Here is a 144,179-nt window from a genome sequence, read left to right as displayed (position 1 = left end):
GAGAGAAATGATACGGCAGGCAGCATCCCCGGGCCCCTGCAGGAGAGAACATTCTGGTATCTTTCCCTCTTACCTTCCTCCATCGCTCTTCACTCCCTCCTCTCTAAGAGGCTGTTCTTCAACCCATCTCAAATTAATTGCCTTTCCCTACGTGCCCTGGGACCAAATCTCGGTAACCTCCCAAATGGCACCCTATTCCTTCTTTAATACTTTTGACCAGGACCAATAGGGCTATGGTCACAAGTCGTGCCATATTCTCTAGTTGTGCACTAACATCAGGAATTGGGTGCCATTAGCATTGTAAATCTCCCTTCCTGGATATTAATGTTCTGTTTCCACTGCGCTCTCTTTCTCTAAGGACGACGAGGCAGTGGGGCTCTTACCTCCCAGGGAGAAGAGAAGCAGCTCTGATGAACAGAAGAAAGCCCTATATTTCACACCAAGAATAGGGAACAACTAGCATAGACAAGAGAGCGACAGAGGACTGCCCAGCGACACGTTGTCAGGCTTCATGAGAACTGCAACTGCTGGAAATGTGCTTAACAGTGCCGTTAGAGGGAAAAAGTCCACAGTTACCTAGTATCTATCCTACAAAATAAGTGCCGACTTGAAGTATCAATTAATTTAAAAAAATTAAAAATAATTCTTAAATCTGTCAATATTAGCTAGTGCTCCTAGTCTGTACCTGAACGCTGGAATTTCTCATCCTATAGCCTCCTGCAGGCAATCTCAACGCTGTGCGTTACAGGGAAGACATCCTCCTTCCTCATGTGGTACCCTTCCTACAGGCTCATCCTGATATGACCCTCCAGCATGACAATACCACCAGCCATACGGCTCATCCTGATATGACCCTCCAGCATGACAATGCCACCAGCCATACGGCTCGTTCTGTGTGTGATTTCCTGCAAGACAGGAATGTCAGTGTTCTGCGATGGCCAGCGAAGAGCCCGCATCTCAATCTCATTGAGCACGGCTGGGACCTGTTAGATCGGCGGGTGAGGGCTAGGGCCATTCCCCCTAGAAACATCCGGGAACTTGCAGGTGCCTTGGTGGAAGAGTGGGGTAACATCTCACAGCAAGAACTGGCAAATCTGGTGTAGTCCTTGAGGAGATGAACTGCAGTACTTAATGCAGCTGGTGGCCACATCTGATACTGATGTCGAATCCTGTTACGTTCATACAAATATTTACACATGTTAAGTTGGCTTGAAATAAATGCAGTTGACAGTGAGGACATTTCTTTTTTTTGCAGAGTTTAGAATCATGACAATCACAATATCGTATCAGCATCTAAGTATTAGGATAATATCGTATGTTGAGGTACCTGGCAATTCCCTGCACTACCATTCAGGATGGACATTACTCTGGCCTGGCATCACCTTACTAGAATGCCACAGGATCACATGTCAAAAAGGTCACAGCTAAGAGTATCAGTCGTGGTTTGTCAAATATATCTCTCCGATCTGACTGGCTAGCTGCTGGTTCTTTTCCATCCAATCGCACTAAATGATTCCAGAGATGGAATGGTAGTGCTGGATCTAAGAAGGGCTATATAAATGCATTTGATGGAGAAAGGTGAACGCCATTTGTTGATAAAGCCATCTGAAATGTGAAACAGTGGAGGACGCTGAATGGATGTGCCTTTCTCCGTTCTAAATTGACACAGATGCAGTCTAGTAGTCTCTCACACACACACACACACACACCTCTAATATGTCCCCTGCATTCATCAAAGTATCCCTAGTTCCATGCCTGGCTCTCCCATTCGTCATCTTGTACAGAATGCAAATGTAGCAGAAGACAAAAATGTCGAATCCATAAAGCCGTTCATCATACACTTAAGAGAGTTACGCCATCAGTGTGCCAGCAGTTTGCCAGAACAGTAGCCTTTTAGCCCGAGTGTCACAGGGCATCCCGATTCCCATCTGAACGAGAACCATGGCCAGGCTTCGTTGTGTTGTCCAATCCCCTCAGGTCCCCCAGCTGGTCTGTAGACACACACACCATGTATTTTTCTGACTCCCTTAATAGTGCACTACTTTTGACCAAGGGCCCAGTTACGATTTCAGAAGCACAGACTCACCCTTCAAAACATAGGGAATTGCCAGGAACTTCCCGATAAGATATTATCATGATGCTTTAAAGTGTCGGTACAATATGTATTGAGATTCTCACGATTCAATATTTCATTGCTATTCAATAGTGTGAGTTTATTGCGATAAAATATCACCATATGTCTGCTGCATAAGGACAAGCCATAAGAGAACGAGTTTCTACAGAAATAAAAACCGCCAGAAAAACAAATTGGCTCCCTATTTAAAAAAAGATGGGAGAATAAGCTTTGTGGGAGGTACAGCCAATTAGTGCAGAAAATATAGCGATATTTAACAGTATAGATTGTCCCCCGCATCACGACTTCAACATTGAGATGTACTACATGGCTGTCTTAATGAACATGAGGGACAGCCGGTAGCATAATAAACACAGATCCATATGTAGCTAATCAAGACCTCTTATCAGCAGTGACTGATAAATCACCTACAATATTCCAGAATAGGGTTCTAGCAGGTGGGTGGGTCCAGTTCAGCTGCAAACGTTTACAAAGACTTTGAAACGTAATGAAACTTTTCAACGTTAGTCAAGTGACCACTGTGCAGCATTGTGGTAACATTAAGATTCCAAACTAACCCGGTTTGACAGTTGCCAATGCCAACCAGCTAAAAATGTTGTGTCACTCATCTGGTCTTCCTGCTGCTGTCCTCCCTCTCTCTCTAAACTCTGGGCTGGCAGACTGTGAAGGAGGAAATTCTCTCACTCGTCTACACACTGAGGAGCCATATGGGATGGAGAAAGAGACAGGAAGTGATTAGGAATGTCTGAGGTTTCCCCTGCACTCCCTCCATCTCTCCCCTCCATCTCTCCCCCAGTGTCAGATGTTGACTTCAGGACCATTTAAGCAGATCTAATGCCAGTAGGATGCCATTCTATTCTAAATAGCTGGAAAATGAAATAGCAACGCCAGGTTGACTCTTCCTTTATTATCCCTCCCTCCTTTTCTACAGTCGCTGAGGCTGAGCTCGAGGTTCAGCGGAGCAACACTGACACCCACTGGTAGGATATGGGAACTACAAGCACCTGTTACATGGGACGGAAAGAGGGAAGAGTTAGGGAAGGCAAACTACGTGCAAATGTTTGCTGAAAACGCCAAATGTAATTTCCGCATGGTTCTTTTCCATCCAATCACACTAATATCAGAAATGTTGGATACTGTTTCGGTAACTAGAACGTAGGAAAACCTGCATCTAACTCCACATTAGACTGCTATATAACCAGTTATAAGTATTGCAGTGTGTGTGAGTCTTCCAATACTGTAGGAAGTTACAATGCAACCATGACGCCAACCTCTAACTTAACACTCACCACATCTAAACAACCTGCTTGGTCCTCGTCGTGAGTAAGTTAACAGACCCAATCGCAGGGCTGATTTTTTATTTTTATTTTTTTTATTTCACCTTTATTTAACCAGGTAGGCTAGTTGAGAACAAGTTCTCATTTGCAACTGCGACCTGGCCAAGATAAAGCATAGCAGTGTGAACAGACAACACAGAGTTACACATGGAATAAACAATTAACAAGTCAATAACACAGTAGAAAAAAAAAAAATGGGCAGTCTATATACAATGTGTGCAAAAGGCATGAGGAGGTAGGCGAATAATACAATTTTGCAGATTAACACTGGGGTGATAAATGATCAGATGGTCATGTACAGGTAGAGATATTGGTGTGCAAAAGAGCAGAAAGGTAAATAAATAAATAAAATAAAAAAACAGTATAAAAACAGTATGGGGATGAGGTAGGTGAAAATGGGTGGGCTATTTACCAATAGACTATGTACAGCTGCAGCGATCGGTTAGCTGCTCGGATAGCTGATGTTTGAAGTTGGTGAGGGAGATAAAAGTCTCCAACTTCAGCGATTTTTGCAGTTCATTCCAGTCACAGGCAGCAGAGTACTGGAACGAGAGGCGGCCAAATGAGGTGTTGGCTTTAGGGATGATCAGTGAGATACACCTGCTGGAGCGTGTGCTACGGATGGGTGTTGCCATCGTGACCAGTGAACTGAGATAAGGCGGAGCTTTACCTAGCATGGACTTGTAGATGACCTGGAGCCAGTGGGTCTGGCGACGAATATGTAGCGAGGGCCAGCCGACTAGAGCATACAAGTCGCAGTGGTGGGTGGTATAAGGTGCTTTGGTGACAAAACGGATGGCACTATGATAGACTGCATCCAGTTTGCTGAGTAGAGTGTTGGAAGCCATTTTGTAGATGACATCGCCGAAATCGAGGATCGGTAGGATAGTCAGTTTTACTAGGGTAAGCTTGGCGGCGTGAGTGAAGGAGGCTTTGTTGCGGAATAGAAAGCCGACTCTTGATTTGATTTTCGATTGGAGATGTTTGATGTGAGTCTGGAAGGAGAGTTTGCAGTCTAGCCAGACACCTAGGTACTTATAGATGTCCACATATTCAAGGTCGGAACCATCCAGGGTGGTGATGCTAGTCGGGCATGCGGGTGCAGGCAGCGATCGGTTGAAAAGCATGCATTTGGTTTTACTCGCGTTTAAGAGCAGTTGGAGGCCACGGAAGGAGTGCTGTATGGCATTGAAGCTCGTTTGGAGGTTAGATAGCACAGTGTCCAATGACGGGCCGAAAGTATATAGAATGGTGTCGTCTGCGTAGAGGTGGATCAGGGAATCGCCCGCAGCAAGAGCAACATCATTGATATATACAGAGAAAAGAGTCGGCCCGAGAATTGAACCCTGTGGCACCCCCATAGAGACTGCCAGAGGACCGGACAGCATGCCCTCCGATTTGACACACTGAACTCTGTCTGCAAAGTAATTGGTGAACCAGGCAAGGCAGTCATCCGAGAAACCGAGGCTATTGAGTCTGCCGATAAGAATATGGTGATTGACAGAGTCGAAAGCCTTGGCGAGGTCGATGAAGACGGCTGCACAGTACTGTCTTTTATCGATGGCGGTTATGATATCGTTTAGTACCTTGAGCGTGGCTGAGGTGCACCCGTGACCGGCTCGGAAACCAGATTGCACAGCGGAGAAGGTACGGTGGGATTCGAGATGGTCAGTGACCTGTTTGTTGACTTGGCTTTCGAAGACCTTAGATAGGCAGGGCAGGATGGATATAGGTCTATAGCAGTTTGGGTCCAGGGTGTCTCCCCTTTGAAGAGGGGGATGACTGCGGCAGCTTTCAATCCTTGGGGATCTCAGACGATATGAAAGAGAGGTTGAACAGGCTGGTAATAGGGGTTGCGACAATGGCGGCAGATAGTTTCAGAAATAGAGGGTCCAGATTGTCAAGCCCAGCTGATTTGTACGGGTCTAGGTTTTGCAGCTCTTTCAGAACATCTGCTATCTGGATTTGGGTAAAGGAGAACCTGGAGAGGCTTGGGCGAGGAGCTGCGGGGGCGGAGCTGTTGGCCGAGGTTGGAGTAGCCAGGCGGAAGGCATGGCCAGCCGTTGAGAAGTGCTTATTGAAGCTTTCGATAATCGTGGATTTATCGGTGGAGACAGTGTTACCTAGCCTCAGTGCAGTGGGCAGCTGGGAGGAGGTGCTCTTGTTCTCCATGGACTTCACAGTGTCCCAGAACTTTTTGGAGTTGGAGCTACAGGATGCAAACTTCTGCCTGAAGAAGCTGGCCTTAGCTTTCCTGACTGACTGCGTGTATTGGTTCCTGACTTCCCTGAACAGTTGCATATCACGGGGCTATTCGATGCTATTGCAGTCCGCCACAGGATGTTTTTGTGCTGGTCGAGGGCAGTCAGGTCTGGAGTGAACCAAGGGCTGTATCTGTTCTTGGTTCTGCATTTTTTGAACGGAGCATGCTTATCTAAAATGGTGAGGAAGTTACTTTTAAAGAATGACCAGGCATCCTCAACTGACGGGATGAGGTCAATGTCCTTCCAGGATACCCGGGCCAGGTCGATTAGAAAGGCCTGCTCACAGAAGTGTTTTAGGGAGCGTTTGACAGTGATGAGGGGTGGTCGTTTGACTGCGGCTCCGTGGCGGATACAGGCAATGAGGCAGTGATCGCTGAGATCCTGGTTGAAGACAGCGGAGGTGTATTTGGAGGGCCAGTTGGTCAGGATGACGTCTATGAGGGTGCCCTTGTTTACAGAGTTAGGGTTGTACCTGGTGGGTTCCTTGATGATTTGAGTGAGATTGAGGGCATCTAGCTTACATTGTAGGACTGCCGGGGTGTTAAGCATATCCCAGTTTAGGTCACCTAACAGAACAAACTCTGAAGCTAGATGGGGGGCGATCAATTCACAAATGGTGTCCAGGGCACAGCTGGGAGCTGAGGGTGGCCGGTAGCAGGCGGCAACAGTGAGACTTATTTCTGGAGAGGGTAATTTTCAAAAGTAGTAGTTCGAACTGTTTGGGTATGGACCTGGAAAGTATGACATTACTTTGCAGGCTCTCTCTGCAGTAGACTGCAACTCCGCCCCCTTTGGCAGTTCTATCTTGACAGAAGATGTTATAGTTGGGTATGGAAATCTCTGAATTTTTGGTGGCCTTCCTGAGCCAGGATTCAGACACGGCAAGGACATCAGGGTTAGCAGAGTGTGCTAAAGCAGTGAGTAAAACAAACTTAGGGAGGAGGCTTCTGATGTTGACATGCATAAAACCAAGGCTTTTTCGATCACAGAAGTCAACAAATGAGGGTACCTGGGGACATGCAGGGCCTGGGTTTACCTCCACATCACCCGCGGAACAGAGAAGGAGTAGTATGAGGGTGCGGCTAAAGGCTATCAAAACTGGTCGCCTAGAGCGTTGGGGCAGAGGATAAGAGGAGCAGGTTTCTGGGCATGGTAGAATATATTCAGGGCATAATGCGCAGACAGGGGTATGGTGGGGTGCGGGTACAGCGGAGGTAAGCCCAGGCACTGGGTGATGATGAGACAGGTTGTATCTCTGGACATGCTGGTTGTAATGGGTGAGGTCACCGCATGTGTGGGAGGTGGGACAAAGGAGGTAACAGGGGTATGCAGAGTGGGTCTAGGGGCTCCATTGTGAACTAAAACAATTATAACTAACCTGAACAACAGTATACAAGGCATATTGACATCTGAGAGAGACATACAGCGAGGCATACAGTAATCACAGGTGTTGAATTTGGAAAGCTAGCTAAAAACAGTAGGCGGGGCTAATCCGCTAGCACAACAAACAGCAGGTAAAATGGCGTTGACTAGGCAACGGGGCCGACAGGTAAGAAAAACAAGCAGAAAGGAGTACCGTGATTAAGGGACAGTCCAGCTATGTAGCCAAGATATCAGTGTCCAGGGGGCAGCGGTGGATGGGCAGGGGGGCTGGGCTGGCGAGTGTTATCCAGGTTTTTTTTTAAACTAACAATGACCAACTAGCTTGTAACTAGTTAGCGTCTGGAGGTTCTTGAGTGTGTCATAAAAATAAGAGTAAAAGTAATAGCGATTCCGTATCACATTGGGTGAGGCAGGTTTCCGGAAGGTATAAACAAATTAAAAATCAAAAAGAGATAGAAAGTAAATGGGGTCAGAGAGTGATTGGGACGCGGTGGTTCAGACGGTTAGCAGGCCTGTGCTAACAAGCTAACAGTTCGTAGGCCCGAGCTAGACAAGGTAGCAGTTAGCGGACCGGAGCTTGACAAGCCGTTAGCAGGCCGAATTAGCAAGCAGGGAGATAGCGAGGGCTAGAGAGTTAACCTTTGGGGGACGTCGCGATGGGGTGAGTCTGTTTATTCCTCTTCATGCGGTGAGCTGGAGATACAGCGATTCAGAAAGCTCGCGGGCCTTGGCCAGCAGGTGGATCTTTGGCGATGTCGCAGCGGAAAAGCCTGTTGAAACCCCCTCGGACGATTATGTCGGCGGACCAGTCGTGATGGATCGGCGGACCAGTCGTGATGGATCGGCGGGGCTCCATGTCGGCAGTAGAGGGTCCAGGCCAATTGGCAAATTAGGTATCTTTGGACCTCTTCGGCTAGTCGGGAGATGGGCTTAGCTCGAGGCTAGCTCCAGGCTAACTGGTGCTTGCTCTGGGACAGAGACGTTAGCCAGGAGTAGCCACTCGGATTGCAGCTAGCTATTTACGATGATCCGGTATAAAGGTTCAGAGCTTGCGGTAGGAATCCGGAGATGTGGTAGAGAAAAAGCAGTCTGATATGCTTTGGGTTGATGTCGCGCTGGTGTCCTAGTTAGCGTTGAAGACCGCTAGCAGTGGCTAGCTAGTAGCTAGTTAGCGGCTAGCTTCTGATGAGGGTTCCGATTCTAAAGTATAGAAAAAGCAGATCCGTACCACATTGGGTGATGCGGGTTGCAGGAGAGTATATTCAGCCTGTAGTTGGAAAGTGAGATTAAAATATGTACGAAATATATACAGAAAAAAAAAACTATATAAAAACTATATTTACACTATACAGGACGGGACAAGACAAAACACACGTCCGACTGCTACGCCATCTTGGATAAGACAAGGTAGGTAGATAGGTAGATTGCAAAAGGGGACATGGACGAGCACGTGTCTTATTAAAAACATGTAGGTAACTAGGCAAGTCAGTTAAGTACAAATTCTTATTTACAATGACAGCGGAGAAGTTGGTTAACTGCCTTGTTCAGGGGAAGATCGACAGATTTTTTACCTTGTCAGCTCAGGGATTCGATCCAGCAACCTTTTGGCCCAACGCTCTAACTACTAGGCTACCTGCCGCCCCGGCAGCAATGGTCATACAGTCCTGAAAACTCCTCTAAACAAAGTTTACCTTTTGGCAAAATAATATATATATAAAAAACAACTTTAATTTCCAAATAATTAGGGTATTCTTTCCAAGCAACATTATTCAATTCATGAATCACCACAAATCAGTCCACAGCAGAACACAGTAGAACAAAAAAAACTAAAAGTTCACTGAAAAACTAGAAACTATTCCACCAAAGTCTATGTCAGGTGATTATCCTCCATTAAAAACTGATTCTCAACCAACTCATTTATACTGAACAAAAATATAAAAACAAAACAAGCAACAATTTCAAAGATTTTGCTGAGTTACAGTCAATTTGTTACTTTCCACACGGCCATCACTCATCCATATATTTAAATGTACATACACTTATTCCATCCATTTAGATGTGTGTATTAGGTAGTTGTTAGATATTACTGTACTGTCGGAACTAGAAGCACAAGCATTTCGCTACACTCGCATTAACATCTGCTAACCATGTGTATATGTGACCAATAAAATTTGAAATAAATTATGCCCTAATCAGATTTCACATGACTGGGCAGGAGCTCACCCACTTGGGAGCCAGGCCGGCCAACCCGCTGGGGAGCCAGGCCGGCCGGCCCGCTGGGGAGCCAGGCCCAGCCAATCAAAGTGCGTTTTTCCCCTAACAAAGGGCTTAGAAGCCAGATATGGAGGTCCTGGGTTAGCGTGGTTACACATGGGCTATGGTTGTGAGGCTGATTGGACATAAGGCCAAATTCTCTAAAAATTTGGTTTATGGTGGAGAAATGAACATCCAATTCTCTGGCAACAGCTCTCATGTCCAGAACTGCAGTCAAGCTTGTCAATTACAAGCTCGCTGAAAACTTGACATCTGTGGCATTGTGTTGTATTACAAAACTGCACATTTTAGAGTGTTCAATTTTGCCTATTTTTTATTATTAATTGTCCCCAGCACAAGGCGCACCTGTGTAATGATCATTCTGTTTAATCAGATTCTTGATATGCCACACCTGTCAGGTGGATTGATTACATTGAGAAGAGAAATGTTCACTAACAGGGAAGTAACCTCCTTACCTTTTGGCAAAAGAATTTGCGTATGGAAATTCTCTGGGATTTTTTAAATGTAATCTAATGAAACATGGGACCGTCACTTTACATGTTGCAGCTCTATTTTTGTTCAGTGTAAATGAACCAGACGGCACTATAAAGCACACTGACCCTCTGTTACGACGTCTCAAATGACACCCTATTCCCTGTGGGCCCTGGTCAAAAGTAGTGCCCTATAAATGACACCCTATTCCCTGTGGGCCCTGGTCAAAAGTAGTGCCCTATAAATGACACCCTATTCCCTGTGGGCCCTGGTCAAAAGTAGTGCCCTATAAATGACACCCTATTCCCTGTGGGCCCTGGTCAAAAGTAGTGCCCTATAAATGACACCCTATTCCCTATGGGCCCTGGTCAAAAGTAGTGCCCTATAAATGACACCCTATTCCCTATGGTCCCTGGTCAAAAGTAGTGGCCTATAAATGACACCCTATTCCCTATGGTCCCTGGTCAAAAGTAGTGCCCTATAAAATGACACCCTATTCTCTATGGGTCCTAGTCAAAAGTAGTGCCCTATAAAGGGAATAAAAGGGACACTTACTACAGAGCCGACAGAACCAAAAGCATATATTTTTTTGTCATCTTATTTTCGGCTGCCACATAAACAAGAGTTTACGCTAGTAGCAACAGAATGGTGTGAGCAGCAGTAAAGACCATCCCCTTTGGGCCCTGGTAGTGGACTATAAAAAGGGAATGAAGTAGTGCCCTATAAAGGGAATAGGGTTTATCTGGGAAGATAAACACTACTAATACATGTCAACCTCCTGAGGCTTTCTGATGGATCTGTTGAACCGGATAGAAGGACAGATGGAGCCCAAAGCTCAGACCTCAGACTTGACACTGAAACAGCCATCTGTTGGGTCGATCTACTAGGAGAGGTGTGTGTGTGTGTGTGTGTCTGAGAAAGTGAGAGAGATGAGAAAGTTCAGGCAGGGTTTCTACGACTTCATACACTTCAAAGTTACTGACATTCCAGTTACCCAGGACTCAAACACACCCCCAGTTACCCAGGACTCAAACACACCCCCAGTTACCCAGGACTCAAACACACCCCCAGTTACCCAGGACTCAAACACACCCCCAGTTACCCAGGACTCAAACACACCCCCAGTTACTAGAAACCAACTGTCTAGCGGAGAGCCTTTGTTGTACGTAGGTTTTATATCCATACCAGTAAGAAAGAAATATGACTGAGATAATACACCCCCCCCACTTGTTGGTTCACTCCTTGGAGGACAGGGGGGGGGGGGGGGTCAGCTCTAACACCTGTTGCAATGATTTAGCCAGCTAACTTTGATAAATCAGAAATAACTGTTGATTTTCTGGTTTATTAAGAAAGATAACAGAAAAAGCATCTAGGTTTGTTACAATTATACCAGGTCAGTCCAACCCTCTTCCTGGAGATCTACTGTGTAGGTAGAGTCCAACCCTCTTCCTGGAGATCTACTGTGTAGGTAGAGTCCAACCCTCTTCCTGGAGATCTACTGTGTAGGTAGAGTCCAACCCTCTTCCTGGAGATCTACTGTGTAGGTAGAGTCCAACCCTCTTCCTGGAGATCTACTGTGTAGGTAGAGTCCAACCCTCTTCCTGGAGATCTACTGTGTAGGTAGAGTCCAACCCTCTTCCTGGAGATCTACTGTGTAGGTAGAGTCCAACCCTCTTCCTGGAGATCTACTGTGTAGGTTCAGTCCAACCCTCTTCCTGGAGATCTACTGTGTAGGTTCAGTCCAACCCTCTTCCTGGAGATCTACTGTAGGTTCAGTCCAACCCTCTTCCTGGAGATCTACTGTAGGTTCAGTCCAACCCTCTTCCTGGAGATCTACTGTAGGTTCAGTCCAACCCTCTTCCTGGAGATCTACTGTAGGTTCAGTCCAACCCTCTTCCTGGAGATCTACTGTAGGTTCAGTCCAACCCTCTTCCTGGAGATCTACTGTAGGTTCAGTCCAACCCTCTTCCTGGAGATCTACTGTAGGTTCAGTCCAACCCGAATTTAGCCGTTCTGATTCAGCTAGATAAGGTCTTGTTGAGCAGCTAATTAGTAGAATCAGGTGTGTTAAATTAGGGTTGAACTGAAAACCCTCAGGACAGTAGATCTCCAGGAAGAGGGTTGGACTGAACCCACAGGACCGTAGTTCTCCAGAAAGAGGGTTGAGCAAACCTGAATTAAACCATTCCCAATATTACATTAACAAATTTAAAAAAAAGTTATTTCAGGATGTTTAGGCGAGTCAGCTGGCTAACTTCTTGATGTTGCAATGTAGCACAGTCTTCTGATCTGACCAGTCCCAAAACATTTACCAACACAACCGTTACTAAGAGCAAAGAAACACATGTAGGTAACTGACAAAACATAGGAAACTCCTGAGTAAATGAGAGAAGAAAAGTGTATTGAAAGCAGGTGCTTCAACACAGGTGTGGTTCCAGAGTTAATTAATCAATCGACATCCCATCATGCTTAGGGTCATGTATAAAAATTCTGGGCAGACCGTTGTTTTGGCTACTGTAGCTTTGCCCCCATAGGATGACAACATGTCTTGACCTAAATGCAGCTGTATTGATCATCTGGGAAGAATAAACTTGGGTTGATATTTCATAATGTCCGTGGAGTTAACTCTGACAAATTAGAACCCAACACCATGGTAGTCTCAGACACCAGATCTCAACCCAAACGGGAGATTCTGGAGACAGCGTTTTACACCAATGTCCACAAAACACCAAAATGATGGAACATCTTTTTTATTTTATTTAACCAGGTAGGCCAGTTGAGAACACCTTTATTTAAACCCCACCTCTTTAAGGAATACCTAGGATAGGATAAAGTAATCCCTCTCACCCCCCCCTTAAAAGATTTAGATGCACTACTGTTCCACTGGATGTCATAAGGTGAATGCACCAATTTGTAAGTCGCTCTGGATAAGAGCGTCTGCTAAATGACTTAAATGTAAATGTTAAATGTTAACCAGGTAGGCCAGTTGAGAACAAGTTCTCATTTACAACTCCGACCTGGCCAAGATAAAGCAAAGCAGTTCTCATGGAAGACCAGTGTCACATCCCTCCAATAGAGAGTTCCAGACACTTGTAGAATCTATGCCAAGGTGCATTGCAGCCGTTCTGGCTGGTGGTGACCCAACGCCCTATGAAGACACTTTATGATGCCCTTTCCTTTGTGGCAGATCTGTCTATTCCACTAAGCAGACACGTTTACCAAAAGCCACAGGGGGAGCCCGAGGGGGGAAAAAGGGGGCCATATTACACACTTGTAGGTGTAAAAAAAAAAGGCAAATGTATGTTTGAAATTTGTTTGTTTTTGTTGCTTATCCCATCACCCCTTGGTGAGGCTGTTCCACCATCTACCAGCAATGGGAACCCTGGAGCAATTAAGTGCCTTTCTCAAGAGCACAGAGATTATTTCACTTTGTCAGCTCTGGGAATCAAACTAACGACCTTTCGGATATTAGAACACCGACCTGGTTGTTATTCTCCATCAGTCCTCTCAGTCTACCGATCTCCTCCTGCAGTTCTCTGATGACTTTAACGCCGCTGTCCTCGTCAACAAGCCCACAGTCAACGATGTTCTTAGCTCGGTTAGCGTAGCGCAAAGTGCTCAGTGTCTCACCGTAGTGCACGTCAGCAGGAGAAATGGCTGGACAGAGAGATGGACACAAACAGGAGGTGGATCTCTCACTAAAAGAGCGACCAATCAAATCAGCGGTTGAGCTAAACAGCAATACCAAAGGGAATAATCAACACGAATGCACCATCACTCTGGATAAGTTTCTGATAAATGACTCAAAAATGTTAAATTAATACTATGAACATTCACTACCAAAATAGGTTACACTACTAGTCCTTTTTCTGTTAACAACCCCGACTGAATACCACTGACTAAGATCAACCGTACTTGCTATCATGATTGTCTTGGTGTTTCCCCCCAGGCTATTCTTCAGGAGCCAGGTAAGAAGAGAGTCTCTGTAGGGGATAAACAGCTGCTTCTTCATCTTCCCTGTGTGGGAGCTCCCTCCTCCAGTCACACATGTATCAGCTGGGAGAGAACACAGACAGACTTTATAGGGGGTGAAGAGCAGCTTTTACATTATTTTGTAACTCCTCCACACACTAAGCTAGGAGGCAAGACAGAGAAAGTAGTAAACACCCCCCCCCCCACCCCCGGAGAGACCAACATGAAACACTAATTGACTGAAACGGACTGGGAAAATTCCACAATAACATCTTCCAAAACAACTCCAAAAGCGTGAAAGGACTTATGTTTCATGACACAAAGCTAGCCAGATAGGAACACAATCATGAATACTTAGTAGTGTGGTTGCCAGTAGTGTAGCTAGCGCTTGATAGACCGATTTCTGGTGCAGAGTTTAATTGGTATTACTAATAGCCTGAGTTGTCATGTCATGGTTGGCATTAGACATGTGGTGTGTGTGTGTACATCTGTGCTTGCGTTTCCATCTGTTCATGTGCTCGTCCATACGCGCGTGTGTGTGTGTGTGTGTGTGTGTGTGTGTGTGTGTGTACTAAGCATAATTTACCCAGAGCAGAGATGACACTACCCAGAGTGACCAGGGACTTGTTGATGTTGGCTCCTTCCTTCAGTCTGGCACCAGTCCTCTCACTGCCTGCCAAGTCTACCAGGTGGATCTTACTCACAGTCTCACACGGCAGCTCTGCGTTAAAACGAACCTGGAGACCAAGGGGGGGCACACACAGACACAATGCTGTTATCCGTCCCTCCTGATGTTGAGTAAAGGAGGGAGATAGACAGGGACAAATCAGCACTCAACACTGTGCAACTTAACATGTATAGCTGGAAGTGGCTCAAAGCAAAAACAATCCTACATAATAATATTGGACAAAAAGCTTGAGGGCTGGTCTTTGGTTGCACCCTAAGGCAAGAAAATACTTTAATACTTTAAGTCAAGAAGGGTCAACCACACACACCACACACCCCACCCACAGTAAAAACTGACAAGACTTGATGTGGTCCTGAGTGAGTCAGTTGATCAGATCATTAGTAAAGTTGTGGGCTCACATCGTGAAAAACACCAAATAAATAACTAAATGTACTGTAAGTCCCTATGGATAAAAATAGTCTTATTGGTATATTATAGTAGAAAAAAAAAAAAAAATGATATTGTGAAGACTTGGTCACCGGCAGTTTGTGTGTGTGTGTGTGTGTTTACCTGTGTGATGATGACGGTGAAGATGGAGTGAGAGCGGCTGCTAACGTCATTCATGCCCGTGTTCGCCGTGATGAGTTTGGCATTCGCAGCATACATTAGCTCCTCAATATCAGTGTAGTTCTGAACCAGGCGCGTCGACAGGTCTGACCAGACAGGAAGAGAAAAATCACACCTGACACATCACATCTACCGACATGCTCATATCCGGTCAGCCACTATGACCTGTGTTGGTTAGAGTTAGCAACATGTCAACCACACAGACCAGTGTTGGGTTAGAGTTAGCAACATGTCAACCACACAGACCAGTGTTGGGTTAGAGTTAGCAACATGTCAACCACACAGACCAGTGTTGGGTTAGAGTTAGCAACATGTCTACCACACAGACCAGTGTTGGGTTAGAGTTAGCAACATGTCAACCACACAGACCAGTGTTGGGTTAGAGTTAGCAACATGTCAACCACACAGACCAGTGTTGGGTTAGAGTTAGCAACATGTCAACCACACAGACCAGTGTTGGGTTAGAGTTAGCAACATGTCTACCACACAGACCAGTGTTGGGTTAGAGTTAGCAACATGTCTACCACACAGACCAGTGTTGGGTTAGAGTTAGCAACATGTCTACCACACAGACCAGTGTTGGGTTAGAGTTAGCAACATGTCTACCACACAGACCAGTGTTGGGTTAGAGTTAGCAACATGTCTACCACACAGACCAGTGTTGGGTTAGAGTTAGCAACATGTCTACCACACAGACCAGTGTTGGGTTAGAGTTAGCAACGTGTCTACCACACAGACCAGTGTTGGGTTAGAGTTAGCAACATGTCTACCACAGAGACCAGTGTTGGGTTAGTTAGCAACATGTCTACCACACAGACCAGTGTTGGGTTAGAGTTAGCAACATGTCTACCACACAGACCAGTGTTGGGTTAGAGTTAGCAACATGTCAACCACACAGACCAGTGTTGGGTTAGAGTTAGCAACATGTCAACCACACAGACCAGTGTTGGGTTAGAGTTAGCAACATGTCTACCACACAGACCAGTGTTGGGTTAGAGTTAGCAACATGTCTACCACACAGACCAGTGTTGGGTTAGAGTTAGCAACATGTCTACCACACAGACCAGTGTTGGGTTAGAGTTAGCAACATGTCTACCACACAGACCAGTGTTGGGTTAGAGTTAGCAACATGTCTACCACACAGACCAGTGTTGGGTTAGAGTTAGCAACATGTCTACCACACAGACCAGTGTTGGGTTAGAGTTAGCAACGTGTCAACCACACAGACCAGTGTTGGGTTAGAGTTAGCAACATGTCTACCACAGAGACCAGTGTTGGGTTAGTTAGCAACATGTCTACCACACAGACCAGTGTTGGGTTAGAGTTAGCAACATGTCTACCACACAGACCAGTGTTGGGTTAGCAACATGTCTACCACAGTGTCATAATGTGGCCCTTTCAAGGTGTAGATAGTGGCTCTCCTACACCCATGTTCTGTTAACTCAGGTCGAAAACTCCTGGCAGAGTCTCGCTCTCCCTTTTCAAGCAGAGATAGAGACCACAGAGTGAACAAAGGATTTAACGTGGCCAAACTCCTAAATCCTCAAAATGGGAAAATGAAACAGTTGAAGTCAGAAGTTTACATACACCTTAGCCAAATACATTTAAACTCAGTTTCACAATTCCTGACATTTAATCCCAGGAAAAAAATCCCTGTCTTAGGTCAGTTAGGAGGAGCACTGTCTGTGGTGATCCTGCAGACAAAGATGTTCTATTATATTGACAAGATAGTCGAGTGACCGCTCTGACAATGGAAGTTGTCGTCCCAAAGGCGGTAAAGCATGCGGTCTGATTATCGTGGACACTGCAGAACTGCACCATGGAGCACTGCATGGCGGGAGACAGGGTTTGTCTAGAAGAGATACAGTTGAAGTTGGAAGTTCACATACACCTTAGCTAAACACAGTTCCACAATTCCTTACATTTAATCCTAGTAAAAATTCCCTTGTCTTACGTCAGCTAGGATCCCCACTTTATTTGAAGAATGTGAAATGTCAGAATAGAGAGAATAATTAATTTCAGCTTTTATTTCTTTCATCACATTCCCAGTGGGTCAGAAGTTTACATATACTCAATTAGTATTGGGTATCATTGCCTTTAAAATGTTTATCCTTGGGTCAAACGTTTTGGGTAGCCTTCCACAAGCTTCCCACAATAAGTTGGGTGAATTCTGGCCCATTCCTCCTGACAGCTGGTGTAACTGAGTGAGGTTTGTAGGCCTCCTTGCTCGCACACGCTTTTTCAGTGCTGCCTACAAATGTTCTATAGGATTGAGGTCAGGACTTTGGGATGGCCACTCCAATACCCTGACTTGGTTGTCCTTAAGCCATGTTGCCACAACTTTGGAAGTATGCTTGGGGTCTTTGTCCATTTGGAAGACCCATTTGAGACCAAGCTTTACCTTCCTGACTGATGTCTTGAGATGTTGCTTCAAAACATCCATGTACATTTTCCCTCATGATTCAATCTATTTTGTGAAGTGCACCAGTCCCCCCACACTTCACGGTTGGGATGTTGTTCTTCGGAATGCAAGCCTCCCATCTTTTTCCTCCAAACATAACGATGGTTATATTGGCCAAACAGTTCTATTTTTGTTTCAGCAGACCAGAGGACATTTCTCCTAAAAGTATGATCTTTGTCCCCATGTGCAGTTGCAAACCGTAGTCTGGCTTTGTTATGGCAGTTTTGGAGCAGTGGCTTCTTCCTTGCTGAGCAGCCTTTCAAGTTATTTTGATTTAGGATTTGTTTTACTGTGGATATAGATACTTTTGTACCGGTTTCCGCCAGCATCTTCACAAGGTCCTTTTCTGTTGTTCTGGGATTGATTTGCACTTTTCGCACCGAAGTACATTCATCTCTAGGAGACAGAACGTGTCTCCTTCCTGAGCGGTATGACTGCTGGGTGGTACCATGGTGTTTATACTTGTTTACCATTGTTTGTACAGATGAACGTGGTATCTTCAGACGTTTGGAAATTGCGCCCAAGGATGAACCAGACTTGTGGCGGTCTACAGTTTTTTTCTCTGAGGTCTTGGCTGATTTCTTTTGATTTTCCCAAGATGTCAAGCAAAGAGGCACTGAGTTTGAAGGTAGGCCTTGAAATACATCCACAGGTACACCTCCAATTGACTCAAATGATGTCAATTAGCCTATCAGAAGCTTCTAAAGCCATGACATCATTTTCTGGAATTTTCCCAAGCTGTTTAAAGGCACAGTCAACTTAGTGTATGTCAACTTCTGACCCACTGGAATTGGGATAGTGAATGATAAGTGAAATAATCTGTCTGTAAACAATTGTTGGAAAGATTACTCGTGTCATGCACAAAGTAAATGTCCTAACAGACTTACCAAAGCTATAGTTTGTTAACAAGAAATTTGTAGAGTGGTTGTAAAACGCGTTTTAATGACTCCAACCTAAGAGTACATAAACTTCCGACTTCAACTGTATATGTCCACTTGTGGGAAGAGTCCGTGGACACTTAAGGGACAGTTATGTTGCATGGGTTTCATTTGGTGACCTCATAAAGGACAGGAAACACACAGAACTATATCTCTGAACGTGAACATTTCTCAATTATGGTGTTTACATCTAATTATTGTATAAAATGGATGAGTGAAGATGAAACTATTTGTGAAATGATGTAATGTGATGTTAACATTTACATTTTGGGAGAATTGTATTCCCTGTAAAGTTTAACTAGTCACCGGCCGGGCCCCCGTGAACACAGATATGATCTGGCGTCATGGAAGCGCCTTTCCCATTGTTACGAATAAAACCCCCTGCTTAGGAAATGCTCTTCAGACTAACCAAACCCACAGCGTGAGCTGTGGTTGTGAATAGCTCAGACCACGCATACCTCGGTGTAAGCTGATGTGGCACAAGTTTGAGTACCAAGACTACCAAATGTTGTAGACCCCTGATCAATGCGATAGTGAGTGATAAAGTCTTACTCTCCACATAGGGCCCATCCTTGGGGTGTTCTCTGAGGTGGAGTCCTGACCCGCTCCCTGGATCCATAGTCGTGAGGAGGTCCTGTACACGCTCATTATAAATCTCCAGGTAGCTAACAAACAAAGACATGGAACATTTCACATAATAAACATCCCCACCATCGGGCTGCAGAACAATTGACCGCAAGCTTCCTTCAGTATCTACAGGCTGTAGAAAGGTGTTTGCTATTTGTTGGGAAGGAGGGGGGGATAAGTAGCTTTAACCACATCACATGATACTCTGTGAAGACGTTAAGATAGCTACTCCATTTCCTGTTCAGTCACTGACTAGCTGCTTTCATTCAACCATCACTTGATCCAAATCATCCACTGACAAATTGTATTTTCAAGATCATTTTCACTCACTTAGTGAATTACCTAATTCAATCCTGTCAGAAAAACACAAAATTATTTTCCTAATCTATTGTTAACAGAGATTAAAGTGCCATTTACAGCAAAGCAAGTCATCTTTTCACAGCCTGAACAAAGAGATTTGTTCTGTTGGGGTCGTGAGGAAAGAGATATTCTGTTGGGGTCGTGAGGAAAGAGATTCTGTTGGGGTCGTGAGGAAAGAGATATTCTGTTGGGGTCGTGAGGAAAGAGATATTCTGTTGGGGTCGTGAGGAAAGAGATATTCTGTTGGGGTCGTGAGGAAAGAGATATTCTGTTGGGGTCGTGAGGAAAGAGATATTCTGTTGGGGTCGTGAGGAAAGAGATATTCTGTTGGGGTCGTGAGGAAAGAGATATTCTGTTGGGGTCGTGAGGAAAGAGATATTCTGTTGGGGTCGTGAGGAAAGAGATATTATGTTGGGGTCGGTGAGGAAAGAGATATTCTGTTGTGAGTGGGAGGAAATAGAGACAGGGGACATTATTGCTTAGTTGTCTGGAAACAACTTTAACACTCACAACGATCCCTCCCTGAGCACACAAAAATGAAAGCAGACACCATTTCCACCTGATTAAGTTTTAATACCCTGAATGTTTATTTAATTAAAATAGTTCTATAAAAAAATATATACTGACAGCGGCTGGGGAAAGTATTTTATTTAGTCATAAAACCTATAACAATTACTGCAGCGGAGCTGGTATAAGACAGTTTGTCTTTATGTTCATCGGCATACAGATGTACTGTAATCACGCTGTACTCGTACATCAACTAGCAGTCAGGTTAACTAGCCTAGCGCTCCTCTATGGGGTTTGGCAGTTAGCTCAGCTATCCTAGCGCTAATGTATGGGGTTTGGCAGTTAGCTCAGCTATCCTAGCGCTCCTCTATGGGGTTTGGCAGTTAGCTCAGCTATCCTAGCGCTACTGTATGGGGTTTGGCAGTTAGCTCAGCTATCCTAGTGCTACTGTAGCTCAGCTATCCTAGCGCTCCTCTATGGGGTATGGCAGTTAGCTCAGCTATCCTAGCGCTACTGTATGGGGTTTGGCAGTTAGCTCAGCTATCCTAGTGCTACTGTAGCTCAGCTATCCTAGCGCTACTGTATGGGGTTTGGCAGTTAGCTCAGCTATCCTAGTGCTACTGTATGGGGTTTGGCAGTTAAGTCTGAGGGACTCTAGATGACCTATCATACAGAAGGTGAAGAGGCCAATGTTCACCTTCCTTTACCGCATCTTCCCCCAGTTGTTCTAATTTGCTCTACTGGCTAAAAGTCGGGACAGGTAAACGTTGTGAATACCAATAGAGATGACCGTACATGGTCGACCCTCTGCTAATTAGTCACATTTTAGATAGGTGCCAAATTAACAAGCCATCTGGCCAACACCATTGGACCACACTGTCTGGCACACTTATTTAAACTGCTAGTGGTCTCTCTACACCCCCCCCCCAAGGACATCAGTAGCTTTAGCAATCAACTGTTCCATGACAGCATCCTACAGTAGTAGTTGGTAGTTTCTCACCAGCCCCGACTCTTACCTGACCTCTATGCGGAAGGAGGCCCCATCCACCTGGTCCATCTCTGATATGTGACAGAACAGTCCATCACAGATCCGTGGAATCAGACCTAGATCTTCCTGGAACACAAGTATAATAGGAGAAGTCATGTACAGTCAACATCCATACGGTGTATCCTGTACTCCCTCTCCTGTCCTATATACACACAGGTAAGGTAATGTACAGTCAACATCCATACAGTGTATCCTGTACTCCCTCTCCTCTGCTGTCCTATATACACACAGTCAAGGTAATGTACAGTCAACATCCATACGGTGTATCCTGTACTCCCTCTCCTCTGCTGTCCTATATACACACAGGCAAGCAACAACTTCTACAAACCCCAACTAAACCGCCAGGGAATCTGATGTGAAGTTATAGAGTCTACGCCACCTTACACAAAACGCAGCGGAATATGTGAATGTCGTTTCACGTCACAAAAATAAAGGCGGGACCTTGGACGTAGTCCTGCCTATGCTGCTTGCATGGTTCTGCTACTGAGTTACCTGCCATACAAATATTGTTACGGAGCGCACAATTCGTTGAGCGGCATCGGGGCGGTGTTGAGTAGTATGAACCTCTATTTTACCACCGAACTCGCTTTGGTTGAAAATGGAACCAGGAAAATAGATTGTTTCTGAAAGAGAAACAGTAGTTTCACAAAATAATTAAACCTTTTTTTTTTTTTTACTAGGCAAGTCAGTTAAGAACAAATTCTTATTTTCAATGACGGCCTAGGAACAGTGGGTTAAATGCCTGTTCAGGGGCAGAACGACAGATTTGTACCTTGTCAGCTCGGGGATTCGAACTTGCAACCTTTCGGTTACTAGTCCAACGCTCTAACCACTAGGCTACCCTGCCACCTACAGCCGAAAAGTTGGTGTCCTTGAGGAAGACACTTAACCCTAATAGCTTCTGTAAGACAGTCTGAAAAATAGCTAAAAAGTAATTGTCACCAATCAACTTCAAGATTCCGCAGTCTTAGTTTCGCTTTGCATTAAAATAGCCTAAGCAGTCTACTTTTGCATTGATAACCAACTATAATCTCAGGGACTGTTAAAAACAATGCATGAACAAACAATACGCTTTTTGGTCATAATTTAAAGGTTAGGCATTAGGGTTAGCAGTGTGGTTAAGGTAAGGGTTTAAAATAACATTTTATGACTATGTGGTTGTGCCAGCAAGCCTCCATGGCAAGATTCATGACAAATTCCAACCTGCACCTAAAAACAGCCCCAAACCCTGTTTTTTCACTGTAAGCAAAATATGATGGCATTGTATTTTCAGCAGTTATGGTTGAGAAAACATTGAAGCAGTATAAGAATATTTGCCAGGCCATATTATTTCATTAGAAATCTGATTATTTCACATGGGGGAGATGTAGGAACCTAAAAGGCTATCTTGAGGTTTTTAGCCAGCTAGCTAGCTAGCTAGCAAGCTGCTAGAGTCACCGCCTACTTACATTTACATTTAAGTCATTTAGCAGACGCTCTTATCCAGAGCGACTTACAAATTGGTGCGTTCACCTTAAGACATCCAGTGGAACAGCCACTTTACAATAGTGCATCTAAATCTTTTAAGGGGGGTGGGGGGGTGAGAAGGATTACTTTATCCTATCCTAGGTATTCCTGAAAGAGGTGGGGTTTCAGGTGTCTCCGGAAGGTGGTGATTGACTCCGCTGTCCTGGCGTCGTGAGGGACAGCCTACTGTCACAAAATGAGGTAATGTAAAACAACCTAAACTTTAATTATATGTAGATATTACTCAAATATGCAGTGATTCCATGTGTTATTTAATAGTTTTGATGTCTTCACTATTATTCTTCAATGTAGACAATAGTACAAAGAACCTTGGAATGAGTAGGTGTGTCCAAACTTGACTGTTACGATACAATTTCATTACAAATATTTATGCTGAGACGGGCTTGGATACCATTTTTATGTATCTGCGAGCAGTTTGAATGAAGTTGAAAGCAGTTTTGCGAGCCATTGCTAACTTGAGTTAGCATACAATCGTTGTGCCATCTGTTCCAATAGACATCCAGTCATTGTGTTTATGCTTGTTAGCAATTGAGCTAACGCTAGTTAGCAACTTCAAAATGCACACAGACAAAAAAAAAAAAAAAGAAATGGGATCCACGAGTTCAACCACTCTGGTTAAGCTGAGAAAGGGCTTTATTGCTAACATTTCACACTAACCCTTAAAGATCAGTGACAAGTTATAACATATATTTGTAGTAAACAGAGTAAGGAGTGGTGCGAATCTTCGCACAGCCACCGCTAGCTCTTCATCTTCCTAAAGTGCAGTGACGCACACCAGTTACATTTCAGATTGTGTCAAGGTCATTTAATTTATGAATTTTACTGTAAAAAGGTCCTTTTTTAAAAATTAAATAAAAAGTCACCATTTCAAAGTTGTGATACAAAAAAAAAAAAACACCTCCTGGGTGACTTACTGGGTTTCCTATCATGGTATAAGACTTCCCTGACCCGGTTTGTCCATAGGCGAACACACAGGCGTTGTAACCTTCAAACGCTGCCTTCAGGACATCACAGCCCAAGTCTTTAAACACCTGCAATGAACAGGGATGGCAGGGAGGGGGTGGGAGGTAAGAGGTGAATTAGAGGTTAAGCCTGATGCATGTGTGAAACCAGGGCGAGTTCAGTTGGTATGTGAGAGTTCTGCTCTGGAGGAGAAAGAGCTAGAAGACCTCAAAGATAAGAGAGAGATGTACAGCCTCTCCTCCACATAGAGAACAGACCACAGGGTGTCCCACTGAGGGAATAGCTGATGAACAGTGAGTGGCTTCAGGTTCAGAGGTGTGTGTGTGTGTGTGTGTGTTTGTGGTATACCTTCTCCTGAGGCACAAAGTTGGGGCTTCTGACATCAGTAGAGTCGTAGGAGAAATCATAGGAGAATGAATGTCTTCCTCGGTCCGTCAGGCCAATGCCAGGAATACCTTTGTGTATGTCCTACAAACAAACCCAAAAACATTTTGATTAATTTATAAACAGGAGAGCCGTTGTCATTGTGCCATCTTCATTCTAGAACCTTCGGTTGGTCCCGATATTTGTACAAACATTTCCTATATCATCATCAATAATAATAATTAAGTTCCTTCCCCCAAAATCTATGTCACTCAAACCAAAAGCTGAAGGTTTCTGATGATTGCATGCTGCATTGACCTTGTGGTTTCCGTCTACAGAAATGATCCTCCCCTTCATGTGGATAATCACCTTCGCTGACATTTCCTTTTCTCTGTGAAACGGATGGAGATTTTAGAGCAGTTTACAGGAAGTCAGGCTGCTTTATGTAGCAAACAGCAAACAATGTCCAATGTAGGCCTACAGCCGATATATTGTTCGTTTGTGGGTGAGTAAGTGCCATGACGATAAATTACAGTCAGTCGTGATGATAATTTACAAGAAAACACCTTATCGGGTAACAAGAATTTGAACTGTGCAGTTTATCTTTGAAAAAGCATCATTGGACTTCAAGTGTTGAGTAAAATATTACTATATTTATCCCTCAACATTATATATATAGAATATATATCATATTTCATTACTCTTCTAATTATATATAGCCTTCATTCCAGTGGAGGCTCCTCAGAGGAGGAAAGGGAGGACCATCATCCTCAGTGAATATATTTTTTTTAAGTGAAACATTTAAGGTATAATTCTCAGGTAAAACTATACTAAATATATTTGTCACCAAATAATTGACTAAAACAGTAATAGGAAATGAAGGTCTACAGTAGCCCTCAACAGAACTCTGTAGGGTAGCACCATGGTGTACCACAGGTAGTTTTCATCCTTACATCAACTAAAAATACAAAACCTAGGAGGCTCATGGTTTTCACCCAATTCCATAGAATTACACAGTAATTATGACAACATCCAGAGGAGCTCTGATAGGTTGGAGGATGTCTTGCAGCATTAACTGACATTTTTGTCAACCCAAATCAAAGGATCAGAGAATGAATCTAGTACTGAAAGCATACGTTACAGCTAGTTAGCCTACTCAAACAACCAACTCAAAACAGAGAGGGGTGCTATGTTAGGTAGCTGGCTATGGCTATCCAACAGAGAGGGGTGCTATGTTAGGTAGCTGGCTATGGCTGGCTATGGCTATGTTAGGTAGCTGGCAATCAACAGAGAGGGGCTATGCTATGGCTATCCAACAGAGAGGGGTGCTATGTTAGGTAGCTGGCTATGGCTATCCAACAGAGAGGGGTGCTATGTTAGCTAGCTGGCTATGGCCAACAACAGAGAGGGTGCTATGTTAGCTAGTAGGCTATCCAACAGAGAGGGGTGCTATGTTAGCTAGCTGGCTATGGCTATCCAACAGAGAGGGGTGCTATGTTAGCTAGCTGGCTATGGCTATCCAACAGAGAGGGGTGCTATGTTAGAGAGCTGGCTATGGCTATCCAACAGAGAGGGGTGCTATGTTAGGTAGCTGGCTATGGCTATCCAACAGAGAGGGGTGCTATGTTAGGTAGCTGGCTATGGCTATCCAACAGAGAGGGATGCTATGTTAGCTAACTGGCTATGGCTATCCAACAGAGAGGGATGCTATGTTAGCTAACTGGCTATGGCTATCCAACAGAGAGGGATGCTATGTTAGGTAGCTGGCTATGGCTATCCAACAGAGAGGGATGCTATGTTAGCTAACTGGCTATGGCTATCCAACAGAGAGGGATGCTATGTTAGGTAGCTGGCTATGGCTATCCAACAGAGAGGGATGCTATGTTAGGTAGCTGGCTATGGCTATCCAAACAGAGAGGGGTGCTATGTTAGGTAGCTGGCTATCCAACACTGAAACTCTTCCAAATCAATTAACGTTTTTTGGTGTTCTTACTTTGTCTCTCCGGGGCAGTAACTACTAAACCGCTTGGTGACTACACTAGAATAGAGTTCCCCAACTGGTGGCCCGCAGGTGTTTCTCTTTTCATTGTTGGACATTAGACTTTAAAAAACACCAGGAAATCAATCCCAAGTTATTTTAATTTAAGAAATGTTCCCAAGTATTCCCACACATGAGACAATTGATCATATAGAAATGTAAACTAGGTTTGAAATTATTGTTTTAGTCAAACATATGTTTGGGCTTCATGTGGTCAATTTGTCAATCTACAAATGATTTGGAATTACGTTCCAGCCCCTGACCAGCCACTCAAGAATATAAAAAAATTAAAAAACCTGTCACCTTGATTAAAAACCTCTAGACCAGTGCACCTGGCGTAAACTTTCATGAGGAAATTCGAGTATCATGTAGTATCCTGAACCTATCGATTGAGTTGGGTGAATGGAAAATTAATGACGGCCAGCCAATATGCTGTAATAAAAAGATATGTCAATGCCCATTAGGAAATTATCGTCCTGCGTCTTCTTAAATGGCACAGACCCCACTGATTCATTCATATGCTGAGTCATGTCATCATAAATCAAGTTATATCAATCCCGATATGGCAAAGTGAAAAAAACATTGTTATGGATTGTCCATTCCGACTGAAGGCGGGTTTACATAATAAAATGACAGAATAACTCAGAAAACAGACCTTTTGTTCAAGGGTCGAACACGGACAGCCACACACACTGACGCCATGGCACGGCGCACCTTCGTCCAAATCACCTGGGAACTGCACCTGACAGCGAACTAATCAAATACAGCCGGTCAGCCACATAACTACAATCAGTTAACTTGAAAAATGGCAACGTAGTAATTAAGTTTCATGGCTGCGGGTAATTTACTAGTTTGACAGTCCTCTTCCGATAGTTTACTTCCCAGAACAAACTGATATCAAGTTGAATGTAACAGTGTGCTGCCGCCACGGTGCTTGTCCCGGTCTGAACAGACTCACCGCTTGGTGGCTCCAACTGACCTGGGCTCCAGTCTTCCTACTGACGTTTCCCATGATGCGACGTACAGAGGGGTTTTCAACACAACGATGGCGGCACAAATAAAACGGGAAAGTGCTTGCAGTGAGTTTAGAAACATCTAATACATTCACAAATTATCACAACCTCCGTTCAAAAATATGCTTCCAAACTTCGCAAAAAAAAGGGATCAACGTAACGATACACATTGAATCCGATACAGAATGTCACTACCCGAGCTGGACAAAACGACTTCTCAGAAGAACCACCGGCTACAGAAACCTCTGGGCGACGATCCCAAAAAAACACAGACAACAACAATAAAATATAGAAACACACCAAACAGCGCCAATGCAAATGATAGATCTTCAGGTCAGATAAAATCCAACGATATCGTAGTCGGCACGAAAGATGAGGAAACTAAATACACGTCAGTGATTTTGGTGGGTCTCTTCTAACTGTTCCTATTCCCTTAGGCATGATGTTCACTTGCTTGTATTTGTAGCTAGTTAAATGTATCGCAAATACGTCAGGTACGTCAACCAGGTCATATGACACGTATGATACGTCAGGTGATCAACTATTTGACGCATATAAATTATTAGTTGTATTGCAAAAAATAAGATTATTGAACTAGCACACCCTGACCACAGCCTAAATCCTAAAACGTTTGATAAGACATGTTATTTGAAAGTGATCTGCTCTGAGTTTGAGGTGGACCTATCACAAGTGGGGGCACTTCAATCAGCCCCACAATATATATTTTTTAAATGTACCACTTTTTTCTCTACAATTTATCCAAATGATAGTTACAGTCTTGTCCCATCGCTGCAACTCCCATAGGTACTCGGGAGAGACGAAGGTTGGGAACCATGCCGTCCTCCGAAACACAACCCAACCATGCAGCACTGCTTCTTGACACAATGCCCGCTTAACCCGGAAGCCAGCCGCACCAATGTGTCAGAGGAAACACTGTGCACCTGGCGACCTTGTCAGCGTGCATGTGCCCGACCCGCCACAGGAGTTCCTAGTGTGCGACAGGATAAGGACATTGCGACCAGCCAAACACTCTCCTATCCTGGATGACGCTGGGCCAAACCCTCTCCTATCCTGGCAAATTGTGCGCAGCCTCATGCGTGTCCTGGTCGCTGCCAGCTCCGGGATCGAACCCGGGTCTGTAGTAACACCTCTAGTGTAACAGTATAGCTTCCGTCCCTCTCCTCGCCCCGAACCAAGGACCCTCTGCACACAGACAACAGTCACCCTCGAAGCATCGTTACCCATCGCTCCACAAAAACCGCGGCCCTTGCAGAGCAAGGGGAACCACTACTTCAAGGTCTCAGTGCAAGTGACGTCACCGATTGAAACACTATTAGCGCGCACCACCGCTAGCTAGCTAGCTGAGTGATGACCTTATTTTTTATTTTTTTACCTTTATTTAACCAGGCAAGTCAGTTAAGAACACATTACCGATGAATGTCTTTGTTTTTTATGATTGTTTATCTTTCTGTTTGGGGTTTGTATTTTGTGTGTATGTATTTCAGGGCTGTAAAAGAGACCATGGTTTCAGTATGACTCCCTGGTAAAATAAATAAATGCAAGGACACACAGACCTCTGACAGTTTAGCTGTAGTAGTCGTACTAATCATATTGTGAAATGTCTCCCCCTGCAGGTTGTGGAGTGAATGACTCTCCAGTAGGCCTGGCTGCTTACATAAGTTCTCCACCTGGACTGACTACAACAACAGGGGCTTGTAAGATGGGGGGCTGGAGAGTCTTGTCTATTGTGATGATCCTGTAAGGGTTCTGGGTTGATGAATTAAGGTCACTAACTAGTAAGGAACTACCCTTACCCTCTGCACACATCAACAACAGTCACCCTCGAAGCATCGTTAACCACTACTTCAAGGTGTCGTCACTGATTGAAACGCTATTTAGCGCGCACTGCTAACTAAGCTAGCCGTTTCACATCCGTTACACAAGCAAATAAAACGGGGCGTGCCACTCTAAACTGTATGCATTAAATGGTTTGACAGAAATGGTAGCAGAAGGTGAATGGTTAACTTTTGTTGCACACATATCCAGATGATGCTTCGTCCCAATTAGCCCGAAATTTCTCACTGTCGGAGTGATGGAGGCGTTAGGTTTTTAATTGATGTGATTAGTGGAATCAGAATCAAGCCCCACCCCTCATCAATCAGAAGTGACCTCAACACGTTCATATAAAAGTCGTCGGAGGCGAGGATTTGTTGTGGTGTAACGTTACTTGATACGATCGGAGTTGCAGTAAAGACCGATATCAGACGGGAAAATGCTCATGGATTGGAAGATCGTTGTTTTGCTCGCGGTGGCATTCATCATGACGAGCGCCGCTGGGACACCGGGGGGCGTCGTGGACGCAGATATGAAGGACCAAACTACCAGAGACGCGCTGCAGTTCGCGGTGGCCGAATACAACAAGGCAACAAACGACCCCCGTATGTTTGGCAGGTGGCCAAGGTTGTCAAGGCTCAGAAACAGGTCCGTCCCTTTTTGTCAGTTGAACGAAGACAAAATGTTGGTCGTTCGTTGTGTAGCGTAGTTTCCTCGGTTGAAATATCTTATTATAGACCAGTAAATTTATTAACGCGCTCCGAATGCGGCAGAATGGTCAATGTTTTAGTTAATGTACGACACCTGTCTAATAGGACCTGGGTCAGTAAACATCGGCCCAAAAAAATCAGTTTGTTGCCAGCAGCAGTCATCAAAAATGAAATGTAACGAGTACTTTTGGGTGTCAGGGAAAATGGCGTAAAAGTAGTCAAATAGTAATGCTCCCATATGAAGAGATCATCCCTACTACTCTGCTCTGACTTACTCATTAAACACTAATATTTAGTTCATTAATTGTTGGCGTGTGCCTCTGCCTATCCATTAAAGACAAACACAAGAATCGTGATCTCTGGTTTGCTTAATGTAAAGAACGTGGAATTATTTTCTACTTTAACTAAAGTAGTATTTTACTGGGTAACTTACTTGTAATTTTCTTCACTATAACTCAAATGTGATAATTTGGCTACTTGTTCCACTGCTGCTAGGGAGTGTAAAATGGTCAGGAGGTGGAAACTAATTTGTTTCGAAGTAGCTATCAAGTTGACCAACTACAGTTCAATCGCAACAAATTGTTTGAATGTTAAATGACGAGACCGAGGCATTGACGCGAGTAACCAGTCTTGTTCAGTACATTGCAATACCTCCTGGTATCTCAAGCACACCGGTAAAAACACTCGAGTTGCAGTAATTAAGACCTTGGCAACCAGGTGAGGGGAGTTCTTTACTAATTAGTGACCATAATTCATCAATCAAGAACAAGGGTGGCGCGAAAAACTCTGCAGAAACTCTGCCCTCCTTGGAATGAGTTTTACATGGGACAAGGCTATATTCGTGAATTGACTTCTGAACTTGTTATATAGCCTATGTCAATGGCCTCAAGTTATTGATGGCACAAACCTGAGAAATTAATAATTGTACTTATCACTGCGGACATATGTCAATAGTTTAGTGAAATTGTGTTTTCATGACAACTGAGAAGTCGGAATAAAACGAGGTCAAAACATGTCAGTGATCTTCAAGTCGGAACTTCTGAGCTCTAGAAAGATGCGTGAGGTCCTGAATTACGAGTTGGATCACCGTTAAAAAATATTTTTCCCATTTGGAGCTCGTTTGTTCCCAGATCCCAGTTGTCGTGAAAGCACTGAAATCCGAGTTCACAGTTGATATGAACGCGACAAACGTCCAGACTTCAATCAATGATGCACAGACAGGAGCGCACTTTGGAACTGCAGGACTCTTGAGTAACCATGCAGACAATTGAAGTTCTGAAGTGAGTACTGTACGTGTTTAAATCTGGCGTATTTAATCAAACCACTGCATAAGAAGATATTCATCGTCTATAGATGTGGCTAAGACTAAAGAGGTCAATGGAACGCAGCCAGTCGGGTTAGAAGGACTGCGGGTTGGCGGCGCACGTTCAACAAAGTGTATATTCGTCAAATCGTGATCGATGTATTGTAACAGCCCCACAATTTGGTTACCAATGTTACATTTGGATTTATTTTCGCTGAATAACATTTAGAAATCGTCCCTTTTCAGGTTTTGAAGGGGTGACCGCAAAATGCTAACTCCCATTTGTATAAACTGGTAGCATAGCTAGTGTAGAGAAATCTGGGTTTGGAGGCATGTCGTTTTTAAAGGTACACATGCAGGAATCGCTCCGGCAATTTCTTGGTACAAAAATTCTAATAGTTCGCCTTATGTCAGTTTTATTTGACTACAAGCAAGTATGTTACGATGATCTACACTATTTAAACAGTTGTGAAATATATTTTCCATTACCACATATGTAAACGGTAGCCAAGATGTAAAAAACTAATTTGCTTACATGGTGAGATTATTATGGACAAAAGAGCGAAATGTTTATTTGTCAAACGGCAGCCAAGCATTGATCATTTTACCAGAATGAGACCCTATTTAATATATTGCAACAAGGCATCAAGTTCATCACCTTGCACATTCATCATAATTGATTGAATCTCTAGCCTAATAAACTGCATGCTTTCCCAACGAGTAGTAGTGGACGGACCAAACGAAATGGCATTACTTGATTCCAAATTTACTTTGATTCTGTTGGTTATTAAATCAATATTTGCGCATAAAAACATTTCCACCGACGTTTATCACATAATTCATTTTACAGACAAAAAGAGATCACCTTGTCTAGCGTGTTTTGTCGACATTTAGAAAGTTTACCTACAAATGTTCTGTTTTCATCAGGCCTGTCGTTATGTTGTTTTAATATGTACTTTACGCGCATAGAATGGTTGAAACCTGGTTTGTGATACTAACTTTTTTTTAAATGTCCTGGTTGTTTGTGTGTTGTATTCCAGACAGGCCCTCTCCAGCCTGGATCCTACCCAGCAGCAGCTGTTGGTGGCCGGGTCTGCGGTGGCCGTGGGCGGGCTGCTGACCTGTTATTACTGGGTGTATCAAGGCAGGAAGACCAAGCGCATTCCAATAGGGGATGGGTGGTGGGGGGCAGGAGAGAAGCCTCAGTCAGAGGATGAGAAGGTTTTCCCCTTTCAGGTCCAGACTTCTGATGAAGAGATACAGGTAGGGTAATGAGGGGGTGAAACTTTATATCAAGTTCATAGTTCCTGCAAGTCTTACTGTCAGTTTCTGGGCACTAACTGGTTCAATCCACTTTGTTTAAACTTAATTTGCCAACATATTGTGACATGGAATCTATATGTAAAATACATTTAGATTGGAAAGAAGTCAACTGTTGTTTGAGGGTGAAATTTCAACCACAGGATTATGACATCATGATAACCAAATTTCAACAGGCAATTGTATAAAATATGTTTAATTTGTATATTTAAAACAATGTCAGATCATAATTTCTATCCATTGTCGGAAAGAAAACTGTAGGGAAAAAACAATAGGCTGGGCAGCACCTCCTGGTGGAGAAATGATGTATCTACAGCTACCCTTTGGTATCCCATCCAGGGTATTATCCAAGACCAGCCATTATATTTATCAGACTATTACAAATGTGCTTTCAGGAGAAGGATTGTTGTGAGATCTCAGTTAAAAATGAAATGGCTTCACTGTCGCTATTAAAGTCATTCCCAAGGGAAGGTGTAACAGATCAGATGAAATGGGACTTTATCTCTCATACAGCATCAATGAGACAATAATAGTGAGGAATAGTGACCAGTAGCAGGATCAATAGATACGAATATATACATGTAAACAGGAGGAATAGTGACCAGTAGCAGGATCAATAGATACGAATATATACATGTAAACAGGAGGAATAGTGACCAGTAGCAGGATCAATAGATACGAATATATACATGTAAACAGGAGGAATAGTGACCAGTAGCAGGATCAATAGATACGAATATATACATGTAAACAGGAGGAATAGTGACCAGTAGCAGGATCAATAGATACGAATATATACATGTAAACAGGAGGAATAGTGACCAGTAGCAGGATCAATAGATACTAATATATACATGTAAACAGGATCAATAGATACTAATATATACATGTAAACAGGAGGAATAGTGACCAGTAACAGGATCAATAGATACTGATAGTAAACTTCCGGGTTGGAGCGAGCGGTCGCATCCGAGCGCTTCGGTCTGCAGGTAGTATAACTTTTCATTACATTTCATTATAGTACAACGGTTTGATTTGTCTAATCTTAGCAATTTCTTCTTAGCTAGCTACATAGCCGTCTTTGTATCAAAGATAATTGCGTATTTATCGTATTTCGTCGTCCTAACGTAGTCTACACTGCTATCTGCCCAGCAGCTAGCCAGCTAGCAAACGTCCACCGTCTTCCGAATAGCAGCACTGTAAAAACTGTTACACTCAACTGAACGACTTGATTAGTGTAGTGTTAGCTAGCTACATAGTTGTCTTTGCTGTCTTCGTATCCAATAATTGTGTAGTTTAGAGTGTGTAGTCTTAGAGTGATTATATTAATTTACCGAGGTTAGCTAGCCAGCTATTTGTCGTTCTTAACGTAGGAGACACTGCTAGCTAGCCAACAGCTAGCCAACGTCTACCGAATAGAACTTCCTCACTCAACAACCCGGTCGCATTCGCTCCACAGGTAGTATCACATTTTCATTTCATTTCATTACAGTACAACGGTTTGATTTGTTTGATCGTAGCTAGCTACATAGCTAGCTACATAGCCGTCTTTGTATCAAAGATAATTGTGTAGTCTAGAGCGATTTTCTAGGTTAGCTAGCCAACTATTGTCGTTCTTTTAACGCAACGTAACGTAATCAACACTGCTAGCTAGCCAGCTAGCCCCCGAATAGCACCACTGTAGAAACTATCACACTCAACGGAACGACTTGATTAGTGTAGTGCCAACAACGCAGCCACTGCCAGCTAGCCTACTTCAGCAGTACTGTATCATTTTAATCATTTTAGTCAATAAGATTCTTGCTACGTAAGCTTAACTTTCTGAACATTCGAGACGTGTAGTCCACTTGTCATTCCAATCTCCTTTGCATTAGCGTAGCCTCTTCTGTAGCCTGTCAACTATGTGTCTGTCTATCCCTGTTCTCTCCTCTCTGCACAGACCATACAAACGCTCCACACCGCGTGGCCGCGGCCACCCTAATCTGGTGGTCCCAGCGCGCACGACCCACGTGGAGTTCCAGGTCTCCGGTAGCCTCTGGAACTGCCGATCTGCGGCCAACAAGGCAGAGTTCATCTCAGCCTATGCCTCCCTCCAGTCCCTCGACTTCTTGGCACTGACGGAAACATGGATCACCACAGATAACACTGCTACTCCTACTGCTCTCTCTTCGTCCGCCCACGTGTTCTCGCACACCCCGAGAGCTTCTGGTCAGCGGGGTGGTGGCACCGGGATCCTCATCTCTCCCAAGTGGTCATTCTCTCTTTCTCCCCTTACCCATCTGTCTATCGCCTCCTTTGAATTCCATGCTGTCACAGTTACCAGCCCTTTCAAGCTTAACATCCTTATCATTTATCGCCCTCCAGGTTCCCTCGGAGAGTTCATCAATGAGCTTGATGCCTTGATAAGCTCCTTTCCTGAGGACGGCTCACCTCTCACAGTTCTGGGCGACTTTAACCTCCCCACGTCTACCTTTGACTCGTTCCTCTCTGCCTCCTTCTTTCCACTCCTCTCCTCTTTTGACCTCACCCTCTCACCTTCCCCCCCTACTCACAAGGCAGGAAATACGCTCGACCTCATCTTTACTAGATGCTGTTCTTCCACTAACCTCATTGCAACTCCCCTCCAAGTCTCCGACCACTACCTTGTATCCTTTTCCCTCTCGCTCTCATCCAACACTTCCCACACTGCCCCTACTCGGATGGTATCGCGCCGTCCCAACCTTCGCTCTCTCTCCCCCGCTACTCTCTCCTCTTCCATCCTATCATCTCTTCCCTCTGCTCAAACCTTCTCCAACCTATCTCCTGATTCTGCCTCCTCAACCCTCTCCTCCCTTTCTGCATCCTTTGACTCTCTATGTCCCCTATCCTCCAGGCTGGCTCGGTCCTCCCCTCCCGCTCCGTGGCTCGACGACTCATTGCGAGCTCACAGAACAGGGCTCCGGGCAGCCGAGCGGAAATGGAGGAAAACTCGCCTTCCTGCGGACCTGGCATCCTTCCACTCCCTCCTCTCTACATTTTCCTCTTCTGTCTCTGCTGCTAAAGCCACTTTCTACCACTCTAAATTCCAAGCATCTGCCTCTAACCCTAGGAAGCTCTTTGCCACCTTCTCCTCCCTCCTGAATCCCCCCTCCTCCCTCTCTGCAGATGACTTCGTCAACCATTTTGAAAAGAAGGTCGACGACATCCGATCCTCGTTTGCTAAGTCAAACGACACCGCTGGTTCTGCTCACACTGCCCTACCCTGTGCTCTGACCTCTTTCTCCCTCTCTCTCAGATGAAATCTCGCGTCTTGTGACGGCCGGCCGCCCAACAACCTGCCCGCTTGACCCTATCCCCTCTCTTCTCCAGACCATTTCCGGTGACCTTCTCCCTTACCTCACCTCGCTCATCAACTCATCCCTGACCGCTGGCTACGTCCCTTCCGTCTTCAAGAGAGCGAGAGTTGCACCCCTTCTGAAAAAACCTACACTCGATCCCTCCGATGTCAACAACTACAGACCAGTATCCCTTTCTTTTCTCTCCAAAACTCTTGAACGTGCCGTCCTTGGCCAGCTCTCCCGCTATCTCTCTCAGAATGACCTTCTTGATCCAAATCAGTCAGGTTTCAAGACTAGTCATTCAACTGAGACTGCTCTTCTCTGTATCACGGAGGCGCTCCGCACTGCTAAAGCTAACTCTCTCTCCTCTGCTCTCATCCTTCTAGACCTATCGGCTGCCTTCGATACTGTGAACCATCAGATCCTCCTCTCCACCCTCTCCGAGCTGGGCATCTCCGGCGCGGCCCACGCTTGTTGCGTCCTACCTGACAGGTCGCTCCTACCAGGTGGCGTGGCGAGAATCTGTCTCCTCACCACGCGCTCTCACCACTGGCGTCCCCCAGGGCTCTGTTCTAGGCCCTCTCCTATTCTCGCTATACACCAAGTCACTTGGCTCTGTCATAACCTCACATGGTCTCTCCTATCATTGCTATGCAGACGACACACAATTAATCTTCTCCTTAACCCCTTCTGATGACCAGGTGGCGAATCGCATCTCTGCATGTCTGGCAGACATATCAGTGTGGATGACGGATCACCACCTCAAGCTGAACCTCGGCAAGACGGAGCTGCTCTTCCTCCCGGGGAAGGACTGCCCGTTCCATGATCTCGCCATCACGGTTGACAACTCCATTGTGTCCTCTTCCCAGAGCGCTAAGAACCTTGGCGTGATCCTGGACAACACCCTGTCGTTCTCAAATAACATCAAGGCGGTGGCCCGTTCCTGTAGGTTCATGCTCTACAACATCCGCAGAGTACGACCCTGCCTCACACAGGAAGCGGCGCAGGTCCTAATCCAGGCACTTGTCATCTCTCGTCTGGATTACTGCAACTCGCTGTTGGCTGGGCTCCCTGCCTGTGCCATTAAACCCCTACAACTCATCCAGAACGCCGCAGCCCGTCTGGTGTTCAACCTTCCCAAGTTCTCTCACGTCACCCCGCTCCTCCGCTCTCTCCACTGGCTTCCAGTTGAAGCTCGCATCCGCTACAAGACCATGGTGCTTGCCTACGGAGCTGTGAGGGGAACGGCACCTCAGTACCTCCAGGCTCTGATCAGGCCCTACACCCAAACAAGGGCACTGCGTTCATCCACCTCTGGCCTGCTCGCCTCCCTACCACTGAGGAAGTACAGTTCCCGCTCAGCCCAGTCAAAACTGTTCGCTGCTCTGGCCCCCCCAATGGTGGAACAAACTCCCTCACGACGCCAGGACAGCGGAGTCAATCACCACCTTCCGGAGACACCTGAAACCCCACCTCTTTCAGGAATACCTAGGATAGGATAAAGTAATCCTTCTCACCCCCTTACTAGATTTAGATGCACTATTGTAAAGTGGCTGTTCCACTGGATGTCTTAAGGTGAACGCACCAATTTGTAAGTCGCTCTGGATAAGAGCGTCTGCTAAATGACTTAAATGTAAATGTACTAATGTAAACAGGAGGAATAGTGACCAGTAACAGGATCAATAGATGGTTGTGGCAATCAATTATGAACAGCTATTTAACAGACTAATACATTTAATCAATGATAATTTTAGCAGCAGCGTAAATTGTCTGAGCGGGTAGAGTCCGTGTGGATGGACAGAGTCCGTGTGGATGGACAGAGTCCGTGTGGATGGACAGAGTCCGTGTGGATGGACAGAGTCCGTGTGGATGGACAGAGTCCGTGTGGATGGACAGAGTCCGTGTGGATGGACAGAGTCCGTGTGGATGGACAGAGTCCGTGTGGATGGACAGAGTCCGTGTGGATGGACAGAGTCCGTGTGGATGGACAGAGTCCGTGTGGATGGACAGAGTCCGTGTGGATGGTCTGTGGGGGAGGGAGAACAGTATTTGTTAGCCATTTGATAGTGTCATGGCCAGCAGATAGAAGTTGTTTTGGAGTGTGTTTGGCTGGGCCTTGATGCAACAGTACCCCCTGCTGGACGGGGAGCATGGAGAACAGTGATCCTCTACTGCAATCTTGGTCATTTGGTTCTGCTGTCAGATGAAGCACAGTGATAATACATTAATCTGTTGTCTGAATAAACAAAATATCTGACATTGTCTTCCCAATTTGCAGTAATATACATTTTGGTATAAATTAAACCCCAAATCAGACATTGTTTTTCCATTGGAATTTGGTTGTGCTTTTATATGGTTGAAAGTGTAGTGAAAACACATTGGAAATTCAATGAACTTTGATCTTTTTGAGTAGGGGTGTATAGGTTGTAATCTCATTGATCGTCTCAACTAAATATTATCCGTGTTGAAATGACGTGGTGTGCCCAGTGAGTTGTTTTAATTTCATGTGATAATCAAGGGAACATGTAACTTTGTGACCACAACAGGCCTAACACAGGTCTTCCTCCTCCATCATCATCATCATCCTCCTCTACAGGACTTGTATGACCGTATTGACAAGACCCGGTACACTGAACCACTGGAGGACACAGGCTTCCAGTACGGCTTCAACTCTACCTACCTGAAGAAGGTGGTCTCCCACTGGAGGCATCAATTTAACTGGAAGAAGCAGATTGTAATACTCAACAAGTATCCTCAATTCAAAACCAATATCGAGGGTTAGTAGGCCTTGATGATCACATCATGATCTTTATAGTGGCAGTTTCTGTCTCTCACTCTGTTTGGCATTTGTCAGACATAATCATAAAAGTCAGTTTAAATGTTGACATAAAGAATAAGGCCTTTTATAAAAGGCTCATAGATGCTTATAACAAGTTACCCCAATGTTTTACCCACTGCTCCCTGTCCTCTAACCCCCTGACTCCTCTTCCTTCAGGATTGGATGTACACTTCATCCATGTGTGTCCACCTCACCGTGAGGGCCAGAGGGTGTTGCCTCTAATGCTGGTGCATGGCTGGCCTGGCTCTGTTTATGAGTTCTATAGGATCCTGCCCTTACTCACTAACTCGCTGGACAGTCTGGCTTTCGAAGTCATCTGCCCCTCCATCCCAGGATATGGCTTCTCCGAGGCCCCTCATAAGCAAGGTGAGGACTCTCTTATGGGGCATAAGCATTCTTTAAAGCAGGGGTGTCTAACTCACTCTGCCGCAGGGGCCGCATTCGGTCTTCAACGAGGTCCAAACGGCTGCACTGAAAATGTGTTATTTACATTTACATTTAAGTCATTTAGCAGACGCTCTTATCCAGAGCGACTTACAAATTGGTGCGTTCACCTTAAGACATCCAGTGGAACAGCCACTTTACAATAGTGCATCTAAATCTTTTAAGGGGGGGGGGTGAGAAGGATTACTTTATCCTATCCTAGATATTCCTGAAAGAGGTGGGGTTTCAGGTGTCTCCGGAAGGTGGTGATTGACTCCGCTGTCCTGGCGTCGTGAGGGAGTTTGTTCCACCATTGGGGGGCCAGAGCAGCGAACAGTTTTGACTGGGCTGCGCGGGAACTGTACTTCCTCAGTGGTAGGGAGGCGAGCAGGCCAGAGGTGGATGAACGCAGTGCCCTTGTTTGGGTGTAGGGCCTGATCAGAGCCTGGAGTTATGTTATGTGTTATGTGTGTGTGTGTATGTATGTGTATATACACATACTCGCCGTCAATAACTGACAGCCTAGCTTTCATTTAGGTGAATATTAGCGAGCTGGACACAGTCAAGAAACTGTACAAATGTACACTGAACAACAATCTGAATGCAACATGCAAAGGGTTGGTCCCATGTTTCATGAGCTGAAATAAAATTCCCCAGACATTTTCCATACGCACAAAAAGCTTATTTCTGAATGTTGTCCACAAATGAGTTTCCATCCCTGTGGCATATCAACTTACTGATTAAACAGCATGATCATTACACAGGTGCACCTTGTTCTGAGGACAATAGAAGGCCACTCTAAAATGTACAGTATTGTCACACAACACAATGACACAGATGCCTCAAGTTGTGAGGGCGTGTGTAATTGGCATGTTGACTGCAAGATTGTCAACCAGGAATGGCCACAAACTGTTGCCAGATAATTGAATGTTAATTTCTCTACCATAAGCTGCCTCAGACATTGTTTTAGAGAATTTGGCAGTACATCCAACCTGCCTCACAACCACAGACCACCTGTAACCGTGCCAGGACCTCCACAGCCACAGACCACCTGTAACCAGCCCAGGACCTCCACAGCCACAGACCACCTGTAACCGTGCCAGGACCTCCACAACCACAGACCACCTGTAACCAGCCCAGGACCTCCACAACTACAGACCACCTGTAACCAGCCCAGGACCTCCACAACCACAGACCACCTGTAACCAGCCCAGGACCTCCACAACTACAGACCACCTGTAACCAGCCCAGGACCTCCACAACTACAGACCACCTGTAACCAGCCCAGGACCTCCACAACTACAGACCACCTGTAACCAGCCCAGGACCTCCACAACCACAGACCACCTGTAACCGTGCCAGGACCTCCACAACCGGCTTTGTCACCTGCGGGATCGTATGAGACCAGCCACCCGGACAACTGAATAAACTGTGGGTTTACACAACCGAAGAATTTCTGCACAAACTGTGAGAAACGTCTCAGGAAGCTCATCTGCGTGCCCGTCGTCCTCCCCAGGGTCTTGATCTGACTGCAGTTCGGCGTCGTAACTGACTTCAGAGAGCAAATGCTCATCTATCTTCTTTCCATGGCCACTGGCACGCTAAGTAACTTATGTATCTCTATCTGGTTCTATCACTAATACTGTTTCTTTTTTTATTAATCAAGCAAGGAGATTCAAGGTTTTGTTTTTGTTATTTTCTGATTGTGGTAATTCATCTTTTTGGCTTTTTAACCCAGCCCTATTTAGTAAAGTTACTATTAGTTCACTACACTAGGAATAGATGAGTTACTAAGGGCTATGGTCTTCTGTGGTGTCATACTAGAGTATCTGCTATTCTTCTGTGGTGTCATACTAGAGTATCTGCTCTTCTGTGGTGTCATACTAAAGTATCTGCTATTTTTCTGTGGTGTCATACTAAAGTATCTGCTATTCTTCTGTGGTGTCATACTAAAGTATCTGCTCTTCTGTGGTGTCCCTCCCTGCAGGGTTTGACACTCTGGCTGCAGCGAGGGTCTTCCACAAGCTGATGGAGCGTCTGGGTTTCTCAGACTATTATCTGCAGGGAGGAGACTGGGGCTCACTCATCACTACTAACATGGCCCAGATGAAGCCAGAGTAAGAACAATTCTCCTCTTTTCTAGATAAGTGCACTTGCACATTCCCCTTCATGGATTTTAAAGCATATAATTGATGTAACCATTGGCTGGAGTGAGGTGCCAGCAGTGTCTAATCCACAAGGGGGACAAAGTGTGCATCTGTACACTTTGGAAGAAGGGTTTAAAACCAGGAAGCAGCCTAAGAACTCCCGAGTGGCTCAGCGGTCTAAAGCACCACATCTCAGTGCTAAAGGCATCACTACAGCCACCCTGGTTCGATTCCAGGCTGTATCACAACCGGCCGTGATTGGGAGTTCGATAGGGCGGTGGACAATTGTCGTCCGGATTTGGCTGGGGATGGCCGTCCATTGTAATTAAAGATTTGTTCTTAACTGACTTAACTAGTTAAATTTAAAAAAGAACAGACAGCCGGCCCCACTTCTCTCTCTAGTCCTTCCCCTTGGAACCCTTTTGATATTTGTTGATCTGTTAGGAGGGAACAATATGGTGGAAGCACCTCCACTATACTGATTCTACCTATCCAGACCCTTCAGATACACAGCTCCTCCACTATACTGATTCTACCTATCCAGACCCTCCAGATACACAGCTCCACCACTATACTGATTCTACCTATCCAGACCCTCCAGATACACAGCTCCTCCACTATACTGATTCTACCTATCCAGACCCTTCAGATACACAGCTCCTCCACTATACTGATTCTACCTATCCAGACCCTTCAGATACACAGCTCCACCACTATACTGATTCTACCTATCCAGACCCTTCACATCTGCAAATATCGAAGGGTTAGGGTGGTGAATCCCGATCCCGGGACTCCAAGGTGTGCACATTTGGGTGTTTGCTGTACAGCACTACACAGCTGATTTAACTTATCGAGATTGAGTATTTTAATTAATAGCAAAAAAACACAACATGTACCCATTGTGGTCCCCAGGACTGAGTTTGGGAAACGCTAAGTCACGGTTACATTTAGTGTACGCAGAATAAAATGTCTTCAGAACATCAACACTGTAACCATCAAGCACAAAGATTTCTCTGTTGGTTGACCACACTATATCTTCTCTTCCTGTGCTACTGTGTAGGTGTGTGAAGGGTCTCCACCTCAACATGTTAACTAACAAACTGAGGGGGTTCGGTGTCCTGCTTTCAATCCTGATTGGCCGCTACCTGCCCTGGCTGGTTGGGTTCACCCGGGAGGATGTCAGGAGGTTGTTTGGTTCAGTAGGTTTCATGGAAAGGAACTTCTATGAGATCATCAGAGAGACTGGCTACCTGCACATCCAGGGCACCAAGCCAGACTCCGCTGGTGAGAATGTCATCACAACTTTTTTTACCTGATATTTCACCTGGCGTTTTGATGATCCGCAACTCTCAGGCTTGTTGTTTGAGCATGAGACTGAATGGACTGCTTTGTTGGTCAGTTTTTACCATCGGTCTGTAGTACTCGTCACACCACACACACCTGGTGATATGCTTGATCCAGACTTGCTGCAGCTCTCTGTTCCCCTGATTGCTGAATCATTAACCCATATTTTTAACTTGATTTATATCTGGTACTGGCACCAAGGTTTGGAAGATGGCCCATGTACTCCAACCTTCGAAGGTGGTAACCATTGTGCCCTAAATCATTATTGGCCTATTTCTAAACTTTCTTGCCTAGCTAAAGTATTAGAATCCTTGATTAAATCTCAGCTAAGATCTTTGGTGTCTTTGAAATGTATTCTAAAATTAAAATAAGTTGGTTTAGACCAGGTCATAGCACTCTGCTGCATGCCTAGTTATAAATGTGGTTAACTTTATGGATGAAAGGCAGCATTGTGCTGCTGTCTTCATTGACCTGTCAAAGGCTTTTGATACTGTTGATCACTCACTGCTAATTCAGAGGCTTTCCTCAATTGTCCTAGACTAGGCTGCATGTAACGGGTTAAAAAATTACTTGACAGCCCTCAATGTTCTACTACACCGGCATGTGGAAGGGCTTGCAAACTATTATGGACCACAAAGGGAAGCACAGCCGCGAGTTGCCCCGTGACACGAGCCTACCAGGCAAACTTAATGACTTCTATGCAAGCATCGAGGCAAGCAACGCTGAAGCATGCATGAGAGCACTAGCTGTTCCGGATGACTGTGATCACGCTATTAGTAGCCGATGTGGGTAAGCCCTTTAAACAGGTCAACATATCAGGATGTGTACTCCGAGTATGCGCTGACATTTTTAACCTGTCCCTGACCGAGTCTATAATAGCAACATGTTTCAAGCAGACCACCATAGTCCCTGTGTCCAAGAACACCAAGGTAACCTGCCTAAATGACTACTGACCCGTAGCACTCAAGGTCTATAGCCATGAAGTGCTTTGAAAGGCTGGTCATGGCTCACATCAACACCATTATCCCAGAAACCTGAGACACAGATACACAGATGACGGCGTCTTTATTGCACTCCACACTGCACTTTCCTATCTGGACAAAAGGATCACCTATGTGAGAATGCTATTCATTGACTACAGCTCAGCACCATAGCTTAGTGATACGCTTTGACGGCACTAAGGTCCCTGGGTTTAAACAGCTCCCTCTGGAACTGGATCCTAGACTTCCTGATGGGCTGCCCCCAGGTGGTAAGGATAAGCAACAATACATCTCCCACGCTGATCCTCAAGACGGGGGCCCCTCAGGGGTGCATGCTCAGTCCCCTCTTGTACTCCCTGTTCACCCATGACTGCATGGCCAACACCATCATCAAGTTTGCTAATGATAACAGCGTCAGGCCTGATCACTAACAACGATGAGACAGTCTATAGGGAGGTCAGAGACCTGGCAGTGTGGTGCCAGGATAACAACCTCTCCGTCAATGTGATCAAGGCGACAGAGATAATCGTGGCTACAGGAAAAGGAGGACCGAGCACACCCCCATTCTCATCGACGGGGCTGTAGTGGAGCAGGTTGAGAGCTTCAAACTACCAAACACACCAAGACAGTCGTGAAGAGGGCACGACAACACCCATTCCCCCTCAGCAGACTGAAAAGATTGATGGTGCTGATGTGAGCCATGAACAGCCTTTCAAAGCACTTCATGGCTACAGACCTTGAGTGCTACGGGTCGTTAGTCAATTATGCAGGTTACCTTGGCCGTTCTTGGGCACAGGGACTATGGTAATCTGCTTGAAACGTGTAGGTATTACAGATTCTGTCAGGGAGAGGTTGAAAATGTCAGGTTAGACACTTGCCAGTTGGTCAGCGCATGCTCGGAGTAAACGTCCTGCTAATCCGTGTGGCCCTGTGGCCTTGTGAATGTTGACCTGTTTTTAAAGGTCTACTCACATCGGCTACGAAGGGCATGATCACACAGTCGTCTGGAACAGCTGGTGCTCTCATGGAACTTTGTGTTCCACACAAGATCTATCTAGGTCTAAGAATTATCTTCAAAATGGTCTTACATTTATGTTTCGTTGCCTCTAGGGCAATTCAGAAAGCTGATTGATGACCTTATTACCGATGAATGTCTTTGTTTTTTATTATTGTTTTTTTCTTTTTGGGGTTTGTATTTTGTGTGTATTGTATTTCAAGGCTGTAAAAGAGACCATGGTTTCAGTATGATTCCCTGGTAAAATAAATTAATGTAAGGACACAGACCTCTGATCGTTTAGCTGTAGTAGTCGTACTAATCATATTGTGAAATGTCTCCCCCTGCAGGTTGTGGAGTGAATGACTCTCCAGTAGGCCTGGCTGCTTACATACTGGAGAAGTTCTCCACCTGGACTGACTTCAACAACAGGGACTTGGAAGATGGGGGGCTGGAGAGGTACAAGCTACAGTTCAGCCTGTTTACTTTGGGTTGTGAGTGTAGAAATATATACTTTTTAGGGGGTAAATGTATTGCTGTCCCATCAATTACTCTAAATCAAATGATGTTCAGATCTGCCAAAACTGTAGGGGAAACATTCAATACAATTTGTTTTGTCCCAGCAAAACAATGAACCTATTCTATTTGCATGCACATGTTGCCTTGATAGCATCCATTCACAGTCCTATTCACATGACAGCAAACGGGAAAAACTGAAACAGGGACTTCCTGGGTTGTATTTATTAGTGCACACTGTAGCAAAACATTTTGCAACTGGAAAAGTGTTTCTTATTGGAGAATGAATAAAACCCAGGGCTGTTGATTGGTTCATTGAGAGAGCCTGGTTCCTGTGTTTTAGGAAGTTCACCCTGGACGACCTGCTGACCAACATCATGATCTACTGGACCACCGGCTCCATCGTGTCCTCCATGAGGTTCTACAAGGAGAACTTAAAGACCAACATTGACAACAGACTGGATAATCAGTGAGTTTGTATGTGAGGTGGCAGAGTTCTCCAGTATGACACTGTTGCTACAGGGTCTGTCCATTTAATATGACACGGGCTGTTCCTACAGGGTCTGTCCATTTAATATGTCCATTTTTAATATGACACGGGCTGTTCCTACAGGGTGTCTTTAATATGTGTTCCATTCCATTTAATATGACACGGGCTGTTCCTTCAGGGTCTGTCCATTTAATGACACGGGCTGTTCCTACAGGGTCTGTCCATTTAATATCTGATTTAATATGACACGGGCTGTTCCTTTAATATGACAGGGTCTGTCCATTTAATATGACACGGGCTGTTCCTACAGGGTCTGTCCATTTAATATGACACGGGCTGTTCCTCTGTCCATTTAATATGACACGGGCTCTGTCCATTTAATATGACACGGGCTGTTCCTACAGGGTCTGTCCATTTAATATGACACGGGCTGTTGTCCATTTAAAAAACAGGGCCTGTCCAATAAGACTGTCCATTTAATAATAAAAAAACAACAAGACACTATTTAATAATACATGCCAAGGGACGTATAGTACATGTTGTAGTTTTATGTGATCTTTGTGGGACTTGAACCCATGATCATTCTTGCTTTGTGTTTTGATGACAGGCTCCCAATATGATGTTCTAGGCAGTTGTTTTCTACCTACTTTAGTTGAATGCACTGATTGTGAGACACTCTGCTAAAACTGTCTGTTATGACTAAAGTGTACGTGTGGTGTTTGTTAACCTGTCTCTCGTGTCCTCAGCACGGGGGTGTATGTGCCTACAGGTCTGGCGGCGTTCCCCAACGAGCTAATGCACGTGCCCCAGTCGTGGGCTAGAGCCAAGTTCAGGAACATCTACTCCTACTCTTACATGCCCCGAGGAGGCCACTTCGCTGCCTTCGAGGAGCCACAGCTCCTGGCTGACGACCTGCTGCAGTTTGTGAAGAAGGTGCAGAAGTTGTAGAGTTGATGGATACAAGAGGTCGACTCTCCCCTCCTGCCAAGTGCCTGGAAGAAAAACCAGCAGGACTGCAGAACGTGATGACACTACAGCTTGGAATTGTAGCTTTGTACTAAAAACATTCATGTTAATCTAAGATTAAAAATCAGAAGCACTGTCTGATTATCAGGTAAATACTTGGTCAATCAGTGATGTTAACACTGCAATATGATCATGCTCAGTGATTGTGTTGGTGTAATATTAAGGCTATACAGTCAACATAATGGACCAATACTGTAATAATGAAATGATCAGCATTTAAATTCAGATTACAAATGTCTTCCAGATTGCACAACAACTGTGTGAAAGCACCCTCAATCACAGATGTCTGTTCTTGTCTTGTTGCAGTAATGCACTACTGCTACAGCATACTGTACTGCTATAGTATACTACTGCTGTACTGCTATAGCATACTGTACTGCTATAGTATACTATACTACTGCTGTACTGCTATAGCATACTGTACTGCTATAGTATACTATACTACTGCTGTACTGCTATAGCATACTGTACTGCTATAGTATATTATACTACTGCTGTACTGCTAAGCATACTGTACTGCTATAGTATACTATACTACTGCTGTACTGCTATAGCATACTATACTACTGCTATAGCATACTATACTACTGCTGTGTCACGAACCGGCTCAAAGCCCGTAACAAAGGGAGACAACGTGGAGATAAGGAGTAGCAAAATATATATTTATTAACTAAAGCAACTAAGGAAAATATACAATGGTGTGTGTAATCAGTAATCAGTAGTGTAAGTGAGTGTTTTGCATGCATGAATGTGAGAATGCAGGGTGTTGAAAGGTGACAACGCAAACAAAAGGCCACCAAGAACCACAACACAATCTACAAAGGTGTCTGCATGGAGAGAGTCTCTTCCATGAATGTGGAAGAGGTCTATTTATCCTGGGAGACACCTGGCCCAGGTGTTTCCCATGTAGCTGACGACCCTCTGCACTCCGCCCACCGGCATCCTAATAAGGAAACAAGAACAAAGACAGAATACGGCAGACAGAGTGGGAGGGTCGTCACAGCTGTACTGCTACAGCATACTATACTACTGCTGTACTGCTACAGCATACTATACTACTGCTGTACTGCTACAGCATACTGTTGCCCGAGATGGCATAGCAGTTCAGACGTCTTTTGTCCTCGTCTTGTCGTGTCGTGTGTATATATATATATATATTTACAACTTTTTTCACATACATTTTATTTTTATTTTCCATCAACTCATCTTCAATACACTCTCCTGCAACCTGCCTCACCAATTGATATGTATAAATACGTATTATTTACCTCAAATCTGCAATCCTCCAAGAAGCTAGCCAGAAGCTAGCCAGAAACTCCAAGAAGCTAGCCAGGAGCTAATCAGAAGCTAGTTAGCTTCTTTACTGGCAACTCGTTAGTATTCAGCTAACCACGGTTTGTGGTCATCAGCTATCCTTTAACTCGAAAATCTATCGCCAGTTTTGTACGGCGCAGCGCGGCTCGGAACGGAACATACCGGACCGATTTTTCTCTCCATGTCCCTGGATTTCAACTGCTCTCTGGACATTCACTCCCGGATCTCACAGCTAGCTGGCTGCTATCCGTGTGTCTATTCGCTTTCGTCGATTCCGGAGCAAACATCAATTACTCCGGAGCTAGCCAGCTCCGTCAATCACTCCTGAGCTCCGTCAATCACTCCTGGGCTGCAGTCACCTATCCGGACCCGTTTTACTGCCTACACGGAGCCCCTCCGGGCCTTCACAACTGGACTGCCGACGTTATCTACCCGAAGGAGATCCGGCTGGCTCCTCCGTCGCGACGTTACCTGAATGCCCATCTGCGGCCTGCTAACCGTTAGCTGTCTTACCGGATGCTCTCAGAATAGACAATCGGACAATTTATTTATTTTTATTATTATTATGTTTCTTCTTGGGCCTCTATAACTATATCTATTGTTTTATTTTTTTGTTGTTGTGTGATTTGGACTAATCCCCTCTACAACACGGAACTCCACTAATCTACTGACGGAACGCAAGAGGTGGCTAACAACAGACCTCCATCCTATGCTAGCTTGCTACCGATGTCCTGGCTAGCTGTCTAAATCGCCGTGACCCCCAACCAACCTCTCCACTCCCTGGACCCTTTTGATCACTCGACTAAGGATGCCTCTCCTTAATGTCAATATGTCTTGTCCATTGCTGTTCTGGTTAGTGTTTATTGGCTTATTTCACTGTAGAGCCTCTAGTCCTGCTCACTATACCTTATCCAACTTATTAGTTCCACCACCCACACATGCAATGACATCTCCTGGTTTCAATGATGTTTCTAGAGACAATATATCTCTCTTCATCACTCAATACCTAGGTCTACCTCCACTGTATTCACATCCTACCATACCTTTGTCTGTACATTATACCTTGATGCTATTTTATCGCCCCCAGAAACCTCCTTTTACTCTCTGTTCCAGACGTTCTAGACGACCAATTCTTATTGCTTTTAGCCGTACCCTTATTCTTCTCCTCCTATGTTCCTCTGGCGATGTAGAGGTGAATCCAGGCCCTGCAGTGCCTAGCTCCACTCCTATTCCCCAGGCGCTCTCTTTTGATGACTTCTGTAACCGTAATAGCCTTGGTTTCATGCATGTTAACATTAGAAGCCTCCTCCCTAAGTTTGTTCTTTTCACTGCTTTAGCACACTCTGCCAACCCGGATGTTCTAGCTGTGTCTGAATCCTGGCTTAGGAAGACCACCAAAAATTCAGAAATTTTAATTCCAAACTACAACATTTTCAGACAAGATAGAACTGCCAAAGGGGGCAGTGTTGCAATCTACTGCAAAGATAGCCTGCAGAGTTCTGTCCTACTATCCAGGTCTGTACCCAAACAATTTGAACTTCTACTTTTAAAAATCCACCTCTCTAAAAACAAGTCTCTCACCGTTGCCGCCTGCTATAGACCACCCTCTGCCCCCAGCTGTGCTCTGGACACCATATGTGAACTGATTGCCCCCATCTATCTTCAGAGCTCGTGCTGCTAGGCGACCTAAACTGGAACATGCTTAACACCCCAGCCATCCTACAATCTAAACTTGATGCCCTCAATCTCACACAAATTATCAATGAACCTACCAGGTACGCCCCCAAAGCCTTAAACACGGGCACCCTCATAGATATCATCCTAACCAACTTCCCCTCTAAATACACCTCTGCTGTCTTCAACCAAGATCTCAGCGATCACTGCCTCATTGCCTGCATCCGTAATGGGTCAGCGGTCAAACGACCTCCACTCATCACTGTAAAACGCTCCCTGAAACACTTCAGCGAGCAGGCCTTTCTAATCGACCTGGCCGGGGTGTCCTGGAAGGATATTGATCTCATCCCGTCAGTAGAGGATGCCTGGATATTTTTTTAAATGCCTTCCTAACAATCTTAAATAAACATGCCCCATTCAAGAAAATTAGAACCAGGAACAGATATAGCCCTTGGTTCTCCCCAGACCTGACTGCCCTTAACCAACACAAAAACAACCTATGGCGTTCTGCATTAGCATCGAACAGCCCCGTGATATGCAGCTGTTCAGGGAAGCTAGAAACCGTTATACACAGGCAGTTAGAAAAGCCAAGGCTAGCTTTTTCAAGCAGAAATTTGCTTCCTGCAACACTAACTCAAAAAGTTCTGGGACACTGTAAAGTCCATGGAGAATAAGAACACCTCCTCCCAGCTGCCCACTGCACTGAAGATAGGAAACACTGTCACCACTGATAAATCCACCATAATTGAGAATTTCAATAAGCATTTTTCTACGGCTGGCCATGCTTTCCACCTGGCAACTCCTACCCCGGTCAACAGCACTGCACCCCCAACAGCAACTCGCCCAAGCCTTCCCCATTTCTCCTTCTCCCAAATCCATTCAGCTGAAGTTCTGAAAGAGCTGAAAAATCTGGACCCCTACAAATCAGCCGGGCTAGACAATCTGGACCCTTTCTTTCTAAAATGATCTGCCGAAATTGTTGCCACCCCTATTACTAGCCTGTTCAACCTCTCTTTCGTGTCATCTGAGATTCCCAAAGATTGGAAAGCAGCTGCGGTCGTCCCCCTCTTCAAAGGGGGGGACACTCTTGACCCAAACTGTTACAGACCTATATCTATCCTACCATGCCTTTCTAAGGTCTTCGAAAGCCAAGTCAACAAACAGATTACCGACCATTTCGAATCTCACCATACCTTCTCTGCTATGCAATCTGGTTTCAGAGCTGGTCATGGGTGCACCTCAGCCACGCTCAAGGTCCTAAACGATATCTTAACCGCCATCGATAAGAAACATTACTGTGCAGCCGTATTCATTGATCTGGCCAAGGCTTTCGACTCTGTCAACCACCGCATCCTCATCGGCAGACTCGACAGCCTTGGTTTCTCAAATGATTGCCTCGCCTGGTTCACCAACTACTTCTCTGATAGAGTTCAGTGTGTCAAATCGGAGGGTCTGCTGTCCGGACCTCTGGCAGTCTCTATGGGGGTGCCACAGGGTTCAATTCTTGGACCGACTCTCTTCTCTGTATACATCAATGAGGTCGCTCTTGCTGCTGGTGAGTCTCTGATCCACCTCTACGCAGACGACACCATTCTGTATACTTCCGGCCCTTCTTTGGACACTGTGTTAACAACCCTCCAGGCAAGCTTCAATGCCATACAACTCTCCTTCCGTGGCCTCCAATTGCTCTTAAATACAAGTAAAACTAAATGCATGCTCTTCAACCGATCGCTATCTGCACCTACCCGCCTGTCCAACATCACTACTCTGGACGGCTCTGACTTAGAATACGTGGACAACTACAAATACTTAGGTGTCTGGTTAGACTGTAAACTCTCCTTCCAGACCCATATCAAACATCTCCAATCCAAAGTTAAATCTAGAATTGGCTTCCTATTTCGCAACAAAGCATCCTTCACTCATGCTGCCAAACATACCCTTGTAAAATTGACCATCCTACCAATCCTCGACTTTGGCGATGTCATTTACAAAATAGCCTCCAATACCCTACTCAACAAATTGGATGCAGTCTATCACAGTGCAATCCGTTTTGTCACCAAAGCCCCATATACTACCCACCATTGCGACCTGTACGCTCTCGTTGGCTGGCCCTCGCTTCATACTCGTCGCCAAACCCACTGGCTCCATGTCATCTACAAGACCCTGCTAGGTAAAGTCCCCCCTTATCTCAGCTCACTGGTCACCATAGCATCTCCCACCTGTAGCACACGCTCCAGCAGGTATATCTCTCTAGTCACCCCCAAAACCAATTTCTTTCTTTGGCCGCCTCTCCTTCCAGTTCTCTGCTGCCAATGACTGGAACGAACTACAAAAATCTCTTAAATTGGAAACACTTATCTCCCTCACTAGCTTTAAGCACCAACTGTCAGAGCATCTTACAGAGTACTGCACCTGTACATAGCCCACCTATAATTTAGCCCAAACAACTACCTCTTTCCCAACTGTATTTAATTTATTTATTTATTTTGCTCCTTTGCACCCCATTATTTTTATTTCTACTTTGCACATTCTTCCATTGCAAAACTACCATTCCAGTGTTTTACTTGCTATATTGTATTTACTTTGCCACCATTGCCTTTTTTGCCTTTACCTCCCTTCTCACCTAATTTGCTCACATTGTATATAGACTTGTTTTTTTTTTACTGTATTATTGACTGTATGTTTGTTTTACTCCATGTGTAACTCTGTGTTGTTGTATGTGTCGAACTGCTTTGCTTTATCTTGGCCAGGTCGCAATTGTAAATGAGAACTTGTTCTCAACTTGCTTACCTGGTTAAATAAAGGTGAAATAAAAATAAAAAAATTTAAACTGCTACAGCATACTATACTACTGCTGTACTGCTACAGCATACTGTACTGCTATAGTATACTATACTACTGCTGTACTGCTACAGCATACTGTACTGCTATAGTATACTATACTACTGCTGTACTGCTACAGCATACTGTACTGCTATAGTATACTATACTACTGCTGTACTGCTATAGTATACTATACTACTGCTGTACTGCTATAGCATACTATACTACTGCTGTACTGCTATAGCATACTGTACTACTGCTGTAATCATATCTATTGTGGTGACCTTGTAAGGCAGGGATGTCAAACTCATTCTACAGAGGGCCAAGTGTCTGTGGGTCTTTCAAATAAGACCGAGACAACAGGGTGAGAGGAGTTCCTTACTATTTTGTGACCTTTATTCATTAATCAAGTACAAGGGAGTAGCGACAACACCTGTAGACACTAGGCCCTCCGTGGAACGAGTTTAACACTTCTTGTTTAGTGTCTGATATTTGACACTTCCTGTTTAGTGTCTGATATTTGTGGGGCTGGTTCCCAGGAGTGACCTGGACACAGCTTAAGTTTAGTCCTGGACTAAAAATATATTTCAATGGTAGTGTTCCATTGAGCATGGTTTATAGTCTCGGTCTAGATTAAGCCTAATCAATGTCCCAGAAAACATGATGAATTTTCTGTGGACCCCAGGAAGACCAGCAGTCACTAAGGGGTCAGCTTATGAGGATCCAAATGAACAAATTAAATTAACATCAAGTTAATAACTCACAAGATGTTGAACAAGATTAAACCTTTGTATGCTGCAAAATGTGAATCATTCAAATGAACCATGTAATTTAGTGATCCAGTTTAGACTGACAGACAGTACTGTATATTTCAGAAAGATGGTGTCAAAAACATTTTAATAGAAAACCAAGACGAGACATCATACAGTTACAACCAGATGACAAGTAGGTATACAGGTCACAAAGTAACTTAGGAGGCTATATACAGTCACACCAACACTGCTTTCATTACAGCACATTCCCAAGCTACACCAGACAGCATATTCATTTCAGTCATAATGTAGAGGTCATGCCAGTCCTTCATATGAACCTCTATAGAAACATAGTCCCTGGACTGGGCTCAGGGTTACAGAGAGAGTCGTCCCTGGACTGGGATCAGGGTTACAGAGAGAGAGTCGTCCCTGGACTGGGATCAGGGTTACAGAGAGAGAGTCATCCCTGGACTGGGCTCAGGGTTACAGAGAGAGTCGTCCCTGGACTGGGATCAGGGTTACAGAGAGAGAGTCGTCCCTGGACTGGGCTCAGGGTTACAGAGAGAGAGTCGTCCCTGGACTGGGATCAGGGTTACAGAGAGAGAGTCGTCCCTGGACTGGGCTCAGGGTTACAGAGAGAGAGTCGTCCCTGGACTGGGATCAGGGTTACAGAGAGAGAGTTGTCCCTGGACTGGGATCAGGGTTACAGAGAGAGAGTCGTCCCTGGACTGGGCTCAGGGTTACAGAGAGAGAGTCGTCCCTGGACTGGGCTCAGGGTTACAGAGAGAGTCGTCCCTGGACTGGGATCAGGGTTACAGAGAGAGAGTCGTCCCTGGACTGGGCTCAGGGTTACAGAGAGAGAGTCGTACCTGGACTGGGCTCAGGGTTACAGAGAGAGTCGTCCCTGGACTGGGATCAGGGTTACAGAGAGAGAGTCGTCCCTGGACTGGGCTCAGGGTTACAGAGAGAGAGTCGTCCCTGGACTGGGCTCAGGGTTACAGAGAGAGAGTCGTCCCTGGACTGGGCTCAGGGTTACAGAGAGAGAGTCGTCCCTGGACTGGGATCAGGGTTACAGAGAGAGAGTCGTCCCTGGACTGGGATCAGGGTTACAGAGAGAGTCGTCCCTGGACTGGGCTCAGGGTTACAGAGAGAGTCGTCCCTGGACTGGGCTCAGGGTTACAGAGAGAGAGTCGTCCCTGGACTGGGCTCAGGGTTACAGAGAGAGAGTCGTCCCTGGACTGGGATCAGGGTTACAGAGAGAGAGTCGTCCCTGGACTGGGCTCAGGGTTACAGAGAGAGAGTCGTCCCTGGACTGGGCTCAGGGTTACAGAGAGAGAGTCGTCCCTGATCAGCACTCCAGTTTGGCATTTAGATCAGTATGAGCAGGTTTATATAGACATGGGGACCTGATCCTCGATTTAAAATGATCATTTAAACTACTAGTACTACTAATCCCCCATGTTAGGAAACTGAATTCAAACTCCACACCACTCTTTAGTACAGGCACCGAAACATAAAACAGTTCCACAAATAAGGAGAAAGAAAAATAAAAGCTGCAGGAGAGCTCCAGCTGTTCCAGACAACTGTCATCATGATTTGACGAATATCCAAGTTGTTTGTCGACCGTGCGCCGCCAACACGCAGTCCTTCTATCCCGACTGGCTGCGTTCCCTTGACCTCTTTAGTCTTAATCACATCTCTAGGCGATGAATATACTCTTACGCAATGGTTTGATTAAATAAGCCCTAGTTAAAGAAGAAGAAGTACTCACTTCAGAACTTCAATTGTCTGCATGGTTACTCAAGAGTCCTGCAGTTCCAAAGTGCGCTCCTGTCTGTGCATCATTGACCGAAGTCTGGACGTTTGCCGCATTCAAATCATTGCCGCATTCAAATCAGCAGAACCTGGAAATCTCCGACTACTTTGCTTTCACGTCAACTGGGAACTCGGGGAAAATGAGCTCCGGCTGGGAAAATCTTTTTGAACGGTGATCCAACTTGGAAGTCGGGGAAAATGAGCTCCGGCTGGGAAAATCTTTTTGAACGGTGATCCAACTTGGAAGTCGGGACACTGGGCACCTTTCTAAAGTTCAGACTTTCCAAAGGATATTTACAAGCAAATAGGCAGGATTTGATCAGTACGGTGGCTGTCAATGGCTTTTAGTTCATCCCAGCTTTCTCCTAGATCAGCACTCCTACTCTGAGAAACGTTATGATCATGGCCTCCTGTCATCTCATACTATGGCTGTGGTTGGGAATCTTTTCATTGTCACTTTCTGAAGCCTTTGATAGCCATGGGGGTCCTGAAACAACACAACCCTGCCAGTCCGTCTGCCCTCCTCCCAGAGAGGGCCCAGACCTAGAGACACAAGACAGAGCACTATAACGTGTCTCTTCACCCGCGTGGGGACCTTTAACATCCAGTTTGGGTCGGAACCACCCCACAGTCCCTATGGGCCAGATCCATGGCCCTGTGCCGGACAGGTTTAGCGTCAGACAAGTCAAGTTCCCTTGTTTTTGTGTCGTACATTAACTAAAACATTGACCTTTCTGCCGCATTCGGAGCGCGTTAATAAATTCACTGGTCTATAATAAGATATTTAAACCGAGGAAACTACGCTACACAACGAACGACCAACATTTTGTCTTCGTTCAACTGATAAACTTACAAAAAGGGACGGACCTGTTTCTGAGCCTTGACAACCTTGGCCACCTGCCAAACATACAGGTCGTTTATTGCCTTGTTGTATTCAGCCACGGCGAACTGCAGCGCGTCTCTGGTAGCTTGATCCTTCATATCTGCGTCCACGACGCCCCCCGGTGTCCCAGCGGCGCTCGTCATGATGAATGCCACCGCGAGCAAAACAACGATCTTCCAATCCATGAGCATTTTTCCCGTCTGATATCGGTCTTTACTGCAACTCCGATCGTATCAAGTAACGTTACACCACAACAAATCCTCGCCTCCGACGACTTTTATATGAACGTGTTGAGGTCACTTCTGATTGATGAGGGGTGGGGCTTGATTCTAATTCCACTAATCACATCAATTAAAAACCTAACGCCTCCATCACTCCGACAGTGAGAAATTTGCGCTAATTGGGACGAAGCATCGTCTGGATATGTGTGCAACAAAAGTTAACCATTCACCTTCTGCTACCATTTCTGTCAAACCATTTAATGCATACAGTTTAGAGTGGCACGCCCCGTTTTATTTGCTTGTGTAACGGATGTGAAACGGCTAGCTTAGTTAGCAGTGCGCGCTAAATAGCGTTTCAATCAGTGACGACACCTTGAAGTAGTGGTTAACGATGCTTCGAGGGTGACTGTTGTTGATGTGTGCAGAGGGTCCCTGGTTCGCGCCCGGGTATGGGCGAGGGGACGGTCTAAAGTTATACTGTTACACTTGGTTGTAGGCTACAGCTATATAACTCATAATGGAAATATATTATTAAATGAGAGCCTGCACAGCAATGGATTTCTTAAAAAACAATTTATCTTTTATATAAGTGACGCTAAACTAAATGGGACTAGGCTTTGTCTTTAGGGAAGATTGGCTATTTATACATTCTAGCATTAAGCCTACTGTTAGACCACAGTTAGAAGTTACCGGTGTCTTTGACATTAGACGGTGGTTACTTACAAGCTAGGCCTGGCAAGGAGTGTCAAACTCATTCCACTGAGGGCCGAGTGTCAGCGGGTTTTTGGTTTTTCTTTCAATTAAGACCTAGATAACCAGGTGAGGGTAGTTCCTTACTAGTTAGAGACCTTAATTCATCAATCAAGAACGAGGGTAGAAAACCCACAGACACTCTGCCTTCCTTGGAATTAGTTTTACATGGGGCTAGGCTTTATTCGTGATTTGACGTATGTGCTTGCTATTTAGCCTATGGTGACTGGCCTCAAGTTATTGATGATACAAACCTGAGAAATGAAATTAGAATTAAGAATTGTACTTTCTTATCATCGTGGTTATAATGTCAATAGTCGAGTAAAATGGTGATTTCACGACAACTGGCAACTCGGGAGGGGGAAAGAGGTCAAATCAAGACGTCAGTGATCGGATTTTCAAGTCTGAACTCTAGAAAGGTGCCCAGTGTCCCGACTTCCAAGTTGGATCACCGTTCAAAAAGATTTTCCCAGCCGGAGCTCATTTTCCCCGACTTCCAAGTTGGATTACCGTTCAAAAAGATTTTCCCAGCCGGAGCTCATTTTCCCCGAGTTCCCAGTTGACGTGAAAGCAAAGTAGTCGGAGAATTCCAGTTTCTGCTGATTTGAATGCGGCAAACGTCCAGACTTCGGTCAATGATGCACAGACAGGAGCGCACTTTGAAACTGCAGGACTCTTGAGTAACCATGCAGACAATTGAAGTTCTGAAGTGAGTACTTCTTTATGTGGATAACTAGGGCGTATTTAATCAAACCATTGCGTAAGAGTATATTCATCGCCTAGAGATGTGATTAAGACTAAAGAGGTCAAGGGAACGCAGCCAGTCGGGATAGAAGGACTGCGGGTTGGCGGCACACGGTCGACAAACAACTTGGATATTCGTCAAATCATGATGACAGTTGTCTGGAACAGCTGGAGCTCTCCTGCAGCTTTTATTTTTCTTTCACCTTATTTGTGGAACTGTTTTATGTTTCGGTGCCTGTACTAAAGAGTGGTGTGGAGTTTGAATTCAGTTTCCTAACATGGGGGATTAGTAGTACTAGTAGTTTAAATGATCATTTTAAATCGAGGATCAGGTCCCCATGTCTATATAAACCTGATCATACTGATCTAAATGCCAAACTGGAGTGCTGATCAGGGACAACTCTCTCTCTGTAACCCTGATCCCAGTCCAGGGACGACTCCCTCTCTGTAACCCTGATCCCAGTCCAGGGACGACTCCCTCTCTGTAACCCTGATCCCAGTCCAGGGACGACTCTCTCTCTGTAACCCTGATCCCAGTCCAGGGACGACTCTCTCTCTGTAACCCTGATCCCAGTCCAGGGACGACTCTCTCTCTGTAACCCTGATCCCAGTCCAGGGACGACTCTCTCTCTGTAACCCTGATCCCAGTCCAGGGACGACTCTCTCTCTGTAACCCTGATCCCAGTCCAGGTACGACTCTCTCTCTGTAACCCTGAGCCCAGTCCAGGGACTATGTTTCTATAGAGGTTCATATGAAGGACTGGCATCACCTCTACATTATGACTGAAATGAATATGCTGTCTGGTGTAGCTTGGGAATGTGCTGTAATGAAAGCAGTGTTGGTGTGACTGTATATAGCCTCCTAAGTTACTTTTTGACCTGTATACCTACTTGTCATCTGGTTGTAACTGTATGATGTCTCGTCTTGGTTTTCTATTAAAATGTTTGACACCATCTTTCTGAAATATACAGTACTGTCTGTCAGTCTAAACTGGATCACTAAATTACATGGTTCATTTGAATTATTCACATTTTGCAGCATACAAAGGTTTAATCTTGTTCAACATCTTGTAAGTTATTGACTTGTGGATGTTAATTTAATTTGTTCATTTGGATCCTCATAAGCTGACCCCTTAGTGACTGCTGGTCTTCCTGGGGTCCACAGAAAATTCATCATGGTTTCCGGGACATAGATTAGGCTTAATCTAGACCGAGACTAAAAACCATGCTCAATGGAACACTACCATTGAAATATATTTTTAGTCCAGGACTAAACTTAAGCTGTGTCCAGGTCACTCCTGGGAACCAGCCCCACAAATATCAGACACTAAACAGGAAGTGTCAAAATCGTTCCACGGAGGGCCGAGTGTCTACAGGTGTTGTCGCTACTACCCTCACAAATATCAGACACTAAACAGGAAGACATTACAGCACCTGTCAAACTCCTTTCACTCCTCCCTCGATTAATGAAGGTCACTAATTAGTAAGGAACTCCTCTCACCTGGTTGTCTTGGTCTTAATTGAAAGGAAAAATCCACAGACACTTGGCACTCTGGACTGAGTTTGACATCCCTGCCTTACAGGGTCACCACAATAGACATGATTACAGCAGTAGTATAGTATACTATAGCAGTACAGCAGTAGTATAGTATGCTATAACAGTACAGCAGTAGTATAGTATGCTATAACAGTACAGCAGTAGTATAGTATACTATAGCAGTATAGCAGTAGTATAGTATGCTATAGCAGTACAGCAGTAGTACAGTATGCTATAGCAGTACAGCAGTAGTATAGTATGCTATAACAGTACAGCAGTAGTATAGTATACTATAACAGTACAGCAGTAGTATAGTATACTATAGCAGTATAGCAGTAGTATAGTATGCTATAGCAGTAGTACAGTATGCTATAGCAGTACAGCAGTAGTACAGTATGCTATAACAGTACAGCAGTAGTATAGTATACTATAGCAGTACAGCAGTAGTATAGTATACTATAGCAGTACAGCAGTAGTATAGTATGCTATAGCAGTAGTATAGTATGCTATATCAGGATAACAGTAGTATAGTATGCTATATCAGGACAGCATTAGTATAGTATACTATAGCAGTAGTATAGTATGCTATAGCAGAACAGCAGTAGTATAGTATGCTATATCAGGACAGCAGTAGTATAGTATGCTATAGCAGAACAGCAGTATAGTATGCTATAGCAGGACAGCAGTAGTATAGTATGCTATAGCAGAACATCAGTAGTATAGTATGCTATAGTATGCTATAGCAGTACAGCAGTATAGTATGCTATAGTAGTACAGCAGTAGTATAGTATGCTATAGTAGTAGTATAGTATGCTATATCAGGACAGCAGTAGTATAGTATGCTATAGCAGTAGTATAGTATGCTATAGCAGTATAGCAGTAGTATAGTATGCTATAGCAGTAGTATAGTATGCTATAGCAGTACAGCAGTAGTATAGTATGCTATAGCAGTATAGCAGTAGTATAGTATGCTATAGCAGTATAGCAGTAGTATAGTATGCTATATCAGTAGTATAGTATGCTATAGCAGTACAGCAGTAGTATAGTATGCTATAGCAGTATAGCAGTAGTATAGTATGCTATAGTAGTATAGCAGTAGTATAGTATACTATAGCAGGACATCAGTAGTATACTATAGCAGTATTTCATTATTGCAACAAGAAAAGAACAGACATCTGTGATTGATGCTTTCAGTTTTTTTTGCAATCTGGAAGACATCAGTATTGAAGTGCTGATCATTTCATTATTACAGTATTGGTCCATTATGTTGACTGTATAGCCTTAATATTACACCAACACAATCACTGAGCATGATCATATTGCAGTGTTAACATCACTGATTGACCAAGTATTTACCTGATAATCAGACAGTGCTTCTGATTTTTAATCTTAGATTAACATGAATGTTTTTAGTACAAAGCTACAATTCCAAGCTGTAGTGTCATCACGTTCTGCAGTCCTGCTGGTTTTTCTTCCAGGCACTTGGCAGGAGGGGAGAGTCGACCTCTTGTATCCATCAACTCTACAACTTCTCCACCTTCTTCACAAACTGCAGCAGGTCGTCAGCCAGGAGCTGTGGCTCCTCGAAGGCAGCGAAGTGGCCTCCTCGGGGCATGTAAGAGTAGGAGTAAATGTTCCTGAACTTGGCTCTAGCCCACACCTGGGGCACGTGCATTAGCTCGTTGGGGAACGCCGCCAGACCTGTAGGCACATACACCCCCGTGCTGAGGACAGGAGAGACAGGTTAACAAACACCACATGTACACTTTAGTCATAACAGACAGTTTTAGCAGAGTGTCTCACAATCAGTGCATTCAACTAAAGTAGGTAGAAAACAACTGCCTAGAACATCTCATTATTGGGAGCCTGTCATCAAAACACAAAGCAAGAATGATCATGGGTTCAAGTCCCACAAAGATCACATAAAACTACAACATGTACTATACGTCCCCTGGCATGTATTATTAAATAGTGTCTTGTTGTTTTTTTAGGAACAGCCCGTGTCATATTAAATGGACAGACCCTGAAGGAACAGCCCGTGTCATATTAAATGGACAGACCCTGTAGGAACAGCCCGTGTCATATTAAATGGACAGGCCCTGTAGGAACAGCCCGTGTCATATTAAATGGACAGACCCTGAAGGAACAGCCCGTGTCATATTAAATGGACAGACCCTGTAGGAACAGCCCGTGTCATATTAAATGGACAGACCCTGTAGGAACAGCCCGTGTCATATTAAATGGACAGACCCTGTAGGAACAGCCCGTGTCATATTAAATGGACAGACCCTGTAGGAACAGCCCGTGTCATATTAAATGGACAGACCCTGAAGGAACAGCCCGTGTCATATTAAATGGACAGACCCTGTATTAAATGGAACAGCCCGTGTCATATTAAATGGACAGACCCTGTAGGAACAGCCCGTGTCATATTAAATGGACAGACCCTGTAGGAACAGCCCGTGTCATATTAAATGGACAGACCCTGTAGGAACAGCCCGTGTCATATTAAATGGACAGACCCTGTAGGAACAGCCCGTGTCATATTAAATGGACAGACCCTGTAGGAACAGCCCGTGTCATATTAAATGGACAGACCCTGTAGGAACAGCCCGTGTCATATTAAATGGACAGACCCTGTAGGAACAGCCCGTGTCATATTAAATGGACAGACCCTGTAGGAACAGCCCGTGTCATATTAAATGGACAGACCCTGTAGGAACAGCCCGTGTCATATTAAATGGACAGACCCTGTAGGAACAGCCCGTGTCATATTAAATGGACAGACCCTGTAGGAACAGCCCGTGTCATATTAAATGGACAGACCCTGTAGGAACAGCCCGTGTCATATTAAATGGACAGACCCTGTAGGAACAGCCCGTGTCATATTAAATGGACAGACCCTGTAGGAACAGCCCGTGTCATATTAAATGGACAGACCCTGTAGGAACAGCCCGTGTCATATTAAATGGACAGACCCTGTAGGAACAGCCCGTGTCATATTAAATGGACAGACCCTGTAGGAACAGCCCGTGTCATATTAAATGGACAGGCCCTGTAGCAACAGCCCGTGTCATATTAAATGGACAGACCCTGTAGCAACAGCCCGTGTCATATTAAATGGACAGGCCCTGTAGCAACAGCCCGTGTCATATTAAATGGACAGGCCCTGTAGGAACAGCCCGTGTCATATTAAATGGACAGACCCTGTAGGAACAGCCCGTGTCATATTAAATGGACAGACCCTGTAGGAACAGCCCGTGTCATATTAAATGGACAGACCCTGTAGGAACAGCCCGTGTCATATTAAATGGACAGACCCTGTAGGAACAGCCCAAGTCATATTAAATGGACAGACCCTGTAGGAACAGCCCAAGTCATATTAAATGGACAGGCCCTGTAGGAACAGCCTGTTATATTACTTTTTTTTAATTTTTATTATTAATTTTTTTATTTTTTATTAACTACAAATCAATACATAAAGCACGAGGGAACACAAGCATACATAGATTACAAACAATGGACAATCGAGCTAGGGGGTACAATATCACATTACAATTACACAAGGACCTTAAGGGACATGCATATACTTACAATTCTAACAGCTTTTTTGTTAGTAGAGCATTTAACCGTCTTAAAATACAGTTCAATTTCTTTTTGTAGGGTACGAAAATGTGGTTTTCTGTTTGTAAATTTACATTTGTGTATATGAAATTTGGCCAAAAGAATAATGAAATTAATTACATAAAAATGATTGCGCTTATTTCTATTGTATGTAAAGAATCCAAACAGTACATCTCTCCACAATAGTGTAAAATCTTCATAAATGTGTTCAATTATAAACCTACTGATGTCTTGCCACAGTTTTCTTACATGCATACAATGCCAAAAAAGATGCACAACTGTTTCTGGGTGGTCGTTACAAAAGGAACAATTTGAGTTGATGTTTTCCTTAAACTTCTTCATATAGTGGTTGGCAGGATAATATTTATGAATAATTTTAAAGGAAACTTCCTTAATTTTGTTAACAAGTAGGTATGTGTGTGGCAACATCCAAACTTTTTTCCAACAGATATTATCAATAAATCCATTCCAATAAGGCATGACATAAGGTATAGATACAACATCCTGCTGAAACAAGGATCGTATCGCTCTGTTGTTGAATGGACCAAAAGAGAAACAAATCTTTCCTACTGATGAGTCAACAGGGTCAATAGAAGGTAGACTCTGAGGGTCAGGTCTTCCCTACTGATGAGTCAACAGGGTCAATAGAAGGTAGGCTCTGAGGGTCAGGTCTTTCCTACTGATGAGTCAACAGGGTCAATAGAAGGTAGACTCTGAGGGTCAGGTCTTCCCTACTGATGAGTCAACAGGGTCAATAGAAGGTAGGCTCTGAGGGTCAGGTCTTGACATGTTCCTGAATAACATAGCAACACCTGAGGGAATGGCATCTAAAACAATTGCAAAATCTTTCGGTGTTACAGGGACCTTGTAAAGTGATAAGAATTCTTTATAACTGAGTAAAAGACCCTCTGCATTTACCAGTTGGCTCACCAATAGGATATTATTTCTGAACCAATATTCTAAAAACAGAGAGGTATTTTTATACAATATATCCTGATTATTCCATATATAATATCTGTGGAGAAAAATTGTGTTTATAAATTAAGGACCATGACAAGAAAACCTGCCGATGAAAAGCAGAAAGTTTCACTGGAACTTTGTCAATATTATAATTGCAAAACAACATGAAGTTAAGGCCACCAAAAGTAGAGAAGACATGATGAGGAATAAAATTCCAGATAGAAGTGAGTCTTCTTAGGAATTGCTTTATCCAATTGATCTTGAAAGTATTATTTAAAGTAGTAAAATCCAGAAAATTCAGTCCACCATTCTCATAAGTGTTCATTACAACAGTTTTCCTAATGTAATGGGTACGGTTTCTCCAAAGAAAGTTGAAAAGCATCTGGTCTATCTCCTTGCTTATTTTACAGTCAAGATATAAAGATAGAGCACCATATGTTAGTCTAGAGATACCTTCAGCCTTGGTTATTAGGACTCTACCTTTTAAAGATAAGTCCCTCTGTAGCCATTGATTTAGTTTCTTCTGGGTTTTTTAAATAAGAGGGTTAAAATTTAGTAAGCCTCTAGACTTCTGATCCTTTGTAATGGTTATGCCTAAATATGTAAGTTCTTCTTTTACTGGAATACCATAATATGAAGGTGTCACACAATCTTTGACAGCCATGAGTTCACATTTCTTAATGTTAAGATATAGACCAGACGCTTTGGAAAAGGATTGTATCACATTGATCGATATGGGAATCTGACTAGCGTCTTTCAGAAAAAGTGTATCGTCAGCCAGCTGGCTTATAATAATTTCTTTACCAGCTATGGAAATACCTTGTACAGGACTATTATTTAAAGAATTTGCAAGAAGTTGGGTGATTAATAAAAACAGGTACGGAGAGATAGGACAACCTTGCCTAATTCCTCTCTTTAACTCAAATCTAGGTGAGGTGCCATATTTCAATTTGATTGAGCTGTTACCATTTGCATAGAGAGTCTTAATAGCCTTACAGAAAAAATCCCCAAAGCCAAGTCTCTCAAGGGAGTGGAAGAGAAACTGATGCTCTACTGTGTCAAATGCTTTATAAAAATCTAAAAATAATATGAAGCTATCCTCAGTTATTAGGTCTGAGTAGTCAAGTACGTCTAATACTAGTCTGACATTGTTAGAAATATGTCTGTTCCTCATGAAGCCAGACTGTGTTTCATCAATGATTGCATCCAAAACGTCTTTAAATTCTTTTTGCAAGTAGTGAGGCTAATATCTTATAGTCATTATTAAGAAGACAAATTGGACGCCAGTTATCAATGAGCAGCACTTCTTTTTTAGGCTTAGGTATCAGTGTTATTAACCCCTGACTCATTGTAGGAGGGAGAACATTGTTTTTAATACTCTCTAAAAAAGACTTCAAATAGGAAGGGAGCTACTTGTTCAGAAAATAATTTGTCAAATTCTGATGTAATTCCATCAACACCTGTTGATTTATTGTTCTTTAGATGTTTGATAGACTCTATAATCTCTTCAACTTTGATGGGTTCATCACACTGTTTAGATTCTATATCACTGATAGAGTGAACATTATTCAGTGAGTTAAAAAACATATCTGTGGATTCCTGACAGTACGTAGAGCTATACAATTTTCTGTAAAAATTGCTGCAGTATTTAGCGATTAATTGTTGGTCATCTGTAATAACACCATCAATGTTTAACTTATGGATAGTGTTATTTTTAGAGTGAAATTTCTCAAGTCTAAAGAAATAGGATGAATTCTGTTCTCCCTCCTCAATCCATTTTTTCCTAGATCTAATAAAGGCTCCTTCTGCTTTTAATTTATATATATTATCCAGTTTATTTTGTAACTCAATTAGTTCCATCTTCTCCTCCCCCAAGAGGTCGGCTGGGGACCTCTGAGAAAGGGAAGTTCTTAATGATCACCTTTTCCTCCTCAGCTCTTCTGGTCTTAGCAAGATTACTACCATATTTTCTAAGATATTTGGACACCTCAAATTTAAAGAGCTCCCAGTTCTTGCAATAAGATTTTTCTTCACAAGCCCTTTCCCAAAAGTGTGAGAGCAGATCTTTAACCTCAAATGTAACTATATCATGATTTAATAATGATCTATTTAGCTTCCAGTAGGATGCTCTACCAAGGTTTGTATCAGGGGTAAATATTTTGATATCAATGTAAATAGCCTTATGGTCTGTGAGGGGAGTAGTACAAATATTTGTAGTAACACACTCACTATCAATACATTTGGATATAAGCCAAAAATCTATTCTGGATTGTCTGGAGCCTGTTTTGTTACTCCAAGTGAATGATCTTTCGGCCGGAAACCTCTCTCTCCATATCTCAGTAAGATCAAACTTTTCCATAAAAAGTATTAAACCCAAATTCTGATTGGTTGGCCTACCTGGGGGCCATCTATCAGTTGAATTATCTATTGTAATGTTCAAGTCCCCGCCTATCAATAATAACAAATTGGGAAATTTAGATGCCAATGAAGTATATGTTTCTCTATAGATTCAAGCAACTCATCATTCTCATGTTTGGTGTTGTACCCGTAGAAGTTTACAGTAATGAGTGTAATGTCATTGTAACTGATCACAATACAAATAAAGTGACCAAAGGGGTCACATTCCGAGTGTAGAATATTACCACCAAAGGTATTTTTCATTGTAGTGACACCAGCAGAGCGTTCAGATCCATGGGAAAGCCAAATATCGTTGCCCCACTGTGACCTCCAGAAGTTGGCATCAGCAGAAATTGAGTGAGACTCTTGAAAAAAAGCTAAAATCTGTTCGAAATTGTTTAGCAAATAAAAATAAGGCCTTGCGCTTCACACTGTTTCGTAACCCCCTAGCATTAAGAGATAATATAGACAAAGACAAAACAACAAAGATTATATAAAAGTATAAACTGTAGTAGGATGAGTCAAAGACGTAGGAGCAGTGAACGTAAACGATAAGGAACCAAGATCTGCACCATTTAAGTCAATTTAAAGTGAAAATAGCTTATTCCATAACCTTTGAAATTCAACTCAACTGGAAATTATGTTCAAGACCAAACCAAGGGTTCTTGTGGTAGGAGAGACTAAAAACCCTCTTTAGTGTAATCAGGAACTATTCTGAGAAATAAAACAAATAATAATTTAAATAAAATGGTACCTACTATTTTAAGTACATATGAAATCTGATCATAAAATAATTGAATAACAAAATGTTTTACATAAACGTTCCTAAGACCTTTTTTGGAAATAAGTATTAATAACTAAATAGAACAATAACCGTGTAAAGTCAGAGCAGACCTGTATGCCATTTAAAACAGTATCTTAGTTACTGTATACATAAAACATAAATTCAGCTTTCAATCTTCTTCGTAAGTTTATAAAGAAAATAGGACTTCTGGTCATACAAGAACAAACTAATGAATTGAAATACCTGAGTATTCCTTTAAAATAGTCACCTGATGCTTGATAGGTAAACCACATAAGGAAAATGAGAATAGCATGGCTGAAACCATCAACCTGTTCCTTCTGGTGAGATTTTAGGGAGGAATATGGATTTCTGAACCGTTGATGAAACCTCGTCCTCCGACGAAGTAAGCAGCCTTCCCCTCACTTCGTGCTATCTTGATCGTTGGCCACAACTTGTTCCTTCTTTCTATGTCCTCCGGGCTGAGATGCTCGGCGAAACGCATACCATGGCTCTGAAGGAAGGCGTTCTTCCTAGCAGCTTTCCAGACAGCATCCCTGTAGAATCTGGTAGTGAATAGGATGATGATACCCTGGGTCTTGAATCGCTTTGTTGTTGCTTCTTGCCGAGGCGATGTACAACGTCGATGGTATCACCAACTTTGTTCTTCTCTGCAGGCAAAACTTCTTGGCATATACGGATAGCCTCTCCTCGCACATCTTCATTCTCCACCTCTGGCAAGTCAGAGTCTCAGGTTCCATTTTCTTGTGTATTGTTCCAGATCAGTGAGACGTCTATGGAAGACATTGTTATTCTTTTCCACCCTTTCCACATTTTTTTCAACTTTTGCCACTCTCGTTTTCACATCATTAATTTCACCACATGCAAACCCACAGTCTTTTTTCAAGCCTTCGATAACCATGGTGTTCGCGGCTACCATTTTCTCAATGGCGTCACACTTGGAGTTGATGAGTAAGGAGAGGGTAGCCACGATGTCAGAGTTCATGTTGGGTTTTTTGGAGGGTGGAGGTTTGCACGGAGTAACCGGTAAAGAGGGGAATTCGTCATCTTCAGCATTCGAAAGCATGATATTATCCATAGGCCAAGTGTAGTTATGGCAGTTGTCTATAAGCACTTTTCTCTCTTGTTGATTAGCAATAGAACGGCTAACTTTTTCCTTTCTTTTTTTGTCACGACTTTGCATGGACATGCTGAAATAAATTATCCAATTATCATTCCAGTCACAGGAAAGGTCTTATATCTTGAACAAATAAAGATAATGACTAAACTTTTTTTTTTTTTTTAAACAATTTTCACAATCTTTCTGAAGTTTGGTACGGAGCTCGGTAAAAAAGCGTCTGTTCAAGCAGCCATCTTGGCCAATCCCCCCGTGTCATATTAAACTGGACAGGCCCTGTAGGAACAGCCCGTGTCATATTAAACGGACAGACCCTGAAGGAACAGCCCATGTCATATTAAACTGGACAGGCCCTGTAGCAACAGCCCGTGTCATATTAAACCGGACAGGCCCTGTAGGAACAGCCCGTGTCATATTAAATGGACAGGCCCTGAAGGAACAGCCCGTGTCATATTAAACCGGACAGGCCCTGTAGGAACAGCCCGTGTCATATTAAATGGACAGGCCCTGAAGGAACAGCCCGTGTCATATTAAATGGACAGACCCTGTAGGAACAGCCCGTGTCATATTAAATGGACAGACCCTGTAGGAACAGCCTGTGTCATATTAAATGGACAGACCCTGTAGGAACAGCCTGTGTCATATTAAATGGACAGACCCTGTAGCAACAGTGTCATACTGGAGAACTCTGCTACCTCACATACAAACTCACTGATTATCCAGTCTGTTGTCAATGTTGGTCTTTAAGTTCTCCTTGTAGAACCTCATGGAGGACACGATGGAGCCGGTGGTCCAGTAGATCATGATGTTGGTCAGCAGGTCGTCCAGGGTGAACTTCCTAAAACACAGGAACCAGGCTCTCTCAATGAACCAATCAACAGCCCTGGGTTTAATTCATTCTCCAATAAGAAACACTATTTCAGTTGCAAAATGTTTTGCTACAGTGTGCACTAATAAATACAACCCAGGAAGTCCCTGTTTCAGTTTTTCCCGTTTGCTTTCATGTGAATAGGACTGTGACTGGATGCTATCAAGGCAACATGTGCATGCAAATAGAATAGGTTCATTGTTTTGCTGGGACAAAGCAAGTTGTATTGAATGTTTCCCCTGCAGTTTTGGCAAATCTGACCATTTGATTAAGAGTAATTGATGGGACAGCAATATATTTACCCCCTAAAAAGTACACTGCTCAAAAAAATAAAGGGAACACTAAAATAACACATCCTAGATCTGAATGAATGAAATATTCTTATTCAATACTAATTGAATGTGCTGACAACAAAATCACACAAAAATGATCAATGGAAATCAAATGTATCAACCCATGGAGGTCTGGATTTGGAGTCACACTCAAAATTAAAGTGGAAAACCACACTACAGGCTGATCCATTTTGATGTAATGTCCTTAAAACAAGACAAAATGAGGCTCAGTAGTGTGTGTGGCCTCCACGTGCCTGTATGACCTACCTACAACGCCTGGGCATGCTCCTGATGAGGTGGCGGATGGTCTCCTCCCAGACCTGGACTAAAGCATCCTCCAACTCCTGGACAGTCTGTGGTGCAACGTTGGTTGCGTTGGTGGATGGAGCGAGACATGATGTCCCAGATGTGCTCAATTGGATTCAGGTCTGGGGAACGGGCGGGCCAGTCCATAGCATCAATGCCTTCCTCTTGCAGGAACTGCTGACACACTCCAGCCACATGAGGTCTAGCATTGTCTTGCATTAGGAGGAACCCAGGGCCAACCGCACCAGCATATGGTCTCACAAGGGGTCTGAGGATATCATCTCGGTACCTAATGGCAGTCAGGCTACCTCTGGCGAGTACATGGAGGGCTGTGCGGCCCCCCAAAGAAATGCCACCCCACACCATGACTGACCCACCGCCAAACCGGTCATGCTGGAGGATGTTGCAGGCAGCAGAACGTTCTCCACGGCGTCTCCAGACTCTGTCACGTCTGTCACATGTGCCGAGTGTGAACCTGCTTTCATCTGTGAAGAGCACAGGGCGCCAGTGGCGAATTTGCCAATCTTGGTGTTCTCTGGCAAATGCCAAACGTCCTGCACGGTGTTGGGCTGTAAGCACAACCCCCACCTGTAGACGTCGGGCCCTCATACCACCCTCATGGAGTCCGTTTCCGACCGTTTGAGCAGACACATGCACATTTGTGGCCTGCTGGGGGTTATTGTGAAGGGCTCTGGCAGTGCTCCTTCTTGCACAAAGACGGAGGTAGCGGTCCTGCTGCTGGGTTGTTGACCTCCTACGGCCTCCTCCACGTTTCCTGATGTACTGGCCTGTCTCCTGGTAGCGCCTCCATGCTCTGGACACTACGCTGACAGACACAGCAAACCATCTTGCCACAGCTCGCATTGATGTGTTTGCTTTCACAGAAGTGTGATTGACTTGGAGTTACATTGTGTTGTTTAAGTGTTCCCTTTATTTTTTTGAGAAATATATATTTCTACACTCACAACCCAAAGTAAAAAGTCTGAACTGTAGCTTGTACCTCTCCAGCCCCCCATCTTCCAAGTCCCTGTTGTTGAAGTCAGTCCAGGTGGAGAACTTCTCCAGTATGTAAGCAGCCAGGCCTACTGGAGAGTCATTCACTCCACAACCTGCAGGGGGAGACATTTCACAATATGATTAGTACGACTACTACAGCTGAACTATCAGAGGTCTGTGTGTCTTTGCATTTATTTATTTTACCAGGAGTCATACTGAAACCATGGTCTCTTTTACAGATGAGCCCGAAATACATAAAATATAAATACAAAAAGAAAGAAAAACACGATCATCAGCTTTCTGAATTGCCCTAGAGGCACCAAAACATAAAATGTAAGACCATTTTGAAGATAGACCTTATTTGTGGAACAAAAGCTGCATGGGAGCACCAGCTGTTCCAGACGACTGTGTGATCATGCCCTCCGTAGCCGATGTGAGTAGACCTTTAGACAGGTCAACATTCACAAGGCCACAGGGCCAGACGGATTACCAGGACGTTCACTCCGAGCATGCGCTGACCAACTGGCAAGTGTCTAACCTGACATTTTCAACCGCTCCCTGACAGAATCTAATACCTACACGTTTCAAGCAGACCACCAAAGTCCCTGTACCCAAGAACAGCCAAGGTAACCTGCCAAATGACTACCGACCCGACCCGTAGCACTCAAGTCTGTAACCATGAAGTGCTTTGAAAGGCTGTTCTTGGACACAGGGACTATGGTGGTCTGCTTGAAACATGTTGGTATTACAGACTCGGTCAGGGACAGGTTAAAAATGTCAGCGCATACTCGGAGTACACGTCCTGATATATTGACCTGTTTAAAGGGCTTACCCACATCGGCTACTGATAGCGTGATCACAGTCATCCGGAACAGCTAGTGCTCTCATGCATGCTTCAGCGTTGCTTGCCTCGACGCGTGCATAGAAGTCATTAAGTGCGCCTGGTAGGCTCGTGTCACGGGGCAACTCGCAGCTGTGCTTCCCTTTGTGGTCCATAATAGTTTGCAAGCCCTTCCACATGCCGGTGTAGTAGAACATTGAGGGCTGTCAAGTAATTTTTTAACCCGTTACATGCAGCCTAGTCAATTGAGGAAAGCCTCTGAATTAGCAGTGAGTGATCAACAGTATCAAAAGCCTTTGACATGTCAATGAAGAGAGCAGCACAATGTTGCCTTTCATCCATAAAGTTAACCACATTTATAACTAGGCATGCAGCAGAGTGCTATGACCTGGTCTAAACCAACTTATTTAAATTTTAGAATACATTTCAAAGACACCAAAGATCTTAGCTGAGATTTAATCAAGGATTCTAATACTTTAGCTAGGCAAGAAAGTTTAGAAATAGGCCAATAATGATTTAGGGCACTATGGTCACCACCTTCGAAGGTTGGAGTACATGGGCCATCTTCCAAACCTTGGTGCCAGTACCAGATATAAATCAAGTTAAAAATATTGGTTAATGATTCAGCAATCAGGGGGACAGAGAGCTGCAGCAAGTCTGGATCAAGCATATCACCAGGTGTGTGTGGTGGTGTGACGAGTACTACAGACCGATGGTAAAAACTGACCAACAAAGCAGTCCATTCAGTCTCATGCTCAAACAACAAGCCTGGGAGTTGCGGATCATCAAAACGCCAGGTGAAATATCAGGTAAAAAAAGTTGTGATGACATTCTCACCAGCGGAGTCTGGCTTGGTGCCCTGGATGTGCAGGTAGCCAGTCTCTCTTATGATCTCATAGAAGTTCCTTTCCATGAAACCTACTGAACCAAACAACCTCCTGACATCCTCCCGGGTGAACCCAACCAGCCAGGGCAGGTAGCGGCCAATCAGGATTGAAAGCAGGACACCGAACCCCCTCAGTTTGCTAGTTAACATGTTGAGGTGGAGACCCTTCACACACCTACACAGTAGCACAGGAAGAGAAGATATAGAGTGTGGTCATCCAACAGAGAAATCTTTGTGCTTGATGGTTACAGTGTTGATGTTCTGAAGACATTTTATTCTGCGTACACTAAATGTAACCGTGACTTAGCGTTTCCCAAACTCAGTCCTGGGGACCACAAGGGGTAGACGTTGTGTTCTTCTTTGCTCTAGCACTACACAGTTAATTCAAATACTCAATCTCGATAAGTTAAATCAGCTGTGTAGTGCTGTACAGCAAACACCCAAATGTGCACACCTTGGAGTCCCGGGATCGGGATTCACCACCCTAACCCTTCGATATTTGCAGATGTGAAGGGTCTGGATAGGTAGAATCAGTATAGTGGAGCTGTGTATCTGAAGGGTCTGGATAGGTAGAATCAGTGTGGAAGCTGGTCTGAAGGGTCTGGATAGGTAGAATCAGTATAGTGGAGGAGAAGGGTCTGGATGTATCTGTGGTGGAGCTGTGTAGGGGTCTGGATAGGTAGAATCAGTATAGTGGAGGAGCTGTGTATCTGAAGGGTCTGGATAGGTAGAATCAGTATAGTGGTGGAGCTGTGTCTCTGAAGGGTCTGGATAGGTAGAATCAGTATAGTGGAGGAGCTGTGTATCTGAAGGGTCTGGATAGGTAGAATCAGTATAGTGGAGGTGCTTCCACCATATTGTTCCCACCTAACAGATCAACAAATATCAAAAGGGTTCCAAGGGGAAGGACTAGAGAGAGAAGTGGGGCCGGCTGTCTGTTCTTTTTTAAATTTAACTAGTTAAGTCAGTTAAGAACAAATCTTTAATTACAATGGACGGCCATCCCCAGCCAAATCCGGACGACAATTGTCCACCTCCCTATCGAACTCCCAATCACGGCCGGTTGTGATACAGCCTGGAATCGAACCAGGGTGGCTGTAGTGATGCCTTTAGCACTGAGATGTGGTGCTTTAGACCGCTGAGCCACTCGGGAGTTCTTAGGCTGCTTCCTGGTTTTAAACCCTTCTTCCAAAGTGTACAGATGCACACTTTGTCCCCCTTGTGGATTAGACACTGCTGGCACCTCACTCCAGCCAATGGTTACATCAATTATATGCTTTAAAATCCATGAAGGGGAATGTGCAAGTGCACTTATCTAGAAAAGAGGAGAATTGTTCTTACTCTGGCTTCATCTGGGCCATGTTAGTAGTGATGAGTGAGCCCCAGTCTCCTCCCTGCAGATAATAGTCTGAGAAACCCAGACGCTCCATCAGCTTGTGGAAGACCCTCGCTGCAGCCAGAGAGTTAAACCCTGCAGGGAGGGACACCACAGAAGAAGAGCAGATACTTTAGTATGACACCACAGAAGAATAGCAGATACTTTAGTATGACACCACAGAAGAATAGCAGATACTTTAGTATGACACCACAGAAGAATAGCAGATACTTTAGTATGACACCACAGAAGAATAGCAGATACTCTAGTATGACACCACAGAAGACCATAGCCCTTAGTAACTCATCTATTCCTAGTGTAGTGAACTAATAGTAACTTTACTAAATAGGGCTGGGTTAAAAAGCCAAAAAGATGAATTACCACAATCAGAAAATAACAAAAACAAAACCTTGAATCTCCTTGCTTGATTAATAAAAAAAGAAACAGTATTAGTGATAGAACCAGATAGAGATACATAAGTTACTTAGCGTGCCAGTGGCCATGGAAAGAAGATAGATGAGCATTTGCTCTCTGAAGTCAGTTACGACGCCGAACTGCAGTCAGATCAAGACCCTGGGGAGGACGACGGGCACGCAGATGAGCTTCCTGAGACGTTTCTGACCGTTTGTGCAGAAATTCTTCGGTTGTGTAAACCCACAGTTTATTCAGTTGTCCGGGTGGCTGGTCTCATACGATCCCGCAGGTGACGAAGCCGATTGTGGAGGTCCTGGCACGGTTACAGGTGGTCTGTGGTTGTGGAGGTCCTGGCACGGTTACAGGTGGTCTGTGGTTGTGGAGGTCCTGGGCTGGTTACAGGTGGTCTGTGGAGGTCCTGGGCTGGTTACAGGTGGTCTGTGGTTGTGGAGGTCCTGGCACGGTTGTGGTTGTGGAGGTGGTCTGGTGGTCTGTGGTTGTGGAGGTCCTGGGCTGGTTACAGGTGGTCTGTGGTTGTGGAGGTCCTGGGCTGGTTACAGGTGGTCTGTGGTTGTGGAGGTCCTGGCACGGTTACAGGTGGTTGTGGAGGTCCTGGGCTGGTTACAGGTGGTCTGTGGTTGTGGAGGTCCTGGCTGGTTACAGGTGGTCTGTGGTTGTGGAGGTCCTGGCACGGTTACAGGTGGTCTGTGGTTGTGGAGGTCCTGGCACGGTTACAGGTGGTCTGTGGTTGTGGAGGTCCTGGGCTGGTTACAGGTGGTCTGTGGTTGTGGAGGTCCTGGGCTGGTTACAGGTGGTCTGTGGTTGTGGAGGTCCTGGGCTGGTTACAGGTGGTCTGTGGTTGTGGAGGTCCTGGCACGGTTACAGGTGGTCTGTGGTTGTGGAGGTCCTGGGCTGGCACGGTTACAGGTGGTCTGTGGTTGTGGAGGTCCTGGCACGGTTACAGGTGGTCTGTGGTTGTGAGGCAGGTTGGATGTACTGCCAAATTCTCGAAAACAATGTTGGAGGCAGCTTATGGTAGAGAAATTAACATTCAATTTTAAGGCAACAGTTTTGGTGGCCATTCCTGGTTGACAATCCTGCAGTCAACATGCCAATTACACACACCCTCACAACTTGAGGCATCTGTGTCATTGTGTTGTGACAATACTGTACATTTTAGAGTGGCCTTCTATTGTCCTCAGAACAAGGTGCACCTGTGTAATGATCATGCTGTTTAATCAGTAAGTTGATATGCCACAGGGATGTAAACTCATTTGTGGACAACATTCAGCAATAAGCTTTTTGTGCGTATGGAAAATGTCTGGGGAATTTTATTTCAGCTCATGAAACATGGGACCAACCCTTTGCATGTTGCATTCAGATTTTTGTTCAGCGTACATTTGTACAGTTTCCTGACTGTGTCCAGCTCACTAATATTCACCTAAATGAAAGCTAGGCTGTCAGTTATTGAAGGTGAGTATGTATACACATACACATATATATATATAACACATTTTCAGTGCAGCCGTTTGGACTTCGTTGAAGACCGAATGAGGCCCCTGCGGCAGAATGAGTTAGACACCCCTGCTTTAAAGAATGCTTATGCCCCATAAGAGTCCTCACCTTGCTTATGAGGGGCCTCGGAGAAGCCATATCCTGGGATGGAGGGGCAGATGACTTCGAAAGCCAGACTGTCCAGCGAGTTAGTGAGTAAGGGCAGGATCCTATAGAACTCATAAACAGAGCCAGGCCAGCCATGCACCAGCATTAGAGGCAACACCCTCTGGCCCTCACGGTGAGGTGGACACACATGGATGAAGTGTACATCCAATCCTGAAGGAAGAGGAGTCAGGGGGTTAGAGGTCAGGGAGCAGTGGGTAAAACATTGGGGTAACTTGTTATAAGCATCTATGAGCCTTTTATAAAAGGCCTTATTCTTTATGTCAACATTTAAACTGACTTTTATGATTATGTCTGACAAATGCCAAACAGAGTGAGAGACCGAAACTGCCACTATAAAGATCATGATGTGATCATCAAGGCCTACTAACCCTCGATATTGGTTTTGAATTGAGGATACTTGTTGAGTATTGCAATCTGCTTCTTCCAGTTAAATTGATGCCTCCAGTGGGAGACCACCTTCTTCAGGTAGGTAGAGTTGAAGCCGTACTGGAAGCCTGTGTCCTCCAGTGGTTCAGTGTACCGGGTCTTGTCAATACGGTCATACAAGTCCTGTAGAGGAGGATGATGATGGAGGAGGAAGACCTGTGTTAGGCCTGTTGTGGTCACAACGTTACATGTTCCCTTGATTATCACATGAAATTAAAAGATCCTCAACCATAACTCACTGGGCACACCACGTCATTTCAACACAGATAATATTTAGTTGAGACAATCAATGAGATTACAACCTATACACCCCCACTCAAAAAGATCAAAGTTCATGCAATTTCCTATGTGTTTTCACTACACTTTCATTATTAGTATCTATTGATCCTGTTTACATGTATATATTAGTATCTATTGATGCTGTTTACATGTATATATTAGTATCTATTGATCCTGTTTACATGTATATATTAGTATCTATTGATTCTGCTACTGGTCACTATTCCTCCTGTCATTGGCACAGATCAAACTATACAAGCAGAAGATACATGACAACCAAACAATTCAATATCACTCAATTTTACATCAACCAGAGCATGAAACATTTGGCCAATTATATTGTCTAAGTTTAATTAAATTCTGGGTTGAATTGAAACAATAGCTGTTGATGATTTTACTAATGCAGGGCTAAATAGTCTCATTGATGCTGTATGAGAGATAAAGTCCCATTTCATTTAATCTGTTACACCTTCCCTTGGGAATGACTTTAATAGCGACAGTGAATCTATTTCATTTTTAACTGAGATCTCACAACAATCCTTCTCCTGAAAGCACATTTGTAATAGTCTGTGATAAATATAATGGCTGGTCTTGGATAATACCCTGGATGGGATACCAAAGGGTAGCTGTAGATACATCATTTCTCCACCAGGAGGTGCTGCCCAGCCTATTGTTTTTTCCCTACAGTTTTCTTTCCGACAATGGATAGAAATTATGATCTGACATTGTTTTAAATATACAAATTTAACATATTTTATACAATTGCCTGTTGAAATTTGGTTATTATGATGTCATAGTCCTGTGGTTGAAATTTGGTTATTATGATGTCATAATCCTGTGGTTGAAATTTGGTTATCATGATGTCATAATCCTGTGGTTGAAATTTGGTTATCGTGATGACATAATCCTGTGGTTGAAATTTGGTTATCATGATGTCATAATCCTGTGGTTGAAATTTCACCCTCAAACAACAGTTGACTTCTTTCAAATCTAAATGTATTTTACATATAGATTCCATGTCACAATATGTTGGCAAATGAAGTTAAAACAAAGTGGATTGAACCAGTTAGTGCCCAGAAACTGACAGTAAGACTTGCAGCAACTATGAACTTGATATAAAGTTTCACCCCCTCATTACCCTACCTGTATCTCTTCATCAGAAGTCTGGACCTGAAAGGGGAAAACCTTCTCATCCTCTGACTGAGGCTTCTCTCCTGCCCCCCACCACCCATCCCCTATTGGAATGCGCTTGGTCTTCGTGCCTTGATACACCCAGTAATAACAGGTCATCAGCCCACCCACGGCCACCACAGACCCGGCCACCAAGAGCTGCTGCTGCTGGGTAGGATCCAGGCTGGAGAGGGCCTGTCTGGAATACAACACACAAACAACCCGGAAATGTAAAAGTTTTCACAAACCAGTTTCCATTCTATGCGCGTAAAGTACATATTAAAACAACATAACGACAGGCCTGATGAAAACATAACATTTGTAGGTAAACTTTCTAAATGTCGACATAACACGCTAGACAAGGTGCGATCTTTTTGTCTGTAAAATTAATTATTCGAGAAACGTCGGTGGAAATGCATTTATGCGCAAATATTGACATAATAACCACCATAATCATAGCAATATAACGAGGGTCTTATTCTGGTGACATGATCATCAATGCTTGTCTGCCGTTTGACAAGCAAACATTTCTCTCTTTTGTCCATAATAATCTCATCATGTAGGCAGCCTACCCACACCGTATCTACGAGCTGTTGCCAAAACCAGAGATTCGCTATATTTATTTTTGTTTATTTTACTAGGCAAGTCAGTTAAGAACCAATTATTATTTTCAATGACGGCCTAGTGGGTTAACTGCCTGTTCAGGGGCAGAACAACAGATTTGTACCTCGTCAGCTCGGGGATTTGAACTTGTAACCTTACGGTTACTAGTCCAACGCTCTAACCACCCCATAGCAAAACGTTTCCAAACTAGCAGTAGATGAAACGCATTTAACTAGTTTTTTTGTGTGTTTTTTTTGCACATGGGAATTTAACGCTTTCGTTCAACCTCCCAAAACCACTCATTGCCCCCCAGGAAAAAAAATGTGGTATTTCACAGAGGTAAAAATCTGAATAAAATGCTTGTATGGATGTCAACCCTAATATATTTTCATGTCGTCATCACCAATCAACTGCATTACAGTTAAAGCTGCAAAACATAACTTTTTGGGCAACCCAACATCTGTCAATGTCATTGATAGAACATATCTACCTTCTTAGACTTGCTATGTTCGACATTTCAAATGTTTGTTTTTTACTTTGTGTTTTGTACACGAGGTTCAAGCAGCTGATATTACTATATGTGGTAATGGAACATATATTTCAGAACGGGCTAAATGGTGTAGATTATAATCGTAACATACTTGCTTGTAGTCAAATAAAACGGACATTAGGCGAACTATTAGAATTTTTGCAACCAGAAAATGGCGGAGCGATTTCTGCATGTGCACCTTTAAAAACGACATGCCTCCAAACCCAGATATATCTATCCTAACTATGCTACCAGTTTATTCAAATGGGAGTTAGCATTTTGCGGTCACCCCTTCTAAACCTGAAAAGGGACGATTTCTAAATGTTATGCAGCGAAAACAGCCAAATATATCAAAATCGAACAATGGTTACCAAATTGTGGGCCTGTTACAATACATCGAAAACGATTTGACGAATATACACTTTGTTTTGTCGACGGTGCGCCGCCAACCCGCAGTCCTTCTATCCCGACTGGCTGCGTTCCCTTGACCTCTTTAGTCTTAGCCACATCTATAGACGATGAATATACTCTTAAGCAATGGTTTGATTAAATACGCCCTAGTTATCCACATAAAGAAGTACTCACTTCAGAACTTCAATTGTCTGCATGGTTACTCAAGAGTCCTGCAGTTTCAAAGTGCGCTCCTGTCTGTGCGTCATTGACCGAAGTCTGGACGTTTTGTCGCGTTCAAAAATCAGCTGAACTCGGAAATCTCCGAATTCAGTGCTTTCAAGTCAACTGGGAACTCGGGAATAATGAGCTCCGGCTGGGAAAATATTGTTTCCCAACTTTTTTCCAACTTGGAATTCGAAGTCGGGACACTGCGCACCTTTCTAGAGGTTCAGACTTTCCGACTTGAAAATTCGATCACTGACGTCATGATTTGACCTCGTTTTTGCCCCCGAGTTGCCAGTTGTCGTGAAAGCACCATTTCACTAGGACTATTGACATTATGACCACGATCATATGAAAATACAATTCTAATTTCATTTCTCAGGTTTCTATCATCAATAACTTGAGGCCAGTCACCATAGGCGAAATAACAAGCACAGAGGTCAAATCACGAATATAACCTATCCCCATGTCAAACTCATTCCAAGGAAGGCAGAGTGTCTGTGGGTTTTCGCTCTACCTGTTTTCTTGATTGATGAATTAAGGTCACTAATTAGTAAGGAACTACCCTCACCTGGTTGTCTAGGTCTTAATCGAAAGAAGAAATATAAAAGTGGCAGACACTCGGCCCTCAGTGGAATGAGTTTGACACCCCCTGTCAAGTAAGAAACCATTGTTTAATACACCGATAACGTCTAACAGTAGGCCTAAAGCTGGAACGTATAAATAGCCAATCATCCCTAAAGCCAATAAAGCCTAAGGCCTATTTAGTTCAGTGTGACTTACAGAGATTTAGATCTTTGACATCCATTGATGTGCAGGTTCTCATTGCGTTTCATAATACTTTCCCATAATGAATGATTTAGCTTAGCCTACAACCATATCAATAACCGGGGTAAGTCGTTCTGCAAAACGGGCAACTCTGGTTAGCTATATATCTCTTGGATTCTCATCTTTTAGGCATCGACAACACCAACAGTTATTATTGTTTATAAGCGCGGAAATCGACACTGTCGCTCGAGCATGCTTTTGCGGCACAGTCGATTGCGCACCGGACCTCGGGCTCCAAGGTGGAGGGTTCGAGACCTGTTCCCTGCACTTTCATTACAGTCCATCAATTTCCAATGGAGAGCTGCGATTGCCTTGCAGCATTGGGTTGCAGAGGCAATTCGTTCTGTGGTGCACACGTTGGCTTTTATCGAACTTTTGCACCAAACTGTATGTGTTAAATGGCTTGACAGAAATTGCAGCCGAAAGTGAATGTTTAACTGTCGTTGCACGCATGAATCCCATTTCGCGCAGAGGCGGTCGCTTTTGTGTTGATGTTGTTAGTGGAGTCCGAATCAGCCCCACCTCTCAACAAGCACGAGTGACGTCACCGCGTTCATATAAAAGTCGTCGGAGGCGAGGATTTGTTGTGGTGTAACGTTACTTGATACGATCGGAGTTGCAGTAAAGACCGATATCAGACGGGAAAATGCTCATGAATTGGAAGATCGTTGTTTTGCTCGCGGTGGCATTCATCGTGACGAGCGCCGCTGGGACACCGGGGGGCGTCGTGGACGCAGATATGAAGGATCAAGCTACCAGAGACGCGCTGCAGTTCGCGGTGGCCGAATACAACAAGGCAACAAACGACCTGTATGTTTGGCAGATGGCCAAGGTTGTCAAGGCTCAGAAACAGGTCAGTCCCTTTTTTAAAGATTATTTAATTTTGTTGAATGACGTCAATGTTGGCCGTTCGTTGTGTAGCGTAGTTTTTTAATTTTTTCATCCCGCTGTTCAATACTTAAATTCACTCTGATTTACATAGTATCATAACTTTTATTTTGATTATTCATACTATTTCATGAGATGTAGTCCCGAAAAGTCTACGGTTGCTGCCCAAGCGATCTGGTCGTTCGTTTTATGGCTTCGGTTACCGGAGACTCGAGGAGTCAGTCGTTCAAAATGTTCCATTGAAATACTAGTTGGCAACAGTCTTATCCCTTGCTTGCTAGCCAACTATGGCTAAATTAGTCACGTCAAAACAATGAAGACAGAATAACAGCAAAGTATTTGCGTTTAAGTTTTCTAGTGACATTGTATTTGGATATACACTTAACAATGAGCTAAAGAGCTGTGCTATTTCATCTGGCATAGGTAATGTGCTCTCTTGTCAGGACACTGTTGTTCAGGGGAACTAGCAAACACAATCACTTCAAATTGAAGCGGAAAGGGCAGAAAACTAGCTGCATTTAATTTGACCTGTATTTCTTTATCCATTAAACTATGCCGGTGTGAAATGGTTAGCGAGGTACGCCCTAATAGTGACTCAACCGGTGTCGTCAATTGCTCTGAGACCTTGAAGTAGTTTCCCTTGCTCTGCAAGGGCCGCGGCTTTTGTGGAGCGATAGGTGACAATGCTTTGTGGCGAGGCAGTTGTTGTGTGCACAAGGTCCCTGGTAGGGGTGAAGACGAAAGCAACTACAGCTGCTTCGTGGTTTTTACTGGCCGAGAAATTCTCTTCCCAATGCAAAAGACAGACAGCGATATTTATACAAATATCCGCTGTTGAAAATCAAATGCCAGTCTAAAATAAATGGGAGATCAATGTCTAGTTGTTTTTTGTGTTTTTTTTTTTACAGTGGATCAAGTTTATAAATTGCCTGGCTGGGTTTACAAGAAAGCGGATTGGAGAAAGTGGATTTGCACAGTCAGATGGAACAGATTAAATGGGCATGTCAACATCCTACCTTTAGCTGGTGCTAATTTGTGGAATAAACAATGTCTGGAATGCGGTTTAAACCTATCAGCATCCAGTATTAGACCCACCCGTTTGTATAATTACCTATAACGCAGGGTATGTTTGAACCATAGAATTAAATGGCTGTAGTTGGGGGAAAAAAATAACATTTGAGCTACTTTTGAAAGCAAAAGTCCAATTTTGCTAGGACTGATGGTTAGCTAAACAAGCAAGTCTGTTAGTTGGGTTACAACTGCAACTACTGTAGCCATCTAGTCAAATCAAATGAAATTTATTTATATAGCCCTTCGTACATCAGCTGATATCTCAAAGTGCTGTACAGAAACCTAGCCTAAAACCCCAAACAGCAAGCAATGCAGGTGTAGAAGCACGGTGGCTAGGAAAAACTCCCTAGAAAGGCCAAAACCTAGGAAGAAACCTAGAGGAACCAGGCTATGTGGGGTGGCCAGTCCTCTTCTGGCTGTGCCGGGTGGAGATTATAACAGAACATGGCCAAGATGTTCAAATGTTCATAAATGACCAGCATGGTCGAATAATAATAATAAGGCAGAACAGTTGAAACTGGAGCAGCAGCACAGTCAGGTGGACTGGGGACCGCAAGGAGTCATCATGTCAGGTAGTCCTGGGGAACGGTCCTAGGGCTCAGGTCCTCCGAGAGAGAGAGAAAGAAAGAGAGAATTAGAGAGAGCATATGTGGGGTGGCCAGTCCTCTTCTGGCTGTGCCGGGTGGAGATTATAACAGAACATGGCCAAGATGTTCAAATGTTCATAAATGACCAGCATGGTCGAATAATAGTAAGGCAGGACAGTCAACTTGCTAGCTACTTTGCTGGATGGTGAACACACTTGTGGTAAATTATAGTTTTGACATAAAAGGAATATTCAACTCAGATTTCTATCCATTCTCTGGAAAATAATTTAACTCTGTGTAAGGTCAGTTCCACTCCACTTTAGTGTCGTGGAACAAGCCTTCCACATCGTTCATTGTTTTCCATAGAACACATAGCCCCTCGTTGATCCCTTACGTAGTTGGTGATGAGTGGAGACAATGGCAGCCTATTGTCGGGAGTGAACACGCTAGGACTAATGTGATTAAGATGAACATTGAGCCAGAGGATACATAAGGCAGTGAACAATGCTCACTTGACCATTATGCAGTGGACTCATTTTTTAAACCATGCGGTCATCTGCACTGTAGTTCAGTTCTAGCCATAGAAATAGAATCACTAGAACAGGTTCCTCATTCAAGATGGGTGATTTCTATGTCTGTGGTCTGATGTGCTGACCATCCTCTGCTTACAGGTGGTAGCTGGGATGAAGTACATCTTCACAGTGCAGATGGCCAGGACCCTGTGCAGGAAGGGAGGTGTGGAGAAGGACTGCGCTGTGCACCAGGACCCAGCTGCGGTAAGGACCACAAGGCTAGCCTGGTCCCAGATCTGTTTGTGTGAAATACTGGCACTTCAGCTCAGTGCTTCCTACATGTACAGCTTAAGAATGGTTCATTTTTAGTTTATAACCTGTTAAACAGTGAACACATTGGTAACTACTTATAAACCGTTAGGAAATCCTACTTCTAATATGTTACCCATTTCACTATTGGCTCAGTATTGAGTTGTTTGCAAAGGGAAGTTTCAGTTGACATTTCTATAGACTAATGTCTGTTGGCAGTGTTTGAGAGCATCATCATGATTCATTGTGGGTACATTTTGCCTGACTACTCTACAAATAATACATTGTTTATGATGCAAGGTGATTTGTAGCTCAGGCAGTCGGCTGCAATGTCCAACAAACGTTCTGTCAGGTGTTATGCTTGCTGAGAGGGTGTGTGATCATACCAACTCCTGATGCTTCCTGTTTCCTCAGACCAACCAGTGCACCTTTGAGGTGTGGAGCCGCCCCTGGCTGGGAGCGATCCAGTTGATCAAGAATGACTGCCAGCCGTAAAGACCCAAAGGAGAGACGACTTCGTCTAGTCTTCCCCATAACTAGTGCAATGTATTACTAATGCTGGTCAACCTCTGACTATATAAACAAGAATCCAACTAATAATTATCTTACTTTATTCATTCCCACACCAATAAAATAACTTTTGTCTTAAATTTAGTATTAAAATAGTTTGTAAACTCTATGCAAAAGTTGAACTAAATACAGAAATGGTTTGTAACATCTACATGTGGTTTATTTATTTATTTTAAGGGTTGGATCAGCTAAATATTGTGGAAAGAATATTAGTTCCATCAATGTAATTGTCCATTTCCAATCCCCCATATATTTTTGGGGTAAATATATATATCCATACACACATGCATACATATACACATACCTATATAGACATACTTTTTAAAAGAATATACCTTTATTATTATTCCCCGCAAACCCTACCACCGATCCCCCAGTTGGAGTAAACTAATAAACACTTCGGCTTTTACCTTCAACTGTGATATGACTAAAGAGTTAATCAGGGTGATTTTTCCACAAATAGACAGGTATTTTCCTTTCCAAGGTAGCAAGATCTTATCTATTTTTGCTAACTTTCTATAAACATTTATTTATTTCTTCTGGGATGTGTAAACCGAGTATGTCCACATCTCCGTCAGACCATTGAATTGGTCAACTACATGGTAATGTAAAATTTGCATATTTTTTTTGGTGATCCAATACGTAATATTTTATCATAATTTGCTTTTAATCCAGAGAGAATAGCAAAAGTATCTAGATCCTCTATGAGACTCTAATTGTGGTTTTAAAAGAAAACATTAATCATTTCTAAACCTATTACAGGGGCTGAGTCACTGGCTTACTGGGGCTCTCTCATGCCGTCCCTGGAAGGGGTGCGTCACCTGAGTGGGTTGATTCACTGATGTGGTCATCCTGTCTGGGTTGGCGCCCCCCCTTGGGTTGTGCCTTGGCGGAGATCTTTGTGGGCTATACTCAGCCTTGTCTCAGGATGGTAAGTTGGTGGTTGAAGATATCCCTCTAGTGGTGTGGGGGCTGTGCTTTGGCAAAGTGGGTGGGGTTATATCCTTCCTGTTTGGCCCTGTCCGGGGGTGTCCTCGGATGGGGCCACAGTGTCTCCTGACCCCTCCTGTCTCAGCCTCCAGTATTTATGCTGCAGTCGTTTATGTGTCGGGGGGCTAGGGTCAGTTTGTTAAATCTGGAGTACCTCTCCTGTCCTATTCGGTGTCCTGTGTGAATCTAAGTGTGCGTTCTCTAATTCTCTCCTCTCTTTCTTTCTCTCAGAGGACCTGAGCCCTAGGACCTTGCCCCAGGACTACCTGACTTGCTGTCCCCAGTCCACCTGGCCGTGCTGCTGCTCCAGTTTCAACTGTTCTGCCTTATTATTATTCGACCATGCTGGTCATTTATGAACATTTGAACATCTTGGCCATGTTCTGTTATAATCTCCACCCGGCACAGCCAGAAGAGGACTGGGCACCCCTCATAGCCTGGTTCCTCTCTAGGTTTCTTCCTAGGTTTTGGCCTTTCTAGGGAGTTTTTCCTAGCCACCGTGCTTCTACACCTGCATTGCTTGCTGTTTGGGGTTTTAGGCTGGGTTTCTGTACAGCACTTTGAGATATCAGCTGATGTACAAAGGGCTATATAAATACATTTGATTAGATCATCAGCGCACAATGACACCTTCATTTTTAAGCCACGGATTTCTAATCCCTTAATATTATTGTTTGATCTAATCTTAACAGCTAACATTTAGATGGCAATAATAAATAGATATGCCGATAATGGACAACCTTGTTTTCCTCTAGAGAGTTTAAAACTTTATGAGATGTAGCTATTATTTACTATTTTACACCTAGGGTTACTATACATAATTTTAACCCATTTTATAAGAGATTGTACAAAATTGAAATATTCTAGGCATTTAAATATAAACTCCAGACGTACTTTATCAAAAGCCTTTCCAAAATCAGCTATGAAAACCAGGCCTGGTGTCCCCGATATTTCATAGTATTCTATTGTTTCCAGTCCTTGTCTTATACTGTATTATCTCCAATGTATCGTCCATGTAAAACACCTGTCATATTAGGATGAATTGTATCTGACAATACTTTTTTAATTCAATGCGCCAAGCATTTTGCTAGGATTTTAGCATCACAACACTGAAGTGTAAGAGGTCTCCAATTGTTTTAATGGACTGGATATTTATATATACCACTTGGGTCACGTTTCAGTATTAATGATACCAGACCTTCTTGTTGCGTGTCTGATAATCTACCATTTATATAGGAGTGGTTAAAACATGCTAATAATGGTCATCTGAGTATATAAAAAAAAAAGGTTTTGTATACTTCCACTAGTATGCCATCCAGCCCTGGAGTTTGGTATACTTCCACTAGTATGCCATCCAGCCCTGGAGTTGGGTATACTTGCACTGGTATGTCATCCAGCCCTGGAGTTTGGTATACTTGCACTGGTATGTCATCCAGCCCTGGAGTTTGGTATACTTCCACTGGTATGCCATCCAGCCCTGGAGTTTGGTATACTTCCACTGGTATGCCATCCAGCCCTGGAGTTTGGTATACCTCCACTGGTATGCCATCCAGCCCTGGAGTTTGGTATACTTCCACTGGTATGCCATCCAGCCCTGGAGTTTGGTATACCTCCACTGGTATGCCATCCAGCCCTGGAGTTTGGTATACCTCCACTGGTATGCCATCCAGCCCTGCAGTTTGGTATACCTCCACTGGTATGCCATCCAGCCCTGGAGTTTGGTATACCTCCACTGGTATGACATCCAGCCCTGGAGTTTTCCCATCCTTAAAGACTTTAATTGCATCAATAAGTTCCTCCTTTGTAATTTGTCCTTCACACGAGTCTTTCTGTACAGATTTTATTTTTACAATATTATTAGTTTCAGTTAGTGGAGATGCAGGAGCCTGAAATTAAAACATATTCTTGAAGTACTTTACTTCCTCTTTCAAGATATAATTTGGTGAATCATACGTGACTCCATCATTTGTGACAAGTTGTAATACATTTTTTTGGTAGCATTTCTATATTGAAGATTGAAAAATAATCTGGTGCATTTTTCCCCATATTCCATCCAGTTCGCTTTATTTTTATAATCTATTACACTGTATCTTTCTTGAATAAGTTCCTCCATTTCTTTGTGTTTTTCCTCAAACTTATTCTGTGCCTCTATAGTACAGTTTTTATTGCTATCTAACTGTACTGTTAGTCCTTCAATTTCCTTTGTTAATATGGACTTTTTTTAATCTAAATTGCTTTTGTTTTATTCATGAGTACTGAATTGCATGGTCTCTAAAGGCACACTTAAAAGTGTCCCATACAATAAGGGGATCTGCTGTCCCTACAGTGGGTCAAAAAAAGTATTTAGTCAGCCACCAATTGTGCAAGTTCTCCCATTTAAAAAGATGAGAGAGGCCTGTAATTTTCATCATAGGTACACTTCAACTATGACAGACAAAATGAGAAAAAAAATCCTGAAAATCACATTGTAGGATTTTTAATGAATTTATTTGCAAATTATAGTGGAAAATAAGTATTTGGTCACCGACAAACAAGCAAGATTTTTGGCTCTCACAGACTCTCACAGGTCCACCAGCGACTCCTGTGTCTATATCCACAGTAAAACAAGTCCTATATCAACGTAACCTGAAAGGCCAGCAAGGAAGGAGCCACTGCTCCAAAACTCCCATAAAAATAGCCAGACTACGGCTGCACATGGGGACAAAGATCAGACTTTTTGGAGAAATGAAATGAATGAAACAAAAATATAATTGTTTGTATAATTGTATAATCGTTATGTTTGGAGGGAAAAGGGGGAGGCTTGCAAGCCAAAGAACACCATCCCAACCGTGAAGCACGGGGTGGCAGCATCATGTTGTGGGTGTGCTTTGCTGCAGGAGGGACTGGTGCAATTCACAAATTAGATGGCCACATGAGGGAGGAAAATGATGTGGACATATTGAAGCAACATCTCAAGACATCAGTCGGGAAGTTAAAGCTTGGTCGCAAATGGGTCTTCCAAATGGACAATGACCCCAAGCATACATCCAAAGTTGTGGCAACATGGCTTAAGGACAACAAAGTCCAGGTATTGGAAGTGGCCATCACAAAGGCCTGACCTGAATCCCGTAGACAATTTGTAGGCAAAACTGAAAAAGCCTGTGTGAGCATGGAGGCCTACAAACCTGACTCTGTTACACCAGCCCTGTCAGGAGGAATGGGCCAAAATTCACCCAACTTATTGTGGGAAGCTTGTGGAAGGCCACCCAAAACGTTTGACCCAAGGATAAACAATTTAAAGGCAATGCTACCAAATACTAATTGAGTGTATGTAAACTTCTGACCCACTGGAAATGTGATTAAAGAAATAAAAGCTCAAATAAATCACTCTCATTTACATTTACATTTAAGTCATTTAGCAGACGCTCTTATCCAGAGCGACTTACAAATTGGTGCGTTCACCTTAAGACATCCAGTGGAACAGCCACTTTACAATAGTGCATCTAAATCTTTTAAGGGGGGGGTGGGGTGAGAAGGATTACTTTATCCTATCCTAGGTATTCCTGAAAGAGGTGGGGTTTCAGGTGTCTCCGGAAGGTGGTGATTGACTCCGCTGTCCTGGCGTCGTGAGGGAGTTTGTTCCACCATTGGGGGCCAGAGCAGCGAACAGTTTTGACTGGGCTGCGCGGGAACTGTACTTCCTCAGTGGTAGGGAGGCGAGCAGGCCAGAGGTGGATGAACGCAGTGCCCTTGTTTGGGTGTAGGGCCTGATCAGAGCCTGGAGGTACTGAGGTGCCGTTCCCCTCACAGCTCCGTAGGCAAGCACCATGGTCTTGTAGCGGATGCGAGCTTCAACTGGAAGCCAGTGGAGAGAGCGGAGGAGCGGGGTGACGTGAGAGAACTTGGGAAGGTTGAACACCAGACGGGCTGCGGCGTTCTGGATGAGTTGTAGGGGTTTAATGGCACAGGCAGGGAGCCCAGCCAACAGCGAGTTGCAGTAATCCAGACGGGAAATGACAAGTGCCTGGATTAGGACCTGCGCCGCTTCCTGTGTGAGGCAGGGTCGTACTCTGCGGATGTTGTAGAGCATGAACCTACAGGAACGGGCCACCGCCTTGATGTTAGTTGAGAACGACAGGGTGTTGTCCAGGATCACGCCAAGGTTCTTAGCGCTCTGGGAGGAGGACACAATGGAGTTGTCAACCGTGATGGCGAGATCATGGAACGGGCAGTCCTTCCCCGGGAGGAAGAGCAGCTCCGTCTTGCCGAGGTTCAGCTTGAGGTGGTGATCCGTCATCCACACTGATATGTCTGCCAGACATGCAGAGATGCGATTCGCCACCTGGTCATCAGAAGGGGGAAAGGAGAAGATTAATTGTGTGTCGTCTGCATAGCAATGATAGGAGAGACCATGTGAGGTTATGACAGAGCCAAGTGACTTGGTGTATAGCGAGAATAGGAGAGGGCCTAGAACAGAGCCCTGGGGACGCCAGTGGTGAGAGCGCGTGGTGAGGAGACAGATTCTCGCCACGCCACCTGGTAGGAGCGACCTGTCAGGTAGGACGCAATCCAAGCGTGGGCCGCGCCGGAGATGCCCAACTCGGAGAGGGTGGAGAGGAGGATCTGATGGTTCACAGTATCGAAGGCAGCCGATAGGTCTAGAAGGATGAGAGCAGAGGAGAGAGAGTTAGCTTTAGCAGTGCGGAGGGCCTCCGTGATACAGAGAAGAGCAGTCTCAGTTGAATGACTAGTCTTGAAACCTGACTGATTTGGATCAAGAAGGTCATTCTGAGAGAGATAGCGGGAGAGCTGGCCAAGGACGGCACGTTCAAGAGTTTTGGAGAGAAAAGAAAGAAGGGATACTGGTCTGTAGTTGTTGACATCGGAGGGATCGAGTGTAGGTTTTTTCAGAAGGGGTGCAACTCTCGCTCTCTTGAAGACAGAAGGGACGTAGCCAGCGGTCAGGGATGAGTTGATGAGCGAGGTGAGGTAAGGGAGAAGGTCTCCGGAAATGGTCTGGAGAAGAGAGGAGGGAATAGGGTCAAGCGGGCAGGTTGTTGGGCGGCGGCCGTCACAAGACGCGAGATTTCATCTGGAGAGAGAGGGGAGAAAGAGGTCAGAGCACAGGGTAGGGCAGTGTGAGCAGAACCAGCGGTGTCGTTTGACTTAGCAAACGAGGATCGGATGTCGTCGACCTTCTTTTCAAAATGGTTGACAAAGTCATCTGCAGAGAGGGAGGAGGGGGGGGAGGGGGAGGAGGATTCAGGAGGGAGGAGAAGGTGGCAAAGAGCTTCCTAGGGTTAGAGGCAGATGCTTGGACTTTAGAGTTGTAGAAAGTGGCTTTAGCAGCAGAGACAGAAGAGGAAAATGTAGAGAGGAGGGAGTGAAAGGATGCCAGGTCCGCAGGGAGGCGAGTTTTCCTCCATTTCCGCTCGGCTGCCCGGAGCCCTGTTCTGTGAGCTCGCAATGAGTCGTCGAGCCACGGAGCAGGAGGGAAGGACCGAGCCGGCCTGGAGGATAGGGGACATAGAGAATCAAGGGATGCAGAAAGGGAGGAGAGGAGGGTTGAGGAGGCAGAATCAGGAGATAGGTTGGAGAAGGTTTGAGCAGAGGGAAGAGATGATAGGATGGAAGAGGAGAGAGTAGTACTCTCCACTATTATTCTGACATGTCACATTCTTAAAATAAAGTGGTGATCCTAATTGACCTAAAATTGAATTTTTACGAGGATTATATGTCAGACATGGTGAAAAACTGAGATTAAATGTAATTGGCTAAAGTGTATATAAACTTACAACTTCAACTGAATCTTATCTCAGTTCACTGGTCACGATAACAACACCCACCCGTAGCACACGTTCACCCAGCCACAGCTGCACCAAAATAGCCTCCAACACTCTCCTCAGCAAACTGGATGCAGTCTATCACAGTGCCATCCGTTTTGTTACCAAATCACCTTATACCACCCACCACTGCGACCTGTATGCTCTAGTTGGCTGGCCCTCGCTACATATTCGTCGCCAGACCCACTGGCTCCAGGTCATCTATAAGTCTATGCTAGGTAAAGCTCCGCCTTATCTCAGTTCACTGGTCAGGATAACAACACCCACCCATAGCACATGTTTCCAGCAGGTATATCTCACTGGTCATCCCCAAAGCCAACACCTCCTTTGGCCGCGTTCCATTTCTCTGCTGCAAGTGACTGGAACGAATTGCAAAAATCGCTGAAGCTGGAGACTCATATCTCCCTCAATAACTTTAGACATCAGCTATCTGACCAGCTAACCAATCGCTGCAGCTGTACATAGTCCATTTGTAAATAGCTCATCCAATCTACCCATACTGTTTTTATTTACGTTTCTGCTCTTTTGCACACCAGTATCTCTACTTGCACATCATCATCTGCTCATTTATCACTCCAGTGTTAATCTGCTAAATTGTAATTATTTGCTCCTATGGCCTATTTATTGCCTACCTCCTCATGCCTTTTGCACACACTGTATATAGACTTTCTTTTTTCTACTGTCATTGACTTATTTGTGTTATTGGCTTGTTTATTGTTTACTCCATGTGTAACTCTGTGTTGTTGTCTGTGTCACACTGCTTTGCTTTATCTTGGCCAGGTCGCAGTTGTAAATGAGAACTTGTTCTCAACTAGCCTACCTGGTTAAATAAAGGTGTTCTCAACTAGCCTACCTGGTTAAATAAAGGTGTTCTCAACTAGCCTACCTGGTTAAATAAAGGTGTTCTCAACTAGCCTACCTGGTTAAATAAAGGTGTTCTCAACTAGCCTACCTGGTTAAATAAAGGTGTTCTCAACTATAAAATAAAGTGTTCTCAACTAGCCTACCGGGTTAAATAAAGGTGTTCTCAACTAGCCTACCTGGTTAAATAAAGGTGTTCTCAACTAGCCTACCTGGTTAAATAAAGGTGTTCTCAACTAGCCTACCTGGTTAAATAAAGGTGAAATAAAATAAATACATATAAACTGTATAGATGAACTTTGATCAGTCATGAAATATGATGCTTTTATATGCATCTTATCAATGCACATGATTCAAATACCTTTAACACTAGTGAAGATTAAGCTGTGCTTGCGTTTGTCCATGCTCATTTTTAGTGTAAGCTGTGTGGTTTACAGTAGAACACAACAAAGGAAAATATTCTAATTGTATTCTTATAACTATAACATTTTTATCAGTGCTGTGTTTAGAGATCTGATTGATAAATGTTAATTCAATAACTGAAATGGAGGGTGCTTGTTCTTTTAATCGCTTTATTGTATAAAACTAAAAATAGAAACCATCTCTCGTTCACCTTTGTTAGTTGATTGCTGAACTTTTCACAGGCCGATGCTACCACCTAGTGGTTCGATTTCCTCAGATGTGATGTTTTATACTTTAAAAGCAAAACAACTCAAAATGTTGTACTGTACAACAATTTAACATTCTCAACACAGTGTAAGTGGTGAATTTTCTAGCTTGAATACAACCTTGAGGTAACACAGCACTACACTAAAATAAGAACTGTTTTCAAACTTGTCAAGCTCAAAATCGGGCAATGATGCAAAAAGACTGTCACAGGTCAAGAGTAAAACATGCTAAATTGTCTGTTTCTGAGCAGACTGTGACACTCCTTTGTCCAAGTCAACAGTCAAATGTGACCGAGTGTCAGAAAAGCCAAGGTACTTTCTGTATCTGGGGGTGAGAGTACTTCTAGGTCCCATCTGCTACATCAAGCAGCAAAGACACCACTCCTTCACCTCCTCTCGGTGTACTCCTCCAGTCGTACCAGCCATCTCTCCCAGTACTGTAGCACCTGTTCTGAGCTCAGTCGATGAGGATGGGCTGGGGAACCATCTTTATAGGCCACCACGATCAGTCCATTCTCAACCTGCAGAGACAAAGGGAGGGGGGGGTGGTAAGCAATGTAGGAAATCAAGCACATAGTTTAGCACGTAGGAAAGAGATATGGTCATGTTTCATGGTCGGAGACAGAGAGAGTCAGTCAGTCCCAATTTGCTCCGTGCCCCTCCCCCTTGGCCCTAACCCTTGGACGTTTGCAAATCTGTAAGATGGCAGCCATACTGGAAGTTCTTTCACTACACCTGCTTATACCTACCCAGAACATAAAGGACTGAATGCTCCTTCTCTACACTGCTTATACCTACCCAGAACCTAAAGGACTGAATGCTCCTTCACAATACTGGCTTAAAACTACCCAGAATTGGAAATTCCTTCACTGCACCCAGAACTGCAAGCATTGAAGGGTTAGGGCCAAGGAGGAATGTTAGGAAGCGAATTAGAACATGCTGAGAGAGTATGGTGGTCTCCAGCTGTGTAGTGGAGGGTAAACAAGGGGAAATACCGTTTACGCAGCTTTTGTATTTTGCGTGAGTGATTACCCATCTTCTGCTGAAAAATACATTTTAAGTTCCTGGGAGTGTTACTGTAACTCACCACAAACTGCGGTCAACATTTACCCACCTATTTTTTTATTTTATTTTTACCACTACATCACTGGGGGTCTCGCTCAAATCATACCTACCTGGTAGTTGTAGTTCACGTCGTTGTTTAAGGCCCCAACGTAGGCTGCCACCTGTAGAGGGTTGTCGTAGGTGTTGCTGAGGAAAGGTTTAGACCTCTCAGATGTCTTCCAATCGATCACACACAGCACACCCCTGAGGAAGGAAGGCTGAGCTTTAGTTTCCCAGAAACAGATTTAAAACTAGTTCAGGGCCCTTCCAATTGAGATTCTCCATTGAGCATGAATGTTTTATAGTCCAGGACTAGGCTTTATCTGGCTACCCATACTAGATTACGGAGACATAATTTCTAGATTTTTTTTATATTTTTAATTTTACCTTTATTTAACCAGGCAAGTCAGTTAAGAACACATTCTTATTTTCAATGACGGCCTGGGAACAGTGGGTTAACTGCCTGTTCAGGGGCAGAACGACAGATTTGTACCTTGTCAGCTCGGGGGTTTGAACTCACAACCTTCCGGTTACTAGTCCAACGCTCTAACCACTAGGCTACCCTGGCAGGTAAGGGTCTCGAGCAGCTAGATGTTCTTTACCATTCCACCATCAGATTTGCCACCAATGCTCCTTATAGGACACATCACTGCACTCTATACTCCTCTGTAAACTGGTAATCTCTGTATACACCCTCTGGTTGATGCTTACCTCTTAGCCCCCCCCTATCTAAGATACCTACTGCAGCCCTCATCCTCCACATACAACACCCATTCTGCCAGTCACATTCTGTTAAAGGTCCCCAAAGCACACACATCCCTGGGTCGCTCCTCTTTTCAGTTCGCTGTAGCTAGCGACTGGAACGAGCTGCAACAAACACTCAAACTGGACAGTTTTATCTCAATCTCTTCATTCAAAGACTCAATCATGGACACTCTTAATGACAGTTGTGGCGGCTTCGCATGATGTATTGTTGGCTCTACAATATTGCTGTTGTCTGTGCCAAATAATGTTTGTACCATGTTTTGTTCTGCTACCATGTTGTGCTGCTGCCATGTTGTTGTCATGTGGTGTTGCTGCCATGCTGTGTCATGTGTTGCTGCCTTGCTGTGTTGTTGTCTTAGGTCTCTCTTTATGTAGTGTTGTGGTCTCCCTTGTCGTGATGTGTTTTGTCCTATATTTTTCTTTGTAATGCCAGCCCCCATCTCCACAGTAGGCCTTTTGTCTAGACCGTCATTGTAAATAAGAATTTGTTCTTAACTGACTGCCTAGTTAAATTAAATAAATAAAATCACACAAGTGGAGAGAATTAATAAGTGTGAGTTGGCCAAATAAACTGACAGGTCAGGTAGAGTTTGAGTCGACTACATTGCAGAAAATGAATTACATCAGATTACTACATCATGTGATGTGGTTAGCTGACATGTTGAACACCTATCAAGTTATTGAGAGAGACATCTATTAGTGGTCTGCAATGTAGTCAGCCTGGAACGGGCCATCATCACCATCCTTACCTGTAGAGAGCCACACAGTCCATAATCCCTAGATAGCCTAGTTTTTCATGTTGTACACGGCTCTCGATGGCTCTCACTCCCCTAACGTCCTCCAGTACATGGCGTACACTTTCCATGTATCCCTCTACCTCCGATGGCATCTCTGGTACCTCCTCAGGATCTTCCCCCGGTACCTCCTTTGTTGTCAACGGGAGAATACTCTCCACGGCCGTATGGAAAAGCTTCCCTTGCCTGAAGAGATCTAACATAGAAACATTTGGTTCATTTGAATGACAGTGTGTGTATCATGTCCTCATTTGCAGAACATTCATATTTTAGAGCCTTAAAAAAAAAAAACTTTAGAATCAGAGGGTTATGCCTACTTACTCTGACTGTATTCCTTAAAGCCATCCTCTCCCAGTTGAGCTATCATCTTCCTCCTCCATCTCTCCAGGTAAAACTGTTGCTCTGGGGACATAGTCTCCTGTAGGATACGGGTCACACTGGGCACTGAGCCCCTGTCCTGACCCCTCCGTAGGATAATTCTGGCTGGAGCCCCTCCAAGCTCAGTTTCGCCAAAATCAAATACCCGGTCTTGGTTGAGCAACGGGTGGAGGATTTTAGGCATTTTGGAAGGTGTTGTGTTTCGATTAGATGGTGTTGGGGATTTTATCACAGGTCCGTAGATTTGAACATCTTGCTCCTCTATGATGTCGGGAGTTTGAGCACTGACTCTGTGGGACACAACAGACTTGAAGAGTGAGGAGTAGCGTCCGCTGTCCACGGAACTGTATGGACTGCTTTTCTTGCGAGCTGGAGAGACATTGGAGGTGGAGAAAGTATTCACGGAGGTCCGGGTACAATGGGAGAAGAGTCCACTGACAACCCTAGATGACTCCCCAACACGCTGGGCACATCTCAACAGCTGATTAAAAAGCATTCCAGCTAGCTAACGTTAAATAAATATATCCGACAACGTTCACTGTGTGCTCTATCTTTGCGTTTGCAGCTAGGTATTTAAAGTGACTCAAGACAGCAACGCCTAAGTTATGCTTTGGTTACATTAAATAATTAATGAAGATAGAAAGTAAAGAATTAAATTACATGATAGTCGTTACCTCTCCCAAACGTCGCGCCATTTTTGTTACAACTTTCTGACCGGAGAGCGAGAGGTTGCCGGGGCTTGTATTTTTTTCTCACGTAAATCCTGCGTGGGACATGATATAACAAACTACAAGTCCAGTAAATCATTTGAAGGTGTGTCTTTGAAACTGGTCCGTGTTTTCCTGACATGGAACCAAAGTAAACGTTGATATTGTAGCTGGAAACAGCCCCCCCCAAAAAAAGCTTGTTTGAAAAGTGCACATATTCCGTGGCCATATACAGTTCCTTTTTAAAATATGTAATAATTTATGATGTTTAATTGTTGTATCGGTATGTTTTAAATGACACGTGCGTTGAATCAACAACAAAAAAAGCAACGAACTATTTTGATTGACGTTCAGAAACGTTGTCCAATCAAAAACATCAGTGCGAATCAGTGGGCGGGATGTATCTGTTATGGGACTGTTGGTGCGGGGTGTTTTCAGAAGCTAGCTAATATAGATTTGTGGCACACGATCTGTACGTTTTTATTGTAGATATACATTTTATATAACAATCATGACGTCTACCATTGATGATAGTGACAAAGAAAAGGTAAGTTATGAGTGATATACGTGAATAACGTCAGCTATTTGGTTAACGAAACGTTAGCTAGCTAGCTGTAGTTAGATAAGACAATTTAGCTAGCTAGGAAGTTTATGAGACGGCTCACTTTATACAACGGTACGTTATTTAGCTAGCTAACGTTATTCGTACAATCTTTGATAACTTAGCGGACTAGCTAATGAACTGAAACACTATCTAACTTAACTATAACGAACATTTTGTTTTTAAATTGAACCTTTATTTAACTAGGCAAGTCAGTTAAGAACAAACTCTTATTTACAATGACGGCCTCCCGGGAGAACCTGCCTTTTTTATTTTATTTTTTTAACCTCATCTTTCGGTTACTTGGCCAACGCTCTAACCACTAGGCTACCTGCCGCCCCATGGTGTGGTAAACGCAGTGGTGTAAAGTTTTAAGTACAAATATTTTAAAGTACTACTTATCAGGCTAGGGTCTATTTTTCTCCACTTTTTTTTGGGGGGTGTATCTGTACTTTACTATTCCAATTTTTGGGAAACGTTTACTTCACTACATTCCTAAAGAGAATAATGTACTTCTTACTCCATACACTTTACTTTCCCTGACACCCAAAAGTACTCATTACACTTTGACGGGAAAATGTTCCAATTCACACACTTATCAAGTGAACATGTGGTCATCCCTACTTCCTCTGTTCTGGTTGACTCACTAATCACACATGTTTCGTTTGTAAATGATGTCTGAGTTTTGGAGCATGCCCCTGGCTGTCAATACAAACAAATTGTGCCGTCTGGTTTACTTACTAAAAGGAATTTGAAATTATTTTTTTCCTTTGTTACTTAAGTACATTTTTGCACTTCAATTCACTTCTGATACTTAAATATATTTAAAACCCAAATACTTTTAGAGTTTCTCAAGTAGTATTTTGCTGGGTGACTTTTACCGGAGTTATTTTCTATTAAGGGATCTTCACTTTTACTCAAGTATGAGAATTGAGTACTTTTCCCACCACTGCATAAACGTTAGTATTATTAGCAGAGATGGTATAGAAAGCATTCCATTTTCTTTGGTATTGGTCTAGCTAGTTAACGTTACCTAGCTACTTCATCATTTAATGTTATTTTCACAATATTATGCATTTATTGTATAGTCACCAATTTAGGCTACTTTAGTTTTGACATAAAATGCTTGATATTGTAGGCTCTCTACAAAAAGCTGGGCTTTTATGGCACAGAGGGCAGTGCATTGGCTTCTTTAATAATGTCAGACCAGTCTTGCTGGTTCAATTTATGCTCCTGCAGTTTCCTCCCAATCACTATATTTGGAATGATATGTGGCTAGATGGCTGTTGATTTTTTTACCCAGTATGGTGCACAGACCAGTGAGCGAACCATTGCCTTTGGGGGACTTGCAACATGGCACTAACAGGTTACTTTTTGCATTGCATATTCTTTGGTGCACAATCAATCGCAATGTTATGTGCAAAGCATATTGTCCTGGCCTATGAAGGGAGAACTCAGATGGCTTACATATGGAGTTGCTTGGAATTGGAAAGGCCTGTGGTTTAGTAAAAAAAAAAAAATCCCTTATTTTTCATTTCCTGTGAGACTTTAAAGAGGAAATAAATTTCCAGTCCTTTGATTTCTGTTGACTTTGCAAAGCTGAGTATCAGAGTTCAGGCAGTGGTATGGTGAAACTACGAATAGGCTGTGGATCATTCACACGGTACTAGCCTGTGTCTCTGAATCATAACATCTGGATCAAGTTTATGATCAATGCTTCTCATCAAATTAGATTTCACCCACTCAAACAAAAAACAGTCGTTCAGATGGGAGATATTTAGCCTTGACAACAATAACCATAGGGAGTGGTAAGATGGCACCAACAGATCTGGGACCAGGCTAGTAGAAACGTACACTAGCGGACTCTTGGGAACCCTGACTAACTTGTTTTGGGAAAACGGCTGGAGTTATTCAATCATAAGTATGAGTCACATATCACAGGACTTTCTTTGAATTCGGTGAAGAGTAATGGGAGTTACTGGTAATCCACTCTAAAGCGAAAAAGAGCTTTTGTTTGTTAGGCCTACCTGTATTCACCTCTCCACTCTGTCCTGTACTGTCTAAGGTCACATTCAATAGTGCATGGGTAGTCAACAGTAAGGTTTTCAAGAATGTGTTATGGAGTTTAGACTAGGTAGCCCTGAGACATGGTCCGCTGTAATCTACTCCCATGTCTCATAGGTAGTGTCTAGGACACTTGTTGTCCAGGCCTCACATAGCATAACAGACAGCATTCCCTTCCTGTGAATTCCCTCATCTTTTTAATTGTACCTTTTTTTTAACCAGGCAAGTCAGTTAAGAACAAATTCTTATTTTCAATGGCGGCCTAGGAACAGTATAGATGAGAGCTATTCAGTTGACTTTCTGTCTCACATACAAGCATATATAACATGTTTTTACAGATGAATGATTCTGCCAACTGGTAGTTGTGAAACCTTGTCCTTGATTCTGTTCCCCTCTCTTAGGCCCTCTCTGTGTCTGTGGACCTAAACAACGACACCTCTCTACTCATCGACATTCCTGATGCACTCTGCGAACGAGACAAAGTCAAGTTCACTGTCCACACCAAGGTATCTGTTAAACACTATTTAACAGTTTTTATCCCTCTGATTTATTTGATCTGAAGTATACTGAACAAAAAAATATAAACGCAACATGCAACAATTTCATACATTTTTACTGCGTTACAGTTCATATGAGGAATTGAAATAAATTCATTAGGTCCTAATCTATGGATTTCACATGACTGGGAATACAGATATGCATCTGTTGGTCACAGATATCTTTTTTAAAAAGGGGGGGGGGGTCTTATGATGGATCTCGTCGTGGTATTTTTGTGCGTTCAGATTGCCATTGAGAAAATGCAATTGTGTTCGTTATCCGTAGGTTATGTCTGCCCATGCCATAACCCCAACCCCGCCATGGGGCACACTATGCCATACAAGTGGTCTGCTGTTGAGGCCAGTTGGACTTACTGCTAAATTCTCTAAAATGACGTCCATCAAATTTTGAGACGCTTGTGGCATTGTATTGTGTGACAAAACTGCAAAAAAAATGGTGTCCTTTTATTGTCCCCAGCATAAGGTAAACAAATTGGTCTGCAAAATACGTTTATTTTTTTGTGTGTGTGAATGGAACATTTAATTTAACTAGACAAGTCAGTTAACCTCTTGCTTCTACTTGGGACGCTTGCGTCCCAACTAGAGCTCTGGAAATGCAAATGCGCTACGCTAAATGCTAATAGTATTAGTTAAAACTCAAAAGTTCATTAAAATACACATGCAGGGTATCAAATTAAAGCTACACTCGTTGTGAATCCAGGCAACAAGTCAGATTTTTAAAATGCTTTTCGGCGACAGCATGAGAAGCTATTATCTGATAGCATGCAGCAATACACTACAACACAAAAGCACAGCAGGGGACGTAAACAAAATAATTAGCATTTCGGCGTTACACAAACCGCACAATAAAATAGAAAACATTCATTACCTTTCACCATCTTCTTTGTTGGCACTCCTAGATGTCCCATAAACACTATTGGGTCTTTATTTCGATTAAATCGGGCCATATAAAGCCAAGATATCGTTATATGTAGACTGTGTGATAAACGAAAAAAACAGCGATTTCACAACGTAACGTCATTTTTAAAATTCAAAAAGTAGACGATAAACTTTCACAAAACACTTCGAAATACGTTTGTAATGCTACTTTAGGTATTAGTAAACGTTAATAAGCGATAAAAATCATCCGTAGGCGATGTAAAAATCATTAGCTGTCGTCTTGGAAAAAATTTCACGAGAGAGCTCTTCCGAAATGATCTGGGCGGAGACTGGAGGTAAGTGGTGCCCCTGTTTCGGTTCAACCAAGAATCAAAGATGATTCAATTCACAAGACTCTAGACAACATGGGGATGCTGTGGGAGTTGAATGCTCGGTCTTATCTAATTCGGCTCACTGTTAACAATTGCTGGAAGTGGCGCAAGGATATTTATTTCCATTTTCTGTGATCAGGTTTTCCTGCGCTTTCCGATGTAACGCACGTTATGTTATAGCCACAGTCGTGATTTAACCAGTTTTAAAAACGTCCGAGGGTTTCCTATCCACACATTCTAACCATATGAACGTACTATATTCCTGGCATGAGTAGCAGGGCGCTGAAATGTTGCGCGATTTTTAACAAAATGTTCAAAAAAGTAGAGGGTAGGAGCAACTAGTTAAGAACAAATTCTTATTAACAATGACGACGCTGGGCCTATTGTGCGCCCACCCCACCCTATGGGACTCCAATCATGACCAGTTGTGATAGGGCCTGGAATCGAACCAGGGACTGTAGTGACTCCTCTAGCGCTGAGATGCAGTGCCTTAGCACCACTGCACCACTCGAGAGCCCCATGGAACATGGGACCAACACTTTACATGCTGCTTTCATATTTTTTGTTCTCTGTGTATTTTTTGTTTTGTTGTTAATGCTTTAATTGTTATTAATTTAATTAATTTAATTTAATTGTTATATTTAATGTTTATGTTTAATTGACTTGAATTGTCTTGTCTGTCTGTCTCACCAGACCACCCTGAGCTCCTTTCAGAAGCCAGACTTCTCTGTTCCTAGGCAACATGAGGACTTTATCTGGCTCCATGACGCTCTGGTTGAAACTGAAGACTACGCTGGGCTCATCGTGAGTGCCCTGTTAAATCCACCGAACACACACACTGGTTTGAGACTACGCTGGGCTCATCGTGAGTGCCCTGTTAAATCCACCAAACACACACACTGGTTTGAGACTACGCTGGGCTCATCGTGAGTGCCCTGTTAAATCCACCAAACACACACACTGGTTTGAGACTACGCTGGGCTCATCGTGAGTGCCCTGTTAAATCCACCAAACACACACACTGGTTTGAGACTACGCTAGTCTCATCGGGAGGGACTTGAGTAGTCTATATCAGTGGTTTCTCAACCGGTTTTGCATCGGGACCCAAATTTAAACAAGTCGTCTGTCTGTTGCGAACCAATATTCACATCGCAATTTTTTTTTGTAGCCAAAATACAATCAGGAAAACTGATGCTCTATAGATATTAAATGTAGCAACTATATGACAAGGGACCAAAATTCCCACCCCTTTCCTTGTCAATATCCCTGAAGAATGTTTAACTCACTGGTTTGAAACCACAAAAATCTACCAAAATGGTGTTGCTAATAGCTCTATATTAAGTTAATTATAATTTCTACACAATTTCTACTGGGTTTAAGTTCAGACTAGAGTATTTATTTTTGTATTTTACACCGCCTTTTTTCGATTTTTGTCTCATTGCTGCTCGGGAGAGGCGACAGGCAGGTCATAACTTGACCAAACACGCTCCTTAACATCCACCCGCTTAACCCCGTGTGTGTGTTTTGTGTGTGTGAAAAAGAAACGTTCCTTTTTCGGGACCCTGTCTTTCATAGATAATTTGTGAAAATCCAAATAACTTCACAGATCTTCATTGTAAAGGGTTTAAACACTGTTTCTCATGCTTGTTCAATGAACCATAAACAATGAATGAACATGAACCTGTGGAACGGTCGTTAAGACATTAACAGCTTACAGACAGTAGGCAATTAAGGTCACAGTTATGAAAACTTAGGGCACTAAAGAGGCCTTTCTACTGACTATGAAAAACACCAAACCAAAGATGCCCAGGCTCTCTGCTCATCTGTGTGAACCTGCCTTAGGCATGCTGCAAGGAGGCATGAGGACTGCAGATGTGGCCAGGGCAATAATTTGCAATGTCTGTACTGTGAGGCGCCTAAGACAGGACGGACAGCTGATCGTCCTCACAGTGGCAGACCACGTGTAACAACACCTGCACAATATTGGTACATCTGATCATCACACCTGCGGGACAGGTACACATGTTAAGTTTGCTGAAAATAAACGCAGTTGATCGTGAGAGGACATTTCTTTCTTTCTTTTGCGTTATATAATTTTTAATGGAAAAAAAAAATCTATTCATTTTCATTTGATTTATTTTCATTTTCCATAAAAAAATATATTTTTGCTCCGGCACTCGTGACCTGTTCAAAGCAGGTCGTGACCCACCAGAATCGCTGGTCTACGAAACACACGCCACTTATTTATAGTTGACTGTCATGTCACAAGTTCACAGTCTGTCATTACATGTAAATCACAGGAGGCTGGTGGCACCTTAATTGGGGAGGAGTGGCTCGTGGTAATGGCTGAAGTGGAATGGTATCAAATACATCGAACACGTGGTTTCCATGTGTTTGATGCCATTCCATTCACTCCGTTCCTAATAATAATGATAATGAGCCGTCCTCCACTGATAAATGTTATTTGATGAAGGGGAAAGTGCAGAGGACTCTGTAGTGTCTGCTCACGTGATTTTAATAGCATCGACTCTATCAACTGAGTTTTTTTATTACAGCTCTGTGTACAGGAATTATGTCTGTGGGTAATAGGAGGTTGCTGGTAGCTGGTGTAAGAAATCTTACCAGAAACTTCATCCACTCGCCTCTCCTCCCTATCTGTCCAGATCCCTCCAGCGCCCCCGAAGCCAGACTTTGAGAGCGCCAGGGAGAAGATGCATAAACTGGGCGAGGGAGAAGCCACCATGACCAAGGAGGAATACACCAAGATGAAACAGGAGTTAGAGGCGTGAGTTTCCACCCTTGTCATTGTGTCCAAAGCTTAATTGGCACATTTAAAAATATATATATATATATATTTATTTGTTTCTCTTAAAGCTTGTGCTTAATGATTCCTGTGGGAAAGATTCTGGTGATCAGTCTGTGAGCTCCGTCAGTTAGTAATTGGTTGTCTACTGTCTCTCTTCCAGTGAGTACCTGGCTGTTTTCAAGAAGACTGTTCAAGTCCACGAAGTATTTCTGCAGCGTCTATCTTCTCACCCCATCCTGAGCAAGGACAGAAACTTCCAGATATTCCTGGAGTATGACCAGGATGTGAGTTTGACACTTGGAGAATGAAACCAAGAAAACAGACTGTGTACTCGTTCATTAGAGCATACCATAGCAAAAACATTTAGCAATGGAAAAGGAATGTTCTGTTATTTACAGTTCAGATAGTACCTCTGTTTTTGAGCCATTTTCTTCCATGTTGTGCCTACTGAACACTACTCTCTGGTCAGTACTGTAGGAGGGAGGACTGTACTGTAGGAGGGAGGGACGGTACTGTAGGAGGGAGGGACTGTACTGTAGGAGGGAGGGACTGTACTGTAGGAGGGAGGGACGGTACTGTAGGAGGGAGAGACTACTGTAGGAGGGAGGGACGGTGCTGTAGGAGGGAGGGACGGTACTGTAGGAGGGGGAGACGGTACTGTAGGAGGGGGAGACGGTGCTGTAGGAGGGGGAGACGGTGCTGTAGGAGGGAGGACGGTGCTGTAGGAGGGGGACGGTGCTGTAGGAGGGGGAGACGGTGCTGTAGGAGGGAGGGACGGTGCTGTAGGAGGGAGAGATGGAGAGCTGTAGGAGGGAGGGACGGTGGGGGAGTAGGAGAGACGGTGCTGTAGGAGGGAGAGACGGTGCTGTAGGAGGGAGGACGGTGCTGTAGGAGGGAGGACGGTGCTGTAGGAGGGAGAGACGGAGAGACGGTGCTGTAGGAGGGAGAGACGGTGCTGTAGGAGGGAGGGGGGGACGGTGCTGTAGGAGGGAGGGACGGTGCTGTAGGAGGGGGACGGTGCTGTAGGAGGGGAGACGGTGCTGTAGGAGGGAGAGACGGTGCTGTAGGAGGGAGATGAGAGCGGTGCTGTAGGAGGGAGGAGACGGTGCTGTAGGAGGGAGAGACGGTGCTGTAGGAGGGAGAGACGGTGCTGTAGGAGGGAGGAGACGGTGCTGTAGGAGGGAGGGACGGTGCTGTAGGAGGGAGGGACGGTGCTGTAGGAGGGGGACGGTGCTGTAGGAGGGGGACGGTGCTGTAGGAGGGAGAGACGGTGCTGTAGGAGGGAGAGACGGTACTGTAGGAGGGAGGGACGGTGCTGTAGGAGGGAGACTGTACTGTAGGAGGGAGGGACGGTGCTGTAGGAGGGAGACGGTACTGTAGGAGGGAGAGACTGTACTGTAGGAGGGAGAGACTGTACTGTAGGAGGGAGAGACGGTGCTGTAGGAGGGGAGACGGAGACGGTGCTGTAGGAGGGGGAGACTGTAGGAGGGGGGACGGTGCTGTAGGAGGGAGAGACGGTGCTGTAGGAGGGAGAGACGGTGCTGTAGGAGGGAGAGACGGTGCTGTAGGAGGGAGGGACGGTGCTGTAGGAGGGGAGACGGTGCTGTAGGAGGGGGAGACGGTGGAGGGAGAGACGGTAGGAGGGGAGACTGTGCTGTAGGAGGGGAGACGGTGCTGTAGGAGGGAGGGACTGTGCTGTAGGAGGGAGGGACGGTGCTGTAGGAGGGAGGGACGGTACTGTAGGAGGGGGTAGACGGTACTGTAGGAGGGAGAGACGGTACTGTAGGAGGGGAGACGGTGCTGTAGGAGGGAGGGACGGTGCTGTAGGAGGGGGAGACGGAGACGGTACTGTAGGAGGGGGAGACGGAGACGGTGCTGTAGGAGGGAGGGACGGTGCTGTAGGAGGGAGGGACGGTGCTGTAGGAGGGAGGGACGGTGCTGTAGGAGGGGGGAGACGGTGCTGTAGGAGGGGGAGACGGTGCTGTAGGAGGGGAGACGGTGCTGTAGGAGGGGGAGACGGTGCTGTAGGAGGGGGAGACGGTGCTGTAGGAGGGAGGGACGGTGCTGTAGGAGGGAGGGACTGGGAGGGGAGACGGTACTGTAGGAGGGGGAGACGGTACTGTAGGAGGGGAGACGGTACTGTAGGAGGGGGGAGACGGAGGGAGGGACTGTAGGAGGGAGGGACGGTACTGTAGGGGGAGGGAGGGGGGACGGTACTGTAGGGGGAGACGGTACTGTAGGGGGGGGAGACGGTACTGTAGGAGGGGGAGACGGTACTGTAGGGGGGAGATGGAGAGCGATGGGGGAGTAGGGAGAGGTGCATTCTCTCTGTCAGGGGAGCTGTTAGTCAACTAGGTGTCAGCTGAGATGGTTTTGTTTGTGTGACACTTATTGCTGAATCCTCTTCATTCCTATTTGGAACAAAAAAAAAGGCTCCACAAGAGGAACTTTGCGGTTCACGTAATCAATGTTATGTTGCGAACTTGTACTGTGGTGTCATTAGCTGAGTCATGTCTCCCGAGTAAGTCCTTTCCCTTCCTGTGATTGGTCCGTGTAGCTGAGCGTACGGAGGAAAAATGCCAAGGAGACGTTTGGGAGTTTCTTTAAGAACATGGTGAAGAGTGCTGATGAGGTCATCATCTCAGGGATAAAGGTGGTGTGGCCTCCTAATATCATACAATAGCTCTGTTTCGAGCGCATCAAATCCATGATGCGTTGTGGGTAAATGCTGACTGACCGATCTACAGATAGTAATGAGTAGTTATTTTTCAACGTAAGGTGATTTGTAGCAGCACTAATGGCTTCAATGTCAAATACAGTGCCTTGCGAAAGTATTCGGCCCCCTTGAACTTTGCGACCTTTTGCCACATTTCAGGCTTCAAACATAAAGATATAAAACTGCATTTTTTCACATTTTTTTTGTGAAGAATCAACAACAAGTGGGACACAATCATGAAGTGGAACGACATTTATTGGATATTTCAAACTTTTTTAACAAATCAAAAACTGAAAAATTGGGCGTGCAAAATTATTCAGCCCCCTTAAGTTAATACTTTGTAGCGCCACCTTTTGCTGCGATTACAGCTGTAAGTCGCTTGGGGTATGTCTCTATCAGTTTTGCACATCGAGAGACTGAATTTTTTTCCCATTCCTCCTTGCAAAACAGCTCGAGCTCAGTGAGGTTGGATGGAGAGCATTTGTGAACAGCAGTTTTCAGTTCTTTCCACAGATTCTCGATTGGATTCAGGTCTGGACTTTGACTTGGCCATTCTAACACCTGGATATGTTTATTTTTGAACCATTCCATTGTAGATTTTGCTTTATGTTTTGGATCATTGTCTTGTTGGAAGACAAATCTCCATCCCAGTCTCAGGTCTTTTGCAGACTCCATCAGGTTTTCTTCCAGAATGGTCCTGTATTTGGCTCCATCCATCTTCCCATCAATTTTAACCATCGTCCCTGTCCCTGCTGAAGAAAAGCAGGCCCAAACCATGATGCTGCCACCACCATGTTTGACAGTGGGGATGGTGTGTTCAGGGTGATGAGCTGTGTTGCTTTTACGCCAAACATAACGTTTTGCGTTGTTGCCAAAAAGTTCAATTTTGGTTTCATCTGACCAGAGCACCTTCTTCCACATGTTTGGTGTGTCTCCCAGGTGGCTTGTGGCAAACTTTAAACAACACTTTTTATGGATATCTTTAAGAAATGGCTTTCTTCTTGCCACTCTTCCATAAAGGCCAGATTTGTGCAATATACGACTGATTGCTGTCCTATGGACAGAGTCTCCCACCTCAGCTGTAGATCTCTGCAGTTCATCCAGAGTGATCATGGGCCTCTTGGCTGAATCTCTGATCAGTCTTCTCCTTGTATGAGCTGAAAGTTTAGAGGGACGGCCAGGTCTTGGTAGATTTGCAGTGGTCTGATACTCCTTCCATTTCAATATTATCACTTGCACAGTGCTCCTTGGGATGTTTAAAGCTTGGGAAATCTTTTTGTATCCAAATCCGGCTTTAAACTTCTTCACAACAGTATCTCGGACCTGCCTGGTGTGTTCCTTGTTCTTCATGATGCTCTCTGCGCTTTTAACGGACCTCTGAGACTATCACAGTGCAGGTGCATTTATACGGAGACTTGATTACACACAGGTGGATTGTATTTATCATCATTAGTCATTTAGGTAAACATTGGATCATTCAGAGATCCTCACTGAACTTCTGGAGAGAGTTTGCTGCACTGAAAGTAAAGGGGCTGAATAATTTTGCACGCCCAATTTTTCAGTTTTTGATTTGTTAAAAAAGTTAGAAATATCCAATAAATGTTGTTCCACTTCATGATTGTGTCCCACTTGTTGTTGATTCTTCACAAAAAAATACAGTTTTATATCTTTATGTTTGAAGCCTGAAATGTGGCAAAAAGTCGCAAAGTTCAAGGGGGCCGAATACTTTCGCAAGGCACTGTAATTCCAATGCTTTTACTGTGGATTTACGTGGAAATCCATTTTGTGAGGTCTGCTATGCATTTAAAAACTAGATAGAGGAAAACCATACAATGCATTACAGCAGCAGACTCAAAGAACGAGACACAGCCGAGCAGGGCCCTTCATATCCACAATGAAGATATGACATTGTTTGTGTGGCTGTATCTTAGGCAGAAGGTTGATGCTGGTTGGAACTTTTTGATCTGAACAGAACCCCCTTTTTTTTTTTTTTTTTTCCTCCGACCAGCAAAATAAAGTTGTGAACCGGTTCCAACCAAAACAAAGGAAGTCTAAACAGGATTTTCAGCTTGCAGGCAGATGCTGGAATACGTTTCTGAGTGACATTGAGGACTTTGCATAGGCTCTTTGTCACCATTTCTTACGTGGAACTACATGCTTTTAAAATAACGGTTCTGTTCTAGAACAGTATTGATCACTTTCTTTCCGGGGTTCCGTTTGTCTGTTCCCTGAACCAGTTCCAACCCTTGCTTTTTAAATAATTTTTCTTGCAGGAAGTAGATGATTTCTTTGAGCAGGAGAAGACCTTCCTGCTTGATTATTCGTCCAAGATCAAAGACTCCACTGCCAGGGCGGAGAAGATGACCCGCTCCCACAAAAGTAGGACTATGATAACAACACCAACAAACATCTGTTGTCAAATATCAATAGGAAATATCTCTTTGCTTTCTTGTTATTGATAAGAACAACCCCCCCCATTTATTTTTATAAAGCTCTTTTATTACATCAGCAGTTGTAACAAAGTGCTTTTAAAGATACACAGTCTAAAACTCCAAATAACAAGGCTGAGGGGTGGCCTGTCCTCTTCTGGCTGTACCGTGTAGAGAGGAACCATGTTCTGAGGGGTGGCCTGTCCTCTTCTGGCTGTACCGTGTAGAGAGGAACCATGTTCTGAGGGGTGGCCTGTCCTCTTCTGGCTGTACCGTGTAGAGAGGAACCATGTTCTGAGGGGTGGCCTGTCCTCTTCTGGCTGTACCAGGTAGAGAGGAACCATGTTCTGAGGGGTGGTCTGTCCTCTTCTGGCTGTACCAGCTAGAGAGGAACCAGGCTCAGAGGGGTGGCCTGTCCTCTTCTGGCTGTACCAGCTAGAGAGGAACCAGGCTCTGAGGGGTGGCCAGTCTTCTGGCTGTACCAGGTAGAGAGGAACCAGGCTCAGAGGGGTGGCCTGTCCTCTTCTGGCTGTACCAGCCATGTTCTGAGGGGTGGCCTGTCCTCTTCTGGCTGTACCAGCTAGAGAGGAACCAGGCTCTGAGGGGTGGCCAGTCTTCTGGCTGTACCAGGTAGAGAGGAACCAGGCTCAGAGGGGTGGCCTGTCCTCTTCTGGCTGTACCAGCTAGAGAGGAACCAGGCTCTGAGGGGTGGCCAGTCTTCTGGCTGTACCGTGTAGAGAGGAACCAGGCTCAGAGGGGAGGCATGTCCTCTTCTGGCTGTAGCTAGAACCATGTTCTTCTGGCTGTAGTGGAGAGGAACATGTCCTCTTCTGGTTGTACCGTGTAGAGATTTAAGAGTACATGATAGTTTTAAGAAGTTCTAACATTCATAGATGACCAGCAGGATATGTGGTGCAACTTCTTCCACTCTGTTATCCATACGGGGGTGTTGATTATCTTGTTTTCTCTCTTTGTTTCAGATGTTGCTGATGATTACATCCACATCTCTTCTACTTTGAACAGTTTCTCTGTCGATGACAACACAGCACTTAAAAAGTGAGTAAACAATATCAATATATTACAGCACGGGGACCTTGTTACAAAATTAATGTTTCTTTTTTTACAAATCTACCCCAGTATCAGAAGGAGAAAACAACAAATGAAAAAGAAAGTTTGCTCAACTATTTTATAGGTTTGTGTGTTCCCTTCAGGCACTTTGAGAAGTTATCTGACCTGTTTGAGAAACTCCGGGTAAGAGCCACAGTGTTGATCTTCTGCACTCCTCCTCAACTATTGTCCATTTTCATCAAAATTCATTTTGTGAAGTCAGCAATACATTTAAACACTTGTGTTTGCTTTTGAGCTGTGTATATTTCACTTTTTTTTGTAAAATATATATATATATATATGTATTTATTTTTTGTAACATGTAAAGTGATTAATGATCTAGCAGATGCTCTTATCCACAGCGACTTTAAGTTATTGTATTCATCTTCAGATATCTAGGTGAGACAGCCACATTTCTCAGTCATAGGAAGTACATTTTTCCTCAAAGTAGCCATCAGCTAGTAATGAAAAGTCAAGTGTGAGTGTTAGTTCACGAAAGGCTACGGTGTTATTTTGTATGTGTCTGACCATGGTGGTAGTGTCCCATCTCAAATCAAACTGTACCTGTCACAGGCTTCTTAACAACAGGTGTAGACTAACAGGGCAATGCTTAATTACAGGCCCTTCACAACAATGCAGAGAGAAATAATGGAAAGATGACAATATGAGGAATAAATACACAATGAGTAATGATAACTTGGCAATATACACAGGGTACCAGTACAGAGTCCATTTGCAGGGGTACGAGGTCATTGATGTTAAATGTACATATAGCCAGGTGTAAAGTGACTAGACACGCAGGATAGATAATAGACAGTAGCAGCAGTGTATTTGATGTGTTAAAAAGAGGGTCAGTGTAGATAGTCCGGGTAGCTATTGGTTAACTATCTAACTGGCAGTCTTATAACGGGGGTTAGAAGCTGTTCAGGGTCCTGTTGGTTCCAGAGCTGGGCCTGTGATGTCATAGAACACAGATTTTTATTTATGACATCACTCTACCCTCCACTTTCTTCTGGCGTGACCAGGTGGAGCGAGATATAAATAGAAATCTGTGTTCTGTCTGGTCCTGCCTGTAGAAAGTGGAGGGTAGAGTGGCGTCGGACCAGGAGCTGAAGCTCACAGAGCTGCTACGCTACTACATGAGGGACATCCAGGCAGCCAAGGTGAGCCACCTCTAGTCTGCCAGTCTGTTTCTCTCTCCAAAACCCCGATGAGCTTCTATTGACCGTTGAATTGTTGGTATGAGATCCATCCAACTGTTGGTGGAACATCCAAGACCATCAGAGTGCTGGAGTTTATTTCATTCTATTGAATAGTTTTATTCTAAATGCACCTGGAAACACGATAGGTGTGCGTGTTACTTACATTACCTGGAAACGCGATAGGCGTGTTACATTACCTGGAAACGCGATAGGCGTGTTACATTACCTGGAAACGCGATAGGCGTGTTACATTACCTGGAAACGCGATAGGCGTGTTACATTACCTGGAAACGCGATAGGCGTGTTACATTACCTGGAAACGCGATAGGCGTGTTACATTACCTGGAAACGCGATAGGCGTGTTACATTACCTGGAAACGCGATAGGCGTGTTACATTACCTGGAAACGCGATAGGCGTGTTACATTACCTGGAAACGCGATAGGCGTGTTACATTACCTGGAAACGCGATAGGCGTGTTACATTACCTGGAAACGCGATAGGCGTGTTACATTACCTGGAAACGCGATAGGCGTGTTACATTACCTGGAAACGCGATAGGCGTGTTACATTACCTGGAAACGCGATAGGCAGGCGTGTTACATTACCTGGAAACGCGATAGGCAGGCGTGTTACTTACATTACCTGGAAATGCGATAGGCAGGCGTGTTACTTACATTACCTGGAAATGCGATAGGCAGGCGTGTTACATTACCTGGAAACGCGATAGGCGTGCGTGTTACTTACATTACCTGGAAACGCGATAGGCGTGCGTGTTACTTACATTACCTGGAAACGCGATAGGCGTGCGTGTTACTTACATTACCTGGAAATGCGATAGGCGTGTTACATTACCTGGAAACGCGATAGGCGTGTTATATTACCTGGAAACGCGATAGGCGTGCGTGTTACTTACATTACCTGGAAACGCGATAGGCGTGTTACATTACCTGGAAACGCGATAGGCAGGCGTGTTACATTACCTGGAAACGCGATAGGCGTGCGTGTTACATTACCTGGAAACGCGATAGGCGTGCGTGTTACATTACCTGGAAACGCGATAGGCGTGCGTGTTACTTACATTACCTGGAAACGCGATAGGCGTGCGTGTTACTTACATTACCTGGATAGGCGTGCGTGTTACTTACATTACCTGGAAACGTGATAGGCGTGCGTGTTACTTACATTACCTGGAAACGCGATAGGCGTGCGTGTTACTTACATTACCTGGAAATGCGATAGGCGTGCGTGTTACTTACATTACCTGGAAACGTGATAGGCGTGCGTGTTACTTACATTACCTGGAAACGTGATAGGCGTGCCTGTTACTTACATTACCTGGAAACACGATAGGCGTGCGTGTTACTTACATTACCTGGAAACGTGATAGGCGTGCGTGTTACTTACATTACCTGGAAACACGATAGGCGTGTTACATTACCTGGAAACACGATAGGCGTGCGTGTTACTTACATTACCTGGATAGGCGTGCGTGTTACTTACATTACCTGGATAGGCGTGCGTGTTACTTACATTACCTGGAAACGTGATAGGCGTGCCTGTTACATTACCTGGAAACGTGATAGGCGTGCCTGTTACTTACATTACCTGGAAACGCGATAGGCGTGCCTGTTACTTACATTACCTGGAAACGCGATAGGCGTGCGTGTTACTTACATTACCTGGAAACGCGATAGGCGTGCCTGTTACTTACATTACCTGGAAACGCGATAGGCGTGCCTGTTACTTACATTACCTGGAAACGCGATAGGCGTGCCTGTTACTTGCATTACCTGGAAACGCGATAGGCGTGCGTGTTACTTGCATTACCTGGAAAGGCGATAGGCGTGCCTGTTACTTGCATTACCTGGAAACGCGATAGGCGTGCGTGTTACTTATATTACCTGGAAACGTTACATTACTTATTTCACGGACAAGAAAATAACAAGCTTATTGTCACCACATATAGAAAACCACTAGATTAGTGATGTTTCTGCTTATAAGTTAAGTATAGAAATCCTAAGATGTGTCAAATAAATGAGATCCAGCTCAGGACTCCAGCTATGTATTTGGTTTGTAAACTTGCTAGCGAAGTGGCTAGATGTCAAGATCAATCTTCTTGGTCACAGCAGAGACATTCAACCCCCTCCGGGATCATCATCTCTGTTGCGTAATGTTTTTTTTTTTTGTTTTTTACGTCCCAAAAATAATAAGAAAAAAAAACATTTGTACTGAAATAAATCCCCGTTGTGTGCACATTCGGTAATACCATCAACCCCGGTATGGCACAGAAACGGTATGAACATCTGGATACCACCCTACCTTATTAACGTGTGTGTCAGGACCTGTTGTACAGACGGGCCAGGACCCAGGCAGACTATGAGAACAGTAACAAGGCTCTGGATAAGGCCCGGCTGAAGAGTAAAGCTGTGTGTCTGTGTGTCAGGACCTGTTGTACAGACGGGCCAGGACCCAGGCAGACTATGAGAACAGTAACAAGGCTCTGGATAAGGCCCGGCTGAAGAGTAAAGCTGTGTGTCTGTGTGTCTGTGTGTCAGGACCTGTTGTACAGACGGGCCAGGACCCAGGCAGACTATGAGAACAGTAACAAGGCTCTGGATAAGGCCCGGCTGAAGAGTAAAGCTGTTGCTGCAGCGGAGGACCAACAACAACAGTGTCTGCAGAGGTTTAACAAGCTTTCTGAGTCGGGGAAAAGAGGTGTGTGAAGCCTGTCCTATGCTTCCATTGGAAACTGTTCCTTTTTATTTCATCTAGTTTTTTTTAATCAAAGGTCCTTTTAGGGAGTATGTGAACACAGATATTTCACTTTTCACCTAGTGGAGTTCTGCTAGGAGCAAACTGAACCTAATGTATTCAGATGCCTTTTTACACAGTGTGGCTGTATGTTTGGGGCAAACACGTTGTAACGTAATCCAGTACAGTGAGTTAACAGCATGGTGTTCTCTTCACAGAGCTGACCAGTTTTAAGGGCAGGAGAGTGGTGGCTTTCCGGAAGAATCTAATAGAGATGGCTGAGCTGGAGATTAAGCATGCTAAGGTGGGTCAGACTGGAGAGTCATTGTCCTTTTTTCTTTCTGTGTTTTATATGTATTGGGGAGAGAGCGACTCAATCCCACATTATCGTGTACTGTGTGTGTGTGTGTGTGTACATATGTCTATATACAGTTGAAGTCGTAAGTTTACATACACTTGGGTTGGAGTCATTAAAACTCATTTTTCAACCACTCCACAAGTTTCTTGTCAACAAACAATAGTTTTGGCAAGTCGTTTAGGACATCTACTTTGTGCATGACACAAGTAATTTTTCCTACAATTGTTTACAGACAGATTATTTCACTTATAATTCACTATCGTAATTCCAGTGGGTCAGAAGTTTGCATACGCTAAGTTGACTGTCTTTAAACAGCTTGGAAAATTCCAGAAAATGTCATGGCTTTAGAAGCATCTGATAGGCTAATTGACATCCTTTGAGTCAATTGAAGGTGTACCTGTGGATGTATTTCAAGGCCTACCTTTAAACTCAGTGCCTCTTTGCTTGACATTATGGGAAAATCAAAGGAACTCAGTCAAGACCTCATAAGAAAAAAAAATGTAGATCTCCACAAGTCTGGTTCATACTTGGGAGCAATTTCCCTACGCCTGAAGGTACCACATTCATCTGTACCAACAATATTACGCAAGTATAAACACCATGGGACCACGCAGCCGTCATACCACTCATGAAGGAGATGCGTTCTGTCTCCTAGAGATGAACGCACTTTGGTGCGAAAAGTGCAAATCAATCCCAGAACAACAGCAAAGGGCCTTGTGAAGATGCTGGAGGAAACCGGTACAAAAGTATCTATATCCACAGTTAAACGATTCCTATATTGACATAACCTGAAAGGCCACTCAGCAAGGAAGAAGCCACTGTTCCATATCTGCCATAAAAAAAAGCCAGACTACAGTTTGCAACTGCACATGGGGACAAAGATCATACTTTTTGGAGAAATGTCCTCTGGTCTGATGAAACAAAAATAGAACTGTTTGGCCATAATGACCATCGTTATGTTTGGAGGAAAAAGGGGAGGCTTGCAAGCCAACGAACACCATCCCAACCGTGAAGCACGGGGGTGCCAGCACCATGTTGTGGGGGTGCTTTGCTGCAGGAGGGACTGGTGCACTTCACAATAGATGGCATCACGAGGGAGGAAAATTACGTGGATATATTGAGGCAACATCTCAAGACATCAGTCAGGAAGTTGAAGCTTGGTCGCAAATGGGTCTTCCAAATGGACAATGACCCCAAGCATACATCCAAAGTTGTGGCAAAATAGCTTAAGGACAACAAAGTCAAGGTATTGGAAGTGGCCATCACAAAGCCCTGACCTCAATCCTATAGAACATTTGTGGGCAGAACTGAAAAAGCCTGTGTGAGCATGGAGGCCTACAAACCTGACTCTGTTACACCAGCCTGTCAGGAGGAATGGGCCAAAATTCACCCAACTTATTGTGGGAAGCTTGTGGAGGGCTACCAGAAATGTTTGACCCAAATTAAACAATTTAAAGACAATGCTACTAAATACTAATTGAGTGGATGTAAACTTCTGACCCACTGGGAATGTGATGAAATAAATAAAAGCTGAAATAAATCATTTCTCTCTACTATTATTCTAACATTTCACATTCTTAAAATAAAGTGGTGATCCTAACTGACCTAAAACAGGGATTTTTTTTTCTAGGATTAAATGTCAGAAATTGTGAAACTGAGTTTAAATGTATTTGGCTAAGGGGTATGTAAACTTCCGACTTAAACTATTTGAATGTGCACGCTACAGGTGGCTTTACCTGCTAGACCAGGCCCAAGCACAACACTACATTGTTGTTGGGAAACGGGATACTTTACCTGCTAGACCAGGCCCAAGCACAACACTACATTGTTGTTGGGAAACGGGATACTTTACCTGCTAGACCAGGCCCAAGCACAACACTACATTGTTGTTGGGAAACGGGATACTTTACCTGCTAGACCAGGCCCAAGCACAACACGACATTGTTGTTGGGAAACGGGATACTTTACCTGCTAGACCAGGCCCAAGCACAACACGACATTGTTGTTGGGAAACGGGATACCTAGTGAGTTGCACAACTGAATGCATTCCATTCGAAATGTCTTCCTCATTTAACCCTCTGAATCAGAGAGGTGTCGGGGGACTGCCTGAATCTATGCACGTTATCGCCGTCCAAGGAGCAGTTGTTGGGGGTCAACTGCCTTGCTAGAGGTTCATGTTATGTGGCAGTGATTTAGGCTTGTGCGGTATACCGTGTATATACCATATTCTGGGGATTTGGGAAGAGACATGGGATGGTTTTTCCAATACTGTTGAAACCATTTCTTTTGACGTTTTTTATTTGAATTACGTTTGAATATTTTATAGCTACTCTTTAAAGTAAATGCAGTACCTGCAGTAAACTTGTGCAATAGGTTAGGAGATAAAAGATCTTTGTTCTTCTTCATTTTCACATGTCACATGATATGTTTTGATTTATGAAGCTTCCTGTTATAGTTTCCAATCACGTGTTATTTGCTGACAAGCACACAACGACAAGAGACCTGAGCCTTGTGAGTTACAGTAGGGAATTCACAACTAGAGACCTGAGCCTTGTGAGTTACAGTAGGGAATTCACAACTAGAGACCTGAGCCTTGTGAGTTACAGTAGGGAATTCACAACTAGAGACCTGAGCCTTGTGAGTTACAGTAGGGAATTCACAACTAGAGACCTGAGCCTTGTGAGTTACAGTAGGGAATTCACAACTAGAGACCTGAGCCTTGTGAGTTACAGTAGGGAATTCACTACTAGAGACCTGAGCCTTGTGAGTTACAGTAGGGAATTCACAACTAGAGACCTGAGCCTTGTGAGTCACTCACTGTTGTACATCATGTTCCAGGTGATCTAGTTACTGTAGGGAATTCACTACTAAATGTTTACCAGTTAGATATCTGCCAACTATTAAGTTCACTGTTGTAACATGTGATAAATGTTCTGGAGTTTGGCTTGATAATTTAGTAGCTAGTTCGCTTCTTGCAACATCAAGCTTTGCTTGCTAACACCAGAGAATCCCCTCCTGGCTCAAGAGCTGTGTAATGTTATGTGCGTGCAGCGATCTGTGAGTAGCATTTTTTTTAGTTACTTGTTTAGGTCAGAGACTATTAAATGTTTACAATGTGCTCGTTAACATTTTGTTTTGATGGGTTTTTATTTTTTATTCATGGGATTTTACATGTACTTGTTAGCATTGATAACCTTCGTTTTACACAGTCTCAGTGGGGTTTGAAAACAACGTCTCAGTGCCGGTATTACCGAATACCCCCGGGTATGGCACAAAGTCAGTATGACAGTCCGCCCAAGCCTAGTTGTGGTTGACGTTATGTGGTCGTGGTGTGTGTATATATTGTGCCGTTATCCTTGTGAAATGCCTGTTGTTATGGATATGATACTGATGTCTCTGTTCTCTCTCCTTACAACAGAACAACATGTCTCTGCTGCAGGACTGCATTGAGCTTTTCAAGAGCAGCTGAGCCACTGGTCTCTTACCAACCCTCCCAGACCACTGACCAGCTGGGCTTGGCGCCAGTCTGTTTCTGCTCTCTTGCCGACTCCTTGTGCAAAACCGTGACTGGAGTAGGAAAAATCACAAACTGGATTTGGGACCAGGATACTGACCAGCAGAAGGGAATCTGGATACCCCTCCTCTCCACCCCACATGTGTCAAACTCATTCCACGATGGATTTTCGCTCCACCCTTGTACTTGATTGATGAATTAAGGTCACTAATTAGTAAAGAACTCTCCTCACCTGGATGTCTAGGTCTTAATTGAATGGAAAAAAACAAAAACCCGCAGCCACTGGGCGCTCGGTGGAATGAGTTTGACACCCCTCTACTCCTGGGGGAACCTGGATACCCAATGCCCTCTACCCTCTTCCTCCAGGGGAACTTGGGTCGTGTTCATTAGGTCACACATTTGAAAGACTTCCCTTTGCAACGAGAACAAAAATAAACATTTTTTTATTGGACAAGATTAGATAGTTCCTCCCTGTTTCACTGCGGGGAGGAGTTTCGTGCCTTGAACCCGATCCTGGATACTCCCTTCCTCCATCCCAAAAATGCCACTTCAGAAACCTGCATGTGTCTGTTATGACTGTTTTCTGCCTGGATGTTTAGTCTCTGTCCACCTGCCCCTCTGTGTCTCCTTCTACCCCCTCCGTGTCTCCTTCTACCCCCTCCGTGTCTCCTTCTACCCCCTCCGTGTCCCATGGAACACTCCCCCTTTAGTGATGACAGCATTCCAGAACGGGGAGAATCCAGCATCCTGTCCACCTGCCCCTCCGTGTCTCCTTCTACCCCCTCCGTGTCTCCTACCCCCTCCGTGTCCCATGGAACACTCCCCTTTAGTAATGACAGCATTCCAGAACGGGGAGAATCCAGCATCCGGCACCATCTTCTGACCTTTCTCCTCCCATCTGTTTTTCAATCGTGGGTCATCTGAATCGTGGGTCATCTGAATCGTGGGTCATCTGAATTATTTGTATTGTGGATGGATTACGCTTGTTCTTGTGTTGGATTCTCTATTTTGTAACAATGGACTTTTTTCTGGATTACGATCATGTTTATAATTGTTTTGGTTGCTTTTCAAGGCACGTGCCTACTAACCCTGTTACGCCCCTCACTTGTACCTATAAAGAAAGATAGAATTGAGGTTGAATTTGGTCCTAGCATAACAGTGAAACTAGGCAGAGTGGAGTCACAGTAATCTGGTGTTTTTTAATGGTGCATGCATTAGCTAGCTATAATGGAATAGTTAGGTTTTCTCATTGCAACGCCACTTTAAACCATTCTCTAATACCAGTCTGAAGGGTGACTGCTGAGCTCAGCTGCTGCCTCTCTGGTTTGTAATGGAACAGTTTACAGGATCTTTTTAGACCACGCTGTAGCAAAAATGTTTTACAATGGAAAACTTAAACAATCGTTTCTTATTGGACAAGTTCAGATGGTCCCTCCTTTTTTTTTTCAGTTTTTTTCAGTTTTGGTACCTTAGTGAATAGGACCCAGATGGGAGCAACTGCTTACAAAGAGTATATAAAGTGGATGGAAAGTGCCTAAATAAAGGTTATTGTAACTGTCCCGATTGTCCACCCTTGTGCCAAAGTCTGAATTTGCACAGTCCCATCATGGATTTAAAATCATTAGGTTGATGAATGCATTGGCTGAAGGGAGTTTCCACCATTTGTTAAATGGTTTGACGGTGGAGTCTGGAAATGCTCACTTTGGGAGAAGGGTGGAGAATTGGGACTTGGCCTAATACTCTCTTTTTCCATTCCCATACTTTGAGATCAGGCTGGTTTGAACTCGCTCAAAACTGCCAAGTGAAGAGACATGCTTCTTTTTCATGATTTAAGAAGTGTGTGTGTGTGTGTGTAGTTTGTCCAACAGTGGTGGTACCACACACAAATGCTTTGGCTGTACCTCAAGAATGACAACAGGGCTCTTTCCGCGTATTCGTCTACATTACTGCCGGTAATAACTGGAGCCAAGTGAATTGTTTTTTGTTTTGAGACTTACATATATTTTTGACAAGTTTACTTCCACATAATATGGACCAGTTGATTTTTATTTTTTTACTACAGACCTTGTCAGTGCTGGTAGTTGTCTGCCATGATACCAGTGCTACGTGATACTGAAGTGATCCATGCCACGATACCAGTGATACTGAAGTGATCCATGCCATGATACCAGTGCTACTGAAGTGATCCATGCCACGATACCAGTGATACTGAAGTGATCCATGCCATGATACCAGTGATACTGAAGTGATCCATGCCACGATACCAGTGATACTGAAGTGATCCATGCCATGATACCAGTGATACTGAAGTGATCCATGCCATGATACCAGTGATACTGAAGTGATCCATGCCACGATACCAGTGCTACGTGATACTGAAGGGATCCATGCCATGATACCAGTGCTACTGAAGTGATCCATGCCATGATACCAGTGCTACGTGATACTGAAGTGATCCATGCCATGATACCAGTGATACTGAAGTGATCCATGCCATGATACCAGTGCTACGTGATACTGAAGTGATCCATGCCATGATACCAGTGCTACTGAAGTGATCCATGCCATGATACCAGTGATACTGAAGTGATCCATGCCACGATACCAGTGATACTGAAGTGATCCATGCCACGATACCAGTGATACTGAAGTGATCCATGCCACGATACCAGTGATACTGAAGTGATCCATGCCACGATACCAGTGATACTGAAGTGATCCATGCCACGATACCAGTGATACTGAAGTGATCCATGCCCGCGATACCAGTGATACCCATGCCACGATACCAGTGATACTGAAGTGATCCATGCCATGATACCAGTGATACTGAAGTGATCCATGCCATGATACCAGTGATACTGAAGTGATCCATCGGCCCGGTCGTGACTAGTGAGTGACTCAATATTCAGTGGATTAGGCTGAGACCTTTGACACTGTCAGTGAAGTCCACCCATAGTAGTAGAGGACTGTATGCAGTTGGTTCTAGTTAACATTTGAAGCCATAGACTTACATGGCCATATTGGCTATTGGAGAGTAACTCTGGTCCCAGCACTTATTCGGAGGTGTGTGTACTTCAGCGTCAGCTTGTAGCTGTTGTCTATGTCCCAATTCTTTCACATGCTTCGCTAAGTGTCCACTTGTTCACTTCCCTTCATGGATTTTTAAAGGGACTGACTAGTGTAAGAAAAATGGGGGATACTCCCATGCTTACACCAATGATCCAATGCTTTTTATTGTGTGGAGAGGATGAATGTGCACTACCTAGATAAGTAGAATGTTCCTGATATCCTACTGTGTTTACTAGTGTGGCTTCCTGTGCACTTCATTGATATCCTGCTGTGTTTACTAGTGTGGCTTCCTGTGCACTTCATTGATATACTGCTGTGTTTACTAGTGTGGCTTCCTGTGCACTTCATTGATATCCTGCTGTGTTTACTAGTGTGGCTTCCTGTGCACTTCATTGATATCCTGCTGTGTTTACTAGTGTGGCTTCCTGTGCACTTCATTGATATCCTGCTGTGTTTACTAGTGTGGCTTCCTGTGCACTTCATTGATATCCTGCTGTGTTTACTAGTGTGGCTTCCTGTGCACTTCATTGATATCCTGCTGTGTTTACTAGTGTGGCTTCCTGTGCACTTCATTGATATCCTGTTGTGTTTACTAGTGTGGCTTCCTGTGCACTTCATTGATATCCTGCTGTGTTTACTAGTGTGGCTTCCTGTGCACTTCATTGATATCCTGTTGTGTTTACTAGTGTGGCTTCCTGTGCACTTGCTCTTAGGAAGATGTACTGAGCAACACTAGCCTATCCTCCCATCCAATCATCTTGCTTAGTACTGCTGGTGCAGGATTGGTTTGAAGAATTGCATTTTAGGGTTCTTATTTCTCCTATTGCTGTGGGGAGACCGCAGATCTGGGACCAGGCTGTGGGGAGACCGCAGATCTGGGACCAGGCTGTGGGGAGACCGCAGATCTGGGACCAGGCTGTGGGGAGACCGCAGATCTGGGACCAGGCTGTGGGGAGACCGCAGATCTGGGACCAGGCTGTGGGGAGACCGCAGATCTGGGACCAGGCTGTGGGGAGACCGCAGATCTGGGACCAGGCTGTGGGGAGACCGCAGATCTGGGACCAGGCTGTGGGGAGACTGCAGATCTGGGACCAGGCTGTGGGGAGACCGCAGATCTGGGACCAGGCTGTGGGGAGACCGCAGATCTGGGACCAGGCTGTGGGGAGACTGCAGATCTGGGACCAGGCTGTGGGGAGACCGCAGATCTGGGACCAGGCTGTGGGGAGACCGCAGATCTGGGACCAGGCTGTGGGGAGACCGCAGATCTGGGACCAGGCCTAAACATATTAACCTGTAAAAGAAAAGGGTTCATATTGAAAGAAAAAGGATTTAAATTCTTTGAATTGTTTTGGAAATTAAGTGATTTTATTTTGTACATTCTATCTATGGTGGGAAATACTTAACAATCATGTCCATGCCCAGAGAGGGCTGTCTTATAAAGTGTTTTTGATAATTGAATGGATTTCTAAATCATTCCAACTGTGTGAATTACTTAGTTTTTTTTCTCACCGAGCATCACTTTAAAAAAATGTTTTTTTTAAAACCTTTGCAATAATTTCATTAAATAAGTCCTACTTTCCAAAATCCGTAATGTGTTAGTCTCTTATTAATTAACCTTGTGTGATATCATTCTGATGATACTATTACTATTGAAACGATCGTCAACTGTTACCAGGACCATGGTACCCTCACACCAGCAGGTGGTGCAGTCTGCGTACTGAAGAGGATGTGGGAGAGTAGACCCAACAAGCTCTGTCTCAATTAACACATTCTCCTAATGTCAAATTTCAAAGTGTTTATTTAAAAAAAAAAATCTAATTGTATTGGTCACATACAAGTGTTTAGCAGATGTTATTGTGGTGTGGGGGCTGTGCTTTGGCAAGGTGGGTGGGGTTATCCTGCTTGGTTGGCCTTGTCCAGGAGTATCGTCGGATGGGGCCACAGTGTCTCCCGACCCCTCTTGTCTCAGCCTCCAGTATTTATGCTGCAATAGTTTGTCGGGGGGGGGTAGGGTCAGTCTGTTATATCTGGAGTATTTCTCCTGTCTTATGGTGAATTTAAGTATGCTCCCTCTAATTCTCTCTCCTCTCGGAGGACCTGAGCCTCAGGACTACCTGCCCTGATGACTCCTTGCTGTCCCCAGTCCAACTGGTCATGTCACTGCTGCAGTTTTAACTGTTCTGCCTGTGGCTATGGAACCCTGACCTGTTCACCGGACGTGCTACCTGTCCCAGACCTGCTGTTTTTTGACTCTGTACCGCACCTGCTGTCTCTAACTGAATGATCGGCTTTGAAAAGCCAACTGACATTTACTCACATTTTTTACATTTAAGTCATTTAGCAGACGCTCTTATCCAGAGCGACTTACAATACTCCTGAGGTGCTGACCTGTTGCACCCTCTACAACCACTGTGATTATTATTATTTGACCATGCTGGTCATCTATGAATGTTTGAACATCTTGGCCATGTACTGTTATAATCTCCAATCGTCACAGCCAGAAGAGAACTGGCCACCCCTCATAGCTTGGTTCCTCTCTACCCAGTACAGCCAGAAGAGGACTGGCCACCCCTCAGAGCCTGGTTCCTCTCTACCCAGCACAGCCAGAAGAGGACTGGCCACCCCTCATAGCCTGGTTCCTCTCTACCCGGCACAGCCAGAAGAGGACTGGCCACCCCTCATAGCCTGGTTCCTCTCTACCCGGCACAGCCAGAAGAGGACTGGCCACCCCTCATAGCCTGGTTCCTCTCTGTTTCTTCCTAGGTTCCTGCCTTTCTAGGGAGTTTTTCCTAGCCACCGTGCTTATACATCTGCATTACTTGCTGTTTGGTGGTTTTATGCTGGGTCTCTGTATAGCACTTTGTGACATCTGCTGATGATAAACGGGTCTTTTATAAATACATTTGATTTAGAGAATTGCTTGTTGTGCCTGCTGCACTGTATCGTTCCATTTCTCCAAAAGTCAAATTTCTAAGTTAAAGATAACCATTTGGAATGAGTGCCGAAATTTGAAAGGTTTAGGTTAGGGTTAAAAAAAATAGTTGCCACAGGATTTAAACCTTCTGATCAAGAGTCATAGGATTGATCATTGAAAGTAGTTCTAATGAATTCCAACTGTGTGAATTACTTTTATTTAGTGTTTGTCTTTTTACTGGGATAGAGCATGCAACCTTCTGATCCAAAGTCAGGAGATTACCCCCGTCCAGAAACCCAAGCCTACTTGATGCTAATAGCGCTCACTGTTGCCACCTAGTGGCTGGTTTCGAAGGCATTTGCCAACGTCCAATTTCGACATCAATCTTGAAAGACCTGACTGAGTCGACCTCGCCAAAAACGTTTAACTACTATAACATCTGGAATGGAGTGTTCTTTAACTTAATGCTTTGCCTTCTCTCATCCCACAATAGTGTGTGTGTGGATTTATAGGGTCTATTGATGCACAACATTAGGAAAAAAGCAAATCAACAAAATCTGTTTTTTTTGCAGAATGTGACTGTTGCATGAATAGACCCCATAATTACCACAATACTCCTACGTAAATACATGTACTGTACTTTCTCTCGGAGCGTTACCACTCTTGCTTTTGGACCTAAAGGATTATTTAGGACTACCGTGCCTGTTCAGAGTTTCCATGTTCACAGTAAAAATTACATTCGGCAGTGCTGATTTGGATAAGATATTTAGGAGTGTCATGTGAATGTACTGTAGCAGAGGAATGGCTGCCTTGGACTGTAAGAGTAACTTGCCTGTCTTAGAAATGGTTGTTGACTCAACTGTAAGAATAACTTTCCTGTCTTAGAAACGGCAGGAAGTAGGGCTGCTGAGAGTGCTGCATCACTCCCTGATAAATCACAATTTTAAATATATATTTTGTAAATAAATCCACCAGACTAGTGCACTTAGGCCTTTTATTACTCCTGTATGAGCCGAGAAAAATAACTTGATAACAAAAATGGCCCCCAGTCCGGTGTAGTATTTTATTCACTGTACAGTTACATGCTGACCACGTGTAAATTAATTTAGTGACCCGAGCGTTTTACAAAAAATGTACACGTACGTGTTATTCAATCATTGCACCAACACTGCTCGCGAGCGTCAACGAGCGTCGGTGTCGCCAGGCGCTAAAATAGAACTTGATTCTATTTGTGACGCTTGACGAGCTGCAATTGCCATCTCTCCCATCTCATTGATTTTTAGGAGCATATACCCACGTGGGTGATTGAAAGATGAACTGAGGTTCCCACTCCAGTCCAGTTGGTGGTGGTAATGCACCTTAAAGTTGGTTGCCAACCGCCATATAAAGTCCACAGAAGAAGAAGCCTGAAGGAGGAGAAATGACTAGAAACAAACTAGATTTACAATTTTATCTTTGGATACATTTTCTGAGTAGAGGACCTTGTGCATTTCAGGTAAAATACAACCCAATGTTTATCCCAGGACAAATAAGCTAGCAACAGCAAGCCGGCTAAATTTCCATGAATGTTTAATGCTTTTCGACCTGTCCCCAAATGAATATATACTGCTCAAATAAATAAAGGGAACACTAAGATCTGAATGAATGAAAAATATTCTTATTCAATACTTTTGTGGAAAACCACACTACAGGCTGATCCAACTTTGATGTAATATGCTTAAAACAAGTCAAAATGAGGCTCCGTAGTGTGTGTGTGGCATTCACGTGCCTGTATGACCTCCCTACAACGCCTGGGCATGCTCCTGATGAGGTGGCGGATGATCTCCTGAGGGATCTCCTCCCAGACCTGGACTAAAGCATCCGCCCACTCCTAGACAGTCCGTGGTGCAACGTGGCGTTGGTGGATGGAGCGAGACATGATGTCCCAGATGTGCTCAATTGGATTCAGGTCTGGGGAACGGGCGGGCCAGTCCATAGCATCAATCCCTGCTGACACACTCCAGCCACATGAGGTCTAGCATTGTCTTTTATTAGGAGGAACCCAGGGCCGACCACACCAGCATATGGTCTCACAAGGGGTCTGAGGATCTCATCTCGGTACCTAATGGTAGTCAGGCTACCTCTGGCGAGCACATGGAGGGCTGTGCGGCCCCCCAAAGAAATGCCACCCCACACCATGACTGACCCACCGCCAAACCGGTCATGCTGGAGGATGTTGCAGGTAGCAGAACGTTCTCCACGGCGTCTCCAGATTGTCACGTCTGTCACGTGCTCAGTGTGAACCTGCTTTCATCTGTGAAGAGCACAGGGCACCAGTGGCGAATTTGCCAATCTTGGTGTTCTCTGGCAAATGCCAAAAGTCCTGCACGGTGTTGGGCTGTAAGCACAACCCCCACCTGTGGACGTCGTGCCCTCATACCACCCTCATGGAGTCTGTTCCTGACCGTTTGAGCAAACACATGCACATTTGTGGCCTGATGGAGGTCATTTTGCAGGGCTCTGGCAATGCTCCTCCTTGCACAAAGGCGGAGGTAGTGGTCCTGCTGTTGGGTTGTTGCCCTCCTACGGCCTCCTCCACGTCTCCTGATGTACTGGCCTGTCTCCTGGTAGCGCCTCCTTGCTCTGGACACTACGCTGACAGACACAGCAAACCTTCTTGCCACATCTCGCATTGATGTGCCATCCTGGATGAGCTGCACTACCTGAGCCACTTGTGTGGGTTGTAGACTCCGTCTCATGCTACCACTAGAGTGAAAGCACCGCCAGCATTCAAAAGTGACCAAAACATCAGCCAGGAAGCATAGGAACTGAGAAGTGGTCTGGTCACCACCTGGAGAACCACTCCTTTATTGGGGGTGTCTTGCTAAATGCCTATAATTTCCACCTGTTGTCTATTCCATTTGCACAACAGCATGTGAAATTTATTGTCAATCAGTGTTGCTTCCTAAGTGGGCAGTTTGATTTCACAGAAGTGTGATGGACTTGGAGTTACGTTGTTGTTTAAGTGTTCCCTTTATTTTTTTGGAGCAGTGTAGTTGGTTCAGAGTCCATTTTGATATTTGAACCTTCAGTCTGGTGTAGTATACTGTAGGGTGTAGTATACTGTAGGGTTCAGTCTGGTGTAGTATACTGTAGGGTTCATTCTGGTGTAGTATACTGTAGGGTTCAGTCTGGTGTAGTATACTGTAGGGTTCAGTCTGGTGTAGTATACTGTAGGGTTCAGTCTGGTATAGTATACTGTAGGGTTCAGTCTGGTGTAGTATACTGTAGGGTTCATTCTTGTGTAGTATACTGTAGGGTTCAGTCTGGTGTAGTATACTGTAGTATTCAGTCGGGTGTAGTATACTGTAGTGTTCAGTCGGGTGTAGTATACTGTAGTGTTCAGTCTGGTGTAGTATACTGTAGGGTTCAGTCTGGTGTAGTATACTGTAGGGTTCAGTCTGGTGTAGTATACTGTAGGGTTCAGTCTGGTGTAGTATACTGTAGGGTTCAGTCTGGTGTAGTATACTGTAGGGTTCATTCTGGTGTAGTATACTGTAGGGTTCATTCTGGTGTAGTATACTGTAGGGTTCAGTCTGGTGTAGTATACTGTAGGGTTCAGTCTGGTGTAGTATACTGTAGTGTTCAGTCGGGTGTAGTATACTGTAGTATTCAGTCGGGTGTAGTATACTGTAGTATTCAGTCTGGTGTAGTATACTGTAGGGTTCAGTCTGGTGTAGTATTCAGTCTGGTGTAGTATACTGTAGGGTTCAATCTGGTGTAGTATACTGTAGGATTCAGTCTGGTGTAGTATACTGTAGGGTGTAGTATACTGTAGGGTTCAGTCTGGTGTAGTATTCAGTCTGGTGTAGTATACTGTAGGGTGTAGTATACTGTAGGGTTCAGTCTGGTGTAGTATACTGTAGGGTTCAGTCTGGTGTAGTATACTGTAGGGTTCAGTCTGGTGTAGTATTCAGTCGGGTGTAGTATACTGTAGGGTTCAGTCGGGTGTAGTATACTGTAGGGTTCAGTCTGGTGTAGTATACTGTAGGGTTCAGTCTGGTGTAGTATACTGTAGGGTTCAGTCTGGTGTAGTATACTGTAGGGTTCAGTCTGGTGTAGTATACTGTAGGGTTCAGTCTGGTGTAGTATACTGTAGGGTTCAGTCGGGTGCAGTATACTGTAGGGTTCAGTCTGGTGTAGTATACTGTAGGGTTCAGTCTGGTGCAGTATACTGTAGGGTTCAGTCTGGTGCAGTATACTGTAGGGTTCAGTCTGGTGTAGTATACTGTAGGGTTCAGTCTGGTGTAGTATACTGTAGGGTTCAGTCTGGTGCAGTATACTGTAGGGTGTAGTATACTGTAGGGTTCAGTCTGGTGTAGTATACTGTAGGGTTCAGTCTGGTGTAGTATACTGTAGGGTTCAGTCTGGTGCAGTATACTGTAGGGTGTAGGGTTCAGTCGGGTGTAGTATACTGTAGGGTGTACTATACTGTATGGTTCAGTCGGGTGTAGTATACTGTAGTTGGGTTAATTAAAAGGAAATGCCAGTGTGCCTCAGGGACTTGTCACCACCAAAGTGTGACTGTACATATCCTGCTTGGTGAGCACTGCTTAGCAACCGCCACTAAACAAACCAATGGGCCTCCAGCCCTGCTCTGGTCTCTGAAATACACTGGCTAAAGCTCTCTACACACGTCTGCTTGTTAGGGTTGAATAAAAAGAGGGTTTGGTAAAAGCTTTTGTAATGCCTTACTGATCTACTTTCTACAGAACGGATGTTATATAGATCTGATATTATACAGACCTGATACGATCTATAGATCTGATATTATACAGACCTGATACTATCTACAGATCTGATATTATACAGACCTGATACTATCTACAGATCTGATATTATACAGACCTGATACGATCTATAGATCTGATGCTATCTACTTTCTACAGAACGGATGTTATATAGATCTGATATTATACAGACCTGATACGATCTATAGATCTGATGCTATCTACTATCTACGTATAACATCTACAGAACTGTACATGTATACACTGTCCCTTGTATTATGAACTTTAAAATTGTATTTTTCTGGTCTATCAGCATTTTACCCCAGTAAATATTTTTTCCCGTGTGTGCGTGTGTCAGCTACACTGTGAGGGTATCCTCTGAGATTTGCAGAGACTTCCTAAGCAAACATTTATACTAACGTGTGGAGAGCAAACAGTAATTTCCCACACTAGACTGACTGGCAAATAACACTCACTATCACACTGCAGAAAGTGCTGACTATGGACGCGTTCCAAATGGCAACCTATTCCCCTATTCAGTGCACTACTTTTGACCAGGACCATTAGGGAATATGGTTCAATTTGTGACAGTCCATACCTCTATCAGCACCGAGGTAAAGTGTTCTGATAACTATGTTGCCATGATCATATTAAAGTGTGTTTGAGTAAATTAGAAACCGTTTTTAAAATAATATATATATTTTTTAACATATTTGATAAAGACGTATTCTGTCCTGTCCAATGACCTCGTCCAAAGTCAATGCCATGGAGGGAACATAAGAGTTTGTAGCCAAGGCTGTCATAGACTCTTTGCAGTACTCTGATGTCATAAGATATGTCAGCACCTATTCTAACCCCCTAATAAATCATTTTAATAATAGTACATTGTTACCTCTTATCTCTCATTTCACGGAACATGTCAAACTGGTTGTTTACTGGTAATTGCAGTTTAAATGTCTTTTAAGTAAGAATGCCCCTCCCTGGCTTTTTGGGGTGAGGTGACTGCTGACTGACACACACACAGCCAGCTCTCACGTCACCCACTTCCAGCTTTCCCTATACTGTTTGCGTCATGACTCCTGAGTTGGGTTGGCCTGATCACGCCTGACTGTAGCCTGCTGCTACTGACTCACAGGGTCGGAGTTATCATTAAGGTCGGAGTTGCCATTAAGGTCGGAGTTGCCATTAAGGTCGGAGTTGCCATTAAGGTCGGAGTTTACATTTAGTTCCTGTTTCCTAAAGCTAGCTGTGGTTGATAGTTTGAAGGAACCTCTGCAAGAGTGACCGTTAACTACTAATGACTAACAGTCACAGTGACTCTTGACAGTAGGTCCTGTGGTTGAATGTTGGAACCTTTTGCAACTCTAGTGTGTGTTTCACACACAACCTCCACTGAAGAAGAACCAATGAGAACAGAACACATGAGAAGTGTGTTCATGATCAAGCCAGGGTCGTATTCATTAGTGCTCCCCAAAGCAAAACACTTTGCAACGGGAAAACCAAAAAAAAGGGTTTCTTATTGGAGAAGTTGAGGTAGCTAGTACTGCCCTGTTTTCAGTCTGCTTTCTTCTGTTTTGACTCCAAATGACTGTGACCCAGTCATCTGCCAGCCCATGTGACACAGCCAGCCACAGCAAATTGAACAATGTGTTTGAAGCGTGTCACTTGAAAATAGCTCTAGGTTTAGTGGCAGTCTGTTTTACCAGAGCACAGACCCAAAGAGCAACCTGCAGTACTACCTGGACGGAAGTCAACCATTAACATGGATATCAGAGCTGGCTGATCTATGATCACACACACACACACACACAGACAGACAGACAGACAGACACAAACCCTTTCTTGGACTCCATTGTTGGTTAAGAGCTTGTAACTAAGCATTTCACTGTAAGGTCTGGCTGGACCTGTTTGTATTCGGAGCATGTGACAAATGAAAGGTGATTTTTGATTTGAAGCCTTTAGAGCACCAAGCTCCTCCTCGGCATTGCCGTGGCTCTATATCTATCAGTACCAGATGGCAGACCATGACCATCAATGCTCCTGATAGGCTGCATACATTTATGACACACACACACACATCCAGACTCTTGTGTAGTCTGCAGGGCTATGCCACAGGAAGTAAAGTCAGTTCAGGAGAGTAATGACTGCCAGTCCAGGCCAGGGCAGGATGTGAAAGAGTTCTGGTCAAGAGAACCTCATGGCAGTGCATCATGGGCCCTGGTCAACAGTAGTGCACTGCATAGTGTGTGTTTTTATATCCGTGTGTGTGTGTGTGTGTGTGTGTGTGTGTGTGTGTGTCCGGGGCTGGCAGAGTCTGGGGCTGGCGTTGGTGAAGACTCTGGAATGTTCTCTCCTCTCAGCATCTGGCTGCTGATCCCTGTATGCAGCTTTGTGTCTCTCTCTCTCCGATCAGTATGCCTCTCTTCTCACCATCTGTTGACCTGAGCATTAGAGGGTATGTTGCAATCTGAAACAGGGAGCAGGATGCTAGGATCAGCTGTGTGTGTCTCCTGTCTTCTCGGCATGCCCCTCTTCTCACGGTATGTTGCACAATTCAGCTGCACATTCAGTATGGATGTGATGAACACTCGCAATGGAAAATGGAACATAATGCTGGTATGAGGGTGTGCAGTGGGAATTGCCCCTGGTGGGATAAATAAAGCTCAATTGAATTCAAATTGTATTTGAGATAAGAGAGAAGAATAACAAATAATTAAAGAGCAGCAGTAAATAACAATAGCGGGGCTATATACAGGGTATTACGGTACAGAGTCAATGTGGAGGCTATATACAGGGTATTACGGTACAGAGTCAATGTGGAGGCTATATACAGGGGGTACCGGTACAGAGTCAACGTGGAGGCTATATACAGGGGCTATCGGTACAGAGTCAATGTGGAGGCTATATACAGGGGGTACCGGTACAGAGTCAATGTGGAGGCTATATACAGGGTATTACGGTACAGAGTCAATGTGGAGGCTATATACAGGGGGTACCGGTACAGAGTCAATGTGGAGGCTATATACAGGGGGTACCGGTACAGAGTCAATGTGGAGGCTATATACAGGGTGTTACAGTACAGAGTCAATGTGGAGGCTATATACAGGGGCTATCGGTACAGAGTCAATGTGGAGGCTATATACAGGGGGTACTGGTACAGAGTCAATGTGGAGGCTATATACAGGGTATTACGGTACAGAGTCAATGTGGAGGCTATATACAGGGGGTACCGGTACAGAGTCAATGTGGAGGCTATATACAGGGGTTACCGGTACAGAGTCAATGTGGAGGCTATATACAGGGGCTACCGGCACAGAGTCAATGTGGAGACTATATACAGGGGGTACTGGTACAGAGTCAATGTGGAGGCTATATACAGGGGGTACCGGTACAGAGTCAATGTGGAGGCTATATACAGGGGCTACCGGTACAGAGTCAATGTGGAGACTATATACAGGGGGTACAGGTACAGAGTCAATGTGGAGGCTATATACAGGGGGTACCGGTACAGAGTCAATGTGGAGGCTATATACAGGGGGTACCGGTACAGAGTCAATGTGGAGGCTATATACAGGGGGTACTGGTACAGAGTCAATGTGGAGGCTATATACAGGGGGTACAGGTACAGAGTCAATGTGGAGGCTATATACAGGGGGTACCGGTACGAGTCAATGTGTGGGTGCTCCGGTGGCGAGGTAATTTAGTTAATTATGTACATGTAGGTAGAGTTATTAAAGTGAATATGGATAGATAATAACAGAGAGTAGCAGCAGTGTAGAAGAGGGGAGGGGGGGGGAATGCAAATAGTCTGGGTAGCCATTTGATTAGATGTTCAGGAATCTTCCTGAATTGAATTGAATTGCATGACTTGTGAAACAAAATGTGAAGTGTCTCGCTTGAATAGATACACCTGGAGCAGAAGCCTTGTGAAACCAACTACTGAAAGGACTTGGTCACGACGAGCGGAAAACAAAAAGAATAGACACCGTTTTAGACACCAGTCATTTTGTAATCCAGCAACCTGAATATGCCTCTACATTCACGTCTTGCAGAGCCCCCCAAAAAAACAAAAAAAACATCCACAATATTTGCTTCATCAGAGAGAATGTCTGTCAATGGTTGCGTGGGAATTCACTATTCACGACACAGTGCCATTTTGTGCGAATGTGTTGTATGGAAGAAAATGAAAAAATGTGACAGAGTAACTGTACAGACCATACCACACTATAAAGACACACAGGCTGTAGTATTTTTATTTATTTATCTAGGATAATAAGGTAGCAGCAGATGAAGCTATGATTTACTTGTGCTGTGTGTTTGTGCCAGTATTTCATGACTACAGATAGTCAGGTTAGTTTGCCCTGCCCTGTAGTGCCCTGCCTAGGCAATGTATTGCGTCATTGATAATACTGTTTGCTCATGGCAAAATTATCAAAAGTTGAATTACACTCAAGAAAACACTACATAAATGCTGATGAGAAACATGTCGGATAGAAATCATTATTTTGTTGGTCCACATAAAGTCTCTATATGTTGTCTGGGGCATAAATACTGTACTTCATATGAATTTCATCATGTGGATTTCATGTGAGTACACTCGCTGGCCAGTTTATTAGGTACACCACCCCATTCACGAAAATGGATGGCTCCTACAGACAGTGAGTCACATGAGTTGCTATATATAAAACAGTCAGACGGGCATAGAGACATTCAGTTACTGTCGGATTAAATGTTATAATGGGCAAAACGAGTGACCTAAGTGACTGAGGAGCGTGGTATGATCATCGGATCTAGTATTTCAGAAATGGCGGCCCTCATGGGCTTTTCACGTACGACAGGGTCTAAGGTTTCAGTCCTGTGGGCCAAAACAGCTCGTTGATGAAAGAAGCTGAAGGAGAATGGCAAGAATCGTGTGCAAGCATCGCCTGGTTCCGACGAATCCCGGTTCCTGTTGCGTCATACTGATGGCAGAGTCAGGATTGGGCGTAAGCAGCATCAGTCCATGGCCCCATCCTGCCTGGTGTTAACGGTACAGACTGACTGGTGGCGGTTGTGTAATGGTGTGAGGAATGTTTTTCTGGCACACGTTAATGTCCCTTGATACCAATTGAACAACCTTTAAACGCCACACCTTGTAGAATCCATGCCCCGAAGAATTCAAGCTGTTCTGGGTGAAAGGGGGGGGTCCGATCCGGTATTCAATGGGTGTACCTAATAAACCGACCACTGAATGTTTATAGTTCTGTTTCTGATATATTAGTAGCATTTGCAAAAGTTATCCAACAGCAGGCTTTGCATAAATAGCAGGGGGGAGTTAAGGGTACATAATGACTGAACTAATAACAATGACTGCATCACAAATGGCACCTTATTCCCTATGTAGTACACTACTTTTGACCAGAACCGTATGGGCCCTGGTCATAAGTAGTGAACCTTATAGGCAGATGGGTGCCATTTGGGATGCATCCAATGTTGAACTTTTCGGAGCTGGATATGAGTCACAGGGTGTTGCCAAAAATGAGGAAACAGAGCTGGAGAACAGAGTAGAGTAGAGTAGAGCAGAGCAGAGTAGAACAGAGTAAAGTAGAACAGAGCAGAGTAGAGTAGAGTAGAGTAGAGTAGAGTAGAGTAGAGTAGAGTAGAGTAGAGTAGAGTAGAGTAGAGCAGAGTAGAGTAGAGTAGAGTAGAGTAGAGTAGAGTAGAGCAGAGTAGAGTAGAACAGAGTAGAGTAGAACAGAGTAGAGTAGAACAGAGTAGAGTAGAACAGAGTAGAGCAGAGCAGAGTAGAGCAGAGCAGAGTAGAGTAGAACAGAGTAGAGTAGAACAGAGTAGAGTAGAACAGAGTAGAGTAGAGCAGAGTAGAGTAGAACAGAGCAGAACAGAGTAAAGTAGAACAGAAAAAAATAAAACAATATTTAGGTAGGTGCTTATATTTGTCCTGTTTCACACATGTACAAGTGTGTATTATACATATGTGTGAATTGGAAATGTGTTTTTTGCATATCCCAACTCTCCCTGAGACACCCTCTGAGAATGGCTTACGGCCAGGGTCAGACACTAATGTCGGCTTCGGGATGCTTCATCAGTACAGGCCCAGGAGAAGAATGAAGTGTTTCAGGATCTCCTGAACGTTGCTGGGTTGAACTTGAAGATGCTACAGTAGTGCATCAGATACAGTGGCTTGTGAAAGTATTCAGTCCCCTTGGCATTTTTGGGCCATTCAGAACAGGTGTATATATACTGAGATCCATGTGACACTTAGATTTATTTAACACATTTTGTGACTTCTGAAGGTAATTGGTTGCACCAGATATTATATAGGGGCTTCATTGCAAAGGGGAATACATATGCACACACCACTTTTTTCAGTTTTTAATGTATTTTATTTCGCTTCACCAATTTGGGCTATTTTGTGTGTGTCCACTACATGAAATCCAAATAAAAATATATTTATATTACAGGTTGTAATGCAACAAGAGGGATGAATACTTTTGCAAGGCATTGTATTAGCCACTTCTTTAGCCATCTCCTTAAACCATATGTTTTTCCATTCCTCATCAATTTTTTATTTGACCTTTTATTTAATTAACTAGGCAAGTCAGTTAAGAACAAATTCTTATTTTCAATGACGGCCTAGGAACAGTGGGTTAACTGCCTGTTCAGGGGCAGAACGACAGATTTGTACCTTGTCAGCTCGGGGGTTTGAACTCACAACCTTCCGGTTACTAGTCCAACGCTCTAACCACTAGGCTACCCTGCCGCCCCGAACAACACTGGGTCCCTGACCCAACCCAGTCCCAGGGAGGAACGTTAATTTATTTAATCCCATCAGTCACAATAGTGACTGTAAATTATTTGTTTTTCTACTTTTCAGTTATAATGCCCAATTTTTTAAATGTTTATAATGCCCCCAACCCAATGGATGTTTTCCTACTAAATGTACCCACCCTAACAGAGATCACATTTGAAATGTCTCTACTCCATCCAGACCAAATGAACAAGCAACTGTGTCTGAGTATGGATGAGCTCCTTACATTCTATGGGATCCTTATCCCATCTGGGTACAGCTCTGTTCCAAGATGACACATGTACTGGGCACTTGACAGTGATGTACACAATGAAAGCATTTCGGATGCAAATGTGGAGAAATCGCTTTGATAAAATAACGACCTCAGTTCCTGTGGTTGACAACACAAAGATCACTGACGACCCATTTTTTATTTATTTTTTTAAGGTTAAGCCCACCTTCTCCCAGCTCAATCAGTCACACCATTTCAGGAACGGCTGTCAGTGGATGAGAGCATGATCTGATACAATGGCCGACACGGATGTAAGCAATTCATAAGAGGTAAACCAATCCGGTTTGGTTACAAGCTATGGAGCCTTGCCTCACCCAGTGGTCACATGGAGCCTTGTCTCACCCAGTGGTCACATGGAGCCTTGTCTCACCCAGTGGTCACATGGAGCCTTGCCTCACCCAGTGGTCACATGGAGCCTTGCCTCACCCAGTGGTCACATGGAGCCTTGTCTCACCCAGTGGTCACATGTATCACATGGAGCTATATGGTGGATCACACACTCTCCTCCCTGGGACTGGGTTGGGTCAGGGACCCAGTGTCGTTCTCGGCCTTGCAGAACAATCTTAGGTGCCTCAAGGTTGCAAGTTCCTTCATGACAACCTCTTCACTTAGCTTGCACTCAGTCGATGTAATGACAAAAACAGAGTATATGGGAAGTCTGGAACGACGAGGCAATATCATCTGTTTTGATGTTCCATTCAAGCCACAGAAGGACTTCGTGAAGTTACCTCGGAGAACCTCTGAGGTTCTGACCCAAGGAGAGAAGTTGCGTGTCCATTGGAAAGACAATTAACATTGTCACAGTGGAAACGAACATGGAGGAGAATTACATTGAGACCGCTGGCTAGAGATGAACAAGGAGCGACGTGCCTTTGACAAAGTCCCACAACCAAAATGCATCAACCGAAACAATGAGCACATGGCTGGTGTTGACCTTCACGACCTACAGGTTTCAAGATACCATATCTCCATCAGGTCTAAGAAGTGGTGGTGGCCCATCTTTGCGTGGTCTCTCAACAGTGGACTCGTAAACAGCCATTTATTTTACAGAGATGTTACGGGAGGGACCATCGACCTGCTCACCTCACGGATAGCGGCACAGTCTCTTGTGAAAACGTTTGGCAGGAAACCACTGAGCCACAGAAGGAGATCTCTACCGGCTGCTACTGTTGAAGATCAGGCAAGATATGACAAGGCTTCTCACTGGCCAATCAGCACGATGCACCGGCTCCAGAGAAGTCGTCATGGTGACAAACGTACTACCTATGCCTGTGAGAAATGCAAAGCGCCACTGCACATTGAGTGCTTCAAGATATACCATGGACAGCAGAAAATTAGATAAGAGGGGCTGAAAAAGCCAACAGAAGAAAAATAGAAAAGTCAATAAAGGGTGATGAGAAGCAGTACAACAGACTCTAGGAAGGAAAGACGACCTCTATGATATATATATATATATATATACATACATACATACATACATACATACACTACCTCTGATATATATATATATATATATATATATATATATATATATATATATATATATACATACATACATACATACATACATACATACATACATACATACATACATACATACATACATACATACATACATACATACACTACATACATATATATATATACATACATACATACACTACCTCTATGATATATATATATATACATACATACATACACTACCTCTATGATATATATATATATACATACATACATACACTACCTCTGATATATATATACATACACTACCTCTTTGATATATATATACATACATACATACACTACCTCTATGATATATATATATATATATACATACATACATACACTACCTCTGATATATATATACATACATACATACACTACCTCTGATATATATATACATACATACATACACTACCTCTGATATATATATATATATACATACATACACTACCTCTGATATATATATACATACATACATACACTACCTCTGATATATATATACATACATACATACACTACCTCTATGATATATATATATACATACATAACAGACAGACAGACAGATAGATAGATATTACCGTTCAAAGGTTTTGGGTCCTTTTTGTTTTTGAAAGACAATCACATTTTTTTTGTCCATTAAAATAACATAAAATTGATCAGAAATACAGTGCAGACATTGTTAATGTTGTAAATGACTATTGTAGCTGGAAACGGCTGATTTAAAAAAATAATAATAATAATATCTACATAGGCGTACAGAGGCCCATTATCAGCAACTATCACTCCTGTGTTCCAATGGCACGTTCTGTTAGCTAATCAAAGTTTATCATTTTAAAGGACTAATTGATCATTAGAAAACCCTTTTGCAATTGTTAGCACAGCTGAGAACTGTTGTGCTGAATCCAATTCTTTTCTGAATGCTTAAACACTAACAGTGATTCTTGAAGCACTATCTCTGAAACCATTAAGACTTGTAGCCAATGCATTTACCAAGTGTGCCAGACTAAATGCACATTCTCTGCTTTACACTCAGTTTGCAATTTAATAACACACTTCTCGCAAAACATTTGTCTCTATGTTGCTACACTATTTCGCCAATTGCCTTTCCACATTGACGCGTGTGAAAACACTTTTAGATACGGAGTTCAGTTACAAATCAGAGCTTGAGCACTATAAATAAGCCACAGGTAAACATTTGGTTCGATCTAGAAGGAAACAAGAAAACACAGGTAAACATTTGGTTCGGGCAACAATGGAGGCCAATACTGGACAGAGAGTAAGAGGGATGAGAACTTCAGGAGGAAGAGGAGGACGAGGGGGTGGAGAAGGAAGAGGAGAAGTAGGACAGGGGAGAAGGAGAGGACGGGGAAGAGGAGGTGGAGAAGTAAGAGGAGGAGGAGAAGGAAGAGGTGAAGTAGGACGAGGGGGTGAAGAAGTAAGAGGAGGAGGAGAAGGAAGAGGTGAAGTAGGACGAGGGGGTGAAGAAGTAAGAGGAGGAGGAGAAGGAAGAGGTGAAGTAGGACGAGGGGGTGAAGAAGTAAGAGGAGGAGGAGAAGGAAGAGGTGAAGTAGGACAGGGGAGAAGGAGAGGAATGGGAGTCAGGAACACAATAAGTGAAGAAATCACAGTGACTGTGGTTGACCATATTGCCAACCATGGGATGAGCATGATGGAGGCTGGGTAACCAGGTTCAACCAAATCTGAGCCGCTATACTGTTGCAGGTATAATCCAGATGTTTCAAAATGAGAACCGATAAGTAACTAAGTGCTGCAGTCTTACTGCTACAGTAATACGTACCGCACCTTCAAAATGAGAAAGTATCACTAAAACAATTCAAATGTTTTTACAGAACTGCAAGAAAACCAGTATCTGATGGAAGAGGTCAACTGTTCACCCCAGAGCAGGAGACCCACATTTTAAATATGGTAATTTCAAATAACTGCATCAGAGAAGTGCAGGACCACATAATGGCAGATAACACCATATTCCTAAACGTCAACAGAGTGAATCTCTCTGCACTGTCTCATCTACTGAAACAGAGCGAGTCTCTCTGCACTGTCTCGTCTACTGAAACAGATTGAGTCTCTGCACTGTCTCATCTACTGAAACAGTGAGTCTCTCTGCACTGTCTCGTCTACTGAAACGCAATAGAATTAGGATGAAGCAGCTTTACAGAGTCCTTTTCGAGAGAAACTCAGTACGTGTAAAACAACTGAGATATGAATATGTGCAGGTAAGATGTATTATCCTGTCATTGGTACTGGTTCTGGAGGTACATGGTGCTACTTCATATTGACTGATCCCTGTCTTTTCCTACTGCGCTACGTTGTTTTGTCTTGTCTCTTTCAGAGAGTCATGGAGCTAGAAGCAGATGCAGTGCACCATGACCTAATAAACAAGGTAGGTTTCGACCTTGCAAAATCAAGGGGCCGCGGCAGAAATATCATGACCCCTGATCGATGGACACCGTGTCATCATCAACGTCCCGGGACGACGTGGTGGCAACATAACAATGTGTGAGGCTGTTAGTCAAAACGGCGTCCTTCACCATCATGTACATCTAGGCCCATACAGCCACTGCACACATTATCACATTTCAGGACCCCCTCCACAACAGACTAATCCCTAATGACCAGGGGCCAGAGCAGACCAGGTACATTATCACATTTCAGGACCCCCTCCACAACAGACTAATCCCTAATGACCAGGGGCCAGAGCAGACCAGGTACATTATCACATTTCAGGACACCCTCCACAACAGACTAATCCCTAATGACCAGGGGCCAGAGCAGACCAGGTACATTATCACATTTCAGGACCCCCTCCACAACAGACTAATCCCTAATGACCAGGGGCCAGAGCAGACCAGGTATATTATCACATTTCAGGACACCCTCCACAACAGACTAATCCCTAATGACCAGGGGCCAGAGCAGACCAGGTATATTATCACATTTCAGGACCCCCTCCACAACAGACTAATCCCTAATGACCAGGGGCCAGAGCAGACCAGGTACATTATCACATTTCAGGACCCCCTCCACAACAGACTAATCCCTAATGACCAGGGGCCAGAGCAGACCAGGTACATTATCATCTGGGACAATGTTAGTTTCCACCGGGCTGTTGTGGTCTGCAATTGGTTCACAGGTCACCCACTTCTCATCTCTACCCCCATACTCTCCGTTCTTGAGTCCTATTGAAGAATTCTTCTCTGCTGGAAGGTGTCTGATCGCCAGCCCCACCAACGCATACCCCTTACCCCCTTCTACAGGCAATGGAGGAGGCTTGTGGAGACATGGATCAGGGGTCATTGCCAGGCCTGGATACGGCACTCCGGGCGATACTTTCCACGCTGCCTAGCTCAAGACAACATCGCATGTGAAGTGGATGAAGTCTTATGGCCAGACTCACAAAGATGGTGAGATGAAGCCACATTTTTTTTTCTTTTTTTCCTAATGCACTTTTGTTGTTCGAGGAGTGTTTGAACATTTTGAGAATAACTTCCCCCCCCCCTTATTTGTATTGATAGTGTGTTATGTTCGGAGTACACATCCATACTTTACACATTTGAATACCTGTGTGTATGTGAGTTTACTACTTTATCACTATACTTTATTGCAAACTGCTATGCCCTGCACACAGAAAAACCCACAAGTGTTTTTCATTTATACTATCAGTGCCTAGTTGGTGCTTCGTGTGCTTATTCAAATTATGGTTTGTGTGTACTGTATTGACCAAAAAAATATGTTTGAAGAGTTTTGCAAGAATTGTTTGCTTTTGCAAGAGCTGTATAATGTTTTGCTGGTTTGGTGTAAGGTTTTGTGGTTAGTGTGTAGAGTTTTGCAAAAATAGCTTATAGTTTCAAAGATAGTGCCTCAGCAATCAGAAAAGACTGTAAAAGAAGCAATAAAACTGGCCTTCTGTAGACTAGTTGACTATCTGGAGCATGAATGGAATATCTACATCGGTGAACAGAGGCCCATTATCAGCAACCATCACTCCTGTGTTCCAATGGCACGCTGTGTTTGCTAATCCAAGTTTATCATTTTAAAATGCTAATTGATCTTTAGAAAACCATTTTGAAATTATGTTAGAACAGCTGAAAACTATTGTTCTGATTTAAAGAAGAAATAAAACTGGCCTTCTTTAGAATAGTTGAGTATCTGGAGCATCAGCATTTGTGGGTTTGATTACAGGCTCATAATGGCTAGAAACAAACTTTCTTCTGAAACTTGTCAGGCTATTCTTGTTCTGAGAAATGATGGCTATTCCATGAGAGAAATTGCCAAGAAACTGAAGATCCCGTACAACGCTGTGTACTACTTCCTTCACAGAACAGAGCAAACTGTCTCTAACCAGAATAGAAAGAGGAGTGGGAGGCCCCGGTACACAACTGAGCAAGAGGACAAGTACATTAGAGTGTCTAGTTTGAGAAACAGACGCCTCACAAGTCCTCAACTGGCAGCTTCATTAAATTGTACCAGTCTCAACGTCAACAGCGACTCCGGGATGCTGGCCTTCTAGGCAGAGTTGCAAAGAAAAAGGCATATCTCAGACTGGCCAATAAAAATAATATTTTAAGATGGGTAAAAGAACACAGACACTGGACAGAGGAACTCTGCCTAGAAGGCCAGCATCCTGGAGTCGCCTTTTCACTGTTGACGTTGAGACTGGTGTTTTGTGGGTACTATTTAATGACAAATGATTTGGATATTTTCATGTCTGGGGGGAAAAATGTGTGATTTAAATGGGTTAACAGTTCTAACAGTCAGTTTCTTAACCGGTGCATGTTTATCAATAAATGGAAGAAGCAATTTCATAAATTCATCAAGCGCAGCGTCTGGATGATCCTTATGAATCACATCAGACTAACAAATATTTTTAACATCATCCACATAAGAGACACAGCAGAATCTTTTGCATAATCTCTTAAACACTATTTTAGGCCCAGCTGTTGGAACTTTGTCTTTCCTGTATATAGACTCTATATTGTGATCACTGCATCCAATGGGTACAGATACAGCTTCAGAACAAAGTTCTACAGTATTAGTAAACATGTGATCAATACATGTGGATGATCTTGTTCCTGTAGTGTTTGTAAACACCCTGGTAGGTTGATTAATAACCTGAACCCAATTACAGGCAGTGGTTAGAGTGAGAAGCTTCCCATTGAGCGGGCAGCTTGATGAAAACCAGTCAATATTCAGGTCCCCAAGAAAGTGTCACGCCTGCTCCCGTTCTCCCCCCCGGCGCTCGAGGGCACCAGGCTCCCTGCTCCTGCTAATCCCCCCTGGAGCTCGAGGGCGCCCTGCTCCCACTCTTCCCCCCTGGCACTCGAGGGCAGCCAGGCTCCCACTCTTCCCCACTGGTGCTCGAGGGCAGCAGGCGCCCTGCTCCCGCTCATCCCCCTTGGCTCTTGAGGGCACCAGGCTCCCAGTGCCCTGCTCTCACTCTTCCTCCTGGCTCTTGAGGGTGCCAGGCTCCCTGCTCCCACTCTTCCCCCTGGCGCTTGAGGGCATTATGCACACCTGCCTTCCCCCGTCACGGGCATCAGCATATTATTGGACTCACCTGGACTCAATCACCTGTTTATTACCTCCCCTATATTAGTCAGTTCCCCAGCTCTGTTCTCCGCTTCTGCATTGATTGTTGTTTGTCACTGTGTAGCCGTGTGCTGACGCTGTTTCTGTTTCTGTCTTTCTCTGGTCACCATCGTTACGCGCACCACCGCCTCATGAGACTCACCTCCATCACCTTCCTGATTACCTTCCCTATAACTGTCACTCCCTTTGGTTCCTTCCCTAAGTGTCATTGACTCTGTTCATGAGTTTCATGTCTGTGCGCTTTTCGTGGTCCTTGTTCTATTTATTATTACATTTGAACTCCCTGAACTTGCTTCCCAAATCCCAGCGTACATGTTACAGAATAACGCCTCACCAAAGGGGAGCATCATGTAGTTGTTTTTTTGTTTTGTAGGTGACGTCTGGGTTTCGCTACCGGGGATGCCTCAGCCGGCTCGTTGGGCTTCCATGCCTCAGCCGGCTCGTTGGGCTTCCATGCCTCAGCCGGCTTGTCAAGTATCTGTGGCGAAGTCTACCCGAGGATGCCTCAGCTAGCTCGTCAGGCTCCCAGGCCTCAGCTAGCTTGACAGGTTCACAAGACTTGGTTGGATTGTCAGGCTTCCATGCCTCAACCGGCTCGTCAGGCTCCCGCACCTCAGCCTGGTCCCCGGGACCGTCCCTCTGATCGGTGTCCTGTGGCTGGTGCAGTGCTTCAGGGAGGGTGTATTGTCTTCGGCCCTCGAGGTCACCAGTCTGCTTATTATTACGCACACCTGTCACCATCGTTACGCGCACCACCGCCTCATGAGACTCACCTGGACTCCATCACCTTCCTGATTACCTTCCCTATAACTGTCACTCCCTTTGGTTCCTTCCCCAGGCGTCATTGACTCTGTTTGTGTTTAAAGTCTGTACGCTTTTCGTGTTTCTTGTTTTTGTAATTATGTTCTATTTATTTTTCAATTTACACTCCCTGAACTTGCTTCCCGACACCCAGTGTACATGTTACATAAGCAATGCCCCCAAGCACTCATGGCTGGGATAAGTTCTTTCCACTTCTGGCACACATTGTGCTAGCATGTCGGCAGGTAGCCTAGTGGTTAGAGCGTTGGGCCAGTAACTGAAAGGTTGCGAGATCGAATCCCTGAGCTGACAAGGTACAAATATGTAATTCTGCCCCTGAACAAGGCAGTTAACCCACTGTTCCTCGGCCGTCATTGAAAATAAGAATTTGTTCTTAACTGACTTGCCTAGGTAAATGTAAAAAATGTCCCAGGCCCCTGACCTGATTTCACCGCTCGCGCCAGCATGTCCCGACCAGCATGTCCCGGACCCCTGACCTGATTTCATCAGCATGTCCCGGGCCCCTGACCTGATTTCACGCGCCAGCATGTCCCGGACCCCTGACCTGATTTCACCGCTCGCGCCAGCATGTCCCGGGCCCCTGACCTGATTTCACCGCTCGCGCCAGCATGTCCCGGACCCCTGACCTGATTTCACCGCTCGCGCCAGCATGTCCCGGACCCCTGACCTGATTTCATTGGTCGCGCCAGCATGTCCCGGACCCCTGACCTGATTTCATTGGTCAGGGGTTCTTATTCAGATGGTTGCCTGGAAACCAGTGGTGGAAAAAGTACACAATTGTCATACTTGAGTAAAAGTAAAGATACCTTATTATTAAAAAACAACTCCAGTAAAAGTGAAAGTCACCCAGTAAAATACAACTTTAGTGAAAGTCTAAAATTATTACGTTTTAAATATACTTAAGTATCAAAAGTAAAATGTAATTGCTAAAATATACTTAAGTATTCAAAGTAAAAGTAATAGTATAAATAATTTCACATTCCTTATATTAGGCAAATCAGACGGCATGATTTAAAAAAAAATGTTTTATATTATGGATAGCCAGGGGCACACTCTAACATTCAGACGTAATTTACAAACGAAGCATTTATGTTTAGGAGTCCTGTACCATTTTACTGTCTGCTAAACATTCAAAATGTAACCAGTACTTTTGGGTGTGTGAAAATGTATGGAGTAAAAAGTAAATTATTTTCTTTAGGAATGTAGTATTAATGTAGTGGAATGTAGTATTAAAATCAACCCTAACCAGA

At 44.1% G+C, this 144,179-nt stretch overlaps 6 protein-coding genes across 14 annotated transcripts in view; 3 read left to right on the top strand and 3 right to left on the bottom strand.

The window, feature by feature from the left end:
• LOC115118719 (uncharacterized) overlaps positions 1-27,430 on the bottom strand; it is a 68,572-nt gene extending 41,142 nt beyond the window's left edge. For 3 of the 7 annotated variants that reach the window (XM_029647408.2, XM_029647409.2, XM_029647416.2), the window contains exons 1-11: positions 26,920-27,430; positions 26,617-26,714; positions 24,242-24,314; positions 23,909-24,028; positions 23,512-23,628; positions 21,039-21,136; positions 19,081-19,193; positions 15,073-15,215; positions 14,422-14,572; positions 13,779-13,919; positions 13,345-13,520 (exon numbers count right to left, since the gene is read on the bottom strand). In XM_029647408.2, the coding sequence (XP_029503268.2) occupies positions 13,345-13,520; positions 13,779-13,919; positions 14,422-14,572; positions 15,073-15,215; positions 19,081-19,193; positions 21,039-21,136; positions 23,512-23,628; positions 23,909-24,028; positions 24,242-24,314; positions 26,617-26,714; positions 26,920-26,973 (1,284 nt within the window). In that variant the 5' untranslated portion in view covers positions 26,974-27,430. The other 4 variants (XM_029647413.2, XM_029647414.2, XM_029647410.2 and 1 more) reach the window with 4 other exon arrangements.
• Positions 27,431-28,972: 1,542 nt separating this feature from the next.
• Positions 28,973-46,499, top strand: LOC115118720 (epoxide hydrolase 1-like). 2 transcript variants are annotated; one of them, XM_065002688.1, is made up of 9 exons: positions 28,973-29,455; positions 31,861-32,083; positions 38,054-38,234; positions 38,453-38,662; positions 40,707-40,836; positions 41,927-42,150; positions 44,535-44,643; positions 45,044-45,169; positions 45,937-46,499. In XM_065002688.1, the coding sequence occupies exons 1-9, from the start codon at positions 29,247-29,249 to the stop codon at positions 46,136-46,138; spliced, it is 1,614 nt and encodes a 537-aa protein (XP_064858760.1). In that variant the 5' UTR covers positions 28,973-29,246; the 3' UTR covers positions 46,139-46,499. The 2 variants fall into 2 exon arrangements, with proteins under 2 accessions (XP_064858760.1, XP_064858762.1); XM_065002690.1 differs by lacking the exon at positions 28,973-29,455 and adding an exon at positions 30,700-30,797 and having other exon boundaries at positions 45,937-46,498.
• Positions 46,500-58,214: 11,715 nt separating this feature from the next.
• LOC115144473 (epoxide hydrolase 1-like) lies at positions 58,215-79,176 on the bottom strand. The gene is made up of 9 exons (XM_065002687.1): positions 78,923-79,176; positions 77,179-77,404; positions 75,699-75,879; positions 75,271-75,480; positions 73,200-73,329; positions 71,810-72,033; positions 70,136-70,244; positions 68,342-68,467; positions 58,215-60,453 (listed from the first exon to the last, which is right to left on the bottom strand). The coding sequence occupies exons 1-9, from the start codon at positions 78,943-78,945 to the stop codon at positions 60,252-60,254; spliced, it is 1,431 nt and encodes a 476-aa protein (XP_064858759.1). The 5' UTR covers positions 78,946-79,176; the 3' UTR covers positions 58,215-60,251.
• Positions 79,177-80,333: 1,157 nt separating this feature from the next.
• On the top strand, positions 80,334-83,868 carry LOC115144627 (cystatin-like). The gene is made up of 3 exons (XM_029685665.2): positions 80,334-80,633; positions 82,998-83,102; positions 83,562-83,868. The coding sequence occupies exons 1-3, from the start codon at positions 80,427-80,429 to the stop codon at positions 83,640-83,642; spliced, it is 393 nt and encodes a 130-aa protein (XP_029541525.1). The 5' UTR covers positions 80,334-80,426; the 3' UTR covers positions 83,643-83,868.
• Positions 83,869-91,942: 8,074 nt separating this feature from the next.
• Positions 91,943-95,821, bottom strand: LOC115144471 (mitochondrial genome maintenance exonuclease 1). Its single transcript, XM_029685533.2, has 4 exons — positions 95,043-95,821; positions 94,677-94,917; positions 93,234-93,366; positions 91,943-92,579 (listed from the first exon to the last, which is right to left on the bottom strand). The coding sequence occupies exons 1-4, from the start codon at positions 95,593-95,595 to the stop codon at positions 92,445-92,447; spliced, it is 1,062 nt and encodes a 353-aa protein (XP_029541393.1). The 5' UTR covers positions 95,596-95,821; the 3' UTR covers positions 91,943-92,444.
• A 373-nt stretch (positions 95,822-96,194) lies between these two features.
• LOC115144470 (sorting nexin-5-like) lies at positions 96,195-118,722 on the top strand. 2 transcript variants are annotated; one of them, XM_029685532.2, is made up of 13 exons: positions 96,196-96,353; positions 98,873-98,977; positions 100,972-101,082; positions 102,942-103,063; positions 103,245-103,368; positions 105,642-105,737; positions 108,074-108,179; positions 109,210-109,285; positions 109,441-109,480; positions 110,413-110,499; positions 113,096-113,255; positions 113,510-113,595; positions 117,068-118,722. In XM_029685532.2, the coding sequence occupies exons 1-13, from the start codon at positions 96,318-96,320 to the stop codon at positions 117,116-117,118; spliced, it is 1,200 nt and encodes a 399-aa protein (XP_029541392.1). In that variant the 5' UTR covers positions 96,196-96,317; the 3' UTR covers positions 117,119-118,722. The 2 variants fall into 2 exon arrangements, with proteins under 2 accessions (XP_064858758.1, XP_029541392.1); XM_065002686.1 differs by lacking the exons at positions 113,510-113,595; positions 117,068-118,722 and having other exon boundaries at positions 96,195-96,353; positions 112,880-113,157.
• The last annotated feature ends 25,457 nt before the right edge of the window (positions 118,723-144,179 follow it).

The sequence above is a fragment of the Oncorhynchus nerka genome, linkage group LG16 (assembly GCF_034236695.1).
Source record: "Oncorhynchus nerka isolate Pitt River linkage group LG16, Oner_Uvic_2.0, whole genome shotgun sequence".
Classification (NCBI taxonomy): domain Eukaryota; kingdom Metazoa; phylum Chordata; class Actinopteri; order Salmoniformes; family Salmonidae; genus Oncorhynchus; species Oncorhynchus nerka.
The sequence above is the reverse complement of the archived record's forward strand: the minus strand, read 5'-3'. Positions and strand labels throughout refer to the sequence as shown.

Coding starts and splice junctions, on each gene's coding strand:
- LOC115144627 (XM_029685665.2), top strand. CDS start 80,427: ATGCTCATGAATTGGAAGATCGTTGTTTTGCTCGCGGTGGCATTCATC. Junction 80,634..82,997: donor TTGTCAAGGCTCAGAAACAG/GTCAGTCCCTTT, acceptor CTCTGCTTACAG/GTGGTAGCTGGGATGAAGTA. Junction 83,103..83,561: donor TGCACCAGGACCCAGCTGCG/GTAAGGACCACA, acceptor CTGTTTCCTCAG/ACCAACCAGTGCACCTTTGA.
- LOC115144471 (XM_029685533.2), bottom strand. CDS start 95,595: ATGCTTTTTAATCAGCTGTTGAGATGTGCCCAGCGTGTTGGGGAGTCA. Junction 94,918..95,042: donor CTTTAAGGAATACAGTCAGA/GTAAGTAGGCAT, acceptor TTTCTATGTTAG/ATCTCTTCAGGCAAGGGAAG. Junction 93,367..94,676: donor GACTGTGTGGCTCTCTACAG/GTAAGGATGGTG, acceptor TTCCTTCCTCAG/GGGTGTGCTGTGTGTGATCG.
- LOC115144470 (XM_029685532.2), top strand. CDS start 96,318: ATGACGTCTACCATTGATGATAGTGACAAAGAAAAG. Junction 98,978..100,971: donor AGTTCACTGTCCACACCAAG/GTATCTGTTAAA, acceptor CTGTCTCACCAG/ACCACCCTGAGCTCCTTTCA. Junction 105,738..108,073: donor TCATCATCTCAGGGATAAAG/GTGGTGTGGCCT, acceptor TTTTTCTTGCAG/GAAGTAGATGATTTCTTTGA.
- LOC115144473 (XM_065002687.1), bottom strand. CDS start 78,945: ATGCAGACAATTGAAGTTCTGAA. Junction 75,880..77,178: donor CTTCTGATGAAGAGATACAG/GTAGGGTAATGA, acceptor CCTCCTCTACAG/GACTTGTATGACCGTATTGA. Junction 68,468..70,135: donor GAAGATGGGGGGCTGGAGAG/GTACAAGCTACA, acceptor CCTGTGTTTTAG/GAAGTTCACCCTGGACGACC.
- LOC115118720 (XM_065002688.1), top strand. CDS start 29,247: ATGCTCATGGATTGGAAGATCGTTGTTTTGCTCGCGGTGGCATTCATC. Junction 38,235..38,452: donor ATTCAAAACCAATATCGAGG/GTTAGTAGGCCT, acceptor CTCTTCCTTCAG/GATTGGATGTACACTTCATC. Junction 40,837..41,926: donor ATGGCCCAGATGAAGCCAGA/GTAAGAACAATT, acceptor GCTACTGTGTAG/GTGTGTGAAGGGTCTCCACC.